Raw genomic sequence first — 143154 nt, forward strand, 5'->3', positions numbered from 1 at the left:
GACGAATAAGAACAAATAGCAAACTAGCGAACAAGTCAGCAGTCTGCTCTGTTAGCAGCCAGTGGAGTTCTTACACAATTGTGGCGTCATCAGAATTATGTAATTTCTTTGCAGTCACACTGATGTCAGACAATGTGAGCCTCAAGCGTCACATTTTGGCAGGAGATGTTTTTGAACGTATTGAATGCAACGGCTGGACTATCAACATGAGAAAGAAAGCAATATTCTCGGAAGTAGCCAAAAAGCCATCGGATGACGGGAAACCTTTTGACGGAGGTTTTGATTGATGCTAAGTGTACTTCAATCGAGGGTGGGAAGTCTTACAGGAGGCCTTGCAATCCAAAAACCACATAAAACCTCAGAGGAACTATTGAAAAAATATGTGACAAAAAGGAAAAAGGAATTTACTGAACACAACAATTCAATTGAAGTAGGCTGTTTATCGCCTGATCAAAAGTTTAAGACCATTGTTCAAAAACTCAGAACAAAACATTTCTCAGTCAGACTCAGTAATGAGTAGCTCCATCGTTCTTGTTGACAGAAGTATAATATAATCTATTACTGTCGTTTATCTCAGGGTTTTAGGATTTAATATTATCTATAGTCTTTTATTGTCTTTACGTCTTTCATGTTGAGGATGTGGTCCACTTTAGATGACATCAGAGCCAGTGGATCGTTCTTACACGTCTTCTTTTCCAAATATGTCCTGGAAAGATCTTGTCCAGATGACATGACAGCCGCTTCCTACATGGCCGTAACTTTCTGCCGTGATTTTTAAAACTTGCGACAATTACGTTTATAAAGCAAGTGACAGTCAACGAGATTAAACAGGACTTTGTGAGGAACCCATGGCGGTCATAAATACTTCAAATACGTTGTTTTATAACACTGGACATTTGCAAGACTTTGGACTTGGACAGTATCATTGATTTGTATTCTAGGATTTTGGCTTTTAATTACATTCAGTATTTATCATTTTATATATAGATATTTGAAAAATATTATTCAACAATTTTGTCCAGTCTTTCAGAAACCTGTTACAAAATCTTTAACAAATTGTCATGGCCATCATGCCATGTATGGGGTATGCTGGAGCCTATCCCAGCTGTCTTCGGGCGAGAGGCGGGGTACACCCTGGACTGGTCGCCAGCCAATCACAGGGCACATATAGACAAACAACCATTCACACTCACATTCATACCTATGGACAATTCTATTAAAACCGGTTTGCATGATCACGTGTTGCTTGTGTTTATGTTCTCGCCAGTGCAGGTCAGGCCAAATGTTGAATGGGAACAAGCTGCAGAGACGTCATTAGCACACATCGACAAGACCTCTGGGGTCAACACTGGCTGTCAATGTGTGCACAGCAGCAGCACGAACTGGACCTCGGCTAGCGTCTACACCCAGCAGGGGTTAGTTCATACTAATTTATATCTTGGGAGAGGGCGCTGAAAAGCAAACAAAATGTTTTTTAAAGAAGTGGGGCCTAGGAAGTGAACTGTGTGACGTCAGCTGGCTAGAGTTGGCTGTTATCAGGCTAGCAGTGTAGAGAGTGTCTGACAGCAGCTCCTGTGTGACTGTTCACTGTATTAGTGTTCTCTGCTTATTAATGAAGCAATTGAGTCTCTCCCTAAAGAAAAAATGCACTTTTTGGAGAATATTGCCCATCATCCACAATCCTTATATGAGAAATGAACACACGTTTTTAAGTTTTCTGTGCATTCTAAAGATATAAACACAGATAAAAAGAGACAGCTCATTATGTGATGGGAAACACTTATTTTGCTGTTAAAGCTTTATGAAAAAGACTCCATAAAGCAACACTCCAATTACATAGAATGTGCTACAGCAACATTGTTATCATTATTATTATTAATAACCGCATTGACACTTTGCCATAACACACCCTGACATACACAATGGATTGTCATCTTTGTGGCACAATTAACCATTAATTCCAAATATTTTCTTTGTGAATTCAAAAGAGTCCACAATGATCATTTTGAGTCCAAGCTGAACTTTGTCGCACTTTCATTGGCTAATGTGGAAAAAGCCCAGAGGGGACACCAATCTCCTATATGTAGAACTAATTCAAATCTGGATCAATAGGCCCCCTACCCTGACTACGTCTCAGGGCGGGCGCGCGGGTATTGCAATGAACTAAATTTGCAGAGCAACGTGTCATAATGCACATTCACACATTGATTATACTTCATTTGGTTGTGTTATGCAATCATGGTTGCACTGCAGCATTGCCTGTTTAAAACATGACTTGTGTGTCATAATAATTCACAATAATTTCCAAATATATTTTCTTTTTTTGTAAAAAAAAAAAAATGCAACCTTATTTTTAAATTTTTTTATTGGAAAAAAAAAGACAAAACCTTTTCGACATCTGTACATCATAATTTACAAAATTTGTTTTAAAAAAATACAGTTTTTGCTTGGGAAGTTGGGAAGAAAGATCCCTAAGATGGGAAAAGTGACGACAGTTTTTCACCAGATTACCCTAAAAGCAATTTCTAATCAATGGAAATATTAAAGGTCCCATATTATACAATTCTTCAACCACTTTAGTCCCACTATAGTGTATTGGTAATGTGTTTGTGAATTCTTTGGGGATGTGAAGTTGTATAAAAAATCCCCATCAGCAGTGTAATACATCAAAGAAGCATTTTTGTCATGGAAATCTTTTACTCTTATGAACACATTGTTTTGAGAAGTCCCACTAATTACTTATATAATCAAAGCAGCTAACCATCACCGAAATTCGACCAGAACTGGACTCACGGAACCAAGTGAGGAGTAAGTCACCATTAATGTAGGACAATGCTAATGGGGATGTCATACAACTTCATGTCAAAACATCCAAACTATACCTTTAATGCTAATGACCTGTGGTTGTCCACAAGAATTATTGCCTCTCCATCCACTTTGTATATATATATATATATATATATATATACAAAGTAACTCTGATATCGTAAGTTTAAGGAGCAGGACAGGAGGACACAAGTGTTAGCAACACTAGCATAGCTATGCGAGCTAACAGCAACATCATGCTAGGTTAGCTTACTCATTGAACAAAGGCGTTTGTCCGTTGAAAGTGGACCAAACAAGTGATAGAACATAGTTGTTAGAACATCATTAAAACCTCAATTTGCATAACAGGGGACCTTTAAGACAAAGCAAAAGGGGCCATTCATGACTGAGTGGTGGCATGAAAGGGTTAATCCAACACTGGCCTCCATACAAACCCAGCCATCAATGTTAGAGGAGGATATTGATGTTGCCTCTTCCACATATACAGTATGTACATGTTAGGCTTTTTGCTACGAGGACAGTGGGAACATCCAGGAAAACACCAACAGGCTGTCACCAGGGGGAATAACGCCATTGCATACTGTCAAGAAGACAAATAATACATTTTTGGCTCCTATAGTTTAAAGCATTAGCAGCCATTATTGCACATTAAAAGATGGCGGAATCTTCCAACCACTGTATTTACTATGAAATCTAGTTTGCGAAGAGACCAGCTCTGGTGCAAATTGGGGCAAAATCTTAATGGGATGAGCTGTATCAAAAATGTGTGCCTTTGTAAAATAAATAAGAAAAAAAATACAAATACAAATGTTAAGATTTGATTGACATATTTGACAATGTGTTTATGAGTGTTATGCTAGTTTGCAGTGGCACAGAGGCTCACTGCATTATATTGCTAAAGACAAGCACAATCAATCATAAACGTATCGTTCAATCAATACCTCTGTCAATCAAAAGGAGCATAATTGTTGACACAGTTGCTGTATTAAATATATTGTGTACTTCACATAGTACTGTATAACTTTGTGACTGCATATTACTTTTAGTCACAATGGTGTGTGACATGTAGGCCACTGGAGGTGGGAATGAAATTGCATATGAAGAAGGGTATTTGGACTATTGCACTAGAATATAAATAGACTTGACTCGCTGTAAGATGGTTGCTGAATCCGCCAGGAAGTGTTTGCGTTCGCCATCAGTTCCATGGCGATGGTCATATTTCTGATTCAGCAGTCAAAGGTCTTGATTCCAAAGGCAAAGAATCCAGATTGTGGTCTGAATTTGATCCCTCGTGGGTGTTTTTGTCTGCCAGCGGACGATCCTGGACGCTCATCGTTGCTCCGCTCTCGCCCTCCTCCGATTCCTCCTCCATCTCAATTTTCTCTAGCGCCACCTCGTTCTCGTAACAAAAGGAGTTTCTGAGGCTGGAGGCATTGGACCTCTTCTCCGCCAGCTCCCGTGCGCTGCAGTGCGGCGTGCTGGACACCTCGTAGGTGTTGTCGAAGCGCGAGTAGTCTACTTTGTAGTAGTTCTTCTCCTCGAAGAGCACCGGTTCGAAGCGGTGACCCCACAGGATCTCGCTGGCCACATAGGAGCTGCGACACTGTGTGGTCATGGCCGTGGCCTCCACCATGCCTTCCAGGATCACCACAATCTCAAACTCTGACGTCTCCAGCTCCTGCTTGTTCATCTCATAGAAGGGGCTGTCCTCGTCTATCTCATGTACAATGGTGATGGGGGACACCAGGAAGATTCTGTCGATGCCGCTGTCGAAGCCCACGTCGATGTCCACTTGGTCCAGAGGGATGAACTCGCCCTCCGCAGTCGTGCGAGACTTGAGGAGTTGCGCCCTGACGTGGGCCTCCACCAGGTGGCTCTTCCTCAGGTTCCCCACACGCCACATGAGGCACAGTTTGCTGTCCCTCATGGCCACCGTGGCATAGTGACTAAACACCAGCGTCTCATTCCTTTTTTTGGGCTTGGCCATCTTCGCCATGACCGCCCCGATGATGAAAGCGTCGATGATGCACCCCACAATGCTTTGGAAGACCACCATGAAGACGGCAACGGGGCACTCCTCCGTCACGTAGCGGTATCCGTACCCGATGGTGGTTTGCGTCTCCACCGAGAATAAGAAGGCGGCTGTGAAGCTGTCCACGTTGGAGACGCACATCTGCGTGTCGTTCTCGAGGTCGCCGTAGCAGAGCGCCACCAGCCAGAAGACCAAGCCGAAGAACAACCAGGAGAGCAGGAAGGAAAGGCAGAAGATGAGCAGCATCCATCGCCAGCGGATGTCCACGCAGGTGGTGAAGATATCCGCCAGGTAGCGCTGGCCCTTCTCGCTCATGTTGACAAAGTGCACATTGCAGTGGCCGTCCTTGCGGACGAAGCGGCTCTGGCGCCGGTGCTCGGCCTTGTTGTTGACATCGCCGTTGCCGTAACCGTTGGGGACAACCATGTTGGCCAGCTTCACGGCGTCCTCCTCGGAGGACACGATGCTGTAGCGGTGGCTCCGCACGCTCCCCATTGCTTCCGCCCGTGGGGGCTGGGCCGCGTCTGCTTTGGAAAACAGTCTAAGTTTCTGGTAGAAGCGTTGGAGAAACAGTTTTGATTGATCCCGGGGACACGTCGACAAGAAACAACAGGACCGGATCCTGAGAGGAGGGCCTTTGGTGAGGGCGGGTCACTCCTTTGCCAGGAACCTCATCGGCAGAGGGGGCTGTAGAAATAACGGGGAGGGCAAACCAGAGTTTAAAGTACTTGTCAGGAACCAGAGTGAAGGTCCAGTGGATGCAGGTGTGTGATTACCTGCTGCCTAAATAATGCATTGTCAAGGCTTCCTACATTAACAAGCAGCTCAACGGCTTTGCCAGCACTCATTTGAATCCTTCTTACCCCCCCCCCCCCCATCAGAAAATTGGTGGCATGGTACGAACATTAGACCGCCTCTGCACCCCCTGATTGCAAATATCATCCAAGCCCTGTTTATCTTCCTTAATGTGAGTCTTAATTTGCCAGGTCACGTCCCCCAGGAGCTGAGTCAAATTACAGCTTAATCCGGCCGGCTGCAAAACACAAAACCACGCACATCCTTAATGGCTTCCAAAATTCATCTGCAGTGTGACTTTTAATGACTATAGAGGCAACATTGGTACAATAACAAATGGTGTAAATGATCCTGCCAGCTATTTTAGAGAGGGTGTATCGGTTCCTCTCGCGGGCTACAGTAACCTTGTGTAATATGTGACAGAGCATCAAGGGCAGTTAAATTAGAAAACCTATTGACTTTGACTGCATTGGTTCCATTAGAATTATAACATCCACTGGCCGCAAACAGGCCATCTCTATGCTGGCCTGTTTAACCCACTGATGATTTTGAAAGATACGCTTGCTTGTCAAAGTAATTAGGGATAAAATATGCAAGACCTGTTCTCAAATCCCCGAGCATCATCTTTGTTTTTCCTTAGCTAATGATGGCACTGCTGTGTCTACTACATGTAGCAACACACACACACACACACTGCAGATCTTCAGTCTTCTAACATGGCATCTTTTTTTTCATTTAAATTGCAACAATTTCTGAAACTGTGCAGAGGAGACAACAGTGCATCACGATGCATTCAAAAACAAACACATTAAACACATGCAAAGTGTTGCCGGGAGAGCACAGCATATAAGCCAGTTAAAAAATGTAAATGTACACTTTACACTTGACTTTTTACTTGTTATGACTGTGACTGGCAGATGGAAACTGCTCATGTAAAAGCTGTACTAATACTTTTGGAAAGACAACACAATCATTATCATACATTAGCATTCAGCACGTTTCTTGTGCTCATTCAATAAAATAGCCATGTAACCAATATATGCCAATATTAATCATGTATTATGCATTTTTCATCAAATCCAGGGCAGATAATACATAAATAATGCAAATACAACTATCATAATAATACTTTTCAAGAAAGGCATCATGCTTAATTAGTCTAACAAATAGAAATAGCTCACCTGTTGGTCCTTGTAAAGCTAAAATGTTGTTTCCTGATTTTTTTATGTCCCATAAACGCAACACACGCTCTCTTGCTGCGTTTTGTTCTGGCTGCTCCACTATTAATGTTATTATGAATATTATTATTAGTAGTAATAGTGGCCTTACTTAGGTTACTGTCCGGTGCAGTAAATTGTGCCATAACCTCAACCCGACACAGGAAGAAAATCTGTTGTGGTTCTTTTCGACAGGAGTCACTTTGATAAAATGGGAAAGAAAAAAAAACAACACGGGGCTAAACCACGCCCCCTAGCAGCGCTGGCCAATAGATAGACGGAGCGACTCCGTGAGGCTTTTCTAATAAGTAGAAAAAAACGTGGGTGCATAAATATCTTCGTGGTGGTTGGTTGAAAGATTTGTAAACTTGGCTCCACCACTAAAATAAAAATTTCTTTTTTTAATAAAATGTTTTCATTAATACAAACTTTTCAAAGTTGTTATTAACATAAAAATACAAAATATATTTTAGTGTTCAGAAATTTTCTTATTTAATTAAACCTTTCTAAAATTACTTTTAAAAATAACAATTTAATTATTTAAGGATTAACCACAGAGTTAAACATAGTTTTTTATGGTGTTTTCTTGATTGCTAACCAAAAATAATAACATTATTACTATTTATTTGTTTTATTTAATTTATTTTTGTTTATTAAATGTATTATTGTTGTTTAGTATTTAAAGATAATTAGAAATAAAAAAAAGACTTGTATTATTGAAAAATAAGCACTGTTGGGAGTTAATAACTTAAGTTAATAAATTATTATTATTGTTATTTTATTTACAAAATTTAAAAAATGTTGATTTATTGGTGATTATTATTCCTAGAAAAATGTGGCTGCATGTATGTTGATTAAAATATATTTGTTTATTTCTTTAGTACGATTGGTATTACGTTTTATAATTTTCTGTGTAACATTTTTAGCAATAATACAATTACAGCAAAAACAAATTATTTTATTGACAAAATTAAAACGTCCTTGCTGTCATTAGAATTTAAAAGATATGATTATACGCAATTTTACCATCATCATTAATATATTAATGACATACCGGGTATTAGTTGGTTGATGTAAAATGAATACTGGCCTGAATGTTCCCACCACAAGATGGCGGTGTGGGAGCTTCTCCAAGAATTGAATTTGTGTGTTGTCAAAATGTCCTTTTTTGTTAGGTTGCTTCCACTACACCTTTCCCGCCCAGGAGGTATGTCAGGGGTCACAACAGGACCCTAAAATGCCTTTTTCACCAAGTTCTTGCGCTGTGTTCAACTGGTTGACACAATTATGTCATTACTCCTTCCATTTATAGAAAAGTACACTTTTATTGTATTATACTTACATTTGTACAGTTTAGACGGTGTAGACAGAGTACAGAACATGTATTGCATGGCAATATATTAACATATTTACATTGTGTTTCAACTAAAAAAATGTTTGCTGCATCACCTCTTCTGTACAGCAGCAGTTTCTCTTAACCGGCATTGAAAGGCCTGGCTGACTCCTCCCCCTGTCATACTGCTCCGCACTAAGCAAGGGCGTCGTCACCCACGTGGTCTCATTAAACAGAGCGTAGTCCACTTTGTAGCACTTCCTTCCCACTTTCAGCATGTCCCGGAAACGCTGTCCCCAGTGAATGTCGGTGGGCGTGTAGGAGGTCCGTGTCTGATGGAGCATACCTGTGGAGTCACCTGTGTAGGTGAAGGACACCACAAGCTCAAAGTCATCTTCCAAAAGGCCATCAGGACTCAGGTTGTAGAGAGGGCTGCCCGGTTCTAGCTTGTGTACCACTGTGGCGGGCGTGGCGAGGACTAAATTCCGGTTGTGGATTTCCAGATCCTGGTATGATATCGCCACAGGTCCTTCAAATTGTTGGGAATAGCGCACTAGCTGAGCTCGGGCGACGCCTTCCAGGATGTGATTCCCTCTGAAGTCCCCGATGCGCCAAGACAGACACAGCACCCCATCCCGCAGGTTGACCACCGCTAACCTGCTGAAGCCAACCGTCTGAGCCCTCTTGCGGGCAGACGCCATTTTAGCGATGACAATACCGATGATTATCGTGTCCAGGAGGCAACTAAAGACATCCTGAGCTGTCACCACGATGATGGCCCCCATGCAGGTCTCCGTCATGCCCCTGAAGCCGTAACCGATGGTCGCCTGGGTCTCCATGGAGAAGAGAAACGCTGAGGTGAAGCCATAGACGTTCACCACGCAGGGATTTCCAGCTGCGTCATCGATGTTGTCACCGTGTACAAACGCAATGAACCAGTAGCACAGGCCAAAAAAGAGCCAGGAGACAATGTAGGACAGTGAGAAGACCAGGAGCATCACCCTCCAGCGGATCTCCACCAGAGTGGTGAAGATGTCCAGTAAGTACGGGCTGCAGTCTCTGGGTACCTTCTGGAAGACCACAGGGAACCTGCCGTCCTTATGCATGAAGCGGAGGTGTCTGCCATCATTGTGCACGCCCACTGTGTGAACGGTGGTGAAGCAAGTGTTGATGATGACCTCATCTGCCCTTTCGCTGCTCATGCTGACGCCTGTGGAGGTGCAGACATAGATTAGAACACATTTCACACAGAGATGCCAGAAAATAGCAAATCAGGAGTTTGTTCGGCTGTGCCTATTATACAGAACCCTTGGGCAAGGCATCCAGCAAACAGATGAAGATGCCAGGTTGTTGGACAACAATAAGAAATACTTTCAACACAAAAAAGGTGGAAAAAAGCTGGCTCTTGCCTGTGAAGGTGAACCCTTCATGTTTGAGCAAGCAGTCATTTTGTGCCTCTGGCGACCAACTGGAGTGGCGCACAAATTGACCTCAAGACCAATCACAAAGTTTCTCGTTGGTTGATTATTTACTACAATCTCCATTGCCGTACTCTTAAAACACTACAAAAGACAGCGTGGGTCGTAATTTGACTTTAAAATACTGTTTGGCGATCAAAAAACTCAACATCGGACTAAAAAATGTGGTTCATTGGTCCATCAACCATCCATGACATAAATAAAAGCAGGCTAGATGAGACGAATCAGTATTCTGGTGCTATTATTGTCAACTGTACCCTCGTGAAGGTATGACTTGAATACCCTTTTCTGCACACCCTTGAAGCTCCCTTAGAAATGAAGTCACACTCTTTACCCTTGAGTCTCCAAATGGTCCCTCTCATAAATAAACTTAATACAAATATTATTAGAAAGTTTTGTTAGTGCTGTGTGATGAAGCTCTACTGTCCCCTGGTAGTTTGGGGATTCATTACAACCACTTCAAGCGTTGCAGCTTAGAATTATGCTTGGAAAAGGGTGGAGTGCGGGGATGAGATCTTGCCCCAAGTGGAGGAATTTAAGTACCTTGAGGTCTTTTTCACGAATGAGGGAATGATGGAACGCAGTGATGCACACCGGTTGATCTACATTCCTACCCTCACCTATGGTCAGTGACTGAAATCGCTGGTACAACCCGCCAAAATGACTTTTCTCCATAGGATGGCTGGGTTCTCCCTTAGAGATAAGGTGAGAAGCACTGTCATCCAGGAAAAAAATCGGAGTAGAACCGCTGCTCCTCCTTATAGAGATGAGCCAGATGAGGTGGCTTGTGCATGTGGTCAGGATGGGGAGGTTTTCAAGGCATGTCCCCGGTAGGAGGAACCCTGAACACGTTGGAGAGACTATGTCTCTCAACTGGCCTGGGAACGCCTCGGGATCCGTTGACCGGGAGCTGGACAAAGTAGCCAGGGAGAGGGAAGTCTGGGCTTCCCTGCTTTGGCTGCTAAGATGGATGAGTGGACGATTACAGATGTGCCCAAAAATATTTACCTATAATGGTTCAGTGGTTCCAAATTGGGATTGTAAATGGTACCACATATCAGAGATGTGGACTTGAGCCATGCAAGTCATCAAAGACTCGCAGCTCAACTTGGACTATGACAACAATGACTCAGGATTTGAAAGTGGTCATTATTATGTAATTTTCCTTTGAATCCACCTCACTGAATGCTTCTATTAAAGTCAAATCAGGTTTAGCTGTAAGAACAAACAACAAATGTGTGGATTACATAAATCTTGAATGCTATGTCAGCATTCTCCTTTTGTCTTATTTTCTTTACAAAATCAAACTACTCAATATGCATTCATTGTATTTGTCAAAAATAATAGATTTTGACATTGTTGGCATTTTATTTGGTAAACACCATCTCTGTGTGGCGTTTGCATGTTCTCCCTGTGCATGCGTGGGTTTTTCTCCGGGTACTCCGGTTTCCTCCCACATTCCAAAAACATGCTAGGTTAATTGGCGACTCCAAATTGTCCATAGGTATGAATGTGAGTGTGAATGATTGTTTGTCTATATGTGCTCTGCGATTGGGATTCGAACCAAGGTCTTTCCGTTCTCTTATGTGGCCTACATGCGAACCACTCGGCCAATATCCAAATATTGGGTGCGATTTCCTAGGATAGTATCGTTATAATCTTATGCTGTAAATGCCATACTGGCCTGTAATAATGATAATATAATAATGTAATAATAATGGACATCTAACTACAATTACATAATATAGTTGGATTATGATGTGATTGGACCAGCCAGGACACCTCTTGATGTGTTAGTGCTAGTTTCAGCACCAATGTTCATTGATGTGCACAACTGATACCTGATACACATCAGTCATATTTGAAGTCTAATATTTCCTTGTTTGAGAAAACAGCTTTCACCTCCAAATGCCACATTACAAGTTAAACGTTAACACGGTGCCACGTCGCCACGCTAGCATACAACATTAAATGCCCCAAAGTCAGAATCCTTCTATCACTTTCCTCACTAATCTTGACAGCTGGATAAAAGAGGCTTGAGTGCCGTAATATTGCAAGCTGATCAATACATTTGACCCCCTGTATCCTTCACTACCAGTAGTCATTCACATCCTTTTTTATGGCTTTAATCGTGTCACACGAGAACAAGTGTCAGATAAGACTTGTTTATGACGAACACTCTCAGATATGCTCCAATCGTACACTTTTAGTGTTAACACCTTGTACCCATCAGGCCATAGAAGTACATCACTTGGAAATAGAACACTCGTTAAATGGAAAATGACTGAACCAAAACTACACAATGTAGTATCCTATATGAGCAAAACTCATACAACATAAAAATAAAAATGTAAGCATTGTGAAATCATTGCAAAATTACAATTTCCTTTGATTTTACAATGTATGTATTTGAGAAGCAAATTAGTACTGCCATTGCACCCAAATTCCATATAAAAATATAAAAATGGTCCAACACGACATCGCAAACCACATGCATTGCGCTGCGTGCAACCCAATACAAATGTTTTAATTGAGAGTAATGGGTGGAATAACCCTGACTTTGCTTTCATTTTGACTTCTCTCCACCAGTCTTTGGCATTGCTGTTGTGAGACTTTATGCCAATAGTTCTCTGTGGTGTGATGGCTTGGGACTGTGTTCTTTCATTGGAATTCAACACACGCTGGCATATGATGGCTGTCATACATGTAGAAAAAGATGCTGAATTTGTAAAAATGTCATTAAGTAATACTTTAAATGATGTAATCATAATAATGTAATAATAATCATTAAATAATGTAAAATAGATTGAAGACTTCTACTACAACTTCAGTATAAACAACATGAGTACTTCAAATAATATCTCAAATGTATTATTTATTGTATTGCTTATTATTACTAATCATCACTAATCATAGCATAGATATATATAGTCGCTCTTCCTCTTTTAAATAAGGACCTTATGCGTTTCCTTGGCTTGCAGTATATAAACATCATGTTAAAGTAATATTAAAATGCAACTTACCGGTGCAGATTTCTAGATGTCACATACGTTCCTTTGTGGGTCTGCAAAGTTTGGCCTGGTCCTGAGGCAAAGTCCTCCTACTATTCTTGATACTAACACTTCCCTCTGAAGCCCCATTGGACAATCTGGAAGAATTTATGACCTGTGGAACATTTTAGAAGTTGTGTGCAGGGACAAAAAAAAAAAAACCTCAGGCGTCCTGGTGATGAAATCTACTTTTATAGTTCTTAAAGTCTTCCACGGACTGACGAGCAGATTATTAATCAGCCATCTAGCGGGGCTACTTAGCAGCTACGTTATTAGCCAGCCACTTCTTCCTCCTACGCGCATTTCCGTGATTCATTAGACAGAAAGTTAACCTTTGCTCAATCAGGTGGAGAGGCTGTGATTGGCATCGGATTTTCTTCAACGAAACTGTCCTCGGTTTGGTTCTGATAAGACCAGAGAGATGACAAACATCGCTTTTATTGCGGCCATAACGCCAAGCCAGAAACAGGTCAACAAGAGCAAAACATGTGTTTTAGGGTGTGAAAAATAAAAAGATACGACCAGACGGGTTATTAAGAGCATGTTTCTATTTAAGGTGCGAAGATGCACAAAGAAAAGAGATAAGAGGCATTCCTCAGAGATAACACTAACTACATAGTAACAATGACAAAGTGGAAACCTTTACTTCCTTTATAAAAATGGAGGCAAAACCACATAACAATATGTTTGTGGTATTGAATGACAAAGTGTGTCCAAATGTTTTGGTACTTTTACTTAAAACATGAAAATTGTGTCAGACAACATGACTGATAAGCAGTGACGCTAATTTTCCAAATGGTTGGACTGGCTATGACAGATTCCCACATTCGTCTCTCTGGTTTTCATGTTGTTTTCACCGCAAAGAGGCTATCCACACTGAAACGTTTACAGGTCAAAATGGCAAAGTATTTTAGCGTTTCAACCTCTCATCCACACGGAAACAGTGTTATGGGTACCCTAAAAAGGTTTTATTTATTGAAAATGCCTTCCAGAGTGGGATAATCTGAAAACACCAGCTCTTTCTATTTCTATCAACCCAAATTTTAATAAATCCAAACAACGTTCCCGTGTGGACAAGGCCTTAATGCAGTCTGCACAGAATAATGCCTTCCTGCCAAATCTGAAATAGTGCTATTTATTGATTGAATAAAGAACACACCTGTCAGTCACATGTTCCAATGCTTGTGCTCTGAAATATGGGTGGGTTCAAACAAAAGGTGATATCCTTTAGGTCATATTTAGGTTGTGCATAAGGTCTAGATGTACATTTCTGAAAATAAAAACTAAAATGTGAATATCTCTGGTTTTGTGCCCGTCTTTTGATATTACAATTCATACATACACAAATGCATACAGTACATACATACATACACTGCATACATACTCTGAGAAAGGATGTGCATGGTAGTTGTGAACTACACTTGCAAATGTCAATGTTAGAGCGACAGCAAGAACATTTAGAATGTGGAAACCTGATTTAAAGTATGATTACCACAAGGTGATCAGACAGAAATAAAAATACAACCAATGCTCAATGTCAAAAATCTCATAAACATCTTGAAAAAAAACCCCAAAAAGTGATATCTTACTTGAATTAACAATTGAAAAGGATGTGAACAGGTTGGTCAACAACAATGACGATGCACATGTCTGATACCCAGCTGTCAAAACAAGCCACCCTCACTCTCTGAAACTACAAAAAACCAGAACCCGCAGTAACCGCAAAGTCTTTGTCAGGCTTCCGTGACTGGCTCCATTCTGTCACGTCAAGAGAGTGTTATAATTCCCAGGACACTATGGCCCTGACATAAAGACAAATAGCAGCTGGCAAGTACAATGGCAGTAGGAGTAATAGAACTAGTGTTGTGTTGTTTACCCAGAGCTTTAATTAACAGCCCGCCAGCATCACTGGTGTTTCTCCAGCTCTATTGTGGCTCACATAATCATATTGTCTGCGTTGTGATGTCACTAACTTGTCTATTTAAGACTTAACGCTTGGCAGTAGAGCAAGCAGAGGATGCTGCAAAGGATGCTAGGAAGCTATCAAATCACCTGCATGGGAATAGTCTGCATTTCAATGTAGTCTTCTGGCTCTTTTTGCAATGCAAACACCGCTAACTATCAGCTGCAGTCCATGGAGGGCTATGCTCTTATGGACTCTACTCACTTTAGGTAAGTTAAAGTTTGCATTTTAGTATTTGGGAAGGATCAATGAGTACTAATACCTGATGACATAATTTCTCCGTTGGAAATCGTGTTCGGTTCTTATTAGCTTTACAGCTGGATCAAAAAGCTGTGAGTCGTGGGCCCGACACAGGCAAAGACGTTTGATCCGGCCCACCTTGCAGAACAAACAAAAACCTCAAAACTTCCCAAAAAAACATACCAATGGTCTCATCCTACGTGTGGTCTTCAAAGCACTTTATAACATCTGACATAAGGAAAGGATAGGGTTCTCCACCATGCTTTCAAAAAGTCAAGTCAAGTCAAGTTTATTTATATAGCCCTTAATCACAAAAGAGCCTCAAAGGGCTTAACAAGCAGGCAACAGTAGAAGACAGACAATAGACGACAAACGACATCCCCTGATCTGAACCCCCATCAGGGCAAGGAAAAACTCAAAACCCATTAGGGAAAAAGAAACCTTGAGAAGGGATCGCAGATGGGGGAATCCCCCTTCTAGGATGACCAGGCTGCAATGGATGTGGAGAGGTTTACATGTGACAGTTAAATATAAACATAGAGTATAATAGTCCAGGTCCAAGATGTGATGCCATTAGGACAGTTGGGCAGCCACTGTCCTAATGGCCAAAAAGCCAAAAAGTCTTTATTCACCAATTTATAGTGTGACTGTTGACGGAAAAAAAAGTTGGGTTCACGAATGAAGCAAATACGAGTTTAGCGAGGTCATTGGCTGTTGTTTCCTTAACATATTCAGATGTAAGCCCAAGTAGGATATTTATGATTTCGGAGCAATCTTGAATGCAACATTACCAAGAGACTTCTTTGAACACATTCCCCTATTCTGCTCACAACCACTATGCTGGGTTAATACTGTGATAGTATCACTGCATGAAAACTAGGGCTTTAACTAACGATCAATTAATCAGACCACTATTAACTATTTTCTCGGCAAACCATATTTTGTTATATTATTTATTTTAAGAATAAGCCGGACACCCATGAAAAATGAGCTGTGTTTTTTCCATGGTACTCCAGCTTTGAACCACATTCCAAAAACATAGAATAATAGATTTGATTTGATATATATCGCTTTTCAAGGTACGAAAAGTCCTTCACAATGAAGTGAACCCATTATTCACTCAATCCTCAATCACACATTGGTGGCGTTTATCTACATCTGTGGCCACAGCTGCCCTGGGGTAGTATGACGGAAACAAGGCTGCCAATGGCCCACATTTATTCACATGACCAACACGACTAGGTGGATAGAGCAAGGATCAGGGCAAGCCTGCTCGACTTCTTGAGACACTTCCGCCCGTACAACATTGAGCATACATTGATTTGTGCTATTTGTGCTATTTCTCTCGTTTGCAACTTTAGGAGGCAGCTATGCTGAAAACAACTGCACAACTCGCAGATGCCTGGCAGACATGTTGGTCAACAAAAAATTAATCACTCAGCCCCAACGTGACAACTGCACTCAGTTCATATACGTATCAGCTATTGAGTACCAGACCATCAAAGTGGTGAGTACTGAACCAACGACAACAAGGAATGCTAAGATGCTATGATATGACTGCAATATCCCTTTGTCCCAATTTATTGCAGGACACAAAGAATCTTCGTTTAAACTGTCGTCTACAGGCCATAGTTGTGAGCTGTCAGATATCTTTTAACAAATAAACATTGGAAGTGATGCCTTTAATTGTAAATGAATGAATTGTCACTACAGGAATGGACAGATGATGACTTGTACTGGGACCAGTCAATTTACGCATATGACGAGGTCATTCTGCCCGTCAACAAAGTGTGGACCCCAGAGATCCATATAGCCAACGGGTACAATTTATACATCATTTTTGTTTCACAAAGTCAGTGGTTAGCGTTTACATACAGTCTTTTATTGTTACATCTTCCAGAATATCAGCGAGCACACAGAACGGCTTTCGTGACCTGCTGGCGTTCAGCAACGGCACCTTGCGGCACAGACTGGTGCTGACAGCAGAGATCAACTGTGAGTTTAACCTCTTCAACTACCCCTTTGCTGAAGATGAGTGTCCTGTGGCCATCCAAGCCTGGTCCACGCAAGGTAGGCCCCGTCATAGTACTGAACTTGCAGTAATGCATCAAAGTCCATTCAAATACTACGATTTTAGTCATTATTAGTATAACAAACACAAACCACTTTCCAGTGTTGCATTTTAAGAAGAATTTATTGGTCTCGCCCAGGATGCGGTACACACATGGAAATTGGTACTGTGACGGTGTTTGACGGTAGTCATGGCGACTGGGAAACACTAGGCGCTTACCTCCACTCTCCATCTTATGACAGATACTTCATCTCGGTACGTTCTAAATCATCCCTTTTACTTCTATTGCATATTATTTCACAATACCAGTTGGTGTAATACTTCAGTGCAATACTTCCGCATTTTTATCTCATCAGACCACAGAGTATTTTCCCAAAGGTCTTGGGGATCATCAAGATGTTTTCTGGCAAAATTGAGACGTGCCTTAATGTTCTTTTTGGTCAGCAGTGGTTTCGGTCTTGGAACTCTGCCATGCACGCTGTTTTTACCCAGTATCTTTCTTATGGTGGAGTCATGAACACTGACCTTAACCAAAGCAAATGAGGCCTGCGGTCATTTGGATATTGTTGTGGGGTCTTTTGTGACCTCTTGAATGAATCGTATCTGTGCACCTAGGGTCATTTTGGATGGCCTGCCACATAGGAAGGTTCACCACTGTTCCATGTTTTCACCATTTGTGGATAATGGCTTTCACTGTGGTAGGCTGGAGTCCCAAATGTTTTGAAATGGCTTTATAACATTTTCCTGACTGATAGATCTCAATTAATCTCAGTTAATTTAGGTTTTAACAGGGTGGGGTTAGGGTGAGATGATCGGAAATATTAAGTGTGACAACAACAGGAAGGGGGGGCAACTTTTTCACACCAATGTGTAGGCCTCCTCTCTAAAAAAATCAAAAAAATGTTGTATATTATTTTATGTATTATTTTAATAAAATGTAATAAATTTGTGCAGAAGAAATAACTGAATAAACACAGAAAATAAAAATATTCCACTCTATTTAACACTATTTTTATAATGCATTGTGAAAATAGAAATATTAATATAATTATATATAAATATATAATTAATGTATCATCTATTTGAATGAACATCTTACCGCCAATAAATGTGCAGCACTCACTGTAGTTAAGTAAATAAACAGGACCAATATTTCATGAGGAAATATGGTAGTGTAAAAATATGAATGGAATTAAAGTTTAGATTTTCTAGATCACCCACCCTCGACCATCTCTGTGTGGAGTTTGCATGTTCCCCCGTGCATGCGTGGGTTTTCTCCGGGTACTTCGGTTTCCTCTCACATTCCAAAAACATGCTAGGTTAATTGTTGACTCCAAATTGTCCATAGGTATGAATGTGAGTGTGAATGGTTGTTTGTCTATATGTGCCCTGTGATTGGCTGGCCACCAGTCCAGGGTGTACCCCGCCTCTCGCCCGAAGACAGCTGGGATAGGCTCCAGCACCCCCTGTGACCCTCGTGAGGAATGAGCGGTAGAAAATGAATGAATGAATGAATTTTCTAGATCACCTACTTTAAATAATTGATTTCTCTATGGATATAAAGTTTAGGTTGAGACTCACCATGTTTTCATGGTCCAGGTAGTGCTGAAGATCAGGCAACAGAACCCCTTCATCACCCTACTACTTCCGAGTATTCTACTCATCTTGGCCGACATGGTGAGCTTTGCCCTGCCACTGGGAGGCGGCGAGCGCAACTCCTTCAAGGTCACCCTGGTGCTGAGCTTCACCATGTTCCTCCTAATCCTCAACGATCAGCTGCCTGGCGACAGCGAGTGCAGCCCTGTGATCAGTCAGTCAACTACCACACTACTGCATCATCATCATCATGTGAATGGGGATGACTGACCATGTTGGTTATCCTGCAGAAAACCACTTTTGTGTGTGCTTGGTGATGCTGGTGGTGAGCATGCTGGTCTCCATGGTGCTCACACACGTGGCCAGAAATGGAGGCATCGTTTTCTGTTGCTGCCACAGAGGACCAAAGCCTGGAAGCAATCAGAACAAAGCGGATCAAGGTGAGGGGAGTCATGTGGTACACCGATTATCACAACACACAGAGCCTTTGGAACAATATAAACCATGTTTTGGCAGAAATCAAAGCAGACGTCAGTGTCATCCAGCTGAACGACTCAGAGGACACTCAGATGCTCAAGAAGGTGGTGGACTTCCTGGAGGCCATGAAAGCCCAGGAAATTGAGAGTAGCAACAACGAGATGTATGCTGATAGAATAGACAAGACCTTTTTCTGGTTCTATTTCATTTTGGGAACACTGTACTTCTGTGCGATGATCACCGTGATGGTGAAATATAACTGCGAGGTTAACCACTTGGATTTCTGGTAACTGCTGCCATGTTAGAAACGCTCATATGCACGAATATATTGGACCACCATCATAGCACCATCAAAGGGGACCTATTATGATTATGACAGTTTTTCTGAGCAATAAATGTAGTTAGAATGTTACATTACTGTGTAAAATGATGCAAAAGTTTCAGATAATGAGGTTTGCACATTTGGAAGTGAGCCAAATGGAGACCACAACTCAATACAAAGTGTTGAAAATGAGCATAATAGGTCCCCTTTGCACATACATGAGAAGAAAATAGTAAATAATCTTCATTTAAGCATTTACCTCCTCAATGGAGGATAATACAATGAATATATAATACATTTTTATAGGCCTTATTTAGAATGGCTTGGGAGCAGCACTTGCATAAACTGGTGTTTGTTGCCCTCTAGTAGCTACAACATTCACTGCACGCAAAATGGGCTACTGTTGTATTTAGTATCTTGACTTTTACAAAAATGTTACTGAAATATAGTTGTTTTTCCCACTGTTTGCCAATTAAACAACACTGATCTTGCATTTTGTGTCTTTTCAAAGCAGTCGTGGCATTTTAAGACCTTTGAATGCTCAATTTGAGGAGTAAATGTAATTTGTAAGGATAGTCGGTGGTTGGCGGGGGCCTCCAGCTTGTGCTCACTGTCGGTACGCAGTGACGTCACAAAAAATGATCTGAAACCGAGCGGTCAGAGCCACCCTAACTTCTTTCACTGCTCACTTCCAAATGCGCAAACCTCATTATCTGAAACTTTGGCATTGTTTAACACGATAATACAACATTCTAACAACATTTATAGGTCAGAAAAGTGGAAAAAGCGTAATAGATCATGCTCATGATCATGCTGGTGGACCAGCATCATTATTGAGACCTGGGGTCTCATTTATAAAACTTGCTTACGCACAAAATGTGTCTTGAAAGTTGCGTACGCAATTTCTTACTCACACACTGTTCATGAACTTTAATCACCAGCTCGGGCAGGGCTGTATCTTACAGCTACAACATAGCATTGCATTCTCATTCATGCGTGTCGTTGCATTCTCCTGCACACTCTCCATAGTCTTCCACTTCCTGTTGCGCTCTTAGCAGTGCAACAGTGCTCTCTACTGGTCAGTGTCGAGTGTACAGTCGAGTGTAGCAGTTATGGTATCATTATGGTATTTCTTCAAGGCACAACATGTTTGTTTCGCTTCCGTCTTCCTTAATAACATGAAACAGTCCATTGCATTAGAAGGGGGGAGCAACGGTCGAAAGATTTATGAACGATTACGCACTTTGATTTAGTTTTAAGCACGCGAAATAAGACTAAAAGAGTAGCTTGACAATGTAGCTTAAATTGAAGAAACAACTCAATAATCACTTTTATGAGTTCTTTGGCTGCCCCTGGAATTGACGTTAATATAGTTAACATGTATTTTGTATTATTTCTAATTTAATTCTTGTTTATTTTATAACAGAAAAAACACATTTTCGCACGATGGACGGGTTGTCTTCCAATTTGCCTGACTTAAAATCGATGCATACCTATTTCAATTGGGTCAAAATGTATCTGCTTTCTTGGTGAGGACTTGACCTTGTGTGAACTGTCGAAGTGAATCTGTGTGCCAGGTGAGTTTGTTTGTCATATATTCGTAAAACTGTATAGAGCTACTACTACAAGCTACTACTATCGTAACAGTTTCATTTAGTGTAAATTGATTGGTCGTGCCTGGAGAGTGGGTGCACGGATGACGTCAAGGAAATGCGACTGTAGTCGAGGTTGGCGGGTTTTTTTTGGCCGTGTTGTTGTGTTCAATAAACGGAGACCACCCAACTTGTCCAGGAAGAGCGACTCTATTCGCAATACACTATTAAAAGTCAACACATGTCAACATATGTCCAATTTTTATGAGTCAAAATGGCTGCCTACTTTATATATCAGTAAACTATGCATGTCAAGCGGGTTAGAAGCTGGTTTGAAAGTATCTTTTTTAAGACAGGAATATTTTTCCCTTAGGTAAATTAATGTGAAATTTAATGAAGGCAATCATCACCACCACCTTTTAATCAATTTTTATTATTTTTTTTGTCAAACTGAAATGCATAAACTGTAAGTTCAATTTATCAATTTATCCAACATGTGACAATTATTAAACATTTACATGGTAAAATAATTTTATTCCTTCATAAAAAACATGAATGTAATAGCATCAGTCACAACTTTACAAGAAATATTAGTCATGAGAAAAAATAATTTCACATTGGTATGAAAGAAAGAGTTGGGTGGGCCAGCACAGCGGTTTGTGGCATGTTCTGCTGTGCTTGAGTGGGTTTCCAGGTACTTCCTCCCACAATCCAAAAACACTCTCATATCTTAACTGAACACTCAAAAATGGCCCAAAGCTTGAGGGTGAAGGGTTGTCCATCTCATGTCAGCCTTATGATATTAGTCCAGGGTGTACACCCCTTTTCTTTAGGTCAGCCAGGATAGGCTGGTACCCTGAATAGGATAAGAGATTAAAACAGATTGCATAAATGACAAAGGCTGTTCTCTTAGGAGTTGACAAACACTTCCAAGAGGCTGGCCACTGAGTGCATGCGGTAAAAGATGGCGAAAGGAAGTCCAACGTTGACGATTGCAGCCCACATGTTGAAATCGTAGAATTCTGCTTCGGCTGGGTGGTCAAACTGGGGGCGAGCCCCGAATGCAGGCATGATCCACAGCTAGAGAAGAAAGATGAGAGAAGAAATAAATGTCAAGAAGGGCGTGTTTTTTTTTCTTCCAAAGAGCCGTGTGTGATGGCGAATGGAACTCACAATGATGTTGGCCAGCAGCAGAAAGACAGAGACCTCCTTCAGTACCCGCCTCTTCCACGTCAGCTTGTGTCTGTAGTGCGGCACGCCAAACGGGCTCACTGGTGCCACGTGCGGGCTGGGCTTGAAGCTTATTTGCGATCCTTCCAGGGTACTCACATCTTTATGGTAGTTCTCCAGCACGTAGGAATTTGCCACCACATGGACGGACTCATGGTGCTCCTCTTCGTGGAAAGGCTCCCTGTGAAGACCCTCAACGATGAAGAAGTTCTGCAGGCCGATCTGGAGCACCATCAGGATAGCCCAGGTCAGATTGAGTCTGTTCAGGAGGCCTGGTGCTCCGGACGCTATCATGGCGACGATGGTGAAGTAGTTAATGATGAACTGGCCCATGGAGGTTCCCACCAGGAGGCCTACATCCAGGCTACGGGTGGGGTTCTTCTCAGAATCGTGTTCCCTGCGGTCCAACTTGTAGATGGTGGCACCGATGAGGGTGGCCACCAGCATGAGGGCTACGATGACTATGTTTGTGACAAAGTGGATTATGAGCGCTTGGTCTCGCTTTTCAGTGTCGTCCGCCTTCTTCATATTCATTTCATACACGATGAAAGTCGCCAGACCCACAAACACCAGGAGGACTCCCACCAAGGGGCCGGCCAGTGCGTCCTTCAGATGGAATTTGTGGGCGTGGCTGTGGTGGTGCGCGCCGCGTGCTTCTGCGAGTCGACCAACGTTTTTCCACATGACGTAGGCCATGGCCGAGGCGAAGAGACTGTACTCGATGTTGAAGGGATACAAGTAGAAGTAGGCCTCTTGGAAAAGGCTGCATGAAGTGTGACTGCACTTGCAGTCGCCTTCACTGGAACTCGCTGTGATTGGAAAGAAGAGGTGTTATTTTTGTGCTAGCCAGCTTGTGTTCTAATAGCTTCAACCCTGTTTCATACCTCTGCTGTACATGCTCCGTCCAGAGAGTTTATGCGTATCGTTGCTGTGATTGTCCTCAATTTCATGCGTGTCGTTATCATGATGCTCTTCTTCTGGGTGAGATGTTTGGTGAAGTGACTCGTCTGTGACCGCCGCCATCCACAACACGAGATTAATGGAGAGGGTGAGCATCAGCCCGCAGCTGCATGTAGCAAGAAGAATGAAAAAATCAGTATAAGGCACAATTGCCGTTAAAGAAGAAGTGATGTTACCAAATATGGAGTACTATGCTAAAGTAACCATTACATTTGTTTCTTGCGTAGCTATAATGTCACTCAGTAGAGCACAGAGGCCACCAAATATTCCCAGAGCGTGTTTGTGTTTGTTAACAGGCAGGCTACTTCCTGGTTCAGGGAAGGCAATGAACAGACAGGTGGCACCATTAAAATTCCAAGGTGTTGGTTGATGCTTCAGTCATGCAAAAGGGTGAATATAAATTCCTGTATCTTCCTTATCCAAACTGTAATGGGTTCTCCTCGACATAGTTTCATGGAAATCACATTTATGTTTTTACGGAAAATCTATTGATCCATCAATTCTTCCTTCTCCTTCTCAGATATGTTTACCTGTGCAAGGGTAAACATGTGACATAAATCCTGTATAGCTTTGTTACATCAACTAGACTATTGCCATTCTGCTTTATGTCAATAGAATAATAATAACAAAGCTAAAGACGTTTTCTCATGAGAAAGGTGCATCCAATTTTTCATTCAGGCTCTACCTGCAAAGATAATAACACGTATAATTGAGACAGAACCTATTATCTTTACACTTGATTGACACTTGATGTATGCAATAAATGTTGCTAAACATGTAAACGTCTGAACTCAATGATCCACAAAACATTAGATAGAGCCTGAGGCATGCCCCTGGGCTTACAGCCAGGCCTTCTTTATCTGTCCAGATTGTGTTGTTTGGGAACCACTGGTTGATCTTTGACTGTATTTTCTATGGGCTTGTGTGTTGAATGACACTTTTGGGTGGAACTGGTGTTAATCCCCAAGAACTTGTGATTGGTGCAGTGACAGTACAGTGGAACATCCCTGAGGTCGTACAATTCAGAAAGGTAAGTATATTCTTTAGGGAAAATACGCCTCGAAAGTCGCTCAACCAGTTGGAACCATTGTCATGTGCGACGTCACTTTAAACCTTGGTTCACAAAGCGACACCAGATGAAGTCTCTGTTTGTCTTTGGGTTCCTCTATTGGTTTAATGCATTCAAATGAACCATATTTAGCTTGTTTTAAGCTTTAAGAATGTTAAGGATGCTTCAGTGACTCTGACTCTGAATTGGGTTGTTTTTATTTCCATTATTTTCTTTGGAAAACCCTGTCCTGTGGGAAATCTGTTACAATGAGGTTGTCCAGCATCCCGGAACAGATTTGTTATTGTCCTTCCACTGCATAAAGAATATTCAAGCCCATGTTTAAGGATTGAAAAGTAAAAGAAAAAGGCCTACCGTGTAAGGTTCCTTTGGAGCTGCACGCAGTCCTTGGCATGGACCCACATAAAGTACGTCTGGAAACAAATTTCATAGTTATTAAACAGATCTTAGGTCTAATTAGCAGAGTAGTTGAATGATGCTTACCTGCACAATAATGAAAACAAGTTGCACCACAGGAAAGACAACGTAGATGGCCGACTCACAGTGAAGGTAGCCCACATAAGTCCCTATCTTGAAAATGTCCATGATGATGCTGAGCAATCCAAACAACACCATTCCTCCTAAAGGTGGTTGATATCATTACAGACTAATCCTTAAATCATGACCAAAATAAACATCTGAATATGTACAGTACATACCTCTGAGCCACACGGGGCCGGCATGCCCGTCCCTGTAAGCCACGGCATTTTCAATCCTGGCTGTGAAGATGATGTAGTAGATCATCCAAATGCAGGTGAGGATGAGGATGACAACGAGGAAAACCTGCAGGTCCGACATGCTGATGTCCACATGCTCATAGGCGCTGCCGCTCACCAGAGCGATCCCTAGCATGAGGATGTTGATGAAAATGACACCGGACAAAATCCATCCCCAGTTTCTGTCCCGTTCCTTCGTGGTAGGACTGGGCTTGGCCAGGGTCTCGGAGCTGATGGCGCCTGGCAAGTGCGCGTGTCCCTGCATGTCGGGTTTGGTCCTGCAGGGCTCGCATGGGCCCCCATCAGGTAGGCAACTGCATGGGTAGCCGCTGTTCAAACACATGGTTGCTCCCTGCCAGAACGGACGACAAGTGAGTGACTGTTTGCATTCGTGTCTGCATGAGATGTGACTGGTTTTACAGCCTCACCCTTTACCTTCCCCTAAAAAACCCGCCCTTGTTGTAAGTTTTCCGTGAACATAATTGGCACTTTGGTATTGCAACACAACACACCGGTTTAGTTGCGTAGGTTGTTAAATGACATTCAGTTACCTCCGATTGCTAAATTACAAAAATAGTGATCAGTCATTCAATGGGAAACAAAATGAAAATGGAGGTCAGAGCTTACCTGCAAGTTGACTTGGCGAGGTGTGAGTGTCGGGATGCAGAAGCGTCCGCCCTTTTTATGTGCATCCAAAACACAGCTGGAGGAGGCATGAAGGTCAATAAATCGTCTATAAGCAGATCACCATATTATGACCAAACACCGACTGTTTTGTGCAAAATATTCATCTAAAGTTCAAAAGATGTTTCAAAGAAAAACGATTTCTTACTAATGCTTCAGTATGGAGAAACCTGCTCCTTGTTCTTGATCGGCTTTTCCAAACTTGTGCCTATTATGCATTGCCATTACATGAATCTTAATGATCAATAACAAGACAGAAATTCATTTATTTCAACATATGTGATAACATTGGGGCCTTCATCTATGTTAGAATTTAGGCTTTTATCACAAAGAAGATATGATCTTTAACTTGAGCCTCACAATCTAAACATGAGCTGAAGTAGGCGTGTGAAGCCAACATCATTTGCCTATCATTGATTTTATGCTTGAAGATGATGCAGATTAAATGTGCATGTACTCGGGGGTGAGACATATGAAATCCCCCCCAGCCAGCATCCGTCTAATCTATGATCTTATCTATTTCTGTCGCTTGTCATGCAGCTGCATTCATTTGTTATGGTTGTTTAATTAGCGGCCTTACGACATCTCCGGGTAGGGCCGAGGTGGTTTTTATTCCCTTTCTTTTATACATGACATTTCATGTTTACGCCCTTGGTTGGCATTAGAGCTGCCAAGGTTCTATAAATAAGGACAATGACACAATGAACATGATACAACACACGAGTCACTGTTCTTCCTCATGAAGTGAGTGGCAATGAGGAAATATTATTTCTCAAAAGTTGAGTTAATTGGGAGCATTTTTGACATTATTTGATTTCAGTCAAGTGTGACTAAAGTGAATTTTTAAGGAAGTATTCTCATTCAAGTACCTTTTGTTCAGATTTGCCGCTAAAACATGAATTGACAACACCTGCAAAGTCTCATCCAAACATGCCATTACAAATATAATAATGCTCATAATTTATCTTGATGTTTATTATTGTGCTTGTAATGTCCGTACTGCATCATACTCAAGGTCTGTCTTCAATATTTTGAATACCGTTTTATTAACTTTTTCAGCCCAAAACGTCAACATGTATTGTTACAATATAATTTCAGATCAAGAAATGACTCAAAAAGCATATTTGCTAGAAAACATGTGGCAGACTTTTAACCACATGAGTTTCTATTCATTCAAACTTGATATGGAAACCATTTGGGGAAACCCTGCTAATTTTGTTTATATATTATTATAATATTAAAAACAGTCCAACCTCAATGATGTTCCATCAAAACTGAGCATTGCATTTTTGCAAAGGTAAATGTATGCAATTTGATGTAATGTATACATGTTTATTTTGCAATACTATAAGTGAGTATTGACATACTTTAATATGCATTGAAAGTGATGCCAATATCATAACGGCCACGGGGAGCACTGTTCAGCAAGGCTGTGCGCGTCGTCAACGTCCCTTGGAAACCCGCGACGCGCACAGCCCATCCGGACACCGACTCTCCGGTGTGTCGGTGCGTGGGCTACTCCGCTTCCACGATGAGGATAATAACGATGAATACAATATTAGCGGTCGTGGAGGCGATAACGCCGAATGGAGTCGAGCAGGGTGGATTAAGGGGTCGCCATGAATGACAGGTACCACAAGGCGGCCCGGGACGGCTACCTGGACCTGCTGAAGGAGGCCACTCGGAAAGACCTCAACGCCCCGGATGAGGATGGCATGACCCCGACGCTATGGGCGGCTTACCACGGAAACCTGGAGGCTCTGCGGCTCATCGTGGCGAGGGGGTGGGTAGTAAAAAAAATTGACACAGGACCACTTTATGATGTCCATATTTTTTTAAAAGTTGGATGAAAAAAAATAATTAAACCATTTATGATTGTAGTTTGCAATGGTGCAAAGTAATGCAATGTCAGTTTGCCTGCTGTTCCTAATATACTGTCCCTGAGATCATTTATTACTGTAGACACACTTGCTAAACTACAATTAACGCACATTGTGTTAAACAAATACATTTAGTTTGGTAGTTATAGTAATTATGTGAACAATACATAGATAATTACAAGTAAAATATTTGGTGCGGTCCTTTTACTTTGTTTTAAACAACCACATGTACTAAAGGAATTTGATTATCCACATCAGACATTATCACTCAGAACTGAGCAACAATAGGAAGAAGGAAGAAGAAGAAGGGGGAGTGAGAGAAAAAAACATTTGGAAATTGTAATTAAAAAAATAATAATAATACTAAACTGAAATAGGTTGCTTTTCAGCTGATCAAAAGCTTAAATCTGCTCAGAATTCTTGTTTTTGTTTTTTGTTTTTTTTTGTCCCGTCCAGCCATTGGGACAGATAGTATTGTTGATCTAAATGCCCTTACATGCTAAACAGATTTGCTCAGAATTCAAATTTTCTGTCAGGCATTTAGCCCTCCTGATGGCTAAAGCTAAGAAGCTTTCTCTTCTTGAACGTGGTCGGATTGTCGAGCTGCATAAGCAAGGACTCTCGTATTGGCATTGCTGCTGAGGTTGGACTCAGTAAGACAGTCATTCTACATTTTTGGAAAGGATATTACAGAACAAAAAAGTCAAGTGGTAGACCCAAATGAAGTGTCCATCAAGACACAGGGTGGTCCTCGACCCAAATGAAGGCCCTTAATGGTGCCGACTACAGCGCAACAATCATCAGACGGCATCTGTGGGAAAAGGGTTTCAAAAACTAAAAAATGGTATGGGGGTGCTCCATTATAATCCGAGGTGCTTTTTCATTCATTGGAACACTGAAGCTTCAGGTGGTGCAGGGTCATCAAACGGCAGCCGGTTACATGCAGATTTTGCAGCTGGGTTTTTCAACAGGACAATGCTGCAGTTCACAATGCTTGACCAAGGACTTCTTCACGGGAATAACTCTTCTGGACCATCCTGCATGTTCCCCTGATTTAAATCCCATAGAGAACATTTGGGAATGGATGGCAAGAGAAGTTTATACAAATGGCCATCAGTTCCAGACAGTCGATGCCCTCGGTGAAGCCATCTTCATCACTTGGAGCAATGTTCCCAAAAGCCTCCTGAAAACAAAAAGCCATCAAGCATGCCCAAACTATGCTTGATGGATGAAAGACGGCAAATCCAGTGGCAGCGCAGGGCGAGTTAGGCCACCATATGTGAATGGATTGTGGCTGCTTGGGCTGAGTTATCTGTTTTAACTGTTGTCTGAGCTTTGGTGAAAGCCGGCATCATTGCTGAACAGCCACCTGACAAGGAGACTGACTCAGACATTGATGAGATGGAACCCGGCATGTTTAATGGCAAAATTGCCCAACTGTTCAATTCAGATACAGAAGATCAGGACTTTGATGGATTTGTGGGAGAAGATTAATGAAAAATACACTGGGTGTAGGCCGGGTCGTTAGCATGTAGGCCACGCAGTCAGGAGATCGCGAAGACCTGGGTTTGATTCTCCACTCTGGCATCTCTGTGTGGAGTTTGCATGTTCTCCCCGTGCATGCGTGGGTTTTCTCCGGGTACTCCGCACATTCCCACATTCCAAAAACATGCTAGGTTAATTGGCGACTCAAATTGTCCATAGGTATGAATGTGAGTGTGAATGGTTGTTTGTCTATATGTGCCCTGTGATTGGCTGGCGACCAGTCCAATACGACCAGTCCTTATGGCTTAACTACAGAACTAGACCCTGTAATTGAGACTGTGCTTTATAATCCGGTGTGCCTTCCTTATGATGCGGAAAATACGGAATGTTTTAACAGGGCGCAAACACACAGGACCGTGTAGGTTTTTGATTTTTTTCTTTATTAATAATAAGAAAGATATTTTTAAACTGCATTCTTTGTTCAGTTGTGTTGTCATTGACTCATATTTAAATTATATGAAATATTTAAGTGTGACAAAGTGGCAAAAAAATAAGAAATCAGGAAGGATGCCAACCCTTTTTCCACAACGCTGTATTGTTTATTTTAATGTTGCTCTTTTAAGGAGACAACAAGTCATAAGATTTTATCTATGCTTAAAGATAAGATGCTGAACAGAAGTTCAACTGTCCAAAAGTCTACTATGCTAACAATGTGGCCCCGAGGGAACATTTAAGGTGCAGTGATGGGGTATTAACATAACCAAGAGGAGCAAGTCCCAGACGTGGTGCCAACACATGACTGCAATCTGAAAAGTCACAAAAAGTACAAAAACTACAGTAGAACTTCTTGTTTAGTAACTCTTTGTAGATGTGAAGCTTTGTTCAAGGCGCATAAAGTAAGATTAGATTGCTTTAAAGATTATTCCAACCAGAATGAATTGAAAAGGATGCACTAATGCGTTCAAACTGATCTGACTGAACATGTTTTTTAATGCTTTCATGACATTTAATCGGCTATTTACAGAGTACGGTAATGGTTAACCACAGATTATAAACGACTCGAGATGACAGAAAATAGTTTGTCAGTCGTCATGCTTGTTTAATGAAGCGTTCAAGGTCATGTATTTCATTAAATGCTCTTCAGCCATGCGTCCCCTCTTCAATATTTAACTGCACGTAAAACGGCCTGTAAAAGAACATGTGAATTATGACACCTCGCTAAATCCTCACCTGTTATGCTGAGTTTTAGAATGTGACAGTTTAATAAGCAGAGTTGACTTTTATAAGGCAATAGTTATCACAAAAGATCACACTTGATAAAATTAACCGAATGGAATGGTGGTGTTGGGATTCGTGAGCCGCGTGAGGCAGGATGATGATGGAGGAACACAACAGGCTCATCGTTAACGCCTGACCTGGTTCGCTTGCCAGTCAGAAAAATGGGCCCATTATGAAAGCCTTCTAATTAAGGACTCAGTAAAGTGGACACATAATTCATGTCCTAACTCATTTCTTAAAGGAAAAATGACAGATGAGCCCATCTAATGACATCGATTGTGTCTGAAATGCTGCCTTTATAAAGACAAAAATGCTAATAATGTGTTTTAGTTGGCACTAAAAAGATTACAGAAACATTCCATGGGAAGGTTTGCTGAGGGATTTTTCAAAATTTGACACAGTTGGACTAAACGGAAATTACAATGCAGATTCCATAATCAAATGCCTTAAAAGTTGTGCAATTCGAATTTGTTTTTTTCTTGGTGCTTTTCTTTTATTGCAATGTCACCATGAGTGTCACAGTGATGATAACCAAAGAAAAGGTACTGGAACTCTTCCATGTGGCTGCTCAGTTCAGCATGAGAAATATTCATTCATTCATTTTCTATACCGCTCATCCTCACGAGGATCACGAGGCATGCTGGAGCCTATCCCAGCTGTCTTCAGGCGAGAGGCGGAGTACAACCTAGACTGGTCGCCAGCCAATCACAGGGCATGTAGCATGTAGGCCACATAGGAGAACGGTTCGAATCGCAGAGCACATATAGACAAATAACCATTCACACTCACATTCATACCTATGGACAATTTGGAGTCACCAATTAACCTATGTTAATGTGGGAGGAAACCGGAATACCTGGAGAAAACCAACACATGCTTGGGGAGAACATGCAAATTCCACACAGAGATTATCGAACTTGGGTCTCCTAGCTGTGTGGCCTGCGCTCTAACCACTCTTACTCCGTGCAGCCGACCATGAGCAATATGATTCCTTAATATTCACTGAAGTCATTTTGTCAAGTATATGTAACTGTGTATATGTATAACTGTAGAGCATATGGTTACTGCAAATATACAACATAGTGGGCATGGTAATTCTTATGATGGAGACAGTTTGACAGTGGAGGAGAAGAATTAACTTATTTCCTGTAGGGAAAACAATCAAGAATGGATTGTGTTTGACATTTTCCACATAGTGATTTGGGGTAATATACCGTATACAAACACATACAACACCAATGTTAGAAACCAGCTCTTAGTAAATGCAGTATATTATTGTGGTCAGCTACTCTGCTAAGTCTGCTATTTCCCACAGAATCAGTGCAAACAAGAGCTTTCAGTGCCAAGGACATTGTATTCCTCTAATGATAACGTCCCTGTGATTGACACCAGGTAACCATAAATTGCTTCCATTGGATGATAATGAAGACAATTTCATAGGGAAGATGCCATGCTCTGCAAACACCTACACTATCATAGAAAGTAAACACCCCTATAATATAATGAAGAACAAGCGAGAGATACCAATGAAGAGACGACCCTCTCCTGCGCTCAGTGGTGTGGGACATAAATTACAATACGTAAAGCAACCCCCCATGTTATGACATTATGTAATCCAGAGCTGGGAACCGTGTAAATAACTTCAAATCAAACCTGAACAAAGCAGTTCATCTGTTGACATTCATTTATAGCATGTTTATGTTCCTGACAGTTCAACCTTTGGAGGAGATAGTAGTCTCACTGAGGCCAAAGGACACCTCTCATATGCTGCTTTTACACTGCAAAGTGCTCTTTCAACATCTGAATAGTACCACGGGAAAGTGTGGAAACCTTGCATCGTGCATCGGCCTGAATGAAACACGCTAACGACAACATAAGAAGAGAATGTGGTTATCTTCATCTGAGACTGAGGGCACGAAGACAATGAACCACTGCAGCAAAGTGGATACTGTGGTGTGTAGTACTGCAAAGCAATAGGATGAACACTTATTATTCTCCAAATACTGTACATATGTCAGACTAGTATTTACAGTCGATGAATATACTGCATAATTATTATTTTACAATGAAGGAGCCACACGTGAAACACCCACTTTGTCCAACCAGTCCTGATTAAACTTGGGGAATGTGGCGTGACATCATCCGCCATGCACAATTATGCGCTCCGAGGCAGCTGAAACCTTTTCAGCCCTCGCCTGAAACACGAGCCAGGCAGCGAAGCGGCAGCGGTGTCAAGCCTGAGGTCAAATTACAGCATGACTCTCATGGATGCAACACCAAGGTTTATTGTGGATGGAGAACATGTTCTTGTGTACTGGTAAACAAAAGTGACATGATGATGGCATGGTAGCCCAGCCCCTCATTGATGAACTTGCTGATCATGCTGTGACTGGTACCCAATGAACAATGTGTTGATAAAACAATACTGAATTGAACCATACTGGATGTAGTACTGTATTTGCCTGTGCAAGAAGTAATTTATTATCAAGTTATCAATCTAATCAAGTCGTTGTGCTCCACAGAGGAAACCCAGACAAGTGCGACATATGGGGAAACACGCCGCTCCACCTGGCTGCCGCCAACGGTCACCACAACTGCCTTTTCTTTTTAGTGTCGTTTGGCGCCAATGTATGGTGCCTGGACAACGACTACCACACGCCACTGGACATGGCCGCCACCAAGAACCACATGGACTGCGTCCGCTACCTGGACTCCATTGCCGCCAAGCAAACGGGCCTCAACCCCAAGCTGGTCAACAAACTAAAAGACCGGGCATTCCGAGATGCCGAGCGGCGGATCAAAGAGTGCGCCAAGATGCAGAAGAAGCACCGCAAGCGTATGGAGAAGAAGTTCCAAAAGGAGGCACCTGAAGCATCCTTGTCGGATGTCATGAGCTTTTCCAGTTACAGCAGCGGCTCTGTTAGCCACAAGCTACACAACCTCAACACAGCCGCCGTCAGTGTGCCATATTCTCAGGTTGTTTACTTGTCCACTCTAAACATTTGACAGAGGATGGGCCGAGAGGCAAATAGACAGCTAGAAAGACAAACCAACTAAATGATAGGAAGAACAAATTGACCGACTGACTAACAGATGGACAAATGGATGATAAATAGGTATCCATTATCTTACACAGCTCAAATATGATAGTTTAACAATACATTACATAACTGTGTATGTATAGGTTTTATTTAAGTGTTTTTTTCTTAACAGAGATGAATAGTGTTTGCATTTTTTGTAAATGGATGGCAAGCACATCAGTCAATCAATCAAACTTTATTTGTAGAGCACTTTTCATACATAGAATGTAGCACAAAGTGCTTTACATGTTAAAAAAGAAAGACAACAAGACACATATACACACACACTCGCACATACATAGACACACACACATAAGAAGTTTGCTTGCCTGAGTACAGAGGAACTAGTTCAGGAAGCGCTGCCATCTTGCACATGGTTCAAGCTCATATACACATAGTAGTTGGTTAATATTCTGCATTATACGTTGGTAATGTCTTATCCACTACGGCGTGGAATGATGTGTGAGCTGGTGATGGCCTGTGATTTGTAGCTAATAAAGTATGCCTCGCACAGGTACACTACACTTGAGTGGCTTAAATGTGACATGACACAATGATGACATGACACAATCTTTAAATCATAATTTTGATGATAATCTTTTTCTTATATGAAAGGTCAAAATTATAGAATAATTAATTAAGAGCACAATTATTAAGCAGCAAAACAGAAAGACTGACAGACAAATCAACAGATATGGGTCCCACTGTCAGACGGGTGAATGGTCAGACAGACTGACTGAAAGACAGATAGATAGAGGATGGATAGACAAGGGGATAGATGGAAAGATTAACCACCAACATATTGTACATACTACAGTGGTGTGAACTAGTATTTGGCCCCTTCTGTACGTTTTTTGTCACACTTAAATGTTTCAGATCATCAAACACAACTGAACACAAAATGCATTTTTTAATTAAACTCTTTATTATTAAGGGAAAACATTCCAGAACTACATGGCCCTGTGTGTGGTATTTTTTTGATGATCCAAAACATTTAAGTGTGACAAATGTGCAAAAAAAGAGGCAAAAGGAAGAGGGCTTTTTCACACCACTGTATGAACAAATGAAGGTTCATTGTTTGATTGCATGTCACTGAACTACATCTGCTTGCTGTGTTGCCAGGCTACCCTTCATGCCACGAATCGAGGGAAGACAAAGATCCAGAAGAAGCTGGAGAAGAAAAAACAAGGAGACGGGACCTTTAAGATCTACGAGGACGGGAGGAAGAGTGTGCGCTCCCTCTCTGGACTCCAGCTGGGCAACGATGTCATGTTCATCAAACCGGGCACGTACGTCAACCCCAAGGAATATGGTCGCCGCAACATCCGTGACATGTTCCCCAGAGACGACGACACCATTTCACGTGCCATCAGCGAGCCGGACCTCCATGGAAACTATGTGGACCACTCAGAGGTCAGCACAGACTCTGGACATGATTCCCTGTTCAACCGGCCTGGTTTGGGCACCATGGTCTTCAGGAGAAACTACGTGAGCGGGGGGATGTTTGACCTGAATGGTCAAGAGGGAGCTGACGACACGGGCAACACGGTGCGTCTCCGCAGCAGGCTGCATCCCCACCGCAGTCTGGATGAGGACAGCATCGGGAGTGCTCGCAGCCTGCAGGAGAGGAACCTCGATGAGCTTCCCTGGGAGGAGGTGGAATTAGGGCTGGACGACGATGATGAAGCCCACACCAGCCCGTTGGAGGTGTTCTTGGCCGCACAGAGTATGAGCGACTTCTTCTCCATCTTCAGGAGGGAAAAGATCGACCTGGAAGCACTGCTGCTGTGCTCTGATCATGATCTCAAGAGCATCCACATCCCTTTAGGTCCCAGGAAAAAGATTTTAGATGCCTGTCAGAGACGCCTGGAAACCATCGAGGACCCAGAGTCCATTGAGGACACTGAACTGTGAGTGCACTTCCTACTGTGTGTCCAATGTGGTCACCTGCACAATCTAACGAGATCCAATACAAAGGTGTCTGAATCAGTGTAACAGTGTGACAATATTGCCTGCATGTATGTTTTTGTTTCACGTGCATGCATGTACATTGTCAAATACAACTGTAAAACATTTCATGAAAAGGGATTCTACTGCTACAAAAAAACCTTTCAACACAACAACACAGTGACTAAAATGGAAGTCTGCAGTCTTGGATCTGCTAGATGGAGGTCAGGAGAGTCACATTTCCAACCATGACCTGCTTACTTAGCTGCTCTATGTGCGGACTACTATTACATTAGTCAGCAGGGAGGTCTGCAGCCAGGCTTTTAAATGTTGTCTTTTAAAATACTCTAGTTGCTTTTGTCTCCATCCAATCGTCATGCAAAACTTAATTATATACAGTATAATGTGGATGAACTATAATGACAATTTAAACTCAGATCCGAACACCATCTACACACACAATACCCTCTTGCACACAGAATTAGTGCAGTAGTGGTTTTCTATGGCAAATCTTATGGTGGGCCTTTGTTCTCTTTCTGTTGTGCAGATGATTCAAATGGAAGTCAGAGTATCAATACTTCATGAAGACAAAACTGAGAGAACTAAATGATCTTCCTGCCTTGTTTACAGACCATAAAGGAATACTGGAGGTGACCTATGCAAATATTTAAAGTTGAACAAACTTGCTGGGTCATTGACCACACTTTTCTTTAACCATGTTTTCCCCAATGGGGTCAACCAAGCGTCATGTGCCTGCATGGCTCGTGCCTGTGCATTCACTTTAAAATGTCTCTTGTTTTCAACTAAACACACTTGACATGCATTTTCTTTTGAAATGATCCTGCATGCTCCTCTATGTTTTTCATTTGTATTTGATGGCCATGTTTACACTCACAGCAAACCTGATATGACCTGGTTGGCTCTGATTTACCATGGAAACCTTTATAATTAGGCATGTCTGCAAAAAAAATGGTGATATCAGTGTGGGGATCTTCCTTTTAGCGATGTAGAGCATGTAGCACATATGTACATAGTATTTGCAGAGAAAATGCAGTCAGTGCATTCAGTTACTCAAGAAAAATATATGTGATGTTACACATATTGGTATAGGTATTGGTATATTGGTTATCAAAAAAGCCAATATCGGACATCACTACTTATAATACTTGCATATGTGTACAAATATATAGTGCACGTTGAGTCAATATTGGTATAGATAATGTTAGCCTTATCTTTGAACATTCTCATCCTGCACAAAAACAGATGCCTGTCTTTATAATTTGATTTGAATGTTCTAGTATTTTGATATATCATAAATGCATTAAACTACATGTTTGCTTTTGCTCTTGCATAGATCAAGTGCACTTTAAGTGAGTACGTCATATTGAGTGTTTATGTAGACATTTTACGCTTATGCCGATGCGTCAGTGCACACACCCACACACATAACACAGCGTCACTGCAGCCTGCATATCAAGTAGTGAGGAAACAGTGCATTAAAATGAAACACTAGCTCCCACATACTGTAAATAATACATTCAAGCAGAGCAAACACCAAATGTGCAGCAGGAAGCGCATTCATCCGGACTCGTCATTTCCTCCTCTTATCTTTTGAGGCTGTGTGCAAGTCCTCAGATTAGTCAGGCAGCGTAAACTCGGGGAGGGGTGCAAAATGAGTACAAAATAACAGGCGTGGTTTGGAAGTATTTCCTTACACTCTCAGAAGGGGCTGAGCATGTTAAAAAAAAAAAAAAACATTGGACAACAAACATGACGACAACTAACAGTGAGGAAGATTTCAACATGGAGGAGCATACGAGGGATCAAACAACGGACAAGCAAGATGTGCCATGCGACTCTTGCATGGGCGACCCCTGCAAGGCCGTCAAATCCTGCCTGACCTGTCTGGTGTCCTTCTGCGAGGATCACCTCAGACCTCACCTGAAGAATGCCAAGTTCCAGAGCCATCGTCTGGTGGAGCCGCAACATCACATGGACTGCAGCAGGTGCGATGTTCATCACCTTCTGCTGGAGCACTACTGTCTGACAGACGGTTGCTGCTTGTGCTCCGACTGTCAAGGTCAGGGGCACGGAGGTCACGCCATCGTGTCTGTGGGGGAGGCCCGCACTCATATTGAGGTCTGAACACAAAACACACACATTAAGTTGCACTGACTTGCACATTTACCATTATTGATAATAATCAATATTGATAATGAACAATAAAAATGCTAATTCAGTGGAATCTCAAAGCCAAAATTTGGAGTTGAACCTAATTTTTGGAACAATTTACCAATTAAGCATCAACTCAAACTCCACAAGTGTGAGTCTTCATTTTTTTTTGTGATGCCACCACAGAAGGGTACCAGTCATGGCAAAGAGTAAATGTGTGATAATAACCATAGAACCAGAAATTGCATGAAAGTGTCTGTTTTTCTTTACAAACACCTTGCTTCCTCCCATTTTGATTTATCTTTACAGTGCTTAATTTCTTTCTGCCCCGACATTTCTGCCTGTCTAATTATTTCATACGGAGTTCGTATCTCCTTTTGGGCTATCTCTGTATGGAGTTTGCATGTTCTCCCCGTGCATGCGTGTTTTTTCCAGGTACTCCGGCTTCCTCCCACATTCCAAAAACATGCTAGGTTAATTGGAGACTCCAAATTGTCCATAGGTATGAATGTGAGTGTGGATGGTTGTTTGTCTATATGTGCCCTGTGATTGGCTGGCAACCAGTGCCCCGCCTCTCACCCGAAGACAGCTGGGATAGGCTCCTTCATACCCCCACAACCATAGGGAGGACAGGCAGCATAGAAAATGAATGAATGATTTCCTATAAGCAAATAGAACAGTCAGAAACGTAACCAAGGTAACATTATACCTTGTGTTCTACATTGGAGGGTCAATTCATCTTGAATTCATAACTGGATGGTAATTGTTGTAATTGTTCTAGAATGAGCTGCAGAAAAAGAACCAGGAGATCGATAAGAGCGTGTCAGCGGCCGACAAAGCAATGGAAAAGCTGTGCAGCAACAAGGACAGCATGAAGGTATGAAGATTTACTTGGCAATGCTCTGCAGTACTTTGAGGCGACACTTATGGAGGGTTTAAATGGTGTTGCAAAAAAAGTGACCCCACTTTAGCTCTACTGCTTTATGTTTATTTAAACCTGTGTATTGGGAATAACTGGGCAGTAAATTTAAGGCATGCTGGCCCTTTAAGAGTGTGTCTTCAGCTTGGTAGGACCTCAAACATAAACAACATGGTTGACATTTTCTTTGTGAACAAATTTGATGATAATAATAATCTGTGTTATTTTTGTGGTTTGTGGTGTAACATTCCTTTTCCACTCCACAGTACTGGCTCTGCTCTGCTCAGCCCTACTCCCCTGAGTGGTGGGGAGTTTTCTACTTCAAAATGCGCAAACTCAGTGTTGAACACATTGGTCAGAATGAGACACACTGACAAACAATAGATGAGAATGAGCGTCTCTTTTACACAAAAGTGACAAATTTGATCTAAGAGGAGAACGAGGGCCGCTGCAGTAGAGACTGTGGAGCATGAGTTTTTATTTTATATGTCATTTCTGGCTGTCCACAACGACACAGGGGAATGTTCTGTAATCAATGTCACCCCTATGTTTTTTGTTCAGGAAATGAAATAGTACCTCATAGTATCTGGTGGAAAAGCATCAAAAGTGCGAAGAACGGCCACTTCGACTTGCTAAATAATGAGTCAGCCTATTGGAAGTAAACTAATGAAAAGGACTGACAGTGTTAAAGCATTCATTCATTCATTTTCTACCGCTTATCCTCACGAGGGTCGCGGGCGTGCTGGAGCAGTTGACTTCGGGCGAGAGGCGGGGTACACCCTGGACTGGTCGCCAGCCAATCACATGGCACATATAGACAAACAACCATTCACACTCACATTCATACCTATGGACAATTTGGAGTCTCCAATTAACCTAGCATGTCTTAGGAATGTGGTAGGAAACCGGAGTACCCAGAGAACATGCAAACTCCACACAGAGATGGCCGAGAATGGAATTGAACTGGGGTCTCCGAGCTGTGTGGCCTGTGCACTAACCACTAGGTGCAATCCGTGTTTAAAGCAGGGTTGTCCAATTTGGTGTCCATTTGGGTACTGCCTGTACCTGTAGTACAAATAAAAATAGAAATACAAAATAGAATAGAGGGAAAAGGCTAAATGTAGGGCGAAGAATATGTAGCCTTTGATGGGACATGCCTGGCATAATGTGTTTCCTTGGTGTTGTTTTCAGTCTGTGGTGGAGGAGGCGCTATCTGAGGTGGAGCAGCACTTTGTCAAGCTGCAGGAGGCAGTGGGAGAGGCCAGGAAGAAGGTCGTGGAGCAGCTGGAAGCAGAGCAGAGACGAGCGCTTCGGCAGGTGGACGGCGTGGAGGCGCACCTGAAGCAGAGGAGGGAGGAGCTGACTAAGACTTCAGCACAAATGAACAGAATGTTGCAGATTAAGTCTGACGTCTCCTTCTTGCAGGTAAAATGCCAGGACTCAGACACATTACATAACGCGTGGATGAGCACATTGGGGATGTTCTCGGGTTTATTTTGCCAGTTGACATGTTGGTAGTATACACAGAGTTAGATCTCATCACAGCAATAAACATGAGATTAAAATGTTCTTGTAGGAGTACCTGAAGTGGAAGGAGGGAGTGCCAGATTGTTTACCCAAAGTGAGCATCAACAATATGGAGCACATCAAGTCTTACGTCCAAGTCGTAGCCAGTGTCACGCAAGAGCTGTGTGACCTGCTGCTCACCTCCTACCAGGACAAGCTCAGCATCAATGCTCAAATTACTGGTGACGATTCTCTTTCACGTCCTCTGAACCCTCAATGTCTGCTTTAACTATGATATTGTCTTTGTTTATAATCCAGGTGCCAAATCTCAGACGCCACAAGTTCTGTTGCCGGACCCTGAGACGTTGGAAGACTTTTTAAAATGTAAACCTCTCAAAATCAAAAGAAGTCAATGGCCTACCAGCAGATAAATGGAACCATTTTTGACCTTCCACAGTCATCCTTTTGTATTTGTCATGTATAATAATATGCCACATAATTTTTCTCTTTAGATGCAAAGAATTTGACCTTTGACCCGAATACTGCTCACTATTTCCTGCGCCTAACAGCGGACAACACAAAGGCAACCAACACCAGCCCCTGGCAGCACAGCTATGTGGACCACCCCGACCGCTTTGAGCACTGGCGCCAGGCGATGACGTCACAGAGCCTGTACACAGGAAGGCACTATATGGAGGTGGAGCTTGTTGGCGAAGGCGCTCACGTAGGGGTCACCTATAAGAGCATCGAGCGTAAGAGCCAAGAAACTAGCAGCTGCATCACCGGGAACGACTTCTCCTGGTGCGTTGGGAGGAACAGCCGAGGCTTTTCCGCCTGGCACGCCGGCACAGAGACTCCATTAGAGACTTCAGATGTCGCAAAAATCGGTGTGTACGTGGATTTTCACCGTGGCCATGTGTGTTTTTACGATGTGAGCAGACCTATGATGCTGCTCCACAAGTACAAGGCTGATTTCATGGAGCCATTGTATGTGGCTGCCTGGCTATCAAAGAAGGAGAATGTAGTTTATCTGGTTAATAGTACAAACTGATGTTTGCATGGTTAGGCCTTACAGATGACGTCACCATCTTGAATGATAGTGACCTTTTCATGCAATCGCAACACTGGAGACTGTTAATTATGTCAATGGGCTGTGAAGCACATCAATCTGGTAGAGTGAGTGACCTGGAAAACTGCGGAATATTCATGCATTTCTATGTATGACCCAATGAAGGACTGCAGTTGCACTTAATAAACTTTATTGCAAGCGCAAGGGAGGATAATGTGCTTAACCTCTACCTAGACACTTGACTGACGGTCTAAATGTCATACAGAAGTGTGTGACTCGACCACACATGACACACCATAAATATTCATCCTATATTTATTTCATTTACATATTTAGATTCCTTGACCACGACCACCTTTATCATTCATGATAACACGAGCATGCTGAAGCCTATCCCAGCTGTCTTCGGGCGAGAAGCCAGGTATACCCTGGACTGGTCGCCAGCCAATCATAGGGCACATATAGACAAACAACCAATCACACTCATATTCATACCGATGGACAATTTGGAGTGATCAATTAACCTTTATCATATGGATTCATAAGGATATCAATATTAGTTCAGTAGTTATTCACAAAAATCACGTTTTCTGTAATGGCGGTTTTCTTTAGCTTTTGAAGATACAACAAATGCGTTGGCACAGAACCTTATGGGCAACGGAAAGGAAGGGCAAAATACGGAAGTATCTCAGAAAAAACAGGGTTGACTGATAAGTACGGTATAATAGCTAATAAAATGACTGAATATGAAATTATGTACTGTTCATTTATACGGATCTTTACAGTATTTCTATATTATATTGAAACATTTAATTAAGGAGCAGAAAGTGTTACATTACCATATTTGAGAAGGCCAACCCGGATGTGGTAGTGACGTCATTAATCAGCTGAAAACAATCCCACCTGGTGGTCGAAACGACCGCATCGCATCTGTATTGTGATAGTTTGAAGCACGTCTCATTCGTCTTTGTGGAGCCTCAATTTTAGGAGGAGAACAAAGCCAAGTGGGAAACAGTTAAGTTAAGCGTGCGTGTGGGCGGAAGGATACCATCATGAGAACTGTGGCTCAAAAGATGTTAAGGACCTGTAACAAACTATTCACAAGGTAAACACATTAGAGTTTGGGTTTTCTCGTGTATCACTGAAATTTACATCTCTTGTACCAAATATAGTTAGCCGTCCTTGTCCATTTGGAACTACATTACAGTACATTACCTGACTCAAACTTGAAGAGGAGGCCATATATCCGCCCCGAAATTAGAACCACGTGATTTATCCCAGCCAATCCGCAAAGATATGTAATACCAATAATTAAACGATAGCCTTACATGTAATGAAAGAAATGTATATTAGACTTGTGTATCATTATTATAAGCGACTTATAGGTTTTTCCAAAGTTAGTTAAAGTACTTCAGTCATATTTAACTTGCAAATATTTTAGCAAAGGTTTTAAGTGGATTGAGACCACTTCAGTGTACTATATGTGTTCACATGCACAGAAAATAGCAAACATGCCTTGAATGAACATTCCCCCACTTGTGATGGGAAAAAAACAGAACAAAATAAGATTTGGCTCAACATATCTCCACTTGTTTCTTTGTAGGAAAACCCCAAATGACAATGGAGAGGCTCACCCATCCAACATCGAAACGGCGGCCCAGATGGAGAACATCCAACACCTACACAACATGGAGGCCGCCAGGGAGTACGTGCACCACGTGGAGGCGGTGGCTGAGCGTGCCCATCACGGCGGTGGCTGGCTGCTGTCGGGCATCATCTGCATCAACATTCTTATCCTGGGCTGTGCTCTGGTCAGCAGCAGCGCCTTCATCAGCGTGGCCATCACGGCGGTGCACAAGCAGATCTTCCTCATTGTGCTCCTACTTATGACCATGCTTTGGATGCTCTTCTACACAGTCTTCACCTTCCGCAAGAACAAAACCATCATGACTCAGGACAGCCACGCTGGGCCTGTGTGGCTACGAGGTGAACGCACCCGAATGGGCGCCACATCGAGTACACATGTACAGCCTAAATCAATCAAAATGAAAGTGCTATTTTACTTTTAGTAGTAGCTGTATACACTGCAAACCACAAGTCCACAGGTGTCGGTAAAATGGGCTTATGTTTGTAGGCAGAATTTGTAATTTAATGATACATTTTTTCCCCCCAGCTGGTCTTGTGCTTTTTGGCCTGCTGAGTCTCCTCATGGACATCTTCAAGCTCGCCAACTACATGGGCTACCTTCATTGCGACTCTGCTGTCAAAGTGGCCTTTCCTGCTGTGCAAGCGGTCTTCTTGTTCACTCAGGTTGTCATGACACGTTTCTTCTAACATATTGTCTTTTGTTTGACTGTTCTTTTTCTTCAGACTTACTTTCTGTGGGTTCATGCCAAAGACTGTGTGCAGCTCCAATCAAATATCACTCGGTAAAAATGAATTATTTCCCTGCAGTGTGTTGCTATGATGATCCTGACTTGTCCTTTTATGCTCAGGTGCGGCCTCACACTCACTATTTCCACCAACTTGGTGGTGTGGATGGCGGCAGTTACTGAGGAGTCGCTTCACCAGATGGACACTCCCTACATGAACACCACTGTCCCATACAAGATGTACAGAGGTAGAATAGGTCCAGCATCTATCTGAGGCTGGAGGTTGAAATCTCACATCTTCTTTTTGCCATGCCAGCCAGTTACGTCACCAAGTGCAACTGCAGTCACTCTGCCTGCAGCACCTTCAAGGAAGCCTTTTACTACTTGTACCCCTTCAACATCGAGTACAGCCTCTTTGCCTCGGCGATGGCCTACGTCATGTGGAAGAACGTGGGACGCCTGGTGGAGGACCACGGCCACCGTAACGTCAGGTTCCGGCCCAAGGAGGTATGCCTGGGCCCCATGGTGGGCCTCCTCCTCGTGGTGGTGGGTCTTGTGACATTCATTGTGTACGAGGTTGAGATGACTGACGAGGACCTGGGAAAGCGCTCGCATGCCCTCCTCATCCATTTTGTCATGAATATAGTCATTGTGAGCCTCATGTGCGTGTTCACCGTTGTCGGCTGCGTGGTCTACCGGCTAGACCACCGGGAGCATGTCTCGGAGAAGAACCCCACCCGCAGCCTGGATGTGCAGCTCCTAGTAGGGGCATCCATGGGGCAGTTCATCATCAGCTACTTCACCATCGTGGCGGTGGTGGCCAAGGGAGCCCGAAGCTACCTGAACGCTCTCAACCTCGCCTGGGGGGTCCTGATGGTGGTGCAGCTGGGACTGCAGAACTACTTCATAATTGAGGGGCTGCACCGGGAGCCCTTCCATGTGATGCAGGAGGCAGCCCTGCACACCAATGCACGTGCCTTCCAGGAACACTCAGAGATGAGTGTTGTCATGGAGACTCACAAGTCCAGCTGCTTGTTGACCTCAGACACGCCACCTAACTGGAAGAGGAGAGTGCTCAAGGAAGTGTGCGCCTTTCTGCTGCTGGCCAACATCATCGTAAGTTAACTGTCTGCTCACCATTTTTCACGCGACTTATTTACTGTCCTTGTTTTGGCAGCTGTGGATCATGCCTGCCTTCGGCGCTCGCCCCCAATTTGACCACACCGTGGAGATCAAGTTCTACAAGTTCACTATGTGGGCTGCTATTGTTAATATCGGACTTCCTTTTGCCATCTTCTACCGCATGCACGCAGTCGCCAGTCTTTTTGAGGTCTATGTCATCACATAGTTTTGACCTCTTTCTATGTCCAATAGCTTCTTTTTAAAGTCTGTGAAATGTTTATTTTATTAATAAATTTTAATAACTGCCTTGGGTCGTGTAATGTTTGTCGTTTTACTTTCATTGGATTATACAACTTCTCAGTAATGTTAATATTTCCTATACAGGTAAAGGTTATATGATGGAGACAATTTGACACTGGAACAATTTCTTGTGGTGAAAATTGCTTTAAATATCAAATTCAAAGTCTACTGGCGACTCTGTGGTCAAGCCATTCAGTGAACTCATCACAGGAGGACTATATGCAATGAATTTGCAAAATGATTACTACTTTTTGTAAAAAGGTATGCCTCAACATATCTTTGTTGGCCGACACTAAATATTAGAAACTGTATCTGCAGTTCTAAAAGAATAAACTCATTGTTCAAGAGCTTTTAATATAAAAATATATAATATTAATATAAAAAGGTAGAATTCATGTGTATTTAGATGTTATAGGTGCATCTAATAATATTATATAAAAAAAAATATATATATATAGACCAGCCCAGAGCCAGCTGGGGTAGGCTCCAGCACCCCCGTGACCCTCATGAGGATCGGCGGTAGAAAATGAATGTGTATATATATATATATATATATATATACAGGTAAGGGCCAGAAAATTAGAATATTTTCATAAACTTGATTTATTTCAGTCATTGTGTTCAAAAGGTATAACTTTTACATTATATTTAATCATTGCACACAGACTGATGCATTTCAAATGTTTATTTCTTTAATTTTGATGATTATAGGTGGCAACAAATGAAAATCCGAAATTCCGTGGGTCAGAAAATTAGAATATTGTGAAAGGGTTCAATTTTGAAGACACCTGGTGTCCTGCAAAGGGCTTTAAATGGTCTCTCAGTCCAGTTCTGAAGCTTACACAAACATGGGGAAGACTTCAGATTTGACAGCTGTCCAAAAGGCAACCTTTGACACATTGCACAAGGAGGGCAAGACTCAAAAGGTTATTGCTGAAAAGGTTGGCTGTTCTCAAACCTCTGTGTCCAAACACATTAATGGAGAGGCAAAGGGAAGGAAAAACTGTGGTAGGAAAAAGTGTACAAGCGATAGGAATCACCGCGCCCTGGTGAAGATTGTGAAAAAAAACCCATTCAAAAATGTGGGGGAGATTCACAAGGACTGGACTGCTGCAGGAGTCAGTGCTTCAAGATCCACCACCAAGAGACGCATGAAAGACATGGGTTTCAACTGCCGCATACCTCGTGTCAAGCCTCTTTTGAACAAGAAACAGCGCGAAAAGCGTCTCACCTGGGCTAAGGAAAAAAAGAGCTGGACTGCTGCTGAGTGGTCCAAAGTTATGTTTTCTGATGAAAGCAAATTTTGCATTTCCTTTGGAAATCGAGGTCCCAGAGTCTGGAGGAAGAGAGGAGAGGCACAGGATCCACGTTGCTTGAAGTCTAGTGTGAAGTTTCCACCATCAGTGATGGTTTGGGGTGCCATGTCATCTGCTGGTGTCGGTCCACTCTGTTTCCTGAGATCCAAGGTCAACGCAGCCGTCTACCAGCAAGTTTTAGAGCACTTCATGCTTCCTGCTGCTGACCTGCTTTATGGAGATGGGGATTTTACGTTCCAACAGGACTTGGCGTCTGCACACAGCGCCAAATCTACCAGTGCCTGGTTTAAGGACCATGATATTTCTGTTCTCAATTGGCCAGCCAACTCGCCTGACCTTAGCCCCATCGAAAATCTGTGGGGTATTGTTAAGAGGAAGATGCAGAATGCCAGACCCAAAAATGCAGAAGAGCTGAAGGCCACTATCAAAGCAACCTGGGCTCTCATAACACCTGAGCAGTGCCAGAAACTGATCGACTCCATGCCACGCCGCATTAATGCAGTCATTGAGGCAAAAGGAGCTCCAACCAAGTATTGAGTACTGTACATTCTCATATTTTTCACGTTCATACTTTTCAGTTGGCCAACATTTCTAAAAATCCTTTTTTTGTATTGGCCTTAGGTAATATTCTAATTTTCTGACCCACGGAATTTCGGATTTTCATTTGTTGCCACCTATAATCATCAAAATTAAAGAAATAAACATTTGAAATGCATCAGTCTGTGTGCAATGATTAAATATAATGTAAAAGTTATACCTTTTGAACACAATGACTGAAATAAATCAAGTGTATGAAAATATTCTAATTTTCTGGCCCTTACCTGTATATATATATAATAAATGTAACTGTATCTTATAAGAGGGCTTTTTCGGGCCGTATCAGAAGGAAACGGTGCCATCTTGTGGTCACAATACACAACGCTTTTACTTCAGCATGTTGCAATCAGTCTTCCAAATGCAAGTATTCAGTCCAGAACACAATTTTCCTCATTTTCTCACACACACACACACACACACACACACACACACACACACACACACACACATATATAGTATATACATATTCAGCATAATTTAAGGAAAATACACTTTTAAACTGATACATGTGTATATATTCAACACTGTCCTTCACATACAGACTATTTACTGTTACATAACATAAAAAGGTGCAAGTTCACTTTAAAGCATGTCAAGAAGATGGAATAATGTTAAACTTGGATATGGTGCTGTTCAGCGTAATCGTGGATAAAGTACACAACCTTAAGTTCTTATTTTACAGCGGAATCCCCAAACGTGACCTGTGATATGGAAAAAAGTCAAACACGCTCATTAGCATAACGTCTCACCCCGACATTGAGGCCAACTGCCTTCCAGCATCGAGCCAGCTGGTGGAAAAAAACACTTACCCCTCCCAGGACGATGTCGCCTCTCTCGAACTAGTTTGACTTGTCTGACTGAAATGTGACTGACAAAAGAGTTCCACATCAAAACAAAATGCAGTCATCTCTGCACACATTCTTCAGGTCCGAACGAGATGTTAGTAGCCTACTGACAATGTTGACAAATGGAATAAATACCGTTTTTGTGTCTCAATGAGCGACCCAAAACATGCATCATCATGATGACTACTGAATGAGGCAAGTTTAACACAGTGAGATTTTTACATGGGAACCCATCCATCCATTGAAGAATCCATTGATGACATCCTACATCTTCTGAATTTCAAAGAGGCGCACATCTGTGTCGTACCAGATGGGAGGGTCCACATTGCTGGTGGGGAAGGGGGGACAGAGATATTTCTATTATTATCTATGAGCATTTTTCATGATTAGTAAACTTGTTTTTACTCTGTCATGAGAGTTGATCATATTAAAAGATGAGTGCCTAATTTCTTTTTACGCTTTTATTAGAGAAGCTAGTGCTAAAAGATGAGATGTGTGACATTTACTACTCAACATTTGTCCTCATTTACCATAAAAGTTGAGTCTTTAAAGAGTAAAGTAACAAACTCCAAATTTTAAAGTGGTTAATTTCTTTTTACACTTGGATGACAGTTAATGTTCAGCTTTTTTTTCATTTTACTGAAGCGAGTGTCGGAAGAGTAATTCATTTTCAACTATTACAATATCAAAAGGTTTTAGTAAAGGACATTTATTTCTGTTTTCGTTATTTCCTGCAGCACATGGGCCCCACAGCCAGGTGTTACTGTGTTCAAATCACCTCACTGTGATTGTTTGTCCTGTGAATGACTGGCCAGCTAGGATAGGCTCCAGCTCACCCCTAAGTGGAAAGCAGAGGTGGACTCACCGCAAATAGACTACACCCCACATGTAGGTGCGAAACCACATGGCGGTGCCAGCGTTGGCCTGGTACTTTCTGATGAGGATTGGGTGAGGGACGGGCAGCAGGCCCACTAACGTTCCATGCTGGAGAAACTTCAGGATCTCAGATTCATCAGTCAGACCCCTGCGGTCACAATCAAGAGGACGTTTATTGCCGATGTCTTACTACGGCAAAAAGTGAGGAAAATGTGTAGATGTGTTTACTTGTCAATACAGATCTTCTCCACTTGGGGAACTAACACCTGCAGCAGTCGCATGATGGTCTGCAGTGGCAGCTTGCACTTCCAGGAAAGGACCTGAGAAAGAAAAGGAATGCCCATTGTTGCCCCCTTTAGTACCGGAGTGGAACTGTATCATTTCATATACAGCGGTCAGAGTGTTGTTGCATTTTTAAAGAAATGTTTTATTAAGGGAGAAAAACATATATGGCCCTGTGTGAAAACGTGATTTCCCCCCTGCCAAGTGGTGGCTGGCCAACCAAAATGACCCCAAGAGCACAGCAACTCATCCAAGAGGTCACAAAAGACCCCACAACAACATCCATAGAACTACAGGCCTCACTTGCCCCAGTTAAGGTCAGTGTTCATGACTCCACCATAAGAAAGTCACTAGGCAAAAATGTCCTTCATGGCAGAGTTCCAAGAAAAAACAAACTGCTGAGCAAAAAGAACATTAAGGCTCATCTCAATTTTGCCAGAAAACATCTTGATGATCCCCAAGATCTTTGGGAAAATACTCTGTGGTCTGAGACAAAAAATGAACTTTTTGGAAGGTGTGTGTCACATTACAACTGGCGTAAAAGAAAACATTATACCAACAGTAAAATATGGTGGTGGTACTGTGATGGTCTGTTTTGCTGCTTCAGGACCTGGAAGACTTGCTGTGATAAATGGAACCATGGATTCTGCTGTCTACTAAAAAATCCTGCAGGACAATGTCCGGCCATGTGTTGGTGATCCAAAACACACCAGCAAGTCCACTACTGAATGGCTGAAGAAAAACAAAATGAAGACTTTGGAGTGGCCTAGTCAAAGTCCTGACCTGAGATGCAGTGGCATCATGTTGGAAATGCCTCTGATGTGGCTGAATGACAACAATTTAGCAAATATTAGTGGGCCAAAATTCCTCCACAGCTGTAAGAGACTCACTGCAAGTTAGCGCAAATGCTTGATTGCAGTTGTTGCTGCTAAGGGTGGCCCAACCAGTTATTACTTTTTCACAAAGGGCTATCTATGTAGGTTTGGATTTTTTTCTCCCTTAATGATAAAAAGTTTCATTTAAAACTGCATTTTGTGGTCTGTTGTGTTGTCATTGACCATTTGTTTGATGATCTAAAACATGCAAAATAAGAAGGAAGTGGGCAAACACCCTTTCACACCACAGTACAGTACAGTACATTCCTTTACTGTATCACACTACCTACTGATGCAACAAGGAAGGAAGGATCGTATTAATCTATTGTCAAAAACCACTACTACTGACCCAATCTGGTGTCGGAGCCCAAAGTGATGCTGAAGAAGCACTCGACAAACGTCTTCTCTCCATTTCAGCTTCAGTGTAGAACACATCCTGAGAGCAGTAAAGAGTTAGACTCACACTACACACACTGGCAACGAGAACATGAACCACAACACTGACTTCATTGTCTCTGCCTGAGTTGGATTCTGTGTCGCTGGTTCCTGTGGCTGCAGTCTGCTCCGAGTGTTCTGTCTTTGGCACTGAAACCATGGTGCCATCCTCTGATACCTGGGACTTCTCAGTCAGCTTATCAATACCTGGAGGGTCACACACATACAAAACTAAACATTATACGTAGATTACATATAAGTAATAAGGACAATTGATTGAGTGGTGGTGAAAAACATGTACTGTAGGTTGAGGGTGTTGACAAAGACAAAGGCTGAAGATGACTCTATCATGCTGAGTGAGGATAACAGACTGGAAACTTGAAATTGTTGTTTTTCCTTAGTTAACCGTGCTTACTTGCAAGATCCTTCATCCTTCCTTTGCACAAACAGGGCTTGATAACACTACTGCTAAGATTTCAGCTAAACCAACCATTTATCAGCCCATTAAAAACTTCAAGGATAGAGTTTTAATTGTGATGAAAAAGGCGTGAGGGCATTCAAGAAGGGCCAGCAAGCATCAGGACTGTCTCTAAAAGTTGACTTTGCTGCAGGAACTGGGCACCACCAATGCGGCGCTTGCTCAGGAATGGTAGCAGGCAGTACGAGTGCATCTACATGCACAGTGGGGAGAATACTGTCGGAAGATGGCCTGGAGTCAAGAAGGGCAGCAAAAAAAAAAAAAATCTCTGGGAAAAACATCTGGGACAAGCTGGTATTGACAAAAGGTACAATATTCATTCATTCATTTTCTACCGCTTATCCTCACGAGGGTCGCGGGGGTGCTGGAGCCTATCCCAGCTGTCTTCGGGAGAAAGACAGGGTACACCCTGGGCTGGACGTCAGCCAATCACAGGGCAAAAGGTACAATATTCTGCTGAATATTGTTTGGGGGACCTATAAAAAAAAAGCTTGTCCTGTGTCATGCCAACATTCATTCACGAGTAGGATTGCTTCTCAGGGCTCACTCATAATTTTACCAAAGAACACAGACATGGATAAAGAATAGGAACCAAAACATCCTCTGAGTGGAACTTTTGCCAACCAAGAACAGTTTGGTGACAAACAATGTTTTTTCCAACATGACAAAGCACCTTGTCGTGAGGCAAAAGTGCTAACTAACTTGCTGGGGGAACAAAACATCAACATTTTGGGTCCAAACTCCTTAATCCTTTTGGGGACTTGAGTCAATCCTCAAGAGGCGGGTGGACAAACAAAAACATGCAAATTCTGAAAAACTCCAAGCATCGATTATGCAAGAATGGGCTGCCATCAGTCATGATGTGGCCCATAAATGAATTGACAGCATGCCATGGTAAATCGAAAAGAAAAAATATAAACACTTTACATAAAACTTTATGTAACTGTCAATTAAAAAGCCTTAGGCACAGGAATATACGGCATATAATATTGAACATCTAAAATAAAAGCAAAGGGTTTCATCATTCTCAAAACGTGATGAAATATGAATGAAATGTGAATTACACCATATAAATATGTTATTTTACCAGGCATGGCAACCAGACTGGCCTTCAAGGTTCCAGGCTCTGCTGGCACCGCGGGGCGGGAGCCCTCCATGGACACGGTCTCCTGTGAGCTGGTGCGGGAGATAACGTCAGGTGACTTCCTCTTTCTCTGCAGAGCCTTCTGGATAGAGGCAGGGTCTGACGGCAGGTTGGCCAGCTGGTGGAATAAGTTCCGTTTGCGGATGATGGCGTACACCAGGTTACAGTTACCTGGAAAAGAACACATTAGACCATTGATGTTTCAGCATTCTGGCAATTGTGTGCAATTGATTGATTCTGTCTTGAGGTAAATGAGGCACAGGCGCTGTTGAGTCGGTCTCAACTGGTTTGCTTTGGGAAGTTAAGCTACCTCCTTCTGGCTACATTATTCCTTTTAATGAGTTCCTCCTTTCCTGAACTATAAGGAGTGTTGTCACTGTTAGATACTTATTCATCCATTATTGTTGTTGTGGTTGTGGTTGTGCAGCACTCACACATGAAAGATGACACATTCTCAAATATTTGCATTTTGAGGCTCCAAGAACAAGTTCTCTTACCGTCAAACTGGTACTGTATAATGTTGTTAAACGCCTCCAGCAGAAAGAAGACAAGGTGGTGGTTCTGGGCTGCAGAAAACAGGAACCAGCTTGTCGAGAAGGCTTCCAGCAGGTGGAGCAGCTTGTTAGCCGCTACCATGGACAGGCTTTTCAAATAGGGAGACACTGTGGAAGAAAATGGCCATTTAGGCAAATTGTTCACAAAGGGAGTTCTTGATAAGATCCATAACAATGAGTAAAATCACCATTCACAACAATAGTGAGCAGGCAGTCAAAGAGTGGCTGTAAACGCTGGTGGCCCGTGGTGATAATCTTATGGAAAACCTGCAAAAGCAAACAAGAGCAACAGCTGGTTGGCTTCTTTCCTTTACTCAAGTCTCCATGGCGACATGTCGGGCCTCTCACCACAATGAGCAGGTCCGCGTGAGTGCCTGTGAAGACGGGGATGTCCATGGGCACATGAAGTGCGTAGGGCTTGTTTAAGCGCACTCCAAAGTTTCTCTCTCCGCTCAGCAGCAGGAGGATGAACACTCCAATGTGCATGAGTCCCACACGGGCTACGGACAATAACAACATAAGATTAGATAGACTATCTTTCAAAAATCTTTCAGCAAGCATTTTTATGATTTTCACAAATAAATTATATACTTTAAAGTAGTGAGTGTGCAGCCTTTACAGCAATATATATTTACTATCCATTTAAAATGACTCAACACAGCCATTATTGGCTAAATTAGAGGTTCTCAACTGGTTTGGTGCACCATCACCCCTCAGTGAAAAGTGTGAGCCAAATTGGGGGAATTTTTAAACTCAAACTTGTCATACAGTATATATCTCAAATTTCAAGTAACTGTTTTCAACACGGTTGTCGAGTGGTTAGCGTGCAGAAAATGAATGAATTAATGTTTTCAACACAACATAAATTGATGCTGTCTCCTTATAGCAAGCTCATCTCCAGCAGATATCTGCAGCTGTGTGACGGATGAACAGCGCATTAACTCTCCAAATTGATGTTCTTCCTCTCCCCCTCAAACAGTTGCCCAGAAACATGTCATGCATCTCATGGCGGCATAGCGAAGAAATAGTTCAGACAAGAACATGATGGACATTCATTGGCTCGTGACATTTTTTTTCTTTTTGTCCAAGACAAAAACCCCACAACCCAATGAAAACAGCTCCGCAACCCACTTTAGGTCCCGGACCACCAGTTGAGAACCATTGGTCTAAATACTACTCAACACAAGGGAGTAGTGTGATAATTTTCTTGTGTCAAGCATGGTGGTAATGTGTAGTGTGCATGTGTGCTGCAGGCGCAGAGGGAGCTGTGGTTCATTGAGGAGAAACATGAATTTTCTATGTACTGTGACATTGTGAAACAAAGCATGGGTCTACGTATGTCATGGGGGTATATGAATAAAAATGAAAAACAATTAGTGCCTAACACTCACAATTTCGAGTGCGCCTGAACGCCTCACAGCACAGAGCGCACAATCAAAGCAGAGGGGAGGGGACAGCATGAAGTTTATGAATTATATGAAGTAAGTTCGATTATGTTGTGCATTAAGGGTGTTTAATCTTGAAGATTTCATTTATATTGTTGTCCCAATCCTTGCACTGTAAAAACCTGTCAATATATGTACTGTATGTGCATGTCAGGATGAGTGGAGATTTCCCTGAAAATGAGGCTTTATCACTGGTGGTATTTATTTTTGTACTTTGTAATGCTTTATCATGTTTCTTAAACTTTCCCTATCATTTTGCTATCAAGTTATAGTCAGATTTAAATCATAGCGATTGCAAATGGACAAAAGTGAAGCTCAAGTTCAACTCATTGAAATGGAAGGATCCCAACATCCGGCTGAAATAAAAAATATGGAAGCAAATACTTGCCAGTGGTCATGTGACACGCTCATAAAAATGTTACCATGCAAAATACAAATATTTGAAATAGAATTAATTACCTACTGCAAAATTAATTAACCAATTCATCATGTTCAATATTTCAAGTTAATGACGATGTTGTTAATGTTGTTTTAAACATTGTTTTAAAGTGTGCTGGAGTAGGTAGGGGGTACATGACGAAAGGGGTATAGGTTTGGGAATTTTGCTCTAAAGTATTTCCAAGTTTACTATATATAGTACAAAGACTTACATTGATCAGCTCTAGCATCATTAAGGTAGTAGAGTATTGGAACCAGAATATCCAGTACATCGCTACTCTTCAGGACAAAAAAGAGGAATTTCTGCATGGGAAGACAAACACAGACTTTTAATACCACCGCATCTTGGATCACAATAAAATGTTCTTGTAAATTCTCCACCCAACCTTGTTAAAGTCACAAAGTTTCCAGAAAAGCACCAGAAGCTCCTGGTGGAACTGGATCTTCTTGGTGGAATTGGGCAGGTAGGTTTGAGTCAAAGGGTTGGTTAGCAGACGAGCTAAGCCTTTGAGCACAAAGTCAAAGTCCTGGAAGACAAGAAGGCCTTTAAAGGGGACCTATTACGCTCATTTTTCAGACCTTTACATTGAGTTATGGACTTCTTTAGAGCAGCTCCACACGACAACCCGCACAGAATACTTTCTAGATCTTTCAGCATCTGCACCTATTCCAGCTGTATTTCCTTGGATTTCAAAAACGGTCTGTTTTAATTTATTCCACCCACAGCCCAACTTCCAGCATGCCCACTCCGCTGTGATTGGTCACACTCCCAAGTACTTCCGGACTACTGCCGAACCCCACTTACTAATTTTTAATAATAAATGAATAAAGCCTTTGGAGTGGTTAGTGGTTAGGAGCAATTGGTAGCTTGTGAGCTACTGGCTGGAGACCCCTGACTTACCGTGCATGAACTCTAAGAATCTACGCATCTGGTGTGAACAACATTTATAGGTCAGAAAAGTGGTATAATAGGTCCTCTTTAAGTATTTTTTTTACCTCCTCTCTGTGAATTCTTGATAAATAATTGACAAACAGGTTTTCAGGGCCGGTGGACTGCACAGACAGAAAGGCAAATTATTATTAGTGCATCATCACATTGTAAAAGATGTGCAGCAGTCATTGAATCTAACCTCTCGTTCCTCCACACTGGACGGGGAGGACGGGCAATGGGAACCCCCTCTGTCGTGCTCCAGTGTCACAATGAGGATCTGCATCGCCTGCTCCACCAGCTGCTCCCGATAGTCGGAGAAGAGCAGGTGGTTGTATGGGATGCCATAGCCCACCGGGTCGTAGGCGGACACCACATTGAGCAGAGAGGTGAACAGGGGCAAAGCATGCCTGGTAGGAGGTACACAAGCGTTAAATGATAGGCATACACGGCGATGAGAGGATGATGTTTTACCGATTCTCAGTGGAGCAGAAGAAGGTCACCCAGGGGTTGAGGACATTGGTGTCTGATGAAGCGGGCAGGTACATAACCTCGGAGAAGCAGGTGAGGAGCAATCTCAGCAGCTCCGTCCTGACAATAAATCATAAATAAATGACTCCACCGGTGAGTAGATGGGAGTAAATGAGGCGTAGGTGGACTCACCGATTTAAGTCATGGATATAGTTTAGAGGGGGGGACTGCGCAAAGCCCACTCCCGCTTCCCAGATGTATTCACAGCTGTCTATGGAGTGCATGCTCTCCACCGAGTCCTGCAAACATATTTACATATCTAATTAACACTGGAAAAACATAGACCTCCGCCAAAGTAAAAGTGGATTTGTGTTTGTTTCTGCCATTAGCAGCATGTACTCTGAAAAGAACAAGGCGGTAGATAGCCATGAATGATCTTCTTTGTGAAGAAACAGACAAAGAGTTAACTAAAATCATGCATATTTTTCCTCAAACCACAGCTCCCCAGTGCCAGCAGCACTCCTGCAAACTAATATCATGCCACTTATACCACCATGCTGCCTTGTTTTCAAGAGAGTGCTTGACTTCAGAATGTCATAGTCCATGTTGGAATGTCCCTCAAGTGGATAATACATTCATACCAAGGGTGGTCTAATCATTGTTTCCATGACTTGTTAGTCCAAGTTTAATTTCTATAGCATCGTCCGAAGATCTTCTTTCTTTCTGGACTTTTCCCCTTCAGGGGTCGCCACAGCAAATCAATCTCCTCCATCCAACCCTGTCTTCTGCATCTGTCTCTCTCACACCAACTACCCTCATGTCTTCCTTCACTCTATCCATAAACCTCCTCTTTGGTTTCCTCTATGCCTCCTACCTGGCAGCTCTAAACACAACCATCTCAGTCTGGCCTCTCTGACTTTATCTCCAAGGCCTCTAACATGAAATGTCCCACTGATGTACTCCTTCCTGATCCTATCCATCCTGGTCACTCCCAATGAGGACCTCAGCATCCTCATCTCTGCTACCTCCAGTTCTGCTTCCTGTCTTTTCCTCAGTGGCACCGTCTCTAGACCGAACAACATGGCTGGTCTCATCACAGTTTTGTATACCTTTCCTTTCATTTTAGCTGAAACTATTCAATCATACATCACGCCCAACACTTTTCTCCACCCGTTCCATCCTGCCTGCACACGCTTCTTCACCTCCTTTTCACAATCTCCATTGTTCTGAATTGTTGACCCCAAGTAATTCTCCACCTTCTGTATCTCTTCTCCCAGTAACCTCACTCTTCCACTTGGGTCCCTCTAATTCACACACATATACTCTGTCTTGCTGCGGCTAATCTTCATTCCTCTTCTTTCCAGGGCAAACATCCACTCTTCTCTGTTCTCAACTCTCACTACAAATCACAATGTAATCTGCAAACATCATAGTCCATAGAGATTATTTTTCATAATAAATATAATCCACTAAGATGATTACCATCATTTCTGGATAGGGCATAATAATAAAAAACGTACCAGTATAAAATATGGGAGATAAAACCACTAAAGGACCCAAACAGCCACACAAATGCCACACATATCTCTCTCCCTCTTTCGTTGCCCGAGGGTAAATCCGCCTGTCCTGTCCTGTGCTGTCCTCCCCAGCAAGTGGCAGTCCAGCCACCCCAAATCTCGACAACGACATTGGACTTCTCAACACCGCTTCACGCTGCTAAGAGCCACCGGCAGACCTGAGGAAAAGTAGCAAGCTCTTCAACCTGAAACCTCTCCACGTGTTCTCCATGATGAATAATGACATGCAGATACCTCCGATGCCAGATCTTTAGGCTCTAAAATTAATTCTCTAATCAAAATATCAACACTTCAGTCATGAACAGCAGCACAGACCTTGTCTAAATTAACTGCACTTAAAGAAACAATCTTTATTTTATGAGCTATGCTATTGGATTGGTATCACAGACACCAGACTAAATTTTACTCGGTATCGAATAAAAAATGTAATCAGTGGTGTCACACATCATGAATGATGAGGAAGAGCATAATTTCTGCCCCAAAGAACACCAGGCGTCACACAAATTAGCTGCATCACTAAGCTGCAGGGTTCAAAGTGTGAACAGCTTATACACTGGTAAACAAACAAATTTGTGGTGAAATTATTAGACTTGAAAAAGCCAAATTATGATTAAAAGCCAGACTTGCAACATTCCTTTAATCTTCCTGTTATGAGTGACAGTGTAGCTGTCATCACAGTCTTTTAATTTATTTGCAAACTTGGGTGACAGGTTAGTTGGGTGACTATGCAGAAGGAAGGAGGAAATGCTTGGAAGCCAACTCTGACTATGGCTTCCATCTGAAGCAATAGATGACTTAGCATTGTGGTCGTGTTGGGTTCTTACCGGACCTCTCCTGTGGCTGTGCACAGTGAAGTCAGGGCAAAACAGGAGGTCGGCGATGGCCAAGAGGAGAGACTCTGCCAGGGGGCGAGCTCCTTCATCATCCTCCAGCTCCTCTGTCTGGAAAAGTACAGTTTATTTAAATAAAAGAAAATACAAAGATATCTCCGCCACGGTTGGAATGAGGAAAGTACCTTAAGAGGTCATTCAATGTGTTACATTATTGCAGTGAGTAAGCATCAAAACCACATCATCACCATCACCCTTCCCTTCAGTCCTGATAAACAAGAGCTGGGATTTATTTTAAGATGCGTGTTGCCACCCGATGGTCACTCACCCCGGCTCGACCCGCGCCAGGCACTGTAGACCAGAAGAACCCCCTCCAGTCCTGGTCTTCAAAGATGTAAGGGAGGATACGGGTCAGGATGCGAATGCAGTTCAGGACCACCTGCTTCTCTCTCTCAGAGGGGCAGCCCGAGTCGGCCCCCTGCACTAGTTTCTCCACAGCCTGAGGAGAGGTGTCATAAAACAGAAAGGCTGTTATTGTTCCAGGGAAGTTACATACATTTTAATATTACAAGTATTATTTGTATTATATGGGATTGGATGGCAATGATGTGAATGCCATTGTGGATGAAAAGAAAATTTAACTAAGTGAGAGATGATAGTCTGCACCTTTAAGGCTGAAAATGCCCCACACAGCATTCCCGACTACTGCAACAACTATAAAATAGACATTTCAACACTAACCCAATGAAAACAGGGACTGGAAAACTACATTCTACATTTTTACTATAAATCAGTATCAGATGTGTGTTTGTTATTTATTTAAAACCTTAATAAAGTCCCGGTGCTCTCCGCAGTTGAGTAAATAAAGCCTTGGGACAATATATGAAGAGAAATTGTACGCTATCTGGCGATGGTGCTGCTTCCACCGTTTTGTCCAACCCTTCATGAACCTATTAATGTGTTGTTGCAACCTGCGACCTCAGAGACAGGAAGTGAAAGAAAGCAGGAGGAGGGAGGTGACTCACTGATTTCCACATCTAAGTGCGTGGGATACATTGTGTTCAAAAGCACTGTTCCATTACGTAGCAGGCATTATTGTGTTTACCTTATAGCACAGAGTAGCTAAATTGGAGGGTGATTCCTCTCGTAGAGCTCTGATCTCTGCAGCTGGAACCAGTGCAAAAACATCCTGCACTGTGGTGGTGGTGTCTGCCCAGAACTGGTCCCAGAAGGCGTCATCTGTGGCTTCCACCGGCTGCAAAACAACACGTTCAGCAATATCAGGTTGAATTATAGTACAGGAAATATATGTCATGTGACATGGACGTTACATTATGCATCTAATGATCTAGTCCTGCTCTATTGTTGTGTAGCTTGCCTAGTGCTGACGACAATGTAAACAGTCTATTTATCTACCACCATGCACCTGCTGCATCCATGCAGACCAGCTTTGATTTAACATTCGCTTTTATCGTCCTACGCAGTCACAAATGGAGACTAGAGGATTATAATCGTGTTTGCGTCACAAAATCTGACATTATTTCTATCCAGACGCGCATGCAATCTTTAAATCGCACACTAGGTAAATACATATGATGCTAAGAAACTGCAACATGGGGCAGTGTTTTTTTTAATGCGGTGTCTTATCTCCTCCGAGCAACGGTGCGCTCGCCCCTTGTTTTCAATGGTTGGGTCTAACCTGTGTTTTGGTTGTCAGCTGAATCACTGCTTTCCTGAAGTTCAGTTTTGAGTCGGTGGTGCCCATTGCGATTATCTGCCTTTATAATAAGAAGAATGACGATGGTGGCACCGTTGCCGCCGAGAATCCTTGTTAATCTCCCCTCCGTCCTTTTCAGTCATAGAAGAAGGCGGGTTTCTGTTTTGCTTTATTTGCACTCCATTGGCTGGAAGGGTGTCACTTCCGGGTTTGTGTGGACGACAGAAGTCGCGAAATGGGCTGTATTTCCAGATGTTTATAAACAATTCTAAGTATTTAGAAAAAATGGATCTAATAACAACACAATCATCCATGTCAATTAACTATGTTGTCTCAATATGTGAAGAGGCGCGATAGCTACATTCCCCCGATCCAATTGGCGACAAACAGCGACATCTTTTGGCTACATTTTAATTAACCGCTGAGTATAATAAACAATTCCTAAAATTATAATTTATTCGCTTATGAATCGATGTAGCTGCAGTATTGGTGTTTTTTCCTTCATTTAATCTGTAAATAATTAAAAATACTACTGAATACGTATGGAAGCATGATACGACGCAATTTCCTACTGTGATGATTGCGTAGGTCTCCGCGCAGACGCAGTAACATGTAAACACAAGTACAACAGCGGCTTGTTCTGATTGCTACTGAAGGCTGATTTAGTGTTTAATTTCAGCTCAATTAACAATTTGATTATTCCTAATATAACTGAGTTGGAAAGGTGATACATGTGTTCAGAGATAAACTAAACGCGTTTGATAAAATATGAGTTGTAAGCGGTATTTCCCCGTGTCAACATAAAAGCTAATAAGTGTTAGCTTGTGGATGACGTATAAGAAAGAATGTTTGCCTCTTTGACCCTCATCGTTTGCCGTGTACGCCTTGACGTGATGTAAAGTAGCTGTTAAATTGTCGCTCTGACTGTTAAAACTATATCCGATTGTTCTCTTAATTTATTGGCAATGGCTAATTTCATAACATAAATCACAATTAGCTTGTCAGGGAAGAGAGCTCGCAAATTGTAGCTAATCAGCTGTCAAAAGCGAGCTAACTGCTAGCAACGGTCGAGCTGTTTCTTTGATCATCCGGGGAAGATTTGCAAAGCAGTTCATCGAGATTTATGCATTTTTTGTCATCACATGTTGACTGAAAGCAGGTGAGTTAGACGTATCATACAAACTCTAAAGAACAAGCTGTAGATCTTTTGTTGGTTAGCTTTGAGTGGCGCTAACAGTGCTCGCAGCTTTAATGTCCATTCGGTGTACACTCTCAGAAAGATAGTAGTTTGTTTGTGGCACGTTTGAAAGCCCGTTATGTGCTATGTAGCATTCTGTATATGGCACAGCCCAGTATTCGACTAATCCTGTTTTTTTAATGCTAAAACTTGTCCTACATCAGGAAAAGGCAGCTGAATGCTGGTGATGAGAGTGGCCACCTGGTTCCTCAAGCCAAAAGGCAGAACCGAGCTCATCCTCTCTCTCCTGAGCCAGGACGGGATGCCTGGGACTCTGAGGTAACTTCAAACATAATATGTACCATCCAGAACAAGTATACAAAGTCACTGAATGTATATAGCCCGGGGGTTGCCAACCCGTCGATCATGATTGACCAGTTCATCCTTGGGAATTGCCAGGTCCATTACAGATGCTGTTGTTCCCTAATTCGATGTGTATATTTAGTGCAGGCACTGTTCAGGGCGGCCTTCACGTTTTTATGCCAGGCACCTCGAAGGGCAGCTAAGGATATCTCTTAAGAACAGTGACACATTTGAGCTATCTGGGCAGCTGCTGTTGAAATGTACGCACAGTTCGTCTGTCTGTGTTGGTGATAAAAGACACCAGACAATACATCAGACATATCATTGTCAAATCAGTCAGCTGGATGAAAATCTGAACTGTGTATTAAATATATAATATAATATAATATAATATAATATAATATAATATAATATAATATAATATAATATAATATAATATAATATAATATAATATAATATAATATATTAAACATTCCACTGCGTCTGGCTCTCTGACCAAGAGAGACTGTTTGGAGGAGGTGTTCTAGGGACTTTGCTTATATCACATACAGTCCTATCCGCTACAATTGCAAAATTTTATATTAAGAAAAACAAATGCAGTCCCAGGAAGTGACAAACTGACACACATTTTGACCACTGAACAGGTCAGTACGACTTGCCATTCTCCAGGATCGCACCCCGACCTGAGATCGCTTCCCAAAGGGCCAGCCAGTAGAGAGAAGGCAGAATGAGAAAAGGCTGAATTGCTGACACCAACAGCCCGTAATAACACAAACTTTGTCTTTAAATACGTATCACTTATCACTTGAATGCCTAGCGCAACTAAAGGCCTTTGGATAAATATAATGACAACCAAATAGCTCACAAGTTGAATGGCAGTTTAATGCCAAGTTTTTGGCAGTACATTGCTACAGCACACACACACAGTATAAGCAAGAGTACACCTGTTTTATGATGATTTCATGGAATAAGAAAAAAATGCATAAGTGACAGACGTAACACAAGCCCAGGAACGTCACAAGACAAGTTTACCAAGTAACTTTAGATACAAACCCAAATAAAGGCGAGCTGAAGAAAACCTAATCAAGTGGAGGCAGTGTGACCAATGCAACAGGAGCCGATTTTAACTTGCCAGTTGCACCGTGTGAAGCACCGCTGAGGTCATCTGTGACTGCAGTCGTCTCGCTGTGTGTGACTGGCCAATCATAGAGCGTGAAGAGTGAATACATAATGAGCATTTTCTTTAAACACGAATGCGGATAATGACAAAATTTACTTGTTTTATACTCTTATCTGCCAAAAATGCATTATCTGTAATAAATGAGTATCCGGCTCATCCATATGTATTTTCAAATCTGAGTTTCATCACTTTAATATGTAAAATAGTCTACCAACCAATAATCTACCAACAAGAAAATTCTGACTTGTACTTGGTAGAAATAAATGTCGTGCGAGGAGTCCAGCCAGTTGGTGCCAGTTCGCGCCAATTTGCTGTGGCACCTTGTGTCGCCAATGCAAACTACACACAGAGATGCCAAGCAGAGAATTGAACCCATGTCTTTCTGATCTCCTGACTCTGTGGCCCACATGCTAACCACTCACCACAGCGCGGCCTATTTAATCATTATTACATTTATATTTTATTACATTTATTTTATTCATGCATATCTTGTATTGCCACACGGTGGTTGAGTGGTTAGTGTTTTGGCCAAACAGGAGATCTGGAAGGATTGTGTTTGAATCTGCTTTGGGCATCTCTGTATGGAGTTTTCTTGTTCTTGTTCTCCCCGTGCGGTTTTCTCCAGGTACTCCTGGTACCGGGTACTTCCTCCCACATTCCAAAAACATGATTGTGAGTGTGAATGGTTGTTTATATGTGCCCTATGATTGGCTGGCGACCAGTCTTCAAAGTGAGCTAGGATAGATCCAGATCCAAACTCACCAGATGTGGGACAGGGAGTATGCTTGTGGGGGACAATGTGGGACGCAGATGACACTCGCGGCGGACACCAAAAATGCATATGGCACAGCTTGCCAACTGTCCAGTAACGTATAATACAGGGTTGGGCAAATATTTTGACTCGTGGGCTGCATTGAGTTAACAAAATTGTGTGGCCAGAACATATATTTAACACACACACTATTTTATGCTTATAATTTGCCTTGAATTATTTGTCTAATTTTATCTGTAAAAGTGTTATACTATCAGCTGTATGTTCTCATGTCCCTTTTTTCAGGAACACTTTAAACATCAGACCACACCAAACTATGTAATTTAATTTTACAGTTTTGTTGTTTTGGTTTTTTTACTAAATAAGACATCTGACTTGTAAGTCATGTTGCCAGTTTGTATGTTAAAAGTTGAAATACTTAGAAAGCAACTGGCGGGCTGGATTCAAACGCTTGGTGGGCCGCATGTGGCCCCCGGGCCGTAGTTACCCCATAACAACATAACAACTATAGAACTACAAACAAAAACACAGGACACAGAATTTCAGTTGAAATTATCTGCATTTAAAAAAAGACAACACAAACTGCTACCAAAGAGGTTTATCTTGTAGGCATTAATTACAAATAGGAGCTCACAATGAAGGCTGTAATTATTCACTCTCATCATATCTTGAGGTAACCTTGTTGGAGCTGCATTTCCTTTTATTCTCAGAGTCCTTCATTTTCATTCATTCATCTCAAATCTCTTTTCAATGTGTCGCTAAAAGGCTCGCTGTCGCCGTGTGTTGAATTGACTTCCCTGCATGTGCGCCCGGTTGACAGCAACCCCTGCCTGTCACAGTCACACACACAGTCACACCCACCCACACACAAAGCCTAAGACCCGCCCCCATGATAACCTCCACTGTGTGTTGTCTGCTCTCCTCACGCAGCTCACACAGGCGTTTGATAAAAAGATTTTAGAAGCATGTTTGAAAATTGGTGTCTGTCGATCAGCAAGTCAATTTGCGAGACGCATTAAAATTAATTAAAATGCGGGACACTCCCTCACAAATCGAGACATTTGGTCACCCTATACACCCGTGACCCTATTGAGGATTAAGCGGCATAGAAAATAAATGGATGGGATATCTTGTGTTAGATCTTATGTTGTACAAGCTTTCCGAATGAAATAGCACATCCACGTCTTCATTTTATCGTCCATCTCCCCTGTTGGGAACAGGAGACTAGGAAAACAGACATGCATGCACGTGGAAATGGAATGAGGCCGGCAAAATTATACTGTTTATTTTCATTTATTGAGTGATTAATTAATTACTATCCAATGCCTAGTGCCCATGAGTGCCCAACAAGAAATCCTGTCACATTTTAGTCTGGCAAGGTCTTGTGACACCCCGAGTAGTAACATGTCTCAATAAAGGTCTTTGTTGTTTTAGTCATCGAACAGCGAGAGCAGCCTCAGCAGTCCAGAGCATGCGTCTGGGAGCTGTAGCAGCAGCCGCTGCGCCGCAGGCCCCTGCAGTCCTCTCAGCTCCAGCGAGTCCTCCGACATGGGGGGCCCCACGCAGCCGGGGTCCTACCTGCACATCAACCGCATCCTGAGGGAGGCACACTTCCAGAGCCTGCAGAGCCGAGGCCACGTCCGAGAGGCGCTGTGACCTCATTCCATGTCCCCCAAGACGACCTGATCAGGTATCAGGGCCTCAGAGAATCAGCAATAAGAACTGTGACCACAGTGGTCTGGTTTACATGCTGCAATGACGATGTGATGCTTTTAATAGCATGCAAATGATGGGAGCTGCCAAAAATGTCCAAGTTTAGGCCAGTCACTTTTGACTCGTTTAGTCTCCAAGTAGGTTGTTTGGCTGGTATCTCAGGGAGGTCATAGGTCTGAACCTTTCTGTCCATTTTCTCATAGTTAGCTCCAAAACCTGATTCCAGACAATGAAAAGACCTATCACAGCAATTTGGGTGCACTTCCATTCTCTTCAATTCCAGCATGTTGCTGCACAGTCCACATGTCAGAGCAACTAATAAGTAATTAATGACTGAGGTTTATCAATGACAAAAGCAGCCCCTAGTGTGTCTGCCTGTACGTTGGACTCGTTATTTCAGGTTTGTGCACTGATCCCCAAACCCAGGAGAAAGTGCAGCTCAGCTTTCTAGAGTTATTTTTTTCCATGGTTCTATTTTTTGTATTTAGTGTACATGGTGTCATGCCACTGACTCCTCTCTTGTAAATCATATCAGAAATAAAAGTGTTTTCAAAAATCAATTTCCATTGATCTAAACTGAAGATCCATGAAGTCATGTTTTACATCACAACTAAAAGGAGGAATCATCTTTCTCCTCCCTCCAAATTGCCATTAATGAATGACTGTCCATGCATTGAGCCCCCCACTAATGAGCTCTGACCTGTGTCTAAGGCAGGAGCCGCCAAAGACTTCTTTAATTAGCACACGACACATCCTCGTCAGACACAATAACATATTACACACATTAATGCAGCCCCGCATCACCATGGTTACCTCCACAGCCACGGCAGACCCCCATTACTTTGCTGCCTGTGATGGATGCTAAATTAGAGATGATGAATGAGCTGATGATAATTCAGCATTAGAAATATGTCTGATTCATGATGGCATTTCCCCCTTCAGGAGAAGGCCTCGTTATTATGTACAGCCACATAACACATTTTTTGCATGTTACCATGGAAGGTAGGTTTCATTCAATGGGGTAAACCGTGAAGCTCACTAATTCCTGGGATCTGCTGAAAAGCAGAAATTCTTTCATTTAAATTCTATGGGGAACGCTTCCAGCTAGATGTTTTTGTGAAATGTATTATATTGTATAAGAAAGTCCTCATGATGAGAAAAAGGCAAAATATGATAGACAGAAAAAGCCATAATATTACAAGACAAATTATATAATTATAAGATAATCTGAGAAAAAAATCTAATATTTCAAGAATTTTTTTTATTATTTATTCTATTACTAGAAAAAAATCATTCAAAAAGACAATTACAATGTAACTTAATACTATTTTTTAAAAGAATACATTTTGAGAAAAAAAATACTTGAAAAATGTAAATTTTTTCCAGAATAAAGTTGTGATATAATGGGTGCGAAAAAATTATTTTATGAAAAGTTTAAATTTAAAACAAATGTTGAAAATATAATAAGACAAAATAGGAGTAGCAGGAACAGTAAAGCAATAACACAAAAACCTGTCACTTTATTACACATTTTAATCTAATTAATCATGATTAATCATCGTTTGTAACTGTGTTAAATATTACTTTTTTAAACTGTACTTTATGAACAAAAAGATAAATACCATGGTATATTTGTATGTATTAACATAACTGCCGTTAAGCTGTAAATGTAAACATGACATTACCGGTAAAGCGGTGGCCATAAAGTGCTTGGCAGGCCATCATATCACATAAACAACAATGGACGACAAAAGGCTCATCTTGGAAGTGGAAAACCGCAGTCTTTTGTATGAAACACAAATTTAAAAGAGCGCGGCTGTGCAGGCAAATACAGCTGTTGTTTACAAGAACTTCCTACAAGGCTAGTTATTCCATCAACTTGAGCAGAAGTGAGAACCCACGTAAACATCTGCTCTACTTTCTGTTTTTCTTTGTCTTTGTTTGTGTTTATTTAGACCAAACCTATGCATATTAATAATGATGTTCAACGTGTCCCTGAATGCACCTTGCTGGAGTTGAGCGACAATGAAGAAGTATGGTTCTGTGGAGGACGAGAGACGTGTTTATGAGTTGGAGATACATACACTATATGTTGTTGGAATTGCAGAATGAAGTTATAAAAGGAGTATAGGACTATATTACATTTGAAAATTATAAAGTTTACAATGATACCTTACACTAAATAAATACAAGAATCCACCCATCAGACAGTAGGCTAAATTAAAATGTTCATGGAATGACCAGTAGAGGGCAGCACACACTGCCTACTGCCTGGAAACTGTACTGTACAGTAAACATACAGTAAAAGAATAATTTAGAGGCTATCTTAACACATAGAGACTCAGAGCGTGTGCAATGTAGAAGATATGTATTCCTAATCTGATTTTAACCAAACGCACACACACTTTGTATGAGCACACACAACAGATATGAAGGTGGGCGGTGATGAATGACTCAAATCGCGATAGTGGAGAGGCAGGACAGAGTTAAATGGACTGTCCTTGTTCTGGGGTCTATGTATGCGCATACATTGTTATATTTTTACTGTGGCCAGCAAAAAAAACGTGTTAGTTATGTCTCCTTTTTGCTGTGTCCTTTCGGCTCCGATTGCCATCTCTCCTCAAAGGCCAACATCAGCTGCTGCACACAAACTTTTATATTTATCAGTTTACCTTCAACTTCCACACTTTGGCTGGGAGTAATTTCTCTTCCTTCAGATTTCCTCAGGGAGGCAAGACTGCTCACAGTCCTTTAAGGGGGGGAGCGGCCATACATTACATTTACAGGTCCCCTATTATGCAATATTGACTTTTTTTAATGGCGTTCTTACTGTAATATGTGTCCTCAGACCCTGTGGACGAGCTCTAAATGTGAGACAATTCCCGCACCTGTTTGATCCCCAATTGGTAGCTTTCATTTCATTTCATTTCCAAAAGCAGGCTTCGCTACACATCTTAAAATAAAATAGTCTTAATTCCAGGGGCAAGGCTACATTTTACCTGAGTGAACTTGGCCCCCCACCACACTCAAAACTCTGGTCAAATAGTCTCATTTGTTTGTGCTATGTTTGTGCTGTTTTGTGCAGGTAAAATGACTGCTGTCATTTTTATGTAATGGGCCAAAACTTAAATTGTTAATAACTCAAAAATGAAATCAGCACAAAAATATGACACCACTTTGGTTCAATTCGGAGCATGTTGGGGGGCTGGTTATGTAATAGGCCAAAACTTAAATCGTTCATAACTCAAAAACAAAAGCAGCACAAACAAATATTTTACCTGCACAGAATGAGCACAAAAAATAATACTAATTTGGTTCAATTCGGAGCATGTTGGGGGGGCTGGCTGACCTTTGGTTGACCTATGTTATAAACTGTAATAACTCAAAAACAAAAGCAGCACAAACGTTCATTTACCTGCACAAAACAGCACAAACATAGCACCAACAACTGAGACCAGAGTTTTGAATGAGGTGGGGAGCCAACTTCACTCAGGTGTGAATTTTGGCCACCACACTTCCAAATACACAATTGTGTGATCGTTTTAGTTCAAATAGTTAAAAATAGTAATATGGGACCTATGAGAAAAAAACCAAATGTCATGGCTAACAGGACAGAAAGCAGAAGTCAGCTAAAACTCATCTTTTTGCTCCTTTTTGCCAGACTTTGGCTGAAATGTGTTTGGGCAGCTGTTGCCTGGCATGAGGCGCCCCATTGGCTTGGCATGTCCACGTATACGTGCTGCTTTCCCCTCAACGGCCAAGCCAAACATCTGCTTTGCCTCCGCCCCGCCACCTCTTCACCCCGGTATCAAACAAACCCGCTCGGCCGCCTCCACTGCCAGGCGAAAGAAATTAATGACCCACCACGCACATTAGCGGTGCCCTATTGCCCCCGCCCTGGCTGGCGTAAGGGGAAATGGGGAGGTGGGTGGGGAGGGAAGACACGGCGGGGAAACAAGGAGAGCGAGGGGTCAGTGGGTCAGGATATTGAGAGTACTTCACAGGACAAGATTGATATGACAGGGAAGGTTGGATTTTAAAGTTTCTGCTCTGGTGAACAATACGGTGTCATAAGAGGAGTGCACAATTTGCTTTCGTAGATCTCCATCTTCCATACCGCTTCCCAACTAACCAGCGTTTTCACATTTTTACATCTCTCTGCTGATTTTTGCATTGAACTGCCAGCCAAAACTGGAGTTCCAGCTGCTATGGACGGGCTGTCAATGTGATGACCGTGGCTCAAGTCCAGTGTTGTGCTAGCATTAGCGACTTAGCATCGAACTACCACAATGATGCACATTAGCACTCAAAGTCATCAAATCATACTGTTATGTATTCCCACATAGTATCCGCATTTGGGAACAACTATGGGATAAAAAGGGGGGAAAATACATCCAAAAACATCCATACATCCCTCTTTGCATTGGAGAACAGTTGATGGTGCGTTCACCGACTGTCAATAAAGTAGGACGAATCGCAGCTCATATCAAACATTCAAAAAATGGGGGCAATCTAAGTAATAGTTACAGTATTGTAATAAACTAACATTTACTGTAATATAATGATTAATTTCTATGTATTTTAATGTGTTTTAAAAGAGAAATGAAATTACTTTGAGTTTGCAATTTTGATTAAATGTTTTATGATTATTGCCCGATGTTTTAGGTATTTTCATTTGCACTTTTTATGAAGGAAAGTTGCATTGCGGCAAATTCTTAATAATAATCCTTTCTGAATGTTTCTACTTGAGCTTTTTACTCACAAAAAGTTAGAATTTAAAACCAGTATCATAAATAAACAAATCTTATTTTGAGACACAAATGAGAGCTCTCACTCGCTCACATTTTGTATTTGCTGACCGTTTGTGAGCGAGTTTAAGAGCTAATATGCTAATAATACAGAAAAATAGTAATGCAAAAATATGCTTGCCGACTGTATTTACATAAAATTTGATGTAATTGATGTAATGTAATGTAAAAAATCATTGTAGTTGCACATTGAATCGTTTACCACAGAGAGTTCCCCTACTTATTATAGATAATAACGTATTTCTCTCTGCGATGAAATGTGATTGTGAGTTAACTGTGGGGCAAAAAAAATGTCATTAATCACAATCAAATATTTTAATCGATTGACAGCCTTGACATATACAAATCCATGCACGGAGAGATCTTGTGACCTAAGCCACCACACTGCTGCTGTTTGAGTCCAGCCTGTTCCTAACTTGACTTGACTGAAGACTGGATGGATATTGCTGCATACTTGCTTACACGAGACACAAGTTGTTCATTGTTCTGTGTGCTTTCTATCAACAAATAAATCCCACACTGACACATACATAGGGGACCAGAAGACCACTACATGAGCTTCTCAGAGCTTGAGATAGTTTATGTGGCTCTAACATGTCAGAGATGTATTTGACTTGTACACAAGCAGCTGTTTTATTGTCAGAGCGACAGGAAGCCAGACGACTGACTACTGGACTAATATGGTCATATTTTCTGGTTCTAGTCAGGACTCGAGCAGCAGCATTCTGGATGTAATAACTAAAATTCTCAAATGAATTCAAATATTGAGACAGAAAAATTTAAGGCTGTGGGGGGGGGGGCACTTTGACATTAAAGATGCTAACCAATCCAATATAGGTCGGTATATTGCATTCTGTATATGTGACAAAGCAAATTATTGTAATATCTAATAATAAAGAACAAGAAACAAGCACAAAAAAACCAAAATGGCCCATAAACTGCACTTGGGATCCCCCTTGGTTTACGGTGTTTCTTCTTAGGAAGAGTTTAAACACTGTGATGATTATTATGCTTTAAGTCAAGTTCCTTAACTGAAAGGCAGCCTTGCAGCTGTTCTCCCATCTACTGAACAATGGCGGCATGCTGCTTTCATCTTATGCACTCGTCTTTATCCCTTTATGCAGGTGAAGTGTTCAAAAACAATGTTGGGCGGGGCCAGGAGGCTGGGGCCCACGTGCATCAGCAACACAGTCAGGGCCGTGTGGCTTATACTCTCCAATATATGTTATGTCTTATACTCTGTTGCCAAATGTCTCGCCCTGTCCCTCACTTGACATATGTACAGTGGGAGATGTATTGAAAAACATCCAGTCCATAATGCGGATTGGTTGTTGTGTACTATGGAACTGAGTGTGAAGCAGTAGGCCTTAAGATGCAGTTTATGATTATTATTCCTGAACCGCCTATGACAATGTCCCTGGGGACAGGACTTGTGGACCTTCTTCCCACCTGTGTACAAATCAGTGTACATTGTTCCCGTGAACCCTGAACGTTACAGTCAGTATTGGAGACCAAGGCTGGCTGACCAAATCTCAGCCAGCGGAGCCTAAACACGCTAACACTCGCTGGAGCTGAGAAACACTTCCTCACCAAGAAAAAACAAAAACAAGAAAGCAAACAGCCTGGCCACTCTCTATAAGAGAGCTCTATAGAGCTAGAGTCCCTCGTCTGTGTCTCTGAACGCTCACTCGACCACAGTGTTGAGATAACCGACAGGCCGACTTGCTCGGGTCAATGTCTCCGGTTCCACTTTTACAGCCTCCCCTATTCAATTTCACACAATGTGCTCCAGAGACAATGTACAGTAGACTGTTTTCATTGCGCAGCGGAGTTACAGTCAAGGCCCCTATCGATCATCATAAATGTTCACCCCCCCGTTCTTCCCCAGAAGACAGAAAGAAAAGCTGAGCATGGTCTTTTTGTCCTGACTTTTATGGATACGGCTTAGACTCACACTGGCTTGTATCCTTAAAACGTGACTCGGTTTCATACTTTCATACTGTTTCGGTCCAGCGCGCACTTCTAAACACCCCGCCCTCGTTAAAGGGACTGGCACGGGACGATGACTACCCTGCCATTCCTCATGGCCAGAGGACTGTGGACCAGGATGGGCGCCTGCTCACAGCCACCAAGGTGCAATTTGTTGCATCTGGACTATAACTGTCAGGAAGAGATATACTCTCACTTAAATAGCTGCCCATAATCTGCCCCTCTCCCTGTATTATCCTAATTGAACCCACGGGTGGGCCAACGCCATCAATAGCTGAGCTCATCTGCAAATTAATAAAACATGGGCCCCTTACCAAATCTATGCCCGCGATAAGAGCTGCAAGCTACTTAGACTCACTGGAGGAGTGTTTGGCATAGTTATAGCAAAAGAAATGGAGGCGCAATAAAGTGTTTTTGCAGCCGTGATGACTTCTAACGGCTCCCATCCGTCCCGATGTTATTCCCAAAAGAGCGCCTCTTCCGCTTCCTCCCCCTCTCCTGTCTCTGTATTGAAAATGCTTATTAAAACCATAATGTGCCATAAACATGACGTATCAATGGCCATGTAATGGTACACACTGTACATATACTAGACACTCGTGCAACCAGCACAACACAAAGTGGAGACTGGAGTGTAATACCGCAGTACAGTAATCCCTTGTTTATCACCGTCAATTGGTTCCAGACACGAACGTAATACGTCCATTTCTGCAACATAGGATTCCTTCTTTATAATTGGAATATTTTCATAGAGCGAAGAAAACCTATTTAGAATCTTATGAATATGCATTTTTAGACATGGTTTTTTGGTATTTACTTGTTAGTGAATAATATCCAAGAGGAGACTGAGGGCAGCAAGGAAACAGGCCGTTGCAGCAAATCAGAGATGGTAGAGTAGGAAAATGCAGTGAGCTAAGGCAAAGGACAAAGGGGAAAAAACAGAAAGTAATAGTATTGGGGTTTTGTTGTGATTCACTTCTTAGTGAAAATATCCAAGAGGAGACTGAGGGCAGCAAGGAAACAGGCCGTTGCATCAAATCAAAGACGATGGAGTAGGAAAATGCAGTGAGCTAAGGCAAAGGACAAAGGGGAAAAAACAGAAAGTAATAGTATTGGGGTTTTTTGTTATTTGCTTCGTAGTGAAAAATATCCAAGAAGAGACTGAGGGCAGCAAGGAAACAGGCCGTTGCAGCAAATCAGAGACAGTGGAGTAGGAATATGCAGTATCCAGAGCTAAGGCGCTGGACAAACAGAGAAAAAACCCCTGAAAGCAATAGTATTGGGTTTTTTTTAGTATTTACTTCTTAGTGAAAATATCCAAGAGGAGACTGAGGGCAGCAAGGAAACAGGCCGTTGCAGCAAATCAGGGACTGTGGAGTCAGAAAGTGCAGTATCCAGAGCTAAGGCGCTGGACAAAGGGGAAAAAACAGGAAGTAATGGTATTATTTTTCTTTTGGTATTTACTTCTTAGTGAAAAATATCCGATAGGAGACTGAGGGCAGCAAGGAAATAGGCCGTTGCAGCAAATCAGAGATGGTGGAGTAGGAAAATGCAGTATCCAGAGCTAAGGCGCTGGACAAAGGGGAAAAAACAGAAAGTAATAGTATCTTTTCCTGTATTTATTTCTCAGTGAGTAATAATATTATTCAAGGGGAGACTATGGAGTATGATATTGCAAGAATCCATCGTTAAAATATCTGTTTATTATAATCAAATGTCTGCATTGTTAAATCGTACTCAACCATCAGTGATCACCTGTATGGTATTCATCAGCATACTGGGAGACAGGTACTAGAACTTGTACCCCGTGGTACTTGGTACTACCCAGTTTTACCAATGGAAAAGTACTACATACAGTACAATGAGTAGAGCCATGCCAATGCTAGCACTATGAAAAGGTCAAGTCAGTGGCTTTTGGGACTCTTTGGTGAGTCTTTTGGATGTTTCCTACTAAGATGATGTGGGAAAGAGACGGTCATCATAATAAGCCTTCCATTTTAATAACAACAAATCCTGAAGGACAGTAAAAAAATCAGTGCAAGGTTATTAAAGACATCTATCACATCCATACAACTGATGATCACCCCTCTGTCGAACGTGAAACCAAGGCCACGCCGACTAAACTCTTCTTTCTCTCTTTTTGTTTTGGCGTGTACAAAAACCCAAGGCGGATGTTCAAAGACGATAAACTCCTACCTCAAAAAAAGGAAGGCCAAGTACAAAATGGAAATTACCTGGCCTTGAATACACCTTAAGGCTTTTAGTCCATTCATGGCATTATTCCTCAGCACACAACTAAGAAAAGATTTTCAATAAAAGCTAATGTTAGCATATAAAGCGAGGAATGCTGTAAAGAACTAAAGGGCTCTTGATGAGCCATCAAATGATGACATCCCACAACTTGGGTATATGTAGTAATGCATCCATGCAGCAGAAAAGACTGCGGTTCCCTCCAAAGACAACAGTCAGTAACACACTGGACACCAAACCACAATGAATGATAAAGCATGTTTGCTGGCCCAATGTCAAAATAACACTACAATTGACAAAATCAGATATCATTGAAATATAACTCAATGCATGTGCTTTATGGTTCAATATTTAGTACTCAGTACTTAGTACTAGACTTTATTCCATCTGATTGCATGGACATGTCACCTATTTCAAAAATGATTGTACACATGACATATCCAGAAGTAATGGGAGCACTTATCGTTTATTTTTTTTTAATTTTGATGCTTAAGTTCAGTGATTCAACGCCAAACATCAACCAATAAGAAGCTTGCGAAAACCCACGAAGAAGCAGCAGGAAGCGTTTGTGTACATCCATTTCATGCAAGGACCGTGTGTGACGGTACTTGAAAGTCTAGTGGAAATTCTGCTGAAAAAAATGAATGCTTGGCACCATGAAACATTTACAACATACAAGTTCAAGTTCAATTGTTCGCTATTTATGAATATGTTTGTCAATCATAAGAAGTTAACAATATATTTTTTCTTTATCAAGGAGACATTCAGACATTTCAGCCAAGAACTTCGGTTAGCATGATCATTTCAACCATGCCAACTGTTATGACCTTACCTTTGAAAAGAATTGAGAATCGTTTGTAACCCAATTATTACTGGTAATATTAGGGCTGCAGCTATTGAATATTTTAGTAGAGTATCGAGTATCATACCACAATTTTTGTTGATTAATCAAGTAATCGGGAAAAAACATTTTTGCTTGGTTAAAGAGCAATAATAAAAACATTCACAAAATAATTAATATATATACTATATGCAATTACTGCACACAGAACGGTTCTTGAGGGAGTTAACAAAACAAAATAAACTAATATATAAATAATATTCGGGTTGGGTGCAAAACCAAGCTGTGCAAAAAAAAAACATGCATGAATAGTTATTATTGTCAAAACGTTTACCTGTAAACAACTTTTGAATAATTCACTTATAGGATTCATTCATATTTCTGTTCATTGATTCAGTAGTATTTCAACCAGATGACGTAGCATCCATTATACACAGTACATGTTCTACTACTAGTTAGTATCGAGTTTAGCAACCATTAAATATACAATAAAAATAGACAATTATTTGAAAAGAAAACAGCCGAAACCAAAGTAACACAATAAAAACTTAAGCCAATGACACCACTAGTCAGTTTGTCACACAATAATAAATTAACAAACAAGTCAATGAAAAAAATACATTTCCGCAATGGAGTTCATGGTGCGATCACCGCAATCAAACAAGTAACTTTTCCACACAACCTATACAAGATAGTGGCTTCAAATATGATAGGTGGCAATTGTGAAAGGTGTGTGCATACTTTTTTAATACTCGGCCATCAACCAGTAGTTGCTTTCATGATGGGACTTCATTTAGCCATGTCACGTTTTTATCATTTTTTTGTAAAGTAAGACATCACTCCTGTGTTATGACCTTTTCTCACACACACAAAAAGACTTTCTTCTTTATACTTGAACTTTTTCTCCCTGAAAAAAATATGACTTTAATCTTGTTCGATACGGCTTTGTTCATGTAATATTACTTCCTCCCTCTCGGTGTGGCCCTGCAGTCATTAATGCACACAAAGGTGCAGCAAGACTACATTTAAAAGCTTGACGTGATGACAGAACAATTATAGAATGCAAATGTGTTTTTTGCAGTAGCCTGAGTACTGAGTACGGTCCAGTAATCGTAAAAACTGGAATGTTTGCTACTGTGTGTGTCTGGTGTGATGTAACAAAGCATAATGTCAACCTCCATTAGTGGAAGTGGAGGTCATCCACAAGTGTTGAAAGTTGCCGTGTTGATTAACATAAAATAAAAATAGTCCCTCATTCACCGCCATTGTCGCCAGCCATAAAAAGTGGAGCCCAAAGGACATTAAGTGGAGGATTTATGGCCAGCATATATCTGCGAGGAGGGCGGCGAAAACCTTATGAAGTCTCCCCTTTGCTTTCTCTGTCTCGCTCGGTTGCTTTGCTCCCTGTTGCTTCAGCGCGCCTACGATTTCCCTCTCTTTATTTTCATTGGCTTTTAAAGAGCTCTGCTGCGTGTACGCTGTTCAATAGTTTGCCTCTCAGCACACAGAAAGGCAAAGAAAGCAGAGGGGCATTCAAAAGGAGAGAAAAAAAAAGATTTTCCTGCCACCTAAAGATGAAGTTCAGGACTTGCACGGCAGGTTTAAATGCATGTCAGCACGCCATTGTTGCGGTGGCGATGACTAGGGGGCGGGCATTAATTGATTGTCTGCTTCCCTTTGGTGGAGTGGCTTTATGAAGGTTGCTGAAATACAGGCCATTCTCTTTGGCTGCTGGAGCAGAGCACAGTTGTAGATCAGCCACGGCCTTCCACATTATAGCTGGAAATTGCCCTTGCACTTTTTAATCTGCCATCTCCTGGGCTCTCATAACACTTTATGGCTTTATATGTCTCATCAGCTTTTACAGGCTAGCATAACACAAAAGATCACTTTCTATGCTTCCCCCCCCCCCCCTCATTTTTGCCAAAATATTTTTTTTTGTTGTACAAGGTTCTTTGCACAATAAAACAATGTTTAAACTAATCTTAAATATCATTTTCTACCGCTTATCCTCACGAGGCTCGCAGGGGTGCTGGAGCCTATCCCAGCTATCTTCGGTCGAGAGGCGGGGTACACCCTGGACTGGTGGCCAGCCAATCACAGGACACATATAGACAAACAACCATTCACACTCACATTCATACCTATGGACAATTTGGAGTGGCCAATTAACCTAGCATGTTTTTGGAATGTGGGAGGAAACCGGAGTACCCGGAGAAAACCCAGGTAGAACATGCAAACTCCACACAGAGATGGTCGAGGGTGGAATCGAACGCGGGTCTCCTAGCTGTGTGGCGTGCACGCTAACCACTCGATCACCGTGCAGCCTCCCCGTATTCTTTTACGCTTATTCACACAAAATAGTTGACTCCAATCATCCAAAATAAACGTATTAACATATTCATATAGACACATAGAGAGTCTATTTTGAGCACCGGCTTACCAAATACCAAATATGGTTCTTGCAGGATAGCGTTAATCCTCTTGAAAGCACCCACTCAATTTTCAATTCAAAAAGACCATTTTCATAAGATGTTACCAAATATGGTTCCTTTTAGCCTAAATAGTTAATGTATTTCCTTGCATGAAGAACAATTCTTGCAGGATTTAATATAAGGACCTTCTTCCTCCTTCTAAATGATTCTAATAAATGAGATTCAATTCCATATCATACAGAACAGCCACAAAATGAAGCAAATATGGTTTCTCCGTAATGCAGCTGACATGGTTGTTGACGCTCCACCGACCCAGAGTAACAGGGTGATCGGCATGAGAAATAGCAAAGTTCCTCCATCTGAGCAGATGGCGCCATAACCCCGAACAGCAACAGCTGGAGTTGCGATCACATCTGCTCAGTCCAGCGCTGGAAATAGAGAGGGTTAGCTCGCTGCTTCTCATCCATATTTTCACTTTCGATCTGCAGCAGAGAGTGGCAAAGCAGCCCAAATCCACCACTGGCGGGGTTCTCTTCCACTGTGTGATTCAGACGGAATGACCTATGAAGCTCGCCCAGGGGGAACAAATGTCTGCCCAAATAACATCGTTTACACTCCCGTACACACTGGCGCGCTTTGTGCTCTGGCTTCCACTGTGTCACTGCTAGCCTCCTTTGTTCTGATACAATGTTTCTCGTTACTTCTCGTGTCGACTTGATCCAGGGGGAAGCGGCTTGATTTGAACTGTTGTTTAACACAGGCGGCCATATTTGCTAACTGAATTGAACAGTCATGGTAATCATTCCAGGTTTGCGATCATTCCTGCTGGTTTTTATTGTTATAATGAGCAGTACAAACCCCATTTTTTCCCCAATTAAAATATTCCATGCTTCTGATTTTTTTATTGTGTAAAAAAAATAAACAAAAGCAAATAAAATAATAATATTGAAACAATTCAAACACGATAAAATTAAAATACTGAAGCTGCAAAGTTAGTGAAAATGTGAAAAAAAATGTGGAGAAAATATTCAGTAATTAAATGATAAGAGAATTAATTATAAATAAAAAATTAAACACATGTACATATATATATAACAATTCTAATTAAATTTTTTGTGCATATAAATGTTTTTCTTTCTTTTAAATAAATAGTGAAACACAACATTTTCGTCATTGCAAAACCTGGAAAAAATATAATTTAATAATAATTAAAAAACAAATACATACAAATTAACAAAAATGAATTCATGCTTCACAAATATAAAGCTGTAAAATGTATTAAACTTTGCCCAGGTTTCGAGGAGATGAAGGGAAATATTGTATATTTTGTGAAGAACACAAAGCACCCAATGACATCGCCTTGATGTCATAGAATATTCTCCTCACAGCCACAAGGGGGCATTATTACATGGTATCTGGTATGATACAGTGATGTACAGCAATAACCAGAGTTATTTTTAGCCTGGGTGCTAACATTTGTCAGCATTCAAGTGAGTGAATTTCTAGCATGTCCCTCTTCTTCTCTCTATGAGGCCTATTTCCTGTCTCCTTCATCACCTTCCACCTCCATATATCTTAGCTGGGCTCAGCCCATTTTTTCCAATCAATCCGCTGTTAGTCTGATCTAATGAGCTCATTAAGCATGGCTGAGTGATGACTGGGGTCTCATAAATGATGTCACATGTGCACTCATGTAAATGTGTTGAAAAAATAAAAATATGTAAAATATGTGAATAAAAAAATTCAACACTAGCATTTTGAATTATTATTAAAATGTCATATAATAATAAATATTATTATTTAATTCAGGCTTTGCAGCGACCCAAATTTATTTTCACTATCTTTGCTGCTTTTTCCTATCCTACCCAGCGACTCGGACAAGTAGTATTGTTGCTTTAAATGGCCAAACATGAAATACAGATATCTGATATTCCCCTGTTGCATAATTTGTGTTTGATAATAATATGCATTTCTGAAGATTTTTTGAGTGGGAATTTAGGAAGATATTCCAAATGCTCAATAATGTGACGCATGTACAGTAGCCTCCTTTTGTTTTCCACACAAGCGCCCCTCCCCCACTCACAACCACTGTAAATGCTTTGTCGCTAACACATCTGTCGAGCTTAATGTACGTTTTTGTTTTATTGCGTGTGAAACTGCTATTAGCGTGCTTTTCTTTCAACACGCCCTAAATGCATCTATATTTCACATGTTTACTAGTTAAGAGGCCCAAACTAAGTCTTTCTGCCATGTTATTGCAGCCAATCAAAATAAGGAGACAGTTTGCTGGAAGTCTTTAACTTTTATGTCCGCACTTCTTAACAGCTGTGACTGATGGTGCTGTTTCATTTTTTTTTCTTCTTCTTGCGATGCAGTTGTGTGAAGGGAGAGCAGCTTTGTGGGGTTGCATTTATACTGTACATGTGTGTGACAGGGAGAGAAAGAAGGGGCTTGCTAATGATCATCTGTGTGTACATGTGTGTGTGTGTGTGTGTGTGTGTGTGTGTGTGCAGTCAGATCACATCAATACCCGCACATCAACCAATTTAATGGCACAATCGCAGCCCAGTGAAGTTTTTATTCTCAATCCCGCCCGTAATCTAATGGCCTTTGAAAGTCTGCCACTTCCCCCTGGCAGACACATTTGTGCATTTGGATCTAATTGAATCCGTTTACATCCTGCACAAATGGAAAGCACGTGCACGGCCATACCCACCTGGTTCTGATCAGCTACTGACTCGGGAAAGAAGCTCATCATTGCGGAGTCCGCCCGGTGATGTTGCCAGCTGGGGGAGACGCACAACACATCAGAAAAATGTCAGTACTTTTGAATGAAAGGTGGACTTATCATCATTGATTTTAGGACTACAAAGATGTGGCATGTTAACAATAATTTAAAATGTGTAAAGGACTCGCAGAATCCTAATGAGGCAACAACAAAAAGTCCCAAACTGGATTGAAGATAGACTATAAGACAACCTAATATTTGACGGCCACAATTTTTCACAACTGTGTTTGGAAAAGTAGTTCAATTTACAAAATGAAAGACAAAATGAATCGTCGTAGCTACTCAACCGTTGCTAGTCTACCTGTGATTCACTGATCTGCATTATCAGCTATCCGGGTCACTGGTGTGTATCTGTGTGTGTGTGTGTCAGGAAGAAAAGCTCTGCCATGGCATTTGCATGTATAAATACCTTAATGGAGTACACAACAAATGTAAGACAACTTGCCTTTTTAATACTTTTTTGTCTATTATGATGTTAGTACAATAATATCAACAGTACATTCTAAAAGTTATACAAAACTATTTTTTAAATATTTAACAATGTCAAAGATAACACGTTAATGAATAGTAGTACAAAAATATGCTTGCTGACTGTATTGTCTTAAATAATGGCCCATAGTTCTGAAATTGATTATTGTTGTAGTTGCACATTGAATCATTTACCACAAAGAGATTTCCCCTATTTATTATAGCTAAAAACTTATTTCTAGCTGTGATGAAATGCGATTAATTGTGCGTTTAACTGTGGACAGAATGCGATTAATCACAATCAAATTTTTTTTATTGATTGACAGTCCTAATATTTACTCATATTACTCAGCAGCTAATTCCTGGAAGGTTTTCTACTTTAAGTTAAAGTTACATAAATCATTCATGTAGTCAAAATAGTAACATACAGTGGCCAACTACAAGAAGTTTCTTTATTCGGGGTGAAAATGCCCTTGTCATCACCACCAGTCAAATTTTTCAAACACTCTGGAGGAAAAACCTACATTTTTAAGTGTTACAATGTTCTGTCTCTCTTCCATTTGTGATTCCCTTTTTTTGCCATTTTTGTAGCAACAAATTAACAACCAAACAACAAAACATGAGCTACACTCTTAAAAATGCTGGGTTAAAAACAACTCAATCTTGGGTTTCCCAACCCAACGCTGGTTAAATATTGGGTTTAAATATAGGGTTGTTACTTCATATCTAAAGGGCTCTAATCATGTTAAAACCTTATTTAGAAGGTATAAATCAATGCGATACATTCATCCAGTCATTTTCTATACTGCTTATCCTCACGAGGGTCGCGGGTATGCTGCAGCCTATCCCAGCTGTCTTCGGGCGAGAGGTGATGTACACCCTGGTCGCCAGCCAATCACAGGGCACATATAGACAAACAACCATTCACACTCACATTCACAACTATGGACAATTTGGAGTCGCAATACATTCAAATAGAAATAATTACGATGCTGCTTGCGAGCAGAACACAGGAAGCAGTTTTAATTGCACTGTAGATCTCAACATTTTTTTCTCTCATAGATTCATGTCATTCAAAAGAGAGCCAACACTTTAATTAATTTGAGCTGACTAAGCAACCTTTGTGGTATAATAAGAGTATAAAAAGGCACTAATTCATACATTGAACAGAAAACGTCCTCTAAACTTTCCTATCCCTTGATGCCCTTCTGGTCAGTGTAAAGACCCCAAGAACTCTATATCGCCACATGGGGTGTGTGAGTGTGTAAGTATAGTTGGATATTGGTAATGGGGGCAATGGAGAACATCATGACCTTCATCGTCTCCCACCACCCCCTCCCGTGATCCATCCACGCCCCACTCACGCCACATCTGCTTTAACCATCTCCAAACCCTGCAGCGCCTGCACCTCATCAATCCTCTGTGTCATCATTGCCACACTTTTTGGGCTTTTATTTTTTTTTGCCAAAGTAAGCCATAACACAGAGACATGAAAATGATGAATGGATTTTTCCGGACAGGAAGCGGCGTCGGTTGAGAGACACCCCACCCAAAAGCCATCTTCCCCATTCATTTTTCACTTTGTTGCCTGTGCCACGTTTCTGTTCTGTTATCCATTCAAGTCAATGGGAACTAAGTCATTCTGATCCACAAATATTCGTGTCCAAAAATACATTTCTGTTGCTTTAAAAAGCATTGCCTCCTCTTGTGCTACATGGCATTATGCAGCAGCATGAAAGGTCCTCTATCATGCAAAAGAGATTTGTCCTCAAGACCATACATGAGAAAAAGTCCTCCTGTCCCACCCCTTACTGTTACATTAAATATATAAGTTAGTGACAACACAACTGAAGGCAAAATGCTGTTTTTTTTTCATTAGTAAAAGAGAAAAAAATCACCCTCGAAACCTAATAATTGGTTGGACCACCCTTAGCAGCAACAACTGCAATCAAGCAATACCTTGCATGAGTCTCTTACAGCGCTGTGGAGGAATTTTCACCCACTCATCTTTGCAGAATTGTTGCAGTTCAGTCACATTGGAGGGTTTTCCAGCATGAAGCGTCTTTTAAGGTCATGCCCCAGCATCTCAATAGGATTCAGGTCAGGACTTTGACTAGGCCACTCCAAAGTCTTCATTCAAAGGTGGACTTGCTGGTGTGTTTTGGATCATTGTCCTGCTGCAGAACCCAAGTTGATTTCAGTTTGAGGTCACCAACAGATGACCAGACATTCTCCTTCAGGATTTTTTGGTAGACAGCAGAATTCATGGTTCCATTTATCACAGCAAGTCTTCCGGTTTCTGAAGCAGCAAAACAGCCCCAGTCCATCACACTACCACCACCATATTTTACTGTTGGTATGATTGGTTGTTTTTTTTAATATACACCATTACTTATACGGCAGATATAATAGGACACATCTTCGAAAAAGCTCAACTTTTGTCTCATCAGACCACAGAGTATTTTCCCTTGGGGATCATTAAGATGTTTTCTGGCAAAACTGAGACGAGCCTTAATGTTTTTTTATTCAGCAGTAGTTTTTGTTTTGTTAATTCGGGCTGTTTTTGCCCAGTGTCTTTCTTATGGTGGAGTCATGAACACTGACCTTAATTGAGGCAAGTGAGGCATGCAGGTCTTTGGATGTTGTTGTGAGGTCTTTTGTGACCTCTTGGGTGAGTTGTCGCTGTGCTTCTTCTTCTTCTTTCTCTTTGGGCTTTTCCCTTCAGGGGTCGCCACAGCAAATGAAACTCCTCCATCCAACCCTGTCTTCTGCATCTGTCTCTCCCGCACCAACTACCCTCATGTCCTCCTTCACTACATCCATAAACCTCCTCTTTGGTCTTCCTCTACGCCTCCTACCTGGCAGCTCTAAACGCAGCATCCTTCTACCAATATATTCACTATCTCTCCTCTGGACATGTCCCAACCATCTCAGTCTGGCCTCTCTGACTTTATCTCCAAGGCCTCTAACATGTAATGTCCCTCTGATGTACTCCTTCCTGATCCTATCCATCCTGGCCACTCCCAATGTGACCAGGATGAGTCGTCACTGTCCTCTTGGGGTACATTTTGGTTGGGGTAATCCTGGGAAGGTTCACCACTGTTTCATGTTTTGACCAATTGTGGCTAATGGCTCTCACTGTGGTTTGCTTGAGTCTCAAAGCTTTAAAAATGGCTTCCTAACCTTTTCCTGACTTTTAAATCTTAATTAATCTCACTTAAGTTATGTTTTAACAGGGGGCACAATCCCTTTTTCATAGAGGGAGATTTAAATAAATAATTAAATAAATTATAATTAATAAATATATTTTAAAAAATTCCATTTTGTTCAGTTGTGTGGTCATTGACATTTCAGTGTGACAAATGAGAAGTCAGGATTTTTTTTTTTTCAAAAAACAATGTATGAGACAGTCAATTGTAGAGTTTATTTATGCTATGATGCACACCTTAAATATTGTTTGAAATATGAAATGGTAATATTTATTTTAATCAATTGTTGTTGCTGTTTTTGTATCAAATAATGGTGCTGCTTATTACAAAAACTCCATTCAGGTGTGCGGCCAGGCACATGTTGGGGGAGGTGGAAGCTTTGGACTGCTGTGGAGGCACACGGTTTTCTTTTACCGTGTCTGATTTGAGTTATCTTTTTTTGAACAATTAACCTTTTTGTCATAGCATTCTATAAAATAAAACCTTTCATTTTTTGCAACGATATGGACTTTGTGTGGATCTCATCGATTGGACACGAGTAAGCCAGGGCCTCACACAGAGGTGTCAATCTGCACCTACAAACAATATTCCATAATACATATACTGATATACTACGTGAAAGCCTGTTGGAGATAAAATGTACAACAGTCATAGTGCAAATAAATAAATTGAATAGAACGTTTGTGTGTGAAAGGGAAAGCTGGAAGAGTGGGAAAGCTCCACTGGCCATCAAATCCGCCGTGTACTTATAATGTGTCACTCATATAGGACCTCTGATTACAGAATGATGTGTTCTTTGAGCTCTGTCTTATTTTCGTCTTTTCTGCCTGTTAAATAAATTCATTGTATTGTTTTCTATGTGGTCTGAGCAACCTTATTTACGAGCGGATGGTGAAGACCTCCAGGGTGCATCAGGCATGACATTTCGGCCATGGTTGATTACTTCATGAACCTTCATGGTTTGTTCCAGCTGTCATGTGATTTTCATGTCAGCCGTTACGACTTCCACACAGACTGCTTTTCATTTCCATCTTGTGTTTCACCCCCTGTAAAGTCTCACTTCAAATATTAGAGCAAAGAATCACCCTTAGGAGAAAAATTGTATATTTGCAAGTATCCTTATTTTGGAGACTCATTCGTCATGTATAACGTGAAATATCCACATAGCTTCATCAAGAAAAAGAAATGCACAATTAATAAACATCGTCTATTAATTACATGCAGTGATTTCTAGCCATCATTTGTTTTCCATGCCTTTTACAAAACAAAAAAACAATCCTCTGTGGAATTCCACAGCTTCTCTGACAACAATTATACCCAATAAGACAAAGTGCTCTCGTTAAACTCACTATGCACACACACATACATGCCCCAGTATTCAATAAAGGGCATAAAACCGCAGGTAAACCCTCCCTTAAGTAGAAGTTTTCCTATGTTTAATTTAATCTGTGTGTGTTTCATGTAATTTGATTAGTGGCCCAGCCTCACTTTTATGGCTAAGAAGAAGAACAATTAAGGTGTGTGGGCTATCAACATAGCCAGTTGACACACACACACACACACACACAGAAGTCTCATTTAATCCTTTATGATGCGCATGGAATTTGTAATGATTTTAATTAGGAAAGGTGCACTTGCCGTCGACTCCATGGCAATGGCTGACACTCCAGGGTGCCTGAAGCCAATTAAAAATATGTGCTGATCAAACAGCCCTGCACTGGCTATGCATGCACCACTGTGTGTTTGCTGCATGCTCCAGGGAAGTGTTGGGGGGGGGGTCGACTGTGGCTCCCACCAAACAAGCTGCAGCGGAGGCAACAGCAGCAAGGATCTGGTTCAAGGTTCAGCTGCTCCCATTAATCGGCACATTACGGAGGGCAACGACCAGCCATCGTGGAAGCCACAATCACAATCAAACGTCTGTGAGAAAATGTCACACATGCCCACAGAGGTTTCTTGCCCCCTCACCATACACACACACACACACACACACACACACAAGAGCTGGTTCAGCTACTACCCCCACACCCCACCCCCTCCTTCATAGACTTGTGTCAATTAAAGCTGCTATTAATTACACTATTCTTTCATCCAAAATGGATGATTCCAAAAAGCTAGATATATTTTCCAAATGTTCTTATTCTTGAAGACTCCTTCATCTCTGTCAATTCCCCCCCCCACGCTCCCCTGGCCTCTATGAAGTCCCTTATCCTTCTATCATTAGGCTGGTGTGTCTCGGGTGATTAATGACACTAATGAGCATGTGCAGCCATTCACTCTGTCACATATTATTCTGTCCTTTGGCCTAGGACGTGTGTCGTGTCCTCCTGGCATTGGCTGGTAAAACTGTAAAATCCCCTTCAGTCTTCCTCAAACATCTGTGTACATACGGGTGCATTGTTTTTCATTTTTCTTGGTATTTATTAAGCTGCACAGCTCCTTGAAAATGCTGAGAAATGTACTGAATGTATGGCCTTACTTTACAGATGGCAAAAATCCTGCATTTTAACAGGATGTGCAGAGATTTTACTCACACAAACAATAGGGATACCGTTGGTTTGTTTGGCTTTTGAAACTTCATTCATTCATTCATTTTCTACCGCTTTTTCCTCACGAGGGTCGCGGGGGGTGCTGGAGCCTATCCCAGCTGTCTTCGGGCGAGAGGCGGGGTACACCCTGGACTGGTCGCCAGCCAATCACAGGGCACATATAGACAAACAACCATTCACACTCGCATTCATACCTATGGACAATTTGGAGTGGCCAATTAACCTAGCATGTTTTTGGAATGTGGGAGGAAACCGGAGTACCCGGAGAAAACCCAGGCATGCACGGGGAGAACATGCAAACTCCACACAGAGATGGCCGAGGGCGGGGACCGAACCCCGGTCTCCTAGCTGTGAGGTCTGCGCACTAACCACCAGACCGCCGTGCCGCCGCTTTTGAAACTTAAAATTTAAAATTTCCCTTCAAAAATGCATTTTTAAGCTAATTGTACAAAGTCATTTCCAAAGCTTTGGGACTCCAGCAAACCACAGTGGGAGCCCTTCATTCATTTTCTATGTCGTTTATCATCACTGGGGTAGCGGGGGTTTGCTGGAGCCTATCCCAGCTGTCTTCAGGCAAGAGGCCTGGTACACCCTGGACTGGTCGTCAGCCAATCACAGGGCACATATAGACAAACAACCATTCACACTCACATTCATACCTATGGACAATTTGGAGTCACTCCCAGTGGCCATTGTCCAATCAATGTAATGTAAGGTCGGATGAGTGACACCACGTAAGGATGGCAAAACACTCTATGTTAACTTTGATGGCACTTATGGTAACGCTGGAGTTGGAATTGTTGTTAAAACTTAAAACCTTCCGCTTTTTTAGAACTTTTCAGAATGACACATGTTCAAAAACATGCCCATACCAAATACTTCACGTAACTTTCTGTGTATGTTCTTTTTAACACCCATTGTGGAGGCTTCATTTGGAATAATTGTGGCAAAAAAAGAGCCAAAGAAAAAGCAAAACCCATGATGGCAACCTTTGCAGCATGTGTTCCCAAAAATGTGCATCAAATTTAGCTTTCAATGACCTCAGGCTTGGACTTGAGAGCTTCTGCTGTAACATAAACCTTCTTGCTTTGACGTCAACTTTATTAATCAATCATGACAAGTAGCGATGTGATGAACCATCGCAATGGATCTCTCCATAAATTCTTTGTTTGGGTCTATTTGGAACATTCATGGCAACGCAGATCCATTCAAAATGTTCCTATGCTTTGGTGAGTCATATAAATGAGGGATTATTAATGAAGCTGTTTGCCATATGGGGGCATGGGCAAGAAAACGGGGGCCATTTTTAATAGGACCAAAGCACATACAGTATGAGTTGTTTTGTTTTCTGAAGCTTTGACATGTTTGCATGTTCTAATGTTCTAACGTCTGTACATGCTTGTCACAGGGAGCTTTTTTTAACTTGGCCTTTATAAGCCAAGCGTTCTCCTCCAAGGCTTTAGCCTGCTGTGAATCCAAGAATCCCATTTGGTTTTTTTTTTCTTTTACAGAGTTGAAGCAGCTTTGTCTGCCTTCTTACAGTAGACATGGTTGTGGTTTTAGTTCTTTTCAACATGCTTAATAAAGTTTACACTTGCACCATTCAACATGTCCGAAAAGGAGTAGAAGAGCTTATTTAATCCTACTGCTTCTCAATAGCTCATCATTTTCTCGTGGTTTGTCCACTTTCTGCGTTTAACATGTTACCGTTGTCCAAAGGGGAGAGTTTAAAATGAATACAAAAAATAGATAAAACACACAAATACAAATATGAATATGAATATGAATAGATGCATGAAAATATTGCTCTTTCATGGTAGAAAAAATGCATATTTAAGCCTATGTTACAAATTCTTGGTCTATGTGACGCATTTTTAAGCATAACAATTGATAAATTGATGACAATACAACAAAATAGGCAAACAAAACAAAACAACAACACAAAGGCATTCAGAAGACACATTTAAAGACGTAATATGTAGAGTTCCACACTGGTGTCTGGAATGTTACCATAGCGATGGGTGTATGCGTAGTTCTGAGCTGCTGTAGAGGGCGGTGATCTTCTCTATGCTGTGTTTGTGCTAGCTATTAGGCCATAAGTCCATTAAAAAAAGGAACTAGGAAGTGTTGAACTGTCTATTTCAGATAAAAAGGCTGACTATCCGACCTTACGTTACATTGATCGGACAATGGCCACTGGGTGCGACTCCAAATTGTCCGTAAGTATGAATGTGAGTGTGAATGGTTGTTTGTCTATATGTGCCCTGTGATTGGCTGGCGACCAGTCCAGGCTAGTCCAGGCGACCACAGTGAGGATAAGTGACATTGAAAATGAATGGGTGGGCTCTCACTGTGGTTTGCTGGAGTCCCAAAGCTTTAGAAATGACTTTGTAACCTTTTCCAGACTGACTGATCATAGGAAATGAAGGGATGGGTAATGAGAGTGTAAAGGTGACCGTAGGTGTGTTATTTCATGTCTGGAGGGCTGTAATAACGTTAAAAACTGTAGAAGAACTGTAGAAGGCCAGTAACAGGTTCTCTATATTATGAAAATATTACATTTATAAATAAAGAATCCTACTTCACAGAAATTCACTTATCGCAGTGCAAAATGCAAACATGCAAACTCCACAAAGAGAAGCCCAAGCGGAGAATCAAACCAAGATCTTCCTGATCTCCTGACTGTGTGGCCCCCTTTCGGCCCCTAAAAGCACTGTATATTGAAAAAATGAATGCCGGATATTGATAAATGGGACAGTCTGTAGCTTAGAATTAGTTTCTTTTTTTTTCAAGCATCTCAGCATTCTTAATTCCTTCGTTTGCACCTTCTCACCCCCAAGGAAAATCCTTTGGTTCGGTTTGTCACACTGAGAGAGAATAAGAAAATCAGGCCTAACAGGCATTTTAGGGTGTGGTGAGAGGTTGCCTGAAATGACCGTGGGGTGAAGGTCAAAGTGCCACAGACGAGGATTGGGGGGGGGATATCAGGTCTGTGTCTGGAGAGTAGCGCTGCTTGTGCATTGCTTCCTAAACCTGCAGCTGGGGCGGCTTGAGAATTCCTTCCCAGAACAAACCCCCTTTTCTTCTGTCAAAGAAGGGCTTTTTAATGGCCAGAGTCCTCCTGGTCACATGACCACAGGCGCATCCTGCTGAATCCCCCCACCCCTCCCCACACAGTGTCCCCTAGCACCCGTTCCCTGCTGCAGATGTGGGCTAACAAGTTGGATGGTGAGTTAAACGGCGGAGGTACAATGTTGTGCTTGTTGCTAGCGATGCCCTCAGCGGCAGTGTGGACTTCATCATCACAAGACTTCTTCATCAGGGAACATTATGACTTGTGTGTGATGCCGTTTGAGGCAACAGGCATCAATCTCACTTGCATGAAGTGACACCAAGAATGAAAAAGAAACATTTTTCTCATGAGAAAAGGTCCTTTTCTGACATGTTGGTATGCAAAATAGCATTTGTGACACTCACAAACGTGAATCCACTCTATTAGTATGACAGTACATATTCTAAAGGGACTATACTATAGAAATAACATACTTTAGAGTAGTCAGTGTACAGCTTGCATAGCAGTATACATTTACTGTGCACTGAAAATGACTCAAGACACTATTGTTACAATATTGTCAAACTAGCTCGATAATTATGTCAAGCATTGTGATGGTAGCACGCATGAGTGCTACCACCTCTGGAGGGAGCTGCGGTTCACTGAGACAAAGCATAAATTCCAACATGTACTGTGACATTATGAAGCAGAGCAGGATATCACCCCTACCCCCACCCTATCCCGGAGGGGAAACCAACATGATTGCGATCTCAAACACACCTCCAAGATGACAAGATGACAGGATGATGGATTGGCCAAGTAAGTCTCCTCCAGACTTGAACCCAAATGAGCACCTGTAGGGCATCCTCAAACAGACGGAAGGAGGGTGGAGGAACGTAAGATGTTTAACTAACATCCACCGGCTCCACCAGTCACGTCATCATAAAGGAGTGGAGGAGTGACAACCTGAATTCCATACCCAATGCTGGATAGCCTTCACACTAAATCTTCACATTTTGGACACCATTTAAACATGTTATGTGTACTTGTGTTGCCATGCAGCTATTCAGACCATAATGAGTCTTATTTTCAGTGCACAGAAAATCTATACTGCTGTACACTGACTACTCTAAAGCATTCTTTCATTTTCTACCACTTATCCTCACAAGGGTCGCAGGGGGTGCTGGAGCCTATCCCAGCTGTCTTCGGGTGAGAGGCGGGGTACACTCTGGAGTGGTCGCCAGCCAATCACAGGGCACATATAGACAAACAGCCATTCACACTCACATTCATACCTATGGACAATTTGGAGTCGCCAATTTACTCTAAAGCATATCCAACCTTAATGTACATACGTAGTATGGCCCTTTGACTAGACATACTGTAGCCCGACAGAAACATGGCTAACACTCTTGACATGATATTCTACTCTGTCTTCAATGTTAGCAGGACTGCGTCACCTTGAAAAGGACACTACACTTGATATGTTTCGTCTTTGGGAATCCCTTTTTGCCCCCAACAGAAATTAAAATGCAGCTCGTGTCAAAAGGAAAAACCTGTTGACAAGATCACCGTTCTTTGGGCCCGGGAGGAGACAAATGGGATTGGGGGGATTTGGAAGGGAAAGAAAAATGACGTCAGGTTCTCCGGGTTACGGGGGACAGTTGAAGGAATGTGGGCCAGCTAGTTGTAATGATAAGATCTATAGCATTGTAGATAAATGTCAACAGGAGAAGAACAAAAAAGGACAAATGTATATTATATTATGTTATTGATTTTTGGAGGCATCCACATGCTTCCAGGGTGTGCCATCCATTGTGTGCTTTTTATTACATTATCGCATTGCAAATACATGATTTTGTAACAATGTTGTGATAAAAATGTGCCACTTTCATCTCAAACTGATAATCTTATAGTATTTATTGTATATTGGTAGTGGAATTGAGTGATTTAGATGATATAACGGCATAAGACTAAAAGACTTTGTCAGTCTTAATATCAACAAGCCTTGTCCTGTAGATGTGGCCGGGAGCAGGAGCTGTCAATCATCAGCGCTTCATTGAGCAAGGACAATCCCTCTGAAAAACTGGTCTTTTGTGTGTGTGTGTGTGTGTGTGTGTGTTATGCTACTGATCTCTTTATTTAATTCTATTTTTCCACACTGAACTAGAATTGGATTAATACCATTACTGCACATGTCAAGGTTACATCAATTGACACATATAGAAACAATATTTTTGTATTTGGCTGTAATGTTGCATGCATAATTAATTATTTACAGTTAGGATAAAATGGCAAACATGTGCATTGCAATAAATGAATTAACGTGTATATTAGCAACAGGATATGTAAAAGAGGCATGCACTAACAATGTGACAAATACACATATTAAATAAATATGAAAAAGATTACATGTTGAATATTTTGTAGTATGCATGAGTGATCAAACTATGTATTTTAAAATTTGACTGATTTTATTGCATGTAAAATATGAGCTGAAATCCGAATGCAAATACAATAACAACACATTTAAATACATAAATGTTCTGACTATATGTGCTACATAGCAACACATCCAAAAATATTAGAAGGTTAGTTTAAATGTCTACAAGGTCGATGATGCATGCAGCAAATAATGCCATACACATGCACACGCACACACACACACACACACACACAAGCTGCAGCATATGTCCTCTACATCGTTTTTTGACCATCCTTCAGCAACCGTGCAAACACTTTACAGCCTCGTCCTAAACCGCAAATATGCTAAAGTCAAATTATTTACTTGGAGGAAATTACTGAAGGAGGAAGGGGGAGGAAGTCATTCTACCGCAAGAGCCCACTGCGACAAACCTCCTGCAGCCGCACGCTAACATGCAGAAAGGCATCCATGTACATTGTCTTCATTTTAAAAAAAAAACAGCGTCAATGATGGGACAATCCATTGTACAATTGTTTCCTTCCCTTTCCAAATTGACTGCAAGAAAACCTCCATTATTGCTAATATCCAACCTACAATTCCCCCTCTCTCTGCAGTATTCCCTTTGATTCACGCTTGACTCATTTGGCTTCAGGGCCAACGGGGGTCCGCCTTTAAGGGGGGCGCCTTGACACCGCCTCCTCTTATCCCCTTTCATCATCTAAACCGGGGACGCCTTGAAACTGCATGGACAGTTATTGCCTTTTTTTTTCCAGGCAGTCCAATGCGGACTGGCCATCAGCCAATCACAGCCTTGTTTACACTCAGTGACTGACAATACTCTGGCGTCCTTCCAGCCAATCAGGAGCGTAGACACACAAGGGCTTCATTTGTAAATATTCAGCATCATGCAATAATCTGCATCCAGTCTAATAAAACGTGTGTGATTCATTGTACATTTGCAGGGGGGTGTTGGGGCGGTAAGAAAAATGTTTTTACAAAGTCTCCAATGGCTTACAAAAAAACGTTTTAGACAACCTGGTAAATGTAAGCTTTTAATGTGCTAAATTGTAGGAAATTTGGGCTGGGAAAAGGCCTGAAAATGTATCACCTAATATTTTTATATCGTTAGTTAAATAGTACTAATTTGTAAATGATGCTTACTTTGAGTCTCCCCTGTGCTTACGTTGGCTGACTTTGAGCTACAATGTACAGCATGTCATAAAAAGTCAAAAACACTTTTATTCCATCTTGTTTTCAAGATAAGTAAAATATTGTTTCAAATAGAAGGAACTACACCTGGTTTTGCTTGCATTACGTAAGGTGATTGCTACCTATAGCCGCAGTAAATGTTGCTTTTTAAACTGACTGCAATTCTCAGCATCCTCTATAAAAGTCATGTGCAATGGGATGTAAACACTACACGAAGCTATGTTGCCGTAATAGTAGTCATTAATTGGAGCACTAGTTCAGTCTTGGCCTTAGGGACTGTTTTGTTGCACGTTCGAGACCCGCTGCAGACTACATCCCCTTAAAAAAAAAAAGAGTGTTAATGCGGAAAGATGCTTTCACTTGAAATGAACCGGAGACTATCACAATAGGGTCATCCCTGCCCACTTTGCATTTCAAATTCTGCAACTTCACTCTATCGTGGTTTTTCAAATATATGTAGTTTATGTCTTTTGTGGGTTTTTTTTTCAGGAAGAGAGAAAAAGAGGTGATGATGCAACTCCACACAAATGGATTTGACCTCAGAGCAATTTGAAGTAATAAAAACAGCCACAAGGTGACAGAAGTGCATTTGACAAAAGCTCGGCAGAGACCATGTGGACTGGAAAAACACATGGCAGGAAGGAGGAGAGAGAGAGTGTGGAGGAGTGTAGCGTGCAGATAGTTACGTATTGTAGGAGAATTTTAACACATGCACACATTAAAATGTTAACCAATATACACAAGATAGTGTAGCTGCAACTACCCACACCAAGCTTTAAAGCCCTTGCGTCAGTTCATGCTCCAAGAACACCCTTTTATAGCAACACACAAGTTTTATTTATGTATTAAATGGCATATTTACTCTTATGTCCACTATATTGGGCAATACAAGTGTAAAGTGACTACTTGGGTGTTAGTTTGTGTCTAGAGGGCTCTAATAATGTTAAAAACTGCATTTAGAAGGTCAGATTTTAGATGCTCTAACTCCAAAAATATTTCATATTCCTACTTCACGGAAATTCACTTATCACTGCTGGATCTGGAAGCAATTAACTGTGATAAAGGAAGCCTCACTGTAAATCAAAGCAATAGCCAGGTGCAATACAAAGTGGATGAGGGTGACATAAGTTCTATTTGATTGGATGTTAGGTGTCTGAAACATCACTCTTTGTCACTTATCTTAGAGGAAAACACATTTTGGTGAAGATAAGGATAATCTAGAGCCTGTTTCACACAGCAATGCTGCCAAATCACAGCTACGCCTGCAATTTTTACACAGAGGCCAGGAAATGATGGTAGCATCAGGTGTGCCATATAAAATACTTATTGGCCAATTGCTGTGAACACAAGAGCTGGACAACTGAGTGTCAGATGTGTAAATTCCACAGCTTGGTCCCGGCATTGTGAAATACCCAGACACACAGCAAAATCATCAAGTCATGTAAACAAATGGTTGTCAGTTAAAAAAACAACAAAAAACATGCTAGCTCAGGCTAGCCGTTTTGTCTGTGTCTGATCGTTTTGTAGAATAAGTCCAATATTCTGGAGCCGACGATTGCTAGGAGATAGAAAGGAAACTTGAGCTTTAAAAAGCAGGCGTGGTACACCGGAGTCTTCTGCATGGACCTCCATTGTGAAGGATTACAAAAGCATCCAGCGCTTTAAATCTGCCGCTTCTCTCTTGTGTAGAGAGGCCAGTAAACGCACCATTGGTCTGCCGTACCCGCCAATCACAAGCCTCCTTGTTCCCCAGCGGGCAGCCGGAGCTCATTACCATGCAGGTATCCCACCAATGGGAAGGCGTGTTTACTCTCCGAGCGGGCGCGATGCTCGCAGTTGCACCCGGAGAGAAAAACCGCTGCTGGAAGGTCGGAGGCGCGATCGAGCCAGGCCGGAAGCGTCAGTCCGGCTGCATCCCGACTATGAGGCAGCTCTCATGGAGATACTGTAGGAGCTCACACCGCCAGTCACTCCATTTGAGCATTTACACTCTTTTTAAATGGGCGTCGCACTCTTCCTTGCACCTCCACTTGCAGTGTTTTCTCCTCTTTTAATTCATTCTCATGCAAGGATTTAACATGCCAGTAAGTAGCCGTTTTATATTATTGTTTATTCTGCCTTACATGCGTCGAATAATAATGTAAAAACATTCTAGTTGTTTTGTAATATAAAATAACGAAAATAACAATAATAGTATAAAATGCTGTATTTGAAATGTGTGTTATTGCTATTAAAAATAAACAGGATGTATGTGCTTTACATAAAAAATATGAATTAATGCAAAGAGTTGAAGATCTATTCCATGATTGGTTGAAATTGACATTTTTGTGATATTTGGTGGCAGTATTTAATTATCTACTACATATTGTTGCTTTGTTATTAAATATTCACAATTGAATCATTGCGATTCATTTGCAAACATCTGACCTCAAAGCGTTTAAACATACATTTGTAAAAATACAGATTTGTTCATTGATTTTGGCTGTACTATAATGGGGGAGCCAAGGAGAAGACCGACTCACGCTGCCAACTCTCCCCGGCCGAGGTGCACTCCCTCCGGGCCGCCTTCGCCAGCGAAGGCTCGCCTGTTTTCGCAGCCCGATCCGAGCGTTAAAAGCACAATTTTAATTTTGATCGACCATTTTCTGCTTTCCTTTTGCCTGAAATTGACGTCAATTAATTTCATAAATTACACGAAGGAATTGGGGCGTGAATCGTTTATTTTAAACAATTTCGAGAAGCATTCGACGATTTTGAATGTGAAAATTAATCAATCGTGTGTCAAATCACGAAACGTGTTTATTTTCGTTTTATACGCCGTCTTTTTACGCATTCTAAAGATGCATTAAATAACAGTTTGCAACGACACGGCGAATGCACCAGAATGGCGGGGTAATGGCTGCCTGCAAAGCCGAGACAAAGGCAGCTGACGGGCGGCCATTCGCCTCGAAGGAGTCCCCCGCCTCCTCCTTCTCCTCCTTCTCCCTCTCTGTCCTTACAATCTCAGCTGTCAGTAGCTTTGTTTTTCCAACTCTTAGCATACATAGCAATGATGTGAAGGAACAGTAGCCCGCTAAACTGCACGTGATCACGTTTTCTACCAGGTGGGAGATTTTATTGTTGTGCATGAAAAGAAAGCTGCACACACACACACACACACACACACACACACAGTGTGGCTGTGTGTGTCATGTATGGCGTTCTATGGAGGGGGTGGGTTGGTGAACATATACAAAAATGACTGGGAAATGCATTGATGAATATTTGCATTTATATTCAGTTTATAGTAATTTTGCCTACCTGCTGTGAGCAAGTCCCAAATTCGAATTTATTGCTGTTTTTTCTGCAAAGGCAAAAAATGGACACACATTGAAATCATAATAATGATATTATACGTATCTCTTGGCAGGGAGAATGTGCAATAATAATAATGTAATTTCATGAAATAGGTCATGTGATGAGTGTATTAATGCATGCACACACACACACACACACACACACACACACACACACACTGACACTGATGACGCATCATTGTCAACGAATTTAAATGCCATGCGTCCTCTTTCCATGTAGCTACAAGGCCAAATAGAAGGCTGTTTGCATGAGGGTGCAGAAATGTGCAGAAAAAAAGCCAACAATAGAAACAATAGGAGGAGCAGCAAGCAAAAAGACGCGAAGTGCGTATTATTTTTAAAATTCCATAAGGAGTGACTGACAGCTGCAGTGTTAAAGAGGACGGTGCAGTGGAGTGGGGCTTGTCCGTGGGGTCCATGCAGGAGCTGGGCTGATCAATAGGATCACCGCTCGCTTATTTGTCACAGGCTGCAACAGCAAAAAAAAAAAAAAAAAAAGAGACGACGATCTAATGACGATGCTTTCTTTTATTATATATGCATAAATCTTTTTGTCTTATTTCTAGAAAAGATGATCCGGATCGACGCTTTTGGCTGCACAAGCCCGCAAACGACTGATTGCAACACATAGATCCGAAAAGGAAAGGATTATTATTATTATCATCATATATGGGCTGCATTTGATCCCCCTCCCCACCCACCCCGCCTCCACCCGGATTTCGGATTATTCTTGGGAATGGAAGGACGGGATTTCGCAGCTCCGGCCCATCTCCTGTCAGAGCGAGGCGCCCTGGTGCACAGAGCCACCTCTCGGATCGCCCCCTCCGGCCACAGCTCCGTGCAGCACGCCGGTCACTTCCCGCCGGGGAAATACTACCCCTCACACATACCAATGGCTCCACACTCAGGTTGGTCAACAAACGTTCCTCTCGCTGTCACTGCTGCAGCATTCATATCAAAGCATGAACGATAATAAAAAATAATAACTGCTCTTCATACTTGGCGCAAAACAAAAGTAATGATCATTTTTATGATTATTTTTCATCAATGCTTGCAGGGAGTGGCTGTTGACGGCTTCACTGCTTGAACAGTAGCTAATAAATCAGACATTTTTTTGCTTCTTTTATCTTTACCATACACAATTTTCACCTAATTTATTCCCCATGCAAGCTGCAGTTGAAGCCCCCCCCCCACACACATCTTAACCAAATACAAATGTCAGGTATCCATATATAGGCTCTGCAGCTGGAATGTGAAATGAGATTTTTGTCACTTTTGTGTTGCATTGATTAGTATCACATTGATGCAATGGCCTAGCATGGGGTGTACAGGGGTTGTACGGGTTACAGTGCACCAATGGGTGGGGGCTTGGGAGGGGAGTCTCCTTCCTTCTGTGTTGGCCTTCAAAGCGTTGGGGTGCAAATGTGTTGACGGTGCACGCGCCAGCATTGACAAGTAACTTGGAGTATTGACATTTTGTGGCACTGTACCACTGATTTATTACCCAACAGCTGGAAACAATGCTGTACATATACAGTACACAGTATACATATATACCATCAAAATATTACCTTTTTATTGGAATACTTATTGGTGTGTCTTTATTGTATTCAGAGTTGGCAGCTTGTATTATTTATGACACGCATCAGCTAAATAAAACAAGAGGTGACATTAGAATTAATACCAAGTGCTGTGCACTCATCTTTGTAACATTTGTTTACTTAAATATTTCCATTGGACTAAACCCTATTTGTCTCTTTTGTACTGTTTGAAGTGTCATAAAACGACACCAGAAGTCGATACATAAACAATCATATATATTTTACATTTGAAAAAATTAGAACACCCCAAAGTGCAACTCTTCAGGTAAAAAAAAACTGTGTTACCTGCGCTATTGTTTTCATAAAAAATACACCACACGATGATGCTGTTGTGAAACCCCATGAGTTGGATTGGCTTGTAATTTCTCACACAGCTCAATGCAACCGCTATAACTTGTGGCGTTTAGCTCAAATTTGCTAATCACACCATTCTGGGACTGGGAAGCACATTTATTTAAGATTTATTTATTTAAAATTTAAGCAGGGTTGGCAGCCACCAAAATGAACGTCGTTGCACCGGCATCCACGATGGACAACCAATGGGCCAGTCATTGACCATTTGTCTCCTGCAGGGGTATCCAAACGTTTTCCATCGAGGGCAGCATACAAAAAAATTCAAAGGATTCGAGGAGCCAAATTGATATTCTTCCCGGCATTTGATTGATATATGCTAAGCTATTTGAAGAAAACATCACAGTTAACAAAGCAAATAGTGTATTATAACTTACTGCTAATTCATTAATTTCATATTTACTATGTTACCAATCAAAAAGAAATCATAAAAGGAATCATAAAACTTTGATGATACGCATAACATGTCCGCTAGCATGTCTTTCCAAAGCATTCCGACCACAACCCATAGGTGGCGCCATAAATTTGGGGTTTGTGCTGACTGATAGCATCAGACAGCGAGCTGTAAAGTCACTTAATGCACCTTAATACAGAGAGTCCATTGACAAGGCTGTCCAAGCAGTAACGCTATCTTCTGTTGACTTGAGGGGACAGTTCACAGCTTCACTATGGGGGCGGGATGCCGATGCCAGGACGCAGGGACGGTGTCAAAGCAGCAGACTACACTGGAGTGGTCTTTACTGCCGGCCTTTACGAGGGTGGCGGGGTGGGGTGGGGTGGGTCATCTTTCAGCCATATTGTTCCAATCGCCCCGCTCCGGCCCGAGGTGTGCTTGTGTGAAAGCAGCTGTACGAGGAGGGGTGAGCTTGGGGGGTTTGAGGGCTGAGGGGGGTTCAGGATCTGCTCTAAACACTCCAAAGGTCATATGTGTGTCATCTTGCACGCTTTAGTTCCACTTCCTTTGCATCTCCCCTCACTTCCCTTTCCACAAGTTGTCCCCTCTTGCAGCAGGAAGACCCTGGTGTCAGGGAAGTGCTGGTCTTCCTGCTTCTTCTCCCTTATACCCCAGACCATTGTTGCACGCCCCAGCTTTGTGTGTTTTACGGCTGCTGTTAAAAGATAAAAAAAACAGTCCCGTCCACCCCCTTTATTGTTCTCTTGTAGGATGTCCCTGTCATTCTCCCACTTTTTATGTCCTATAGCTGGAAGTCCGAGCAGCTTCCCCCTTCAAAGGTTAGCATGGCTGTCTGCCATCTCCGTCTCTGTCTTTCTCTCTCCCTTTTTTTTACCCCAGGGGGAATAAATAACTTTACAGGGACTTTTATTGAACGTCTCATTGCTGAAAGATCCCGCGGGTCTGTGGATGTTAAGAGGACGCTTCAAAGACAAACACAGGTGTGTGGTAGGATTAGCAAAGGGCTGCTTATGAGCAGGGCCTTGAAAAAGAATCAAGTCAGTGGGTGAAGGTTGTTTGAAACAAGGTAGTCTTCTTAGGAGTCGTTCCTGTGAGATGACACACATTTGGCCTTGAAAGCAGGTCTTAAAGGGGAGGTTTTTGCAAACAAAAGTGTTACAGTTTCCATGTAAACGCTGAAAACGCTGCAACGCCACGCTGTAGTAGCATTTGCGCTCCTCTAAGAAAGTCTTAAGAGACTTTTTTTTGTCTGTAAGGACAAGGAGTGACGCGTTTCCTTACCAAGTTATTGGTCTTGGCATGCATACATTCATTTTCCAAAATTCAACCCCTTACCAGCCATTTTTGATGATTTTGCCTGATTTTTCAAGGCACACAGAATATTGTGTCTCATGGCAGGCGATAATCATGGAACCTACCAAAAGAAAGATTGGACTCTTGTCTTTAATCAACAGTAAAACATAGGTACATTTCAGCAAAATATCAGTTCTCAACAAAATAGGGATACGTTTCAAGCATAACTTTCACTTTGACGCAATCATTTTTTGCTTTGGTGACAGCTCTCAAATATTGAAACAAACTATACCAAAACACCCAAAACACAAAAAAGGGTTGTTTTACATCAAAATACCTATTTAGACACAATTATAACACCTTGAATGATTTTCACATTTGGAACAAAATTGTGTGTGTGCATGTGTTAAAATTTCCCTACTATGCGTAACCTGGAACTTCCTCCTAAGATACATGCTGAGCTCTTTCAATATACTTAAAACTGCTCGAACAGTGACATCGTCCTTTGAACCGAACTGTGCATTTGTGTCACCTCTTTTTACCTCTCGTAAAACACGTAAACATATGTCTTTGGGATTGGGCATTCAGGTTTTAAAAAATGTATAAATTAATCTTTGGTATTGAAAGAGTTAAAGAGAAGGACATTGTAACGTGTATGTGAAATTGGTCAGAAAAGCAAATAAAAAAACCTTCTCTCCTACATGATTTATACAATGATACTGAAATACCAGATTCCAGCTCTTTTGATATTTTAGTGATTTCAGGGAATGTTTGTCTGTTCAAATAATGATCGTGAACTGAGTCATGTGCCGATTAGGACTAAAATTGTCATTCTTAGAGTTCTTAATCATTAATCATTTTTGTTGCATTATCGTTATATTATATGACTTTATTGTTTTAAATACAATTTCATTTAGATTTTGTCCTCTCTTTTTGCTGTTGTATATTATGGCAATGGTAATGGTAATGGTTTTATTTCATTTGAACATGCATCAGATTACAATTGAGTGCATCACATAATCAGTTCACAGTTCCACATGTCCAAAAAAAGTAGGGAGAAGCAAAGCTTATTAAACCCCTCCATCTGGTACTTTTACAATCAGTAACTGTTACATTTGTTCACTTCCTGCTTTCCATAATACAGTTTAAGTTTTTTTTTTTTTTTTTAAATAATGCACCTCGCACCGAAGTACGAGGTGATATGACCATACAATGACATAATGTGTACCATAGTAAGTGTCAATATAGTGATATATATAGTTCAAGACTCTTCATCCTTGTATTAAGCTTGGCTTTTGTAAATCCCTGTGCTACCTCAATATACTTTAAGGTTTAACATAAATAAATAAATAATAACAATAATAACAAATTAATTACACAATTATTAATTTATTTTATTTTATTTCCATTTATTTATTGATTTATTTCAAATGCATTCTTTATGCTGTGATATGAAATACGACACATTAGGTGAATTTGCACAAATTCACGGATCGGTGTCACCGATACCAGTCAGAATTTTACTCAGTTTCGGATTGCGAGACTCGGCAAACATTTACAAAACAGGTGAAATTCCCATTCCCACTCATTCCCACTCAGCTACTATACCCCGAATACAAGACCGTCTTTAACAACAATGATGATTTGAGTAATATGCAACATTTTGTCTGTGTGGAAAAGCATTTGCATATTGTTTCTTCTTCTTGACCAGGGGTGGGCAAACTACGGCCCGGGGGCCACATCCGGCCCGCCAAGTGTTTGAATTCGGCCCGCCCAATCTTTCAAAAGTATTTAATTTAAACTCAACATACAACCTGGCATCATGGCCTGAGCCAACCTTTTGATGGTTGTATCAATTTCGTTGTTTGACATGGTCTGTTGTTTACAAAGTGCTCCTGAAAAAAGAGACACAAGCACATAATAATAATAATAAAAATTAAAATAATAATAATTATATTATTATTATAACTATTATGATTATTATATTTATTATATTAATGCTAATTATTATATTAATTATATATAATAATATTGTTATATTTGCATATTTTACATAATAATAATATAATAATTATTATTTTAATTTTATTTTAATTATTATAATATTTTATTATTTTTAAAATATTTAAATATAAATATAAAATAATAAATAATAATAGCAGATTGCATGACAATTTTACAGATACAATAATACCAGGTGGACTGTTACGTGTAAAATATCTAGTCTGCCCCCCCCCGGAAATTTTGTTATATCAATGCGAGTCAAAAAGTTTGTCCACCCCTGTTCTTGACCATCTGCTGGCATGGCATTCATATTACAGCGGTTGTCCAGGAAACAATGAAAGCGCCATCTACTGGCATGCCATGCATACTGCAGCAGGAAGGGTTTCAGTGTTTTTGCAATAAAAATGTTTAAAACGCCACTCAAAACATGGGATTTTCACCAAAAACCTCCACTTCAGTAACTTAACCAACAGCAACTACAGCGGTACACCTCCATCAAGTCAGAAAATCACCAAATGGTTACGTTGAGGGCGATACCGTTGCACCCCAGTCCTGTAGACGGCACTCATGCACATTGCACAGCCGCACACAGCAAACGGAATAAAATACTAACAATGATCGAAACACTCTCCTCACCTCGGGCTTGTCATGCATTACAGAGGTAGTAATGATAATAATAAAGTGAGCAATCCCGGCGCCAAGCATGTGCTGCACACTCCAACAGCATCACCCCCCTCCCTCCAAAAACCATTTACATCCCAGCTCAGCGTGTTGGATGGTGATGGTCTTTTCAAGATGAATGATGAGTCTCTCTACAATGCCACTCACTCACTTCTATGGGACACCTTGTAAATGTACATTAAATATGCTATTTGTATCCCGCAAGCAGCTGCAGGGGAAGTACGTTGACAGAATGTGGGTTTCAGGCCAAAAATTCATTCCACCTCGAAGTGATTCCAACTACAGCGAAGAGAAAAGTTGATTCTGGGATTGCTGCAAGATGACATAGTTCACACGTCCGTAAAGTCAAGACCGAAATGACACCATGACCATATCCTGATGCTCCCAATGGGTAACCTAAACAAGTTACCATCGGCACTGAAGCGTCTTTAGAGCGCAGACCTCCACCAAGGCCAAACATTCCTAATTCCAACATATACCTCCAGATTCTGTCATTAGCATTCATGGCAGCTATAAATCCCTTTACAGGGTGAGGAACTAGATTTAGTAAAATTGATGCAACACACCTCCCAGCCAACTGGTGAATAATAATAATAATAATAATACAATACATATAGAGTAGTGTGAAAAGTCTCCTTTTTTGTGCATTTCACGCTTTAAACATTTAGATCATCAAACAAATTTAAATATTAGTCAATGACCTGCAACCCTAGTGATGACAAGATTAATAGAAAATGGATGGACAGATGGAAAAGTGGATGTGTTGAAGAAGTGATTTCCCCCTAAACCTATTAAATGGTTGGGCTATCCTTTGCAGGAACAACTGCAATCAAGCGTTTTAAATAACTTGCAATGAGTCTCTTACAATGCTGTGGAGGAATTTTGGCCCATCTTTTGGGCAAAATTGTTATAATTCAGCTGTAGACAGACGGCAGTAGACAGCAGATTTCATGGTTCCATTTATCACAGCAAAACAGCCCCAGACCATCACACTACCACCACCATATTTTACTGCTGGTATGATATTTTTCAGCCAGATGTAATGGGATACACACCGTCCAAAAAGTTAAACTTTTGTCTCATCAGACCACAGAATATTTTCCCAAATGCTTTAGGATGTTTTCTGGCAATGTTTTTTTGGAACTCTGCCATGCTGGCCGTTTTTGCTGAGTGTCTTTCTTATGGTGGAGTCATGAACACTGACCTTAACTGAGACAAATGAGGCTTGCAGTTCTTTGGATGTTGTTGTGGGGTCTTTTGTGACCTCTAGGATGAGTTGTCACTGCTCTCTTTGATTGATTTTGGTTGGTCAACCATTCCGGGGAAGGTTCATACTGTTCTATATTTTCCCCATTTGTGGATAATGGCTCTCACTTTTCTGGCAATCACTTTTTCACACTGGCCCATGTAGGTTTGGATTTTTGTATCCCTTAATTATAAAAAGTTTCATTTATAACCTGCATTCAGTTGTGTTGTCATTGACCACTGACCATTTTAATTTGTTTGATGACCTCAAATATTTAATTGTGACAATCATGTAAAAAAAAAAAAATCAGGAAGGGGACAAACAATTTTTCCACAACATTTTATAATCAAATGAAAGGACTATATATGGAACTAATTTTAAAATATAACATGTACGTATGTAGAAATATAATAATGTATGATTTTGTGGAGATAGTTAACAATCTGTAAGTATTGAATAATGATATAATGTGAATAAAAATGATTATTTTCTAGGATAAGAGTTAAGCGTGTAAAAAATCTCCACCTTTCATCAGATTGAGATTATTGGAGATTATTTGGTCCAAACACTCGTCATAAAAAATAACATCTTCCATTTACACACTAAAATCTTGTATAAATTATATAAATCGTCTCCTTTGTTTCTTGTCCATTAACTCATGGGAAAATCTGCCTCCACAAAGTAAAAGCTGGAGCATGAGCGGGTGAAAAGCGAGAGGATTTTGGCCCGTGAGTGGCCACGCTGCCTCAGAGACGGCACTTCAAACAGTGCGCCACCCACCCACACTACACTACACCGTGTGGCTCGGTGCCACAAAAGCCCTTGCCTGGAGCACGGGGCGTGCACGCCGAACAAAAACACAAAGGAGAGCCATGGAGGAGAACGGCCGACAGGCTAGTAGCCTCTTGTATCAGCTTTCAAGGCGCTGGATTTCATAACCTGCATCGCACTATTTCTGTGCTCGGCGTAAGGAAGTGAGAGGAATCGTCCCATGACCGCCAAAACTAAACCAGAAGAAAAACAGCAAATATTTTGCAGTCATAGACAGTTTCAGTTTGGATCTTTTTGCTCTTTTTTGGTTTGTGCCCCTCTGCTCGTGTCCCGTGTGTGACAGCTGTTGGACTTTATTAACGGCTCATGCAGAAAATCCAGATTACTTGTTTTTTAATTTCAAAAGTATTATTGTAATCGCTCGGGGACAAGAACAAAAAAAAAAGCAGTTACCCCATTGTTGTCGGCAGATTTGTGGCCAGTGACAATACGTAGGGTTTGCACGCATGTGTGTGTGTGTGTGTGTGTGTGTGTGTATGCTCTCCAGGACACCCTGACTAGAGCCAGGCACCCTGTGGTTGGTTTGGAGGCCCAGACAGGTGCATTGTTAACCCTCTAACGTATCAGTCTGTCAGTCTGTCTCTGCTGCATATGCTGCAAGGATTCCAGTAAGGATTCCTGCTCTTAATGGAGCTTGTCTAGAGGACGGCAATTTTCTCCCTTTTTTATTGCATACATAGGATTAATCTCAGCAGTTGTTCATGCGTTTGTGCTGCACTTTCTTCTTGAGCCGTGATTGTTTGTTTGTTTGGTTGCAGGATTAAGCCAAATCGACTTAACCGTTATCCACAGAATTTGGTAGCGGGGTTGGGAAAGTGATTTAGGAGATGTTGGTGTAGATCATTCACAATGGTCCACTGCTTTGGAGCAGTTTACCTGTGACCATCACTTCATGATACAAGGCTTATTGTTTTATTATTTTTTATTTGGGGCTTATTTTGAGGCGTGCACAGTGGCAGTTATCATTAATAACTAGAGGTCAGAGTGATGCTACAGCTGTGACGGGCTATTCTTTTAGCTTTAAAGCTCCCATTTCTGCAGTTGACTGACAAAGTCGACTATTATTTTACAATGTGTAGTGAAGCCTATTTTTTTAAACACAGCTGACATCTGTGCAGTGGTGGTCGTATACATGGGGCGGGTCAGAGGCAGCATCAGTCCAAGAGAGAGGAGGTTCTTTCCTTCATGACGCCATGAAAACCCAGATTTTTGTCACGTTTTTTGCTTTTAGTCCAAACATCACATAAGGAGACCTTTAACAGAGACATGTAAGGTATTGTAGTGTAAATGATGTTGCTGATCCAAATAGGATTATTTGGCCTTGGCGGAGGTCTGTGCCTGCTCTAATGAAGGCCGTTTGTATTTTAATTACTCAACTCTGCTCCTTGACTTGATCCGTTCAAGTACAATCATCCCACGTTTATCTCGGTTAATTGCTTCCAGACCCAACCATGACAGGTGAATTTCCGGATTCATTATTAAAAAATGTTATATTTTTGTGGCCGCACAGTGGACGAGTGGTGGGCACTTCAGTCAGGAGATCAGGAAGACCTGGGTTTGATTCTGCGCTTGGGCATCTCTGTGTGGAGTTTGTATGTTTTCCAGTCCAAGATGTACCCTGCCTCTCGCCCGAAGACAGCTGGGATAGGCTCCAGCATACACCCGCGACCCTAATAAGATAAGCGGTATAGAAAATGGATGGATATATTAGTAATTAGTAACTAATGTATTTAGCCATTTTTATGTTTGAAAATGCTTAATTTAGGCCAAGGATACTTAAAATGTGCTTCAATATGCATTTAAATTATTTTCTGAAAAAGAGGGAATTTTGTCTGAACCATGTAGTGGTGAGGGACGACTGTCACGCCGCTATGACTCCCTAAACTGCGGGACAAGGGGGTGTCAGTGACATTGTACCGAAACACTGAGGTGTGCAGCTCCCATTAAACATATGCAGAGATTATGCCATTAAATATACATGCAGCATGCCTCTCAAGGATGTGTCAAGCCATTCGTGAGAAAACAAAGCTTAGCATCAGGAATTCCATTTTAATAAGTCTCTTGGGACTCTCCAACCAGCTGTCACAATCCAAAGGGGACTTGTTGCTGCGTCTTGGTCTTCACTTTCTGCTTTTTCTGCCCAATGTCTTGTTGTACTGCCACATTCTTTCATGTCTGCATTGTGGATTTGTCAGCACCCTCAAACAAGTCCTTGAACCTACCGCTGCCTTTTTGTTGGAGTTGTCCACTAGGCTACTCTGTGGTCATGCAGTTCGTGTCCTGAGGATGTGGGGCAAATGACTGACTACTCAGCAACAGATGTGCATTTGTCTGCCCGGTTGCTGCATAACATTAGTTCTTTCAGCTTGCCGTGCACAGCCACTGACCTACCCCCTGGTGGACGCGGGGTGAGTGTGTTTGCACAAGGAGGACGGACAGACAGACTTAGAGACCAGAGAGATGAGCATTGTCACATGCTGTCATCCACCCGCTGGTGCATGGCAAGCAAATACACACAAATACTTGTCACACATTTTGTGTCCCAGGAGGCCTTGAGGCCAGTGGGACAGTGTGATCTTGAGAGTCTGGTTTGACTGTTTACATCTAATTATAGAGGCAGCACTATTTCTGCAACCGCTGCTGAAGATTTTTTTAGGCCGAGATAGAGAAAAAAAACAACCGACAGTCTTTTCTCACAATGGTAAGTGGTTATCTCATGGCCTCAGCGCAGCAGCTACAGTCTGCTGGCGCGCAGAGTGGGAGTGGAAAAGGGGGGGGGGGTGCCCTGCATCGTAAGCCCTCTTGTCCTCGTGTAACATCAATGTGCAAATTTACGAGAAGTGAGGCGATGTATCGCTTCCCATTAGCCCGGGTAATACGTTTATCCACTGTAAAAAAAAAGAGACTAATTTCTTCACCTCGCGCCCCGCGGCCTCGCTTCGCGGACATCCATCAAGGCCAATCAAAACAAAAGGAGGAGAGAGTTGACACCAGGGATTAGACTTGTATAAAATGTATCTCGCGTTAAAGAGACAGTGCAGGAGTTAATCCTCAACCTTGGTGGGATGATATTCAGCTGAGGGGCTCTGGTTACCTGGGGGGGTGGGGGGGGGACTCTGCCACGCACGCTATTCCCCCTGCCGTCCTGCCTTCAAACTGCTAGACCGCATTCAGGCTGCAGCCCATTCCCGCGTGCCATCATCATACAATGCGCTACTACTGCAACTAACGTGAATTTGTGGCTTATGTATCTATGATGCAAGGTGGGGGTTATCATTAATTATATGCCGAGTGTGCGTGCGCCCATGCATGAATGAGTTTGACTCGGTGTTTATTTATATCACACAACATCGCATATCATGAATAACTGGTGATAGGGGCTGGTTATAAGTCGCCTTGTCTGGTCTGAATTAGTTGGTGGTGTTGTTTTCCACCAATGGTAAAAATAAAAAACACCAACGACGAGCTCACCAACACAATGCACCAATAAAGACATTGCTCTCCTCTCTTATTGGTCATGGTTTGGTGTATGGATGCTGAGTAAAGGAGCTGTAATGAAAAAGTACTGAACACGTATACCTACTGTGTTGCCTGTGCTATTATTTTTCTGACAAATACACCGCCTGTACTTCTGTATTAATCCTACAGTTTGGTTCGGTGCACTTGACAAAATATCCACTCTAAATTTAGAGTGTTTAGCTAAATCACCACCAAATTTGGTACACACCTTTAGGGGACTGAGAAGCACAAATCTGTTAAAAAATAGCAAGATCGGTGGAAAAATGACCACCATAAAGCAAAATGTCTTTCCAGGGACAGAGGCGGAACATAGCAACAATAATTGGCTATAAGCCATTGACCGTTTATTTAATGATTGGAAAACTTTGAGGATATCTGTATTAGATGTAAGATAGCATGTCTTCCAAATAGTCATCACCATAACCCACAAAAGGTACGACAAATGTCTTTTTTTTGCCACAAGTTGCAAAGGGTACCAAAATAAGAGCTTCAGTGTGGTACGGCACTACAATTTAATAAACACGATGATTGCAACGTTGTTTTTGAGTTTAATTTATAAGTAATATCAACATGAAACAGTCTCATGTTCCTTGTCTTTATTGAATTGATTGCAGTGTCGCTCTGCTGCGATATCATTCCATTTATGTAGCCGCCTACACAACCTGTGGTATAGGAACACAAGGCAGATGGGGCTTTACCGTTCCAAATCCTGGTGAAAACTGATGGATGCAACCTGAGAATGGCGTCCCATCCCCCATCTAAGCACATAAACCACCACACAATGGAAATGGGTGCTTGCATTCCACCCACTCTCGCTACTTTGCAATATTCCCAGCTTTGTCAGGTAAATTAATTAGCTTACACAGAGATAAAGGCGCCCTGTCTAGCCAAGGTGTCGCACAATGTCCACGATGATAGCGGCATTGTGTTGATGCCGAGGAGAGCCTCTGATTAATGGCTGTGGGGGTGGGGGAGTGACAGGCGAGTATAGTCGGGGATTCTCCGTCGGCTTGAACAGTCTTCATTAGCTAAAATTTCGACCATCTTCTTTTCACACACACGTCCACAATAGTTTCTGTTATTGGATAAAAACAGAACGTTTCTTCCACTCCCTGAAGGTGAGTGGCGGAGGGCGGTCATACACAGCCAAGAGTCGTGGGATTGATGTGGCACAAGTGGGACACGACCGAGGACAATTCCCAGGATCCATCTTGATCTCAAATGCTGACAGACGAGCTACAGCTGCATTGGACGACGTGTGTGTGTTGGGGAAGCCGGGCTCCGGTCTGTCAGCTGTTGAGGGTGGGGAGGGGGGGAAAGTAAACTATTAGCAGCGGTGGAAGGCAATTATTCCAGTGAAGAATTAGAACCACTTCTAATTGCCGTGAGGTTGGCCAGTGATTACATGCTGGCTCATGCGCTGACGGAGGCCCCTTGCTTGGCTGCTGAAAATGCTGCTGGATGCCTTTGGTTATACCGCATAATCGGGGGGCACGTGTGGGTGGCTGCCATGTGGATCTGTGATTAAACTTCCATTCAAGCGCGGTTTTCCATGCTTTTGTGCGTTTTTCCTGCGTACATTCATTGGCGTACGTGTGTGTGGTAACTGCGACCCGCTTGTTCGGTGACTGCATTATGTGTAGCGCAAGCTAGAGCAAATGTCTCTGCAGCTTTATAGGAAAGCGTGTGTGTGTGTTTTGGTGTTGGTTTGGCACATTGCATTAATGCAAACCCACGGCCATCCACAAAAATGTGCTGGGGAGATAGTGTAGAGAGAGGAGGCAGCTGAGAGGAGGGCGGCATGTGGGGGTGGACAGTGCGCTCATGCAGGTGCCTAATTCTACCTCAGCCCCCCCGGCCATGTTGTACTCGCTCCCAACCAACACTGCAGCTGTTTGGAGGATGTGGTAAATATACCTAATGCTGATTCCATAGATGTATCCATCGTGGTCATCAGAATGTCACACGCAATTGAAAGCTTTAGGGACTTTTAAAAACCACCATAAAAAACTAAAGGTTCGGCTTTTCACCACAGGGCTGCGTGGGCAGCTTAGCTAACAACAGCTGCGTCAGCTAAGTAAATACTGTGACATCATAGCCGCTTGACACCTCAACAAAGAGGAATGATGCAGTATGATGGTGACATTCCCAGAGAAGACAACCCCCTGGCATCTTATACTTTGTATGTGCCATTTTTATGGGATTTAAAGGCATTTTCAGGGTTGGTATCTGAACACCACCAAAATGTAACCTTCTGTACCAGACAGATGGGCAAAGGATGGGTTTCCGTCGTAATATGTGGCTGTATTGGAAAATAACTCAAACAGCTGGACGATTCGCAAACCGACCCAAAGTTTTCGGGAAAAAGTCGTACACAATAGAAACTGACGCATAAACGCTACCTCAGTTTTAACTTCTTTTTACACTTGTATGCAAACTAAGCATGTTAAACTGTTACCTAGTAAAGCTTGCATCATGGTGCCAACAGTTCAATTTCCTCGATGTTCTATGGGAAAAGACAATTCCAAATTGTTCTTCTGCTTGGCTTGGCATGTCACTGTTTGTTTATTAAACTTGTTCCCAGGTGGTTTCCTTACCTGAGAGCTGCGCAGGATGGCACGATCTACTGTTTGTGCACGACTTAAGGTTTCTCTTGGAGGTCAAGAGGTCAGAGGGAGCAAAAATCCTTTGCACTGTTGGCAGCTGATTGCTTCCTGGGTCAGTCATGGCTCTTAGATAGCCTGGAGTGTTTTAGGGACTACCCGTGGGACTATATGAGACCTTTGCAAAGACCTTCCACAAGGGAGGACTTACTGTAGATTATTTACATACTTAGATGACAGAGATTATTTAGTGATGAGGAAGGTCTTTTACCTCCCTGATGGAAGAAAATAGTAAAAGAGCACCAACAGACTTGGATGAATGGATCAATACCACCACCAACACCAGGGTGGAGGTGGGTAAGATGCTCATGTGGGGGACGCAGAGAACAGTTAGTATGTGCGCCGCTAGTCTCAAATATTCCGTTTTCAAACATAACGTCAAGGGCTCCTGAAACAGACCACTGTTATTTTAGAGGGCTAACGTTGTATTACGGCCATTTTTGTTATCCCCATTCGACAGATCTCGTTTCAGAAAGCGGATCTGCTTTGAGGATCGATAAGTACACACTACGGTCTACAGTACACACATGAGTGGCACACACTTTTTACGTCTCATCTGTCAGTCGAAAGACTTTTCGCCGGCACCGTGGGTTCTCTTTCCAACCGAGCAGATGGCGAACATTCAGGATGAAAGCGGATCCTAAGTCCTTTTGGACCTCAGTCAATCTGCTAGTCTCTCAAGACTGTCCTGTGTAGAGGCTCAAGTTTCGGAGGGACGGATTGAAGCCGTAGTCACCACCTTTCACGGTCAAACGTGGCTAAAACCTAAATTTACAAAAAATGGAATTTAAAAAGTCACTTTGTAGACTTTGCCAAATTTTTATGAAAAATTGCATACAATGTTTTCAGGCAAAAGAGTCTGACAATTTGTAAAATTGGAAAACTCTCTGGACAAACATTGCACATTTTGGGAATCTATCCAAATTTCAGAAAAATGTCATTGTAAGTCGTAAAATTTGCTGATAACCCTTATTTAATTACCCCCAAGTACCCCCAATTGCTCATCATCACCTTGACAGAAGCTCAACCCAGATTGCAGAATGTCAAGACCAGCTAATTTCACCCATTCCTTTCTCTTTCTAGCTTGCGTACCCCCAGTAGTCTTTCAGTCTGCCTTTTTTTCAAACGCATAAGCGAGACATAATCGAGCACACGTACCGCTTTGAAGCCCGACATGTATGAGATTTAGCAGGCACGCTTCTGTGCCAGTCAGCGAGGCCAAGCACCAAAACCACCACCATAGTCAGAAACAGCAGCACCATACCAAGCGCACCATCTGGACGATGGCGGCCAGCGCTCACATACGTATATAGTTGTTGAGGTATGTGAGGGGAGATTAAGCAATCTGAGAGGGAGAGACCTCATACTGCCCTTGCCTGTGTCTACTGATTTATGGGCTTGTGTAGGAAATCGCTCATTTGTCACTTCTCATCTGTTTTTTCCCTCATCAACTAACCCCCCCAACCTCCCCTCGGCCCCACACACACTTTTTCTTCAAATGCCATTTACAGTTGTAGCTGTAGATAAGACCCTTGTCCTTCTGAATCTTAATTCTTTATCTTTCCACGACATTTTTAATACCCAAGTGTTACATTGCCAGTACTCACTCAATGACAAACTATTATTCTGTTAACGATTAACTCTTCAGTACTAGTTATTAGATATTTAGCATTGTAAGCATTGTAAAATTCACCCATCCATATTCTGTGCCGCTTATCCTCACGAGGCTTGGGGGCATACTTTGGCCGAGAGGCGGGGTACACGCTGGACTGGTCGCCAGCCAATCACAGGGCACATATAGACAAACAACCATTCACAACCATTCACACTCACATTCATACCTATGGACAATTTGGAGTTGCCAATTAACCTAGCATGTTTTTGGAATGTGGGAGGAAACCGGAGTACCCGGAGAAAACCCACGCATGCACGGGGACAACATGCAAACTCCACACAGAGACGGCCGAGCGGGGAGTTGAACCTGGGTCTCCTAGCTGTGTGGTCTGCGCCCAAACACTCGATCACCGTGCAGTGAACATATCAGGGAAAATATCAATTTAGAAACTGACTCAAAATATGAAGATGTTGTACAATTTGAAAAGCATACCAGTTCCAATATTCAGGAAATATCATCATCCAATTTGGAAAACAATTTTTGGTCCAATTGACAGCCAGTAAAAGAAAGTACGACCGTTACTTGTCACCAGTCAATCGCAAGGTGGATGTGCTGCTCCAAGAGGCTCATTTGGGTTGATTACACGAACCTCCACCCCATCCAGCTCCTTTGGGAGAGCCAGATCCTCTTGTCCAATAAAACCTACAGACCCGATCCAAAATCTTCACACTGCAAATTATATTTCCCTCTGTTACCTCTGTGTCCCCAAATTTTGTATGTGGACCGTATTTGGCCGTTCCACTAATAGCTGCTCGTCAATACATTAGCGCACAGAGGTCAGCATGAGGTCAGCATGAGGTCAGCAGCAGTCTGGAGCCTAGTGTGCCTGATTGTGCACTCATGGTGTGTTTATGTGTCTCCGTGCACCTTACTCACTCAGGTGCTGCCCATAAATCTGCCTCCGTCTTCCCCTGGCCTGCTCAGGGCACGGTGGGGGCGGTTGAGGTTTCACCTCTTTCAAAGCCAGAGAGGAAAGAGGAGAAGGCAGGAGGGAGAGGCGGGGGTAAGAGAGATAAGTCAGGGAGGGGGGGCTTAACGAAAGCCCCGACTTGGATGCTTATGAAGCTTGCTGATAGAAATCAGGATCTTTCCCAAAGAAGTCAATTAACCCGCGCCCCCCGTCCCCTCATTATGTTGGATCTCCACCAACATGGCCGCCGACTCACGCTGCTTTAGGGTAAGAACATTTAAAGGCAGTACCAGTGAGAGCCAGGAGGGGGCTCCGGTGGTGATTAGAGCCTTGATGGTGGCTGTGGTCAGGGTAAATAAGCGCTGTTCTAGAATGTCAACACGACCGGGCGGCCTATTTCACAGCACACAGTGTTGACATAACTGCTCTCTTATCTGCCGAGTGCAAAGCCTCGACCCCTCAATAGAAAAGTGTGCCAGAACAAATACAGTAAGAAAAAGCAACACACCGAGGGAATGTGTCTAATGGCATTACAAAAGCATCCGGGTGGCTTTAAAGAATATGCAACAGTCGTATCAGCAAGTCGACCCAAGCACGGCCTTCTCATTCCTTCACACTGCGGCTTCTTTATATTAATGAGGTGTTTAGATTCATGGTAATCTGGGTGATGATCCAACGGACAAAATCGCTTTGAGGTTACAAATGTTACCGTGCGTCACAGCAAGTAGTGGCGCGCTTCAAAGCCATGTTCAAGTACCTATGTCAAATTGTATATATTTGTGTGTCAAAACATGTCAGCGTGTGCTCTTCATCACCCTAAACTCCTCTTTATTCTTCATTCCTCTGTCCTCCTCCCCATCCATTATGGCCTCTGCCTGAATTGTTGGCATTGTGATAACCTTCTAAAAGCTCTACATGCGCAGTGGAAAAGGCAGTTATACTGTGAGCCTTTCGGGTTCCACACTCCTCAGGCCATTCATACTATTTGGAAATTGAAGAAATATGCCTCCCAAGTTATGTGATACTGTCACTGCTGTAAAATGCCACCAACTATGGGTAGTGTTCAAAATGTATTAGAAGAAATACTAGCATACATTTCATACATACTTTATATCCTCAAAGTTTGATAATTATGAAACAAATGGTCAATGACTTATGGACAATTACTTGAGACCAATTTTGCTCAGATTTTACACATGCGTGCTTGCCAGTTCCCTAAAGGATTGCACTGAATTTGTTGGGTATTTGGAGCTGTGTGAGCTGTACATTTCAAGCCAATGAGATGTATAGATATAGGGAGAGACAAGAGGACACTGGACAAACTGCTCTCCTTCATGGACAGAACCCCAGCCATCCACTCCATCGGGCAATAGGGGGGCAGCACAGCTCATTTACAAGCGACTCCTCCAGTTCCGTTCTCACAGTGAACACTGCAGGACTTCATTCATTCTCTACAATACCTCACCTGTCTGTAAAAGATAATTCACAACATTATTGTGCTGTACTCTCATTTATTTGTATTTACATCAATGTTTACACACTATTAAGGAATTTTACATTTATTTTATTCATATGGCAGTGTTTTTTTACTACTTTAACCAAGCAATTTCCCTCGTGGATCAATAAAGTCTGTCTGTGTATGGGATCAAATTTTGGGATTTAATAACAGCACCAACATGTGGTGTATTTGTCACTAAAATAATCGCACGGGACAACAATTAGGGGTTCATAGCCAGTTATACAGTAGAAACATTTTAAGCTTCCGTCACACAGTGAACAAAATAGTCACATCAGAGCCGTACCATTGCATGAAAGAATGAATGCATATGATAATCAGAGCAAGAAGCTAAAGCAGATTCTATGAGACGTCCTGTTTTGAACTGGTAGGTGTGACTAGTGGTTAAAAGATGGACAACTGCAATGGTAACGTGTGCAGCCAAGCAACTACACTATACATAGGAGATGATATTCTTTTTCCTGTCTCCTCAGTTGACCTTGGACTGTGTCATTTTACGCTGCAAATCCTGGCCGTTAAAGCCCAAATCAGTCTAACCAGCTGGACATCTTTTTATGACCTCTCCCTTCTCTATGCTTAAAATCGTCCACTTGCGCTTCTTGTGAGGCGATGACCTCTTATCTGAAAAAAAAAAAAAAAAAAAAAAGGAACGGAGAGGACCGATAATTTCACTCGAGCTCTCCTCCAGTATGTTTCTGCAGATGTCATGCTGGCACGAGCAGCGACATAACTCAAACCCAATTTGAAGGTTTTTTTCAAAAGAAAAAGAGAATTTATTGTGTGATTTGGCTGACCTTGTATGGACTTGAAGTGTAGGCTGCAACAGTGGGAGAGAACTTGTTATCTGTATCGGCTTGCTGGAGGACTGGCTTTGCAACCATGGAAGGCGTAGAAAAGGGCACTGGTGCTTTTAATGAGGTAACCCTAAAAAGTACTGTATATAATTTGGCTATGGTTACAATAACTTGGCTATGCCTTCACTTCTTTTGTCTGTAGCTTATCAGTTAAAAAGGGTAAGCATTTCTCTCTCCATTTTTATATTGCTATCCCCATTCAAAGTAGTGGCAGGAGGCTATCCCGATTGACTTGAGAGTGAAAGTCTGATTGTCAGTCAACCGCAGCACAAAGGTGGTTTTGAGTGCAAAATCAACTTCTAGGATTAGCGGCCAGATCCTGGCCAGATCCTGTTCTAACGGCTTTGCAAAAGAGGAAGGAGTACAGGAGTGCAGTAGTGCTCTTTGCAGGGTAACTCTGTGTATCATATGGCCTTGGCTGTGCCTCCTCTCCTTTTGTCTGTAGCTTATCAGCACAAGAAAGCCAATGTTCCAAGAGGTAAATATTTCTCCTTTGTTCGCCATGTGAACAAATTACATGAAGGGCGTCCGCAAGACCTTGATGGCTGCTCGTTGGCTTCCAGCTTTCTTATCTGCTTTGTTCTGTCTGTGATGGAGAGCAGCCAGAGCTGGGAACTGCCCTTGCACATATCACTCCAGGACTTGATCATATTAAGGGGAGACAATTGAGGTGCAGGAGTGCGGATTCCCAAATGTCCGAGGAGTCACAAAGGATGGAAGGGAGCGAAGAACAGAGAAGCAGAGGACATTCCACTGATCTCTGGTTGATGATATAACGTTTAGATGCTGGTTTTGACTAAAGGAAGGAGGTCGACGGGAGCGTGAACCTGCAACTCCCCGTAAAACATGACGTTCATTATCCTCTCAGGCCTTAGTAAAAACTGATGGACAAACAAGAGCAGCACAAGTAGGCGTGCAAGAGAAAAATATGAATACACTTTGAAGCACCTACGTGATGAAAAGAGATCAAGGTTTTGAGGAAGGAAAGGAGTCGAACAGTAAGGAGGAGGGGGGGGAGTGATGGTGGGATGATGGAAAGGGTGAGGAAAGAGAAGGCGATTGAGTGATGGGGTTCCATGGAGCGCAGGGAGGAGAGGATGAAAGTGAACGGGGAAAATGGCAGGCATACTTAAATGAATAGAAATGGTTGCCAATTTATGTGGCGTATGACACCAATGGAGACTGTAGCCTTTTCTGTTTGAGTTTTTGCAAGAATCTTGCACCAGACCCGTAACAGAAGAGTTGGGACTTATCTGGCCTTGCCTTTTACACAGTAATCATCTAAGGATTATGTTACTGCAACAGTGTGCACAGCGTGACTGCAGTATGACATCAGAGCCCGCTCGTCAGGCAACAACAATTACTTTCCACACAACAGGGCAGATGAAGTGAGTCCCAAGTGTTAAACTTAGTGCCTTGCACACAGGCATTTGATACCAACCCCAAATTTGAAATATTGCAACATTGGACAACATTGTCACCGTAGACTCTGATACTATCTTTGTAGGTAAAAATATTGTCTGTGTCATTTAAACAGAATAGCTATCTCCAGGAAAAAAGCCTGAAAAATGCCAGCATTTCTCATACATGGGAATGTCCTGATTTGGTGGTCGTCGATCTGACAATTTTGTGGCATTTCTGTGTGAAAAGACACTTATGATGTACTTACTCAAGCAAATTGACTTCTGAAAATTGACAGAACACACTACTAGACTGTGGCGAGGGTACCATCCGCCCACGCGCTCCCAAAGCAGATCCATCTACCAGAGAGGGGCCAGGCCACCCAAAGAGCTGCTTTGATGCGGTACGAGCATATGTGCAGCGCTCGTATGTAGCGATCTCTCCTAAAACACACTCACAAAATACTTCTTTTTACTGCCTCCTGTGCAGCGTCATTACCCCTCATCGCTACAGTGGTGGGATGCTCGGAAAGAGAAACGAGAGAAGGAGAAAGGGAGCCACCTCCTGTGCCAAGCAGCGCCAGGATGCATTACTAGAACCGTATGGTCACCCTCAGGGAGGGAAAATCTGCCCAGTCAAACCACATCTCAATTAAACAATTAAGTTGAAAAGTTAACAGGGGTGTCATTTGGGGAAAGTAGTGCTGAGCACGTGTTTTTTAGCTGCCTTTTGTGTCAGCATGACCAAAGCATACCGTAAATGCGCCAATTAACGTCTCTGTTTGATTAACCGCAGCGTTTTCTATAGTGGTCTACAACCTGCAGGGTCTTCGATTAGTGCTAGTGTAACAGATACTTATCTATTTCTGCATGTGCTTTAAAACATTGGTAAACACTGCTGTTTACAATGCATCCATACATAGTGGTATTAATGCTGGATGAGCAGTTGACTCCTTCCTGTTCTTACAACATTGGTTCTGTTGCCGCCGAGTTTTGCAATATTCATTCATTCATTCATTTTCTACCGCTTATCCTCACAAGTGTCACGGGGGGTGCTGGGGCCTATCCCAGCTGTCTTTGGGCGAGAGGCGGGGTACACCCTGGAATGGTCGCCAGCCAATCACAGGGCACATATAGACAAACAACCATTCACACTCACATTCATACATATGGACAATTTGGAGTCGCTAATTAACCTAGCATGTTTTTGGAATGTGGGAGGAAACCGGAGTACGCGGAGAAAACCCACGCATGCACGGGGAGAACATGCAAACTCCACACAGAGATGCCCGAGGGTGGAATTGAACTCGGGTCTCCTAGCTGTGAGGCCTGCACGCTAACCGCTCGTCCACCATACAGTCCCAGTTGTGCAATATACCTGTCAATAAATAAACTGTTTTCATGTCCATTCTCTCCTGCATTACTAAAGTAAAAAAATGAGAATTATGTCCTCAAATTTAGGAAATAGCTTCTCTCCAATTATTGGCTGCTTTCAATTAATACCACAACCAGGTAAATAAACAGCCTGGCTCTGATTACAGCATTTATAATGAAATTTCCAGTGGAACAAGAGAACAATGACAAAACCATTACAGTGTCTGGAGTGTGCAATAGGTTTTAATTCTGACCTAAAATGGCCATATCCTGTTCAGTCCTGCAGATGGGATTTAATGGGTGCCAAATGGGAGGTTTAGTGCTCCTGCCATTGGCCCGTTTGAGTATCTTTATTGGACTTGTTGGAGTATATTAAAAGTCTTTGTGTTTTTGGACTCCGGGCGTTGTTGCCTCTCTTGTTGACTATACGCCTCGGGCACGGGGGTTGCGAGTTTAACCCTACACGCTCACATTTTTATGTTGCTGCACTTGCTGCTATACACACCAATAAAACTATACGTGGCCTATATGACACAATTGTAGCCCTGGAGGCAAAGGGAGTGTGTTTAAACCCGAGTTGACAGCGCTATGGAGTTTGAGGCTTTATATGAAGGCCTTGACAATTTAAGTCCCTGTATGGTTGATTAACTGTGTGTGTTTGTGTGTGTGTGTGTGTGTGTATACAGCCTTCTGTGGATGAAAAAGAGGGTGAGAAAAGTCTTGGATGTCAGTGAGCAGTTTGAAGGGTGAAGGACTCCCCTGATGTTTGTGCATCCCCGGAGCATTCCTCCCCTGCTTCCTCTCTCCTAAACACTCATCCCCTACTTCTGCAAGCAACTACAATGCTGGGAAGAAATGTGTCATTAACAGAGGGAGACCAAAAATAATGTTTATGGGCTTGAGCAGCTCTGAAATCATTTTCCATATCAGTGCAACTGCATGGGCCCTGTGGGGGAGTAAATCTGATTTTCTCCTCCCTGTGCCAATGGGAAACATCATGGGAAAGAAAACAGATTGGATTGTTAAAGAGAGATGGCCTGGTGCAGCTGTGGGCGTCGCTTTGTGTTTGGGTGTGTGTGCAGTGGGTGGGGGAAGAAAGAAAGCAAAAATGTTAAAAGCGGATGTTTAGCATGGAAGCAAATGCGATGGATGAGCTCTGCTATGATAATTGCGATTTTATGTCTCGGGAATAACGACCCGGAACGAAAGAACAGGGCTCCGGAACTGTCTTGTGTAATAGTAGGTCAGTTAACAAGCCCACTGGACAAAAGTTTGGACAGGCAGCAAATGGCTCTCCTTGAGAAGGCCCTGCATATTAAGAGTGTCCTTCACGCCTAAAGCCTGGCATGTTTGGCTCACGTTGGGCACACTTCTACTCCTTTGGCACACACACTACACCAATGCAGTCACACAATGACAGTAAGGTCCTTGCAAAGTCTTAAGCAACACATTTTATAGTACAAATCCATAAGCCGGGGCTGCATGGCCGACGAGTGGTTAGCGCGTAGGCCACACAGCTTGAAGACCGGAGTTCGATTCCACCCTCGGACATCTCTGTGTGGAGTTTGCATGTTCTCCCCGTGCATGCGTGGGTTTTCTTCGGGTACTCCGGTTTCCTCCCACATTCCAAAAACATGCTAGGTTAATTGGCCACTCCAAATTGTCCATAGGTATGAATGTGAGTGTGAATGGTTGTTTGTCTATATGCGCCCTGTGATTGGCTAGGGTGTACCCCGCCTCTCATCCGAAGACAGCTGGGATAGGCTCCAGCATCCACGTGACCCTCGTAAGGATAAGCGGTAGAAAATGAATGAAATACGAAGACTCAAGATAGTCCAAAAGTACCAACCTCAAGTGCCACTTTGGCCAATAGAAAGAGTCAAAGCAACTCCAAATAATGCACAGTGTAGAAATGATGGCACAAGCAAACGGGGCAAAGCACTAATGCTCAGGTCAGCGGGGGCCAGGAGAGGGAGGGAAATTACACAAGTCCGGCACTGAGAATAAAGTGGTAGCCTTCCAAGCAAGCTCCCTGCAAAATGTCAGGCTTGTATATTATCTTAACCAAGAGACAGACGCCTGAGATTGGCTTTAATAGCTAGTGTGGAGGGGCGTCTAATAAATGGGAATAAGGTGGTGCTTGGAGAGTCAACACGGTGTAATGAGCTCACACCAAAGTATAGTGCGTCGGTTTACTTTAATATCTACTTCCTGTGACATCATAAACATTCTCATGAAGGCACCGTTACCCTGTGCAGCTTTTCTTGCTAGGGCTATTAAACTAAATCGGTGTGGTGGGTGTGGGAAGTTGAGTGTACAAGTGCGGGTGGGTGTAAAAAGGAGGTAATGGGCCTTGTCCTGGTCTCGTCCTGTTGCTGTTTCAAATCTGTCCTCCCACTCGCTCCTCTGTCCCAGCATGGAATGTCTACAGTTGAGGCCAGTGACTCAATGCATTGCTTCATGCATTTTCTCATGGAGTGAGCACGACTCTACACAAAGACAAGCTGAAATAGCATTTGCCTTCAAAGTGCAGGTTCTAATGGCGTGTTGACTTATTATTACTATAATAAGTATATTATAATATAATAAATATATTATTACTATTATTACTATACTATTTCTTGTGAACTCTTCTATACTGAAACCGCTGCGCACAAAATTGTGAAAATTTGCCAAAACATGCATCCCTACTGTGTTGGCTGTAACTGTAAGGTTACCAATTGTATTAACTTGAAATTCAATGGCTCATTTCAACAGCTCAATGCACCGTACAAAGCACCCACTAAGTGTAACTTTCGGGCGTGTAGCTGGATCACAGCAAAAGTCGATACACACCTTTAGAGTACTGAGAAGCACATATGTGTCAAATTTGAGCAAGAATGTTTTTGAAAACATGGTAGTCAGCGAGCAAAAACATTGCAGAGGCACGGCTGAGACATTGTCTTTGACCATTTGTCTAATGATTACAGCACTTTAAAGATATTTGTATTTAATGGGAAAAACAATGTCAATATCCCTTTATCCCTACTATCAATGACCGACACACACAAATCCCTAAAAGTCCCGCATTCCACCATCTTCACTTGGTCCCTTACCCATCATCTGGATCTTTCCACTTTCCTCTCCCATCTATTCTTCTTTCAATTGCTTCTCCTGTTCCCTCCCCACCCCCGCAAACACTGACCACATCCACTAAAGTCAGTCCACAGGCATGCAGAGTGGAGAGTGTTGGAGGCGTGTGCTGCTGCCCCCCCCCCCCACCCCTCCACAACACCACCACCCCTGCACCGGGCTCAGTTCCAGGACGAGCCTCCAACTGAAAAACTTGGCCAGTCTTGCTCCCATTCTGTACTCTTTTTGGTCCTCTTGATTCGATCCAACCCCAAGTCATTTACTGCGCTGATCTGGTTTACAGTTCCACCACGAGGCGTGTAGGCAGGAACAACAACGGAGGACATCTGGCATTTGGTGTTGTCTTCTTGCCATGTGACTGAGAGGAAACGTCCACACGGAAACATTATCAGGTCAAAATAGCAAAATTCAGCTTTCATTCCGGGTGACCTGAAACGATATTTTTTAAAAGAGCCGCCGATGGGAAAAATCTGAAGTTCCATATGGGCACCACTGCTTATTAAAACGATGACGCCAGTGACTGGGGCTGTTCACAGCTCTGTACAGCTTATTCTGACCTGGGTCATGGGTCATGAGCCATTGAACAGAGAAGATGTACCAACAGTTCTAGTAGATATGATTCTGTGTCACCCAATCAAAGGACAGCAGTGTGTTTAGTGCCAACCTTCAGGAACTGCACGGCTGGTACCCCCCTAAGAACAGATGCCAAGCAGTGTTTTGGGTCCTCTTTACATCTTGTAAAGCTTGTGTGACTATTGTGAGGAGAAATCTGGCCACCAATTGAGTTAATGTGTTCAAGATGACTGTTCCGAAGGAAATCATCCTCTAACCCACCCCCACTACTGTAGTAGTAGTAGCCATTTCAAATTCCTGGTGTTTTATTGTGAGGAAGTAGATGCTGGGTTAGTCAGCGGCCCTCTTGGGTGGTGTGCACAGTCTGTCCGAGGCTGCTGATGTCTACAGTTGCCTGATTCCATCCAGTGTCATGAGCATTGATGAAGGAATCTGTGGAAAGTCTTAGGTGTCTGAAGTCTGAATATTGGGAAGTCTGAGAGAATCCTACCAAGCCGCTGTGATGTTTTTACTTGGTAAGTCACTATTATTTACCCTTAATGTTTGATTAACATCTGTTTTGAAATAGTTGAGCCATTTGGTTAGGAAATGACAAGTCTGTACATTCCTAATGGTTTGAAAGGGAAAACAAAACTGACGGAACGGAACAGTTCTGGCATGATTTGTCAGATACTATTAAACAGATACTGCACCAAGTTGAATTTCAGCATTGGAAATAATAAAACATGAATGTGGATCCTTGTTGACTTTCAGCCATTTAATGATTTCATTTGTTTGTTAGTGGACAGTATGATGCATGTTTTACACTGTTTTCATACATAATGCATAACCAAATTCCCACATATAGTCAATCACGTGACTGCATATATTTGATTGTGTAAACCCTGAACCACTGTACACCAAAATGTGCAAATTGGTTAAAACATGCACCCCTCCTGTGTTGCTTGTGCTATTATTTTTCTGACAAATACACCACATGGTGATGATGTTCTTAAAACCCACAGTCATCAGACTGGCTTACAATTTCCATTAATTGTAATTAATTAATAGGTATGAATGTGAGTGTCAATGATTGTTTGTCTATATGTGCCCTGCGATTGGCTGATTGGCGACCAGTCCAGGGTGTACCCCGCATCTCGCCCAAAGACAGCTGGGATAGGCTCCATCATAAACATTCTCACCCTTGTGAGGATAAGCGGCATAGAAAATAGATGGATGGACCACACAATTTGATGCACGTCCTTAGAGGATTGTCCAGGACAATGTGAAAAATCTGAGTTGAAAAATCTGACCACCTTCAAGCAAATATAGGATATCTAGATTCCACATTTGCTGGGTTCTTCTAAACGAATCTGACCACAACCAAAAAGGGGTGCCACAAATGTCACTAGGACCGCCATTGGGTGCCCGTTTTTTGTCCTAATGTAGTAAATTTGAGTGTACATAGTCTTCACAATGGAAAGATAATGTGTGTGTGTGTGTGTGTGTGTCTACCTCGTATCACTCCTCTTTGCTGCTCGATGATGATCACCCATGCGGTCACACCTGCAATTTTCCCATCATCTCTTGTCAACATCACATCTGTGGTCGTCTGTCAAGACACATCACTTGGTCCCTTCAGGCGGCCATCTGCAGAGGAGACAAGGGTTTGGATCGTTTTTCAGAAACAAAGAAATGATGTGATGCTTTTTAATACAGACACATTAGAGGTTCTCCGGTTTGTGAAGGAAGTAAATCTCTCTAACATTTACAAGAACAATAACTTATAGATGGCTGCTTGTTACTGTTGCAGCTAGTTTTTATTACCGCGACTTAACAAGAATTCCTTTATATCCTATTATTGTATAATACCTTGTTAAGACGGCAAACATGCAACATGGCATTAATGGGCAGGAATGCTCATCAGAGCAGATTAGTGACCCAAACAGCCTTCCAGTTGATTGGCTTTAGGAGAAAATGCGCAAGCTATGAGCCGCACAGGGTCTTTGGTGGGGTTTTAAGGTAGGGTGACCAAATGCATCAGCCCACTGCTGGTGTAATGGCGTAGCATCCAGTCTCCTTGCCTGAAGCGCTGGTTCTCTTTTGTTCCCATGACAACTGAGCCTTTATCCTCCCTGCCTGCTGCTCACTGCGAGCTGTCCATGGGGGCCTCCAGTCCAGCTCCATATGAATATGTGTGATGTTGTGAACAAACTGGGCTTCGTTGTCATTGTCATCGTACATCCATTCAACAGCGCCTCCTCCAGGTGTTTGTTTTTGACATACATTACATCCCTCAGCAAACGTTCTTTTTAAGTATATCTTCACAACAGATAATACCGCAGATGGAAATTGGATATACCTTAGAGTAGTCAGTGTACAGTTTGTATATTACTATCCACTGAAAATGACCTGACATTATTGTCGAAATGGCAACACAAGTGAGTACCAAGGTAATTGTGTCTTATCGTCCAGCATGGTGGTGGTAGCAGGATTTGGTGAGCATCTCCTCCCAAAGTTCTCCAACAAGTTTTCCAAGCTGTCTTGCCGAAAAAGCTGAAGGTGATGGAGTCTCCTGCCCTAAACCCAGTTTGACGAACTCCCCTGATGACCCAGTGATGTCGTCATGGGAGTGGAACGGGATTCAAGTCACAACATGTTTTGTGAATTCCATGCCCGAAAGGCAGTGCTACATAACAGTGGTCTTCTTCTTCTTTCTCTTCTGGGCTTTTCCCTTCAGGGGTCGCCACAGCAAATCATTCATCCAACCCTGTCTTGCTCACACCAACTACCCTCATGTCCTCCTTCACTACATCCATAAACCTCCTCTTTGGTCTTCCTCTACGCCTCCTACCTGGCAGCACTAAACGCAGCATCCTTCTACCAATATATTCACTATCTCTCCTCTGGACATGTCCCAACCATCTCAGTCTGGCCTCTCTGACTTTATCTCCAAGGCCTCTAACATGTAATGTCCCTCTGATGTACTCCTTCCTGATCTTATCCATCATGGTCATTCCCAATGAGAACCTAAGCATCCTCATCTCTGCTACCTCCAGTTCTGCTTCCTGTATTTTCCTCAGCGGCACTGTCTCTAGACCAAACAACATGGCTGGTCTCACCACAGTTTTCTTCACCTCCTTTTCACAATCTCCATTGGTCTGAGCAAGTACTTAAAATTCTCCACTTGCTGTATCTCTTCTCCCTGTAACCTCACTCTTCCACTTGGGTCCCTCTCATTCACACACATATACTCCGTCTTGCTGCGGCTAATCTTCATCCCTCGTTTCCAGGGCAAACCTCCACTCTTCTAGCACTAAATACACTTCGGACACATTTTAGACATTCGCTGTCAGGTGTATTCATTTGTGTTGCCAGCTATTTAGACAATGATGGCTGTGTTGAGTCCATCTATACTGCAATACAAGCAGAGTACTGACACTATATCCAAGTGGAGGAGATAAAACACTTCCTGAAAAGTGAGGGCTGTACTCACTTTTTGTGAGATCTTTGCACATGTGACTTAGGATGGCACAGAATGAGAGGTGTCTACACCCCATGTGTTTCCTTCTGCTTTAATTCTCTAATAGGATTATTCCCCATCGCTGTAAGGGATCGGCACCAAATCAGTGCCTATACAAGTGCGCCACTCAAGAGAATCGGAGCTCAAAAATAGAACATCTACGAGGAACGGGCTTGGTGTCAGAATTCTACTTAATAAGCAACCGAATGTGGAAAGTACCACACTGAAGTTCTGATGGCCTCGACTACACCTGTTCTGTTCCTGTTTGGCTCACAAACCTGCAGCCTCAGCAAACCAAGGGGAGCTTGGATCAGTTTTTACAACCTGCACTTTCTCACCAACACCTCGGATTCATTAAGCTTCAAACTGTCAGAGAAGGGAGCAGATCCCAGAGGACGCTGACTTAAGTGACATGATGAGGATTCAACATGTCAGGGCTATACTGCGGTCCAGATTTGAGGACAGGGTGTCACCATCCAGATTGGGTTACTTGAGAGAGTCACGTCCTGCTTTTCCTCCTCCTTTCTTGACATCCAGACACCTCCTTTCCATGTTTTCCTCCTTGTCTTCCTCACAGAGACACCTTGCTCCCTTGTTGTGCACCAAAAAAGGCCTTGCTGTCACTCCCAATGTCTCTCTAACCCTTTCTTTCTCACTGGGCTGACGTTGTTAATAATGCAGGAGGATTAGCTGATTTATGTGAGCCGCAGGCACTGAGCTTGGCTTGGGTACCTGGGGGGGAAAATAAGGCAGAAACCAGGCCGGGATAGTGGCAGCGTCATACCAGGAAGTTCTGGGTGTCTGAATGATGGGGGCTGGATGCTTGCCTGCCTGGCAACCATGCTCGTCTTAATCCATCCCCCACTGTCCTCAACCCCTCCCCTGCACATCCCTGTCTTCTTCTGAGGTCTGACAGGATTGCACCGCAGACACATGGGTGATTTGAGGTGGCACTAGAGATGGAGGCGATAAGGTAGAAACCAGAAAAGCAAAGGACACTGCAGTGGGTCAGCAGACTGAATCACAATAGACTCTCTTACATCCTGCATCGCTTCCGTCCTGATATTAAGCTACTAAGCTAACTGCAGCCACAAGATGGAGCAAATATTGAGCAGGAATTGAGAAAGCCCTGACAATGGCTCTTTTAAGACCCACGTTATTTGTATATACTGTCGCTGTGTTTGAGTTATCACGGATTACTGATGAGCTGTCAATGTGATGACCATGGCTGAAGTCGAATGCTGTGCTAGCATTAGCATCAAACTAGCTCGGGAAATATTTTCAACACCACAATATAGCTATCTGATTTCTCAAATTTATTATGCATTGTGTAAAGCTATGGCAGGAGGAACATCAAACTAAAAACACGAAATGAATACAGAGCCACCATCTTGCTTGGTGGACTTCATTTCTCAGAGAAGTATGAACATTAGCACTCAATAAAGTTATCAGATCTTACTGTTATGCATTCCCACATAGAATCCGCATTTGGGAACAAATATGAGGTGAAAGTAGGAAAATAAAAAATAAAATAAAAAATAGATCCATCTGTGCATTGGACGCTAGATGGTGTGTTCAAGGGTTGTCAAACAAAGTAGGTCATGTTGCGCTTGCATGAAACATTCAAAAACTGGGGGATTTCTAACTATTAATTACAGTATTGTAATCAAATAATATTTATTGTAATATAATTATTAATTTCTACATATGTTAAGTACTGTATTTTAAAATAGAAATGAATTGTAATGCTGCAAGATAAAATGTGTTTTATGTATTTTCATTTGTACATTTCAATAAGGAAAGGTGCATTGTAGCAAATATTTTATAATAATTATTTCTGAATGTTCATAAATAGGCTTTTATACTCACAAACATGTAGAATTTAAAACCAGTGTCATAAATAAACAAATCTTACCTTGAGCTGACATTATAATCAAAAAAGCATGCTTGTGTCAGTGTGAGAGGTCTCACTCACATTTTGTATTTGTTGAACCTTTGTGGATGAGTTTAAGAGCAACTAAGCTAATAATAAAGAAAAATAGTAATGCAAAAATATTATTTCTGACTGTATATTATTATTTTTTTTAATAATGGCCGATCTTTCCAAAATTGATATCCCTTCAAATAAATGAGATTAAGTTATTGTTGGTGTTGTGCATTGAATCGTTTACCATAAAGAGATTTCCCCTACTTATTATAGATAAAAACGCATTTCTATCAGTGATTAAATGTGATTAATTCCAAGTTAACACTGACAAAATGTGACTAATCATGATTAAATATTTTAATTGATGCAAAGCCCTAAACATTTGAAGAAAAGAAACCTAGAAACCATTCAAATGTAGTAAATTTGAACAATAAATCCCTTGTTTATCACAGTTAATTGGTTTCAGGCTTAATTGTGAAAAAGTGAATTTCTGCAAAGTTTAGTTCGAGCAAAGACAACCTTCTAAGTACATTTTTAGCATGATTAGAGCCCCCTAGAAATGAAGTAACACCCCTATAGTCAACTTTACATTCATATTATCATTCATATATATCTGAAACTGACCTGTGTAGAATACTGAATATCATTTAGAGCGTCTTTAAATGCGTCATGCAAATGAATGTCTTTTATTAGTTATTTTAGTTATGCTTGAAAGGCTTAATTTAGGGGAAAAATACATATATTTTATTTTACTACAGGCTGTTTTCAACCACCAAACAGCACAATTTATTCATAAATATATCTTTGAAAAACAAAATTTGAAACCTAAAGTTGTGAGGGATGACTATGATTAAACTGCAACATGTAATCTATACTTTGTTCTATCCAGTAAATATGCATACTGTTATGATTGACTGATTCGGCAGTATAGAAATACATGTTTGTTTGATTATTGTACATGGGAGTGTTCTGCAAATTGCTGCCCACTTGTGGTCAGCATCAGTGCAAGTATGTGCATATGTGGCATGTTCATACATATACATGGCGTGTGACTTGGGTGGGGCTGTGCATACAGGGCACTAGTGCAGTAATGGCAATGCACTTTAAGCTATTGTTAATGTGTGTGTTTTCTCTGGCTTGCCCAGCAATGCATAATCGACAATCAGGCCCCAAGTCCCGTCCATGTACAGCGTTGTTACAAATGGTCAATTACTCATCATATAGTCTTGTTAAGCACACAGTAGCCAGGGACAGATTGCTGTGCTGGTGCAATCATTATGGTGGGGAACAAGGGAAGTCAGGAAGGAACAGGCGGACAATGGCTATTGTTAATAGCATGTGGCCTACATTTTTTACTCATAGCAATACGTTATAGCAAATAAGTATTTTTTTGTGGTAACTTTGAGCTAGTTTGCATGTTTACGTAATCAGTTTAGCAAACAGAAAAAACCCATCAAAGATTTGAAAAAAATAACAATGTAGAACAAGCAGAAGATGCAGAGGAGATAAAAACAAACTGCAATGCAGCATTATCCTGATTGCATGCACCCTTGTTCGTATATTTGTTGTGGCGCCCTCTGATTAAAAATTAGCATCAAGTCTTATCTGGAAAATGTTCACAGCAACAATCCCAGGAATTGTTACTTGTTCCTCACCGAAAAAAGAAACAAAAAACTGGGGTTTCCAAAACTTAGTTCCGGGTAAAAGCAGTTATCCTCAATCCTCATATAATATACACGCCCTACAGTGTTGCCTTTGCTATTATTTTTCTGACAAATACACCAAATGGGGAGCTCACACCAAAGTTTGCCCCGTATAAATTGGATTTATCTGACCGCACACCGCTCATTGTGCTCTTCAAAGTACCAGCTGTAACTTTAGGGTGCTTCACTGAATCACCACAAAAATTGGCAGACACCTTTAGGGGACTTACAGGCACATGTCTGTAAAATTGAACCAAAATTGGTTGAAAAACATGGCTGCCATCAAGTAAAACGCATCAAAAAAGGCCACCTATTAGTCATTGACCATTTGTCAAATGATTAGAAAACTCTGAGGATATATCTATAGGATCTATAGGAAGGATATATCTACTACATGTTTTTTTTTCTCTACGACATGTTTGCTTGCATGTCTTCTGAAACATTTTGAGAATAACGGTATATACGATACATAATACATATACATATACACACACACATATATATATATATATTGATAGATGTGATGTAACTGTTTGGGTCCCAGGGAGGAAGCACATTTGTATTTTGAGGCTTAAGCTAAAATAAATTAGAACCTTAGTTAGCATTATTAATCCGTTCCAGAAAGTCCAACTCCAACCGAAACCTACTCTAACCCAATCATTTTTTCCCGTATAATCCAATTAATCCGTTCCAGAGCTGCAAAATTGTTAACACAAAACACATTGCTATATTTTAACAATTACATGCAGAAAACTATTTGAAATACATATAAATGATGAATGAACATTTAAGATTACTTTTACCTTCACTGAAAACATGATTGACAAAGACATTGATGTGGCAGCAAGATCAACACGGACAGCACATGTCTGTATTTTGCTATGAATCCTTTCTTGAATTCAATAGTGTTTCTCACCTCAAGTCTATGTTTTTCTTGTATTTACGGCTTTACATTGCAAGTGCCAGCAGTTGATAAAGAAGGTGAGAAACAATACTGAATTCAAGAAAAAAACACCCTCAAAAACACAAAGGTAGTATCCATGTCATATTGCTGTCTTTGTCAATAATCACGTTGTCATTGAAGGCAAAAATAAATAAATGAATAAATAAATGTAAATGTAAATAAATAAATGTTCATTTGTTAAATGTTCAAAATGTGCTTTGTGTTAACATTTTTGAAACTTGTGGCATAACTGTTTGTTAACCAAAACTACAGCGTCAACTGCTGATGATGTCATCGATGGGCAACGGAGCTTGGATGTTTAGTGATGAAAAAAAGACATTTGGACTCATGCACTGTATTAACACTGTATACTAAGCGGAAAATACACCCTAACCGAAGCAAAATTTGCTAACCAAAAACCATGCTAACGAGGGCGGATGCTAACCAAGGTTCCACTGTCAGTCTGAACGGTGAGATATGGGGCATTTTAGAATGACATAACTTGGACTTGGAGAGATGGGACACTGGGATAAAATTCCAAGGAGGCAAGAAAAATGTCTAAATTTAACCTGAAGTAAAAAAAAGTCTGATTCCTGCTGTGAAATGGAAAGAGAAGTGGAACAGAGCAATGAGGAAGATTGAGGGTGGATGGAAAGCAAAGGATAATGGATAGAGAGGACGCTGGGGAACAGAAAGTGTGTGAGAGCAAGAGGGAGAGAGCCTGGAAAAGTGTGTGCTCAGCTGTGAGATGAGACCTCTGTGTGTCCACGGGGAGAGATGGGGGGGGGGGGGGGGGACTCTACTGTCAGTGTTACGCTCTCATCCCTCCCTCCCACATGCGTTCATTCACCCTCTCTCTAAGGCGGCATTCAAAACCAGAGCTTAATGACTCCGGAAACGCTTCTGAATCAATGTGTCATTGTTATCTTAATTTTTTTTTCTAAGCATGTTTTCTCTCTGTACTTGACAGGAAGTGGATTGATGGGAAATTCCTCCGCCTCCTTCATGGGGACCTTCCTGGCTAGTAGTCTGGGCTCTCCTCCTTCCCATCCGTCACATCATTCCCGGCCGCCCTCCTCACCTTCCTCACCCTCCTTCCGGGGTGGACCCCATTCCAGCGCCTCGCAAATCTGGTTCTCCCATTCGCATGAAGGTATCTCATAGCACACTTACGTTCGGCTATGTATTGGCTCTGATCTGCGCCCAAACACGGAACACTTTCCTTTGGCACGATTGGAATTCCTTTCTGTAATAAAGACATGTGTTTTAATTAATCATAAGTAATTAATGACACTAAATCATCAGAATGGCTCAAATAGGACTGTAAATAATGCACAAAGTCAAGAAAATTGCAGTAATACAGCAGACATGCAAACGGGCTGCACTGTGTGGCCCAGGAGAGGGCACCCAAGTCCAGCATGGTATAAATGACCTCCCACCAGCCTGATGTCTAATTCTGGCTAGCTATAGCTATTTTTTGGGCTCGCTTTTCATCAAAGCACATCTTATAATCGTCAGGCACCCACCCTTTTATTTAGGCACCAAAATAGGACTATCATGTTTGCAAGGGGAAAAGTTTGTGCCACAGTTTTCTGGCTTGGGGGACGTAAGAGTCAAAAGTTCAGCCAAGGAATCTTTGCGGTACTCTTGCCGCGCGTCAGTTGGAATGTCACTGGAGGCACACAGCCCGTAAATTGGGGCCGAGTAAAAAGGTTGCCGCGATTGTAGACCGTTCAGCTGGTGCTCCCCTCCTTAAAAACATGGTCGCACACATGTGACACGTGCAAGGTGAATGAAAACACACATGCTTGGAAAATCAGATAAACACATTTTCTGAAAGGAAGCAATAAAAATATAAATAATCCGTTCCAGAGTCAACTTGCCACCACTATAAACCTTTTTGAAATGTATTTTAGCATTCTTACGTACAGGTCTAAAAAGAAGCTAACTGCTGTACTGTAAAAAAAAATACATTTCCGACATGGTTTTCCCGATTGTCTCTGATTTATGTAGTTCCATGTATTTCTTTCAAATGTACTTCATCAAATTAGTCTTAGATGTTGTTTGTATTTATTTACTCAGTAGTGAAGTGACATCATGCCTTATTGGATGCCATTTTGTGTATTAAAGACATTGCACCAGCATCTGGAGCCAACGGGCCGATGCTACAGTTACGCTTCAAGCGAGCGTTAGCCATCCAAAACATTTTCTCTCAAAATGAACACCAGTGTTCCTTTCCACCAGTTTGATTGTCCAAGACATTTGATTTCTGTGGAAAAGCAGACTAATATTAATAAGAGTGATGATAACAATGCCAAGCCTAATAAAAGTAATGGAGGTGATTATGAGTAGGATTATTACTCAGTAGGCAATGGAGGCCATTATCTGTATTGCGGTTTAATAGCATGTAACGCACTGAGGGTATGATTGAATCCAGACTGTTCATCAACCACATTCAGCTGTTCTCTCCTCAAGATAATTGCATATTGTCTTTTTTGTGTGCCTGTTTTGCATAAAAAGCAAGTTGTCAAAACGAGCGGAACAATTACCAGCAATGGCGCCTCCTTTCTCCAGGTATGGGCAGGACCCCTACCAGCAGCAAGGAAGGCACTCTAAAGATGTTCTCTCCATCGCTTTCTTTTTTTTTATTGCAGTGTCTTTGTATGCAAATTAGGAGTCTAAAATGATTGTGAGTTTCTCCAGTTTGGGTTTGTTCTGTGGTCAGAGCCATAAATCGTAGACATACATTTCCAGGCAGGGGGTGCTGGAGCCTATCCCAGCTGTCTTCGGGCAAGAGGCGGGGTACACCCTGGACTGGTCACCAGCCAATCACAGGGCACATATAGACAAACAACCATTCACACTCACATTCATACCTATGGACAATTTGGAGTCACCAATTAACCTAGCATGTTTTTGGAATGTGGGAGGAAACCGGATTACCCGGAGAAAACCCACGCATGCACGGGGAGAACATGCAAATTCCACACAGAGATGGCTGAGGGTGGAATCGAACTCGGGTCTCTGAGCTGTGTGGCCTGCATGCTAACCACAAAAGACCAGTTGTTTTATATTCTAGATATTGATCTATGCAAACCAACAGGTGGCGCCAAACACGTTCTCCCTAAGCGAATCAAAGCTTTTCTTCCTGTCACTCACAAAGTATATTACACTATATGGCACTGATGGATATCATTTGACATTCATCACAAACACCATCATGCGCAAGTGTAAAGTATCTAAATAATCAGGATATGTCACTCAATCTTTGTTTTATTTGTTATGCCACTGCTGAGTCTCACAATTTTTTCCAGTATTTCCCCCCTCAATTTCCGTGAAGTATTTCCCTCGTCGTCTTCCCACCAACCATGATTCCAATGTAATCAAGGCTGTTTAGATACGGATGCCACATTCATGAATGACTTGGCATTGACCTTCTATGGTGAAGTGGAGGTGTGGAAAGGGTGTAACTTGAGGCGGAGTTGCATACGCACACTTCTCCTCAAGGTGGAATCTATAAACCACAAATTGTGCGAATGTGTGCGTATGCCATTTTTTATAGGTCGACGTCAGATTTTTATGGATGAGGCCCCTGGAATGTTGCAAAAAAAAAGTCTGAAAGGTTGTTAGGAAGTTAACAAAAGAGGAGTTATGATGCTAATTTTAAGGAGTCATCAAACAAAATCAAATGCTATATTACATATAATCTACAAGTTGATCAAAAAATCATAAAAAGAGGTCATCTTCTATCCAGGCCAATGCTGTACATGAAATTTAGAGACGTGAAAGGATTTCATTAAGTGCACACATGCTTGAGAAATTCCAATGTCTGGTTATTAACAGCCAAGAGTCAGAATGGCACCCCCGATGAGCCACAAGAGTTATAAACTATAGATAAAAAAAGTTATAAAGAGTGGAAAAGTTGTGTGTCTGAAATATGGGCCCAATGTGCATAAAATGGTTAATTATTTTCATATCTGCCCGTGGGTTGCTTGGGGCCGCTAGAAAAATGGCCAACAGGCGTCGAGTCTCACTTGAATTTCGACCAATTTGTGATTCAAGATGGAACACACACAAAACATAAACTTTATCTTTTCTGGTCACAGTTCCTCCAACAGGATGTCTGTGCCAATCATAAGTTGGCTGGCGGGGCTGAGCGGCCGATAAAATATGCTGGCGAACTGTGACAACTGCTTTGTTGTGGTTGTGAAGTACATAAATAAAGAAAATGGCAAAAGCAGCCCAGTTTGACGAAAATCATTCATATCGCCGGCACCACTTGATTCATAGCGAGTGTTCCCGCTTCTTGTTCTCATCTCTTAGGATTTTGATCCCCCCCCCCCCCCCCCCCCGCCCTACAAAAAACAAAGTCTGTTTCAATCTCAACTCGTTGAATTACATCCATGCCGACCTCAGCAATGACACAACTCCTTTGGGCAGCATTATTCTGCTCAATACAACACTGGCATGGAAACAGAAGTTCAGAACATTCAGGGAGAGCCCTGAAAGCCCGTGTCTCAAGCATCATTTTCACATGCATACTATTTATCCAGTAGGAAGCACCATGTGAGTCAATGATGGAGATTGAACTAACCTACCATAACAAAAATTGTAACAATCAGACCACGTGGAAGGCAATTATGAAAGTTATCATTTACAGTATAAAGGTAGTCATGTGGTCTTGTCCTGTCTGTTGACCAAACCCAAAATGAAAAAAAGGTCGGGGACGATCAGACCATATGGAAGGTACAGTCGTTCCATCAGTTATACATTTCCAACCGTTGGGTACGCCAATGGAGTCAATATCAACATGACCCTGACCCTTAACCCTCATATCACTTCTCAAGGATTGTTGACCATGTGAATTTGAGTAATGACTGTCTGATTGGTAATGGTGTGGAGCAGTCTTCATTGGGCGTGTGATGAAACATCTTGCTTCATAACATCAGTCTATTTCTTGTGCCCTCTATCAATGAGAAAGTGATTCAAAAAATCAAGTCTGGTCTTTTCAATAAGGCTACCTGTCACCTCAATGAGGCACTCTTAATAATTGACAAAGCGACACATGGGCCTCTTTAGAGTGTGATATCCCTCATACACAATTAATTGTAAATACACAATTATTGTAGAAGTCTGACCTTGTGGAGTTGGATTATTTAACATTCGTGTTGCTTGGCTCTGCCCACATCCTATGGCATGGGCTAAAATCATCACCCATCTGTCTATTGTCTAATTTCCATTTGGGCTCATTTGGGCTCACTTGGTCGAAGTCAAAATACAAACATTGGTATTCTCCCAAAATGGCCAACTTCCTGTTTGTTTTCCAACATGGGTTCTTGAGACATTTTGTGCTTTGCTTCATGATCAACGACTCCACCAAATTTCATGAAGACCTGTGAAACAAATGGCAGGGGATATTTTTTTCAAAATTTATAGTAGGAGCAAGCAGGTCAATTTGGGGTGGTCACATTTGGAAGCTGCAAAATATTGTTTGAGGTTGGATTCCTATTTTCAATGAGATGTGACGATCCATCCATTTTCTATACCGCTTATCCTCATTCTCATAGGCTGGAGCCTATCCCAGCTGTCTTCAGTCAAGGAATGGGGTACACCCTGGACTGGTCGCTAGCCAATCACAGGGCACATATAGACAAACAACCATTCACACTCACATTCATACCTATGGACAATTTGGAGTCGCCAATTAACCTAGCATGTTTTTGGAATGTGGGAGGAAACCAGGAGAAAACCCACGCATGCACGGGGAGAACATGCAAACTCCACACAGAGATGCCCAAGCGGAGAATCAAAACCAGGTCTTTCCAACATGCTAACCACGGCCCCAGATCTGCAGTCAAATTATGAGACTTTGATGGTCAATGGCAAAGTCAGAAACTTCACCACCATTCCACACCCATCACGTGTGTTTACATTTATACGGTTCACAACGTATGTTGGTCTGCCTGTCTTACATACTTCCATCGAATTTGATGTTGGTATGAAAAATCCCCTACAAGGAGTCACCAGTGGATGAGACACATTCTGGAAGTGGCATAGGCATAATTTCAAGGTCTCGTCTTCATCCTAAATACCAACTTTGGAGCCGAGTTATTGACGTTTACACTTTTGTTCCAAGTTAAAAGCAAAGTTAGAATTAAAGGATCAAAGTTTGTTGCTATGCTCCGCCCACATCTTATAGACCACCTAAAATTCTTGGCAATATATCATCACCCAGCTGTGTAGTCTCTGTTGATTTGCGTTCACTTGGGCTCACTTGGTCAAAATCTCCAGGATTAGTTCATCGAAATAGAAACTTGCAAAATTGCAGCCGAAAACCAAAACGTCTGACTTCCTGTTTGTTTTGGAACATGGGCTCTTCAGACTTTTTCAAGTTTCCTGGCATGATTGACATCTCCACCAAATTTTGAGATGATCCATGAAAATGGTGGCAGTGGCTATTTTTTTCAAAATTTTAAGGGTACACCACTGAGTGAGCTTTCGGTATCTGTTTTCATGGCCTCTGAAATATCACATTTTTCTCCGGACTTGATAAGCTTGCAAATTTTGGTGAGTTTTTATGCATGTTAAGGACCTAAAAAAACCTGAGGAAAATGGCAGAATGACATCATATTGAGAAGATCACTATAAAAATAGGTTGATGTATTCAAAGCTGTCATGAAAAACAGCCACACTGATTAAAAAAGAATAATTATGAGAAAGAACAGTCCGAAAAATGACATTTAAAGTCACAGCATGAGTTTCACATTCAAAAATGTGTCTTTTCATGCTTTCCACTGTTTCGACTCATCGGCATGGAAAAAGCTTGAGGGATGATTAGGTCATGACTTATTCAACACATTTCCCCATTCTAGTTCAAGATGTAAAGTGTGTATGGTGGCAGTATGTGATGATGGTACAAAAAAAATAATAAATGTGATTTTCAATGAATCAGGAACAAATGGACAAAAGACAAAATGGATGTGGTCCATATGACCCGTTTGTTTATGCCAGAACTAACCGGAGCACCGTACTCTCCTCATACACAAACTGCCTCCTCGCACCTGTCTAATCCACTAGCGTTTGTTCCGCCTTTCCAAGCCTATCTTCACTTGTCCATCTTTCAGCTTGCTAGCGTTCCCTTTTGTAGCGTTTAAACCCCCTCACACACATCCCCTGCCTCTTTAAATCCCGCCCCCCCTTCTCTATCTCTCGCTCTCTCATGTGCAGTCTTGCATCCTTTCCTTTCAATTAGTCAAACCTGAGGAGATGCACCGCCATGCTGCCCCTCCTCCTCCCAAACACGTTTCATCTTCTCTCCTCCCTTTCTGTGTCTTCATGCTTCTGTCACTTTTTCTCAATTAGCCGACCTGACAGGCGGACCCAGCCTGTTCCTCCTCTCCACTTGCTCTTCTGCCTCGATGTATATTCCTCCTGTACGCAATGCAACAGCAATTGTCTTAAGCAGCAATAATGATCACCATAGAACTGAAAAACAAAGTTATTATCAAATGGGAAAGTGGTGCGCTGGCTGCTCAGGACAATATGGGGAATGTATTGTAGTGACTGCTCAGTACAATACCGCGTCAATAAGACAACAATATCAACCACGTTGAAAAGAAAATAGGCTAACAACTAGGGGTGTCAAGACAAGACACGAGATTATGTCCACAAGAACAAGGCGAGATGATTTTAACATTAATTTTAAGAAAAGTACAATGAAAAAATTGGACTGGACAAAGTAACTTACAGTATTTATCCGCATTTTTATTGTCCCACAAATTGTTGCTCAACCATATTATTGTTGAGACCAAATAAACCACTAAGGCTCTGATAATCATAATATATCATAATCTGTTACTGGCCACATAGAAAATGAATGAATCTTTCTGCCCATCTTTCAGTCTGTAAAGTTGTCAAACTTGATTTTGTGACATATTTTCTCACAGGTAATTTGTACTGTCTAATTTTTGCAGCATTTCCTGAAATGCTGACTTGTCAACTGTATTCAACAGCAACATTTCTTTTGTGATTACTTTCTGTGAATGCACACAATTTTGTGCTGTGCCTTTGTATTTACTTTCCTGACCAAACGTCACAGTGAGTACACCTCTGCACCTCAATATGTAGTTTTTTTTCCCAGATGGGAAAACCAGGTCGGTTGGATATGTTTGAGGTGGGCAAGTTTTGCGATTTGTGAATGAATTCAACATACTGGCTTGTTCGTGTTGATGGGCTCACCTTGCTTAATATTGATTTTCCCACACTGGCACTGCGGCATTTGAGACAGAGACTCTGTGAGTAACAAGAGGTGTCCCTCCATTCGCCGTTGTTCTCAGTGAGTGAACCCTCTTCCTTCCTGTTGATGAGGAAAATAGGCAGGAAAAATGATCAAGTTCATTTTCATTTATCGTGTGATTTATTAATTTTTTTTTTCTGGATGGATTTAATCTTGCTTGTGACAACCCGACTGACAAAGCAGTGAATATTGCAAAAGGGTAAAACTGAAATTGCAAAAGAAGACGTCATGTACATGGTGCATTTTTTCATCATCATTACAGTTATTCTATTGCTTTAGCCTTAATATTAATATCACTTATTTTTACACATTACAGGTACGAATCACTTGTACTGTAAATTGGTAAAGTTTTACAATACCGTCAGTTTGGTTCCGCAACTCAATTCAAAAGGAAAAATACGATACAGCATTGAATAGGAAATAAACATTTGTACTGGCAATAAGTCAGCAACAATCTGGCAAAACCCCCCAACAAAGTCAGTAATGCTGCTGAAGGGGTACAAATAGTGCAATGACTCACAGTTTTTCATAATTGGTTGTGGAATAATTGAAATTCCCTTCATTTTTTAAGAGTATAAATGAATACAAATAGATATTCGTCGATCTGTATGGTTCCTCTGATACGCACGCATAGCTGTATATGTATAGTTCCCTTTCTTGACCTCCTCATCATTAGGTTCCTCTGAAGCCACCGAGCTGTGAGAAATACCTATAGAACCTCCAGAGATCCCCACCCAGGGATACGTTAGTTCTGCCCGTATACGCTTAGAGAAATCCCCTCTGTCGCTGCTGACTTGCTTATTGTGGAAGGAGAGAAAGCGCGGATGCCACTGTGCAGTCAGCAGACAGTGCTAACACCCTTCTTGCGTCGCCTGCAGCAAGAGCAGCAGCAGCAGCATCTTCCCTTGTCCTGGACCGGATTAATGGCTGAATGAGCTACGCCGTGCCCAGCAGGTCCCCCCCCCCTACTTCCCCTTTCTTGCCGCCCCAGTGGAGGGCATGCTGAAATTGAGCGGGCTGGCATTATCGGGCACAGCCAGACCACGCTGTGAAAAGGGATTACGCCATCAGTCGTCACACCAAAAAAAAAAAGCCTCTCTCTGGGTTGGATAAAGACTTGCCAAACAGCTCTCTCTTCAACAAAAGGATTCCCCCTCCTTCCCTTGTAGATGAATTGGCATAAATGTGCTTGCTTATTAATCATGACAGCAAAGATAGAGAAAAAGACAAATGAGGGATGTGGGAAAAGAGTGAGAGAGGTAAAAAAAAGAGGTGAGGGCACCGTGTGTAATTATCACCCCGTTACCCTCCACAGAAAGCATCTCCTCCTGTGTTATTGTAGGCCTGTTTGCCCTCTCTGTGCATTTCATTAATTAAGACGCGAGGCTGTGCGGAGACTGGAGGTCATTTTAGCACACCACAACACTCCTCCCTTCTCAGAGCCGGCACAAGCACTGTCGCCATTGTTCCACGAGCAAAAAAAAAAAGTGAGACATCTAACACTGCTGGGGGAGGAGAAAAAAGCAGAAACACACACACATTGAGCCAAGTGAACTGCATCTGTGCTTTCCAGGATCAGGCCACACACTTGCCAACACAAATACATCTGTCTTTCATTTAGCTTGTACAACCATGTTTCCCTCCCTGTCCAGTCTTTCCTCCTTTAGCGTACCTGTGAGTTGTGGTTTAAAAGGAGGTTGGAGGGTGAGGCAGGTGCAAAAAGGAGGAAGGAAAAGACAGCGCAGCTAAAAGGCTTTAACGGTCATTGACATCTCTGAAGGCGTTTTTATCATGGTGATCAGGGAAAAAAATGCAAAACACTTTATTGTGACAATAAAAACTGCCAACTGTGAGCAGATAGTATTATCTGACCCTAATGAGGATAAGCAGCATGAAGAATGGATGGATGGATAAATTAATAAATAAAATACAGTGGAACCTTGGTTAGTGTCCATCCCGGTTAGCATGTTTTTCAGTTAAGGTTGTGAATTTACATCACAATTTTGCTTCGGTGTGCGTTCATTCTCAGGATTTCACACATCTTGTTACATAAACTGTGTTCTTGATGTATTTGTTTTGATCACCAAATATCTTTCCTTGTTAGCATCCTATTAACTAGCTAAACAGAATAGCAACCTGAGGCAGACGTTACATCACCATCTCTATGATGTCTTTAGTGGTTTACTCTTAAAAAATGTGAATACAAAACATGATTTTATAGTCCAACCATTAGCTTTATATGCATGAAACAATTCTGAATGTATATGAATGACGAAGGAACAAGATAAATGAACATTGAAGGTTACTTTTACCTGCACTGAAGACGTGACAGTTCTCAAAGGCATCACGTAGCAGTCATCAGTCACCACCACCTTCCTGTTTTCAGTTAAGTCAAAAATCATACCTTCAAAATGTGACCTTAAATTTACATTTCTCATGGGATAAATGTATTTGTTTAACAGTTTTTTAAGCACTTCCCTCATTTCAGCAATATTGCGAGCCATGACTGTGTCTGTGTATATTTTCAGTTATCCAGGTTATGGTAATCCACCAAAGTTGAATGAATTTACTGTGGAAAAATGCCCTCTGTTGGTACTATTAAATGGGCCATTCATTTCGCTCAAGACAATAGGCTTGTTACTTACCTTTTGGATTAAAGTTGCAATAACAACAACCAAAAGAAGCCCCGTTGCCTTGATGTCACGTTTGTGGATTGCAAATGTACAGCTTTAAAGGCACAACAATCCTAAAGAAGCACATCAATACAATACAGGATACAATCGATGGCTTTTAAGGTCACTAAAGGGCAGGCCAGTGGCTTTATCGCAAACGTAAACAGAGACTTGAAACCCAACGACATTTCTGCGAGAACAAAGACAAATAGCCATATGTCAGAGAAACATTACACTCATCCTAAATCCTGAGCTTATCTTGTATTGTCTGCATTATAAATTCAGGCGGGAAAAGCAAACAAGACAAGCCGAGAGCCCGGACTTATTTGCGTATGAAGACCACCATCTGCATTAGACCTAAAGGATTATGTAGTGGAAAAACTGCATGTTATTGCCCTGTCTTATCAGTTCATCTCCATCCCTTCTTGTTTTAGCCGCTGCAGGGTATCCTCGATTCTCAGGGAGTTTGGCCCACACTTTTCTTCCCATGAGCCACCTGGATCACCATGCCAACAGCGGCGTTCTCTACGGCCAACACCGTTTCTATGACACCCAAAAAGGTGAGGCACAAATGATTGGACATTAATCAGACAGCAGCGAGAAATAAATTGGACTTATAAAACAAGGGACGATCTTACTGGGTTTTCATAAAAGGAATGCCCGGGGGCATTATAATGAGAGCCTTTTCTTATTTGATTTCTTATCTTTCTCTTTTTCTCAGAGAACTTCTACATTCGAGGTCTACCATCACAGCCACCTCTCATCTCAACCAATCACAGTCTGCCGCCAATGTCCAGGGCCAGTTCGGGACTCTCCCAGGGACCTTGCAGCAGAGAAAGAGATGCAGGTGGTGGAATAAATCTCCATAAGAGCCTTAAAGAGGGAACTGTGGAGAGAGGAGTGGGTCCTGTCAAAGACAAGGAGAGGTCTAGTAGCAAACATGAAGCAAAGGAAAGACAGCAGCAGCAGCAGCAGCAACAACAGCACCACAGCCACCAGTCTGCCCTGCCCACTCATCATCACCACCACCACTCCCATAGCCATCAGCAGCACCCGCACTATCCACAGCACCCACTGCCCCTGGAGGAGGTCAACAGTCGCGCTCTGGAGAGGCACAAGGCATCACTTCCTATGGAATACAGCAAGGATTCGCAAATAATGGGCAAACCTTTAAGCGCTTGCTTGCACAATGGCAAGATGCAAAATGGGGAGACAGGAAATGTGGCGGTGCCTAAGACATCTATGTCCAGCTGTGGAGGGGAGGGGACACCTTTGGGAACTATTGGAGGTGGCGGGAACAACCATGGCAGACATATGGGCCCAAGTGGGAATAGCCGCTGCACCAAAGAAGGCATAAGTGGGGAGATGCGGATCAGTGAACAACCCTCGGACTGTCTAGAAAGGGGTCAGGCACCACTGCACCATTCTCTGTCTTACTCTGTACCTCCACCCTTACAACTGGCCTCTACCGGAGGGGCACACCCCCATCCACACCCGCACACACACCCTCATGCGCATGCTCACCCAGGCGGCTTCCACTGCCTCCAGCTTCACCCAAGCCACCCGCACCATCCACATCCTTCCCACCACGCTCACCACCACCCGGACTTTTTCTGTCCACCCCCTCCTGCCCCTCTTGGTAACGCTGCCTCACATGACAGGGGGCCCGCAAATGCAGGGCGTGAACCTAAAGTTACAGGGCCTACATTTGTGCCATCTGTAGCAGACACAGGGGACAAACACGGAGGACCATTCCAGCTTGGTAACCCTGACTGCCACGTTCTAGGCAGTGGAGGTGGAAATGTCAAGGACAAAGTTATGGACAAAAATGCTGGAGGTGGGGGACACCATAGTAGTTGGC

The 143154-nt window shown here is 42.0% G+C and overlaps 10 protein-coding genes and 2 long non-coding RNA genes across 21 annotated transcripts in view; 6 read left to right on the plus strand and 6 right to left on the minus strand.

Moving 5' to 3' along the window:
• Positions 1–2369: 2369 nt before the first annotated feature.
• LOC131103667 (inward rectifier potassium channel 2-like) lies at positions 2370–7060 on the minus strand. The gene is made up of 2 exons (XM_058050123.1): positions 6835–7060; positions 2370–5545 (listed from the first exon to the last, which is right to left on the minus strand). The coding sequence occupies exon 2, from the start codon at positions 5351–5353 to the stop codon at positions 4040–4042; it is 1314 nt and encodes a 437-aa protein (XP_057906106.1). The 5' UTR covers positions 5354–5545; positions 6835–7060; the 3' UTR covers positions 2370–4039.
• Positions 7061–8295: 1235 nt separating this feature from the next.
• LOC131103435 (inward rectifier potassium channel 16-like) lies at positions 8296–20402 on the minus strand. Its single transcript, XM_058049723.1, has 4 exons — positions 20315–20402; positions 18873–19011; positions 18587–18785; positions 8296–9413 (listed from the first exon to the last, which is right to left on the minus strand). The coding sequence occupies exon 4, from the start codon at positions 9403–9405 to the stop codon at positions 8296–8298; it is 1110 nt and encodes a 369-aa protein (XP_057905706.1). The 5' UTR covers positions 9406–9413; positions 18587–18785; positions 18873–19011; positions 20315–20402.
• Positions 14754–21264, plus strand: LOC131103294 (5-hydroxytryptamine receptor 3A-like). Its single transcript, XM_058049429.1, has 9 exons — positions 14754–14903; positions 16296–16441; positions 16524–16568; positions 16648–16754; positions 16835–17004; positions 17145–17260; positions 18605–18815; positions 18892–19041; positions 19118–21264. The coding sequence occupies exons 1-9, from the start codon at positions 14834–14836 to the stop codon at positions 19366–19368; spliced, it is 1266 nt and encodes a 421-aa protein (XP_057905412.1). The 5' UTR covers positions 14754–14833; the 3' UTR covers positions 19369–21264.
• Positions 21265–21487: 223 nt separating this feature from the next.
• On the minus strand, positions 21488–25356 carry LOC131103324 (proton channel OTOP2-like). The gene is made up of 6 exons (XM_058049484.1): positions 24950–25356; positions 24735–24871; positions 24606–24664; positions 23107–23288; positions 22166–23031; positions 21488–22072 (listed from the first exon to the last, which is right to left on the minus strand). The coding sequence occupies exons 1-6, from the start codon at positions 25347–25349 to the stop codon at positions 21902–21904; spliced, it is 1815 nt and encodes a 604-aa protein (XP_057905467.1). The 5' UTR covers positions 25350–25356; the 3' UTR covers positions 21488–21901.
• Positions 25357–27120: 1764 nt separating this feature from the next.
• ush1ga (Usher syndrome 1Ga (autosomal recessive)) lies at positions 27121–36837 on the plus strand. 2 transcript variants are annotated; one of them, XM_058049759.1, is made up of 4 exons: positions 27121–27473; positions 32856–33309; positions 34536–35323; positions 35908–36836. In XM_058049759.1, exons 1-4 carry the CDS (start codon positions 27310–27312, stop codon positions 35909–35911), a joined length of 1410 nt encoding a protein of 469 aa, XP_057905742.1. In that variant the 5' UTR covers positions 27121–27309; the 3' UTR covers positions 35912–36836. The 2 variants fall into 2 exon arrangements, with proteins under 2 accessions (XP_057905742.1, XP_057905741.1); XM_058049758.1 differs by having other exon boundaries at positions 34536–36837.
• Positions 33673–42219, minus strand: LOC131103462 (uncharacterized). Of its 2 annotated transcripts, none has more exons than XR_009119610.1 (3): positions 41866–42219; positions 39450–39789; positions 33673–37470 (listed from the first exon to the last, which is right to left on the minus strand). It is a non-coding gene; the product is annotated as an uncharacterized LOC131103462 (long non-coding RNA). The 2 variants fall into 2 exon arrangements; XR_009119609.1 differs by having other exon boundaries at positions 33673–37501.
• LOC131103460 (tripartite motif-containing protein 16-like) lies at positions 36880–41397 on the plus strand. 2 transcript variants are annotated; one of them, XM_058049757.1, is made up of 6 exons: positions 36880–37499; positions 38314–38409; positions 39643–39876; positions 40028–40199; positions 40276–40341; positions 40527–41397. In XM_058049757.1, exons 1-6 carry the CDS (start codon positions 37131–37133, stop codon positions 41006–41008), a joined length of 1419 nt encoding a protein of 472 aa, XP_057905740.1. In that variant the 5' UTR covers positions 36880–37130; the 3' UTR covers positions 41009–41397. The 2 variants fall into 2 exon arrangements, with proteins under 2 accessions (XP_057905740.1, XP_057905739.1); XM_058049756.1 differs by having other exon boundaries at positions 40470–41395.
• LOC131103459 (proton channel OTOP2-like) lies at positions 41900–44821 on the plus strand. Its single transcript, XM_058049754.1, has 7 exons — positions 41900–42131; positions 42630–43012; positions 43200–43336; positions 43397–43455; positions 43522–43646; positions 43715–44514; positions 44576–44821. The coding sequence occupies exons 1-7, from the start codon at positions 42079–42081 to the stop codon at positions 44744–44746; spliced, it is 1728 nt and encodes a 575-aa protein (XP_057905737.1). The 5' UTR covers positions 41900–42078; the 3' UTR covers positions 44747–44821.
• Positions 44822–47042: 2221 nt separating this feature from the next.
• hid1a (HID1 domain containing a) lies at positions 47043–59929 on the minus strand. Of its 2 annotated transcripts, XR_009119616.1 has the most exons (20): positions 59611–59929; positions 59017–59166; positions 58240–58410; positions 57906–58022; positions 55697–55803; positions 55508–55624; positions 55236–55443; positions 55102–55158; positions 54492–54632; positions 54318–54408; positions 52571–52722; positions 52411–52489; positions 52166–52330; positions 51612–51839; positions 50117–50253; positions 49961–50047; positions 48683–48774; positions 48444–48602; positions 47543–47906; positions 47043–47434 (listed from the first exon to the last, which is right to left on the minus strand). XR_009119616.1 is itself a non-coding variant. In XM_058049815.1 (19 exons), the coding sequence occupies exons 1-19, from the start codon at positions 59674–59676 to the stop codon at positions 47843–47845; spliced, it is 2388 nt and encodes a 795-aa protein (XP_057905798.1). In that variant the 5' UTR covers positions 59677–59929; the 3' UTR covers positions 47043–47842. The 2 variants fall into 2 exon arrangements, 1 of the variants encoding a protein (XP_057905798.1); XM_058049815.1 differs by having other exon boundaries at positions 47043–47906.
• Positions 59930–60215: 286 nt separating this feature from the next.
• LOC131103496 (protein FAM104A) lies at positions 60216–65409 on the plus strand. Its single transcript, XM_058049816.1, has 3 exons — positions 60216–60787; positions 61030–61144; positions 64555–65409. The coding sequence occupies exons 1-3, from the start codon at positions 60771–60773 to the stop codon at positions 64774–64776; spliced, it is 354 nt and encodes a 117-aa protein (XP_057905799.1). The 5' UTR covers positions 60216–60770; the 3' UTR covers positions 64777–65409.
• Positions 65410–94711: 29302 nt separating this feature from the next.
• LOC131102673 (BAH and coiled-coil domain-containing protein 1) overlaps positions 94712–143154 on the plus strand; it is a 67727-nt gene continuing 19284 nt past the window's right edge. For 4 of the 5 annotated variants that reach the window (XM_058048126.1, XM_058048129.1, XM_058048127.1 and 1 more), the window contains exons 1-5: positions 94712–94940; positions 96779–97120; positions 131296–131478; positions 141728–141853; positions 142015–143154. The exon at positions 142015–143154 is cut by the window's right edge and continues 1134 nt beyond it. In XM_058048126.1, coding sequence (XP_057904109.1) covers positions 96949–97120; positions 131296–131478; positions 141728–141853; positions 142015–143154 — 1621 coding nt within the window. In that variant the 5' untranslated portion in view covers positions 94712–94940; positions 96779–96948. Of the gene's footprint in view, positions 94941–96778; positions 97121–131295; positions 131479–134707; positions 136893–141727; positions 141854–142014 lie in introns of those variants that run through there. The other variant, XM_058048130.1, reaches the window with a different exon arrangement.
• On the minus strand, positions 137532–141741 carry LOC131102674 (uncharacterized). 2 transcript variants are annotated; one of them, XR_009119479.1, is made up of 4 exons: positions 141267–141741; positions 140934–140997; positions 138564–138681; positions 137532–137756 (listed from the first exon to the last, which is right to left on the minus strand). It is a non-coding gene; the product is annotated as an uncharacterized LOC131102674 (long non-coding RNA). The 2 variants fall into 2 exon arrangements; XR_009119478.1 differs by having other exon boundaries at positions 140934–141733.

The sequence above is a fragment of the Doryrhamphus excisus genome, chromosome 15 (genome assembly GCF_030265055.1).
Source record: "Doryrhamphus excisus isolate RoL2022-K1 chromosome 15, RoL_Dexc_1.0, whole genome shotgun sequence".
In the NCBI taxonomy this organism is placed as follows: domain Eukaryota; kingdom Metazoa; phylum Chordata; class Actinopteri; order Syngnathiformes; family Syngnathidae; genus Doryrhamphus; species Doryrhamphus excisus.

What these genes read in the sequence shown, in the direction of transcription:
- LOC131103667 (XM_058050123.1), bottom strand. Translation starts at nt 5,353, where the DNA reads ATGGGGAGCGTGCGGAGCCACCGCTACAGCATCGTGTCCTCCGAGGAG.
- LOC131103435 (XM_058049723.1), bottom strand. Translation starts at nt 9,405, where the DNA reads ATGAGCAGCGAAAGGGCAGATGAGGTCATCATCAACACTTGCTTCACC.
- LOC131103294 (XM_058049429.1), top strand. Translation starts at nt 14,834, where the DNA reads ATGCAAACACCGCTAACTATCAGCTGCAGTCCATGGAGGGCTATGCTC. An exon ending in ATGGACTCTACTCACTTTAG is followed by an intron (nt 14,904 to 16,295) that starts GTAAGTTAAAGT and finishes TTGCAACTTTAG; the next exon opens with GAGGCAGCTATGCTGAAAAC. An exon ending in ATGACAGATACTTCATCTCG is followed by an intron (nt 17,261 to 18,604) that starts GTACGTTCTAAA and finishes TTCATGGTCCAG; the next exon opens with GTAGTGCTGAAGATCAGGCA.
- LOC131103324 (XM_058049484.1), bottom strand. Translation starts at nt 25,349, where the DNA reads ATGTGTTTGAACAGCGGCTACCCATGCAGTTGCCTACCTGATGGGGGC. An exon ending in ACGGAGCATGTACAGCAGAG is followed by an intron (nt 23,032 to 23,106) that starts GTATGAAACAGG and finishes TTCCAATCACAG; the next exon opens with CGAGTTCCAGTGAAGGCGAC. An exon ending in TGCTGCTGGCCAACATCATT is followed by an intron (nt 22,073 to 22,165) that starts GTGAGTTCCATT and finishes TTTCTTCTCTAG; the next exon opens with CTGTGGATCATGCCTGCATT.
- ush1ga (XM_058049758.1), top strand. Translation starts at nt 27,310, where the DNA reads ATGAATGACAGGTACCACAAGGCGGCCCGGGACGGCTACCTGGACCTG. An exon ending in CGGCTCATCGTGGCGAGGGG is followed by an intron (nt 27,474 to 32,855) that starts GTGGGTAGTAAA and finishes TGTGCTCCACAG; the next exon opens with AGGAAACCCAGACAAGTGCG. An exon ending in TCAGTGTGCCATATTCTCAG is followed by an intron (nt 33,310 to 34,535) that starts GTTGTTTACTTG and finishes CTGTGTTGCCAG; the next exon opens with GCTACCCTTCATGCCACGAA.
- LOC131103460 (XM_058049756.1), top strand. Translation starts at nt 37,131, where the DNA reads ATGACGACAACTAACAGTGAGGAAGATTTCAACATGGAGGAGCATACG. An exon ending in AGGCCCGCACTCATATTGAG is followed by an intron (nt 37,500 to 38,313) that starts GTCTGAACACAA and finishes TAATTGTTCTAG; the next exon opens with AATGAGCTGCAGAAAAAGAA. An exon ending in CATCAATGCTCAAATTACTG is followed by an intron (nt 40,200 to 40,275) that starts GTGACGATTCTC and finishes TTTATAATCCAG; the next exon opens with GTGCCAAATCTCAGACGCCA.
- LOC131103459 (XM_058049754.1), top strand. Translation starts at nt 42,079, where the DNA reads ATGAGAACTGTGGCTCAAAAGATGTTAAGGACCTGTAACAAACTATTC. An exon ending in TGTAACAAACTATTCACAAG is followed by an intron (nt 42,132 to 42,629) that starts GTAAACACATTA and finishes GTTTCTTTGTAG; the next exon opens with GAAAACCCCAAATGACAATG. An exon ending in TGGGCCTGTGTGGCTACGAG is followed by an intron (nt 43,013 to 43,199) that starts GTGAACGCACCC and finishes TTTTCCCCCCAG; the next exon opens with CTGGTCTTGTGCTTTTTGGC.
- hid1a (XM_058049815.1), bottom strand. Translation starts at nt 59,676, where the DNA reads ATGGGCACCACCGACTCAAAACTGAACTTCAGGAAAGCAGTGATTCAG. An exon ending in TATATCCATGACTTAAATCG is followed by an intron (nt 55,625 to 55,696) that starts GTGAGTCCACCT and finishes ATTTATTGTCAG; the next exon opens with GACGGAGCTGCTGAGATTGC. An exon ending in CAGTCTGGTTGCCATGCCTG is followed by an intron (nt 50,254 to 51,611) that starts GTAAAATAACAT and finishes GTGACCCTCCAG; the next exon opens with GTATTGATAAGCTGACTGAG.
- LOC131103496 (XM_058049816.1), top strand. An exon ending in GGGATGCCTGGGACTCTGAG is followed by an intron (nt 61,145 to 64,554) that starts GTAACTTCAAAC and finishes TTGTTGTTTTAG; the next exon opens with TCATCGAACAGCGAGAGCAG.